The sequence below is a fragment of the Pongo abelii genome, chromosome 1, assembly GCF_028885655.2.
Source record: "Pongo abelii isolate AG06213 chromosome 1, NHGRI_mPonAbe1-v2.0_pri, whole genome shotgun sequence".
Classification (NCBI taxonomy): domain Eukaryota; kingdom Metazoa; phylum Chordata; class Mammalia; order Primates; family Hominidae; genus Pongo; species Pongo abelii.
In genome coordinates, this window is record NC_071985.2 from 109,001,262 (window position 1) to 109,145,440 (window position 144,179).

Below are 144,179 nucleotides of genomic sequence, written 5' to 3' on the forward strand. Positions count from 1 at the left end.
GTGTTCCCATACTGCTCAATCAAAAGAAACGTTTAACTCTGTGAGAAGAATGCACACATCACAAAGTGGTTTCTAAGAAGGCTTCCTTCCATTTTTAATCTTAGATCATTTTCTTTTTCGCCATGAGCCTGGTGCACTCCCAAATATCCCTTTGCAGATTCGACAAAAACAGTGTTTCCAAATTGAACAATCAAAAGAAAGTTTCAACTCTGGTAGATGAATGCACACATCAAAAAGCAGTTTCTCAAAAAGCTTCTGTCTACTTTTTATTGGAAGATATTTTCTTTTCCACCATAGGCATTAATGTGCTCCAAAAAGTCCCTTTCTAGATTCCACAAAAACAATATTTCTAAACTGCTCAATCAAAGGAAACTTTTAACTCTTTGAGAAGAATGCACACATCACAAAGCTGTTTCTCAGAAAGCTTCTTTCTAGTTTTTATCTGAGGTTATTTTCTTTTTCACCATATGCCTGGTGAATTCCCAAATATCCCTTTGCAGATTCTGCAAAAGCTGTTTCCAAACTCTTCAATCTCAAGAAATGCTTAACTCTGTGAGATGAATGCACACATCACAAAGCAGTTTCTCAAAAAATATCTTTCTAGTTTTTAACCAAAATATTTCCTTTTACAAAAAATATCTTTCTAGTTTTTAACCAAAATATTTCTTTTTACACCATAGGCTTCAATGCTCTCCCAAATATCCCTTTGCAGATTCTACAAAAACAGTGTCTCCAATCTGTTCCATTAAAAGAGGGACTTAACTCTGTGAGTTGAATGCACATATCAGACAGTAGTTTCTCATAACGCTTCTTTCTAGTTTTTTCTGAAGATACTTCTTTTTTTACCATAGGCTTTTTTGTGCCACCCAACATTGCATCACAGATTTTGCAAAAATAGTGTTTCCAAACTGCTTAGTCAAAAGAAAGCTTTAACTCTGTGAAATGAATGCATACATCACAAAGTAGATTCTCAATATGCTTCTTTCTAGTTTTTAATCTTAAGGTATTTCATTTATCAGTATAGGCTTCAATGTGCTTCCAAATATCCCGTCACAGATTCTATAAAAACAGTGCTTCTAAACTGCTCTATCAATAAACAGGCTTAACTCTGTGAAATGAGCACACACATCACAAAGCATTTTCTCAGAAAGCTTTTTTCTAGCTTTTATTCAAAGATATTTCCTTTTTCAACATAAGCCTCATGTGCTCCCAAATATCCCTTCACAGATTCTACAAAAAGAGTGTTTCCAAACTGATCAATCAAAAGAAAAGTTTACCTCTGTGAAATGAATGCACACATCACAAAACAGTTTCTCAAAAAGCTTCTTTCTTATTTTTACCTGAAGATGTTTCCATTTTCACCATAGGCTTCAATGTGCTCCCAAATATGCCTTTGCAGATTCTACAAAAACAGTTGTTTCCAAACTACTCAATTGAAAGATAAGTTAAACTCTGTGAGACAAACACACACATCAGAAGGCAGTTTATCATAACACTTCTTTCCAGTTCATATCTGAAGATATTTTCTTGTTCACCACAGGCCTTTTTGCGCTACCTAAAATCACTTCGCAGATTACACAAAAACAGTGTTTCACAACTGGTCCATCAAAAGGAAAATTTAACTCTTTGACATGAATGCATACACCACAAACTGGATTCTCAGAAAGCTACTTTCTGGTTTTTATCTGAAGTTATTTCCTTTTTCACCATAGGCCTCGTGTGCTCCCAAATATCCCTTTGCAGATTCTACAAAAACTGTTTCCAAACTCTTCCATCAAAATAAGGACTTAACACTGTGAAATTAATGCACATATCTGAGTGCAGTTTCTCATAACTCTTCTTTCCAGTTTTATCTGAAGATATTTCCTTGTTCACCCTAGGCTTTTTTGTGCTACCTAATATCCCTTCACAGGTTTTGTAAAAACTGTGTTTGCCAACTGCTCAAAGAAAGATTTAACTCTCTGAGTTGAATGCACACATCACAAATCAATTTCTCAAAAAGCTTCTTTCTAGTTTTTATATAAATATATTTCCTTATGACCAGAGGATTCAATGCACTCCCAAATATACCGTTGCAGATTCTACAAAAACAGTATTTCCAAACAACTCAATCAAAAAACTGGTTTAACTCTGTGAGTTGAATGCACACATCAGATTCTACAGAAACAGTGTTCCCAAACTGTTCCATCAAAAGAAGGACTTAACTCTGGGAGATGAATGCACACATCAGAAAGCAGTTTCTCATAACGTTTCTTTCCAGTTTTTATCTGAAGGTATTTCCTTGTTCACCATAGACTTTTTTTTGCTACTTAATATTGCTCTGCAGATTTTGCAAAAACAGTGTTTCCAAACTGCTCAGTCAAAAGAAACGTTTAACTCTGTGAGATGAATGCACACATCATACAGCATTTTCTCAAAAAGCTCCTTTCTACTTTGTATCCATAGACATTTCCTTTATCACCATAGGTTTCAATTCATTCCCAAATATCCTGTCACAGATTCTCCAAAAATAATGTTTCCAAACTGCTCAATTAAAAGACATGTTTAACTCTGTGAATTGAATGCACACATCACAAAGCAGTCTCTCAGATAGATTCTATCTAGTTCTTCTCTGAAAATATTTCCTTTTCCACCATAGGCCTCAAAGCACTCCCAAATACCCCTTCACAGATTATATAAAAACATAGTTTTTTTGAACTTTTCCTACAATAGAAGGATTTAACTCAGTGAGATGAACACACAAATCAAAAAGCAGTTTCTCATATGCTTCTTTCCAGTTTTTATCTGAAGATATTTCCTTGTTCACAATAGGCCATTTTGTGGTACAAAACGTCACTTTACAGATTATACAAAAACATTGCTTCCAAACTGCTTAGTCAAAAGGAAAATTTAACTGTTTGAGATGAATGCATACGTCACAAAGCAAATTCTCAGAAAGCTTTCTTCCAGTTTTTATATGAAGTTATTCCCTTTTTCACCATAGGCCTTGTGCACTCCCAAATATCCCTATGCAGATTCTAAAAAAACAGTGTTTCCAAACTGCTCAATCAAAAATAGGCTTTGCCTCTGTGAGATGAATGCATGCAGCCCAAAGCAGCTTCTCAAAAAGCTTCTTTCTAGTTTTTTCCTGAAGTTATTCCCTTTTTCACCATGAACTTCAATGTGCTCCAAAATATCTCTTTGTAGATTCTAGAAAAACACTGTTTCCAAACTGCTCAATTGAAGAAAAACTTTAACACTGTGAGATGAATGCATACATCACAAAGCAGTCTCACAGGAAACTTCTTTCTATTTTTTATCTGAAGATAAATGTTTTTCAATATAGACCCCAGTGTGCTCTGACATATATCTTTGCAGATTCTTCAGAAACAGTGTTTCCAAACTGCTCAATCAAAAGAAAAGTTTAACTCTGTGAGAAGAATGCACATATCCAAAAGGAGTTTCTCAGAAAGTGTATTTCTAGTTTTTATCTGAAGTTATTTCTTTTTTCAACATAAGACTCATGTGCTCCCAAATGTCCCTTCACAGATTCTACAAAAACAGTGTTTCCAAACTCATCAATCAAAAGAAAGTTTTAAATCTGTGAGATGAGTGCGCAAATCAAGAAGCAGTTTGTCAAAAAACTTCGTTCTAGTTTTTATCTGTATATATTTCCCTTTTCACCATGAGCTTCAATGCACTCCCAAATATCCCATTGCAGATTGTACAAAAACAGTGTTTCCAAACTGCTCAATCAAAAGAAAGTTTTAACTCTGTAAGATGAAAGCACACATGACAAAGCAGTTTCTCAGACAGCTTCGGTCTAGTTCTTCTCTGAAGATATTTCCTTTTCCACCATAGCTCTCAAAGTGCCCCCAAATATCCCTTCACAGATTCTATAGAAACAGACTTTCTGAACTGTTCCATCAAAAGAAGGATTTAGCTCTGTGAGATAAATGCACGTATCAGAAAGATGGTTCACATAACGCTTCTTTCCAGTGTTTATCTGAAGATATTTCTTGTTCACCATAGGCTTTTTTGTGTTACCAAATATCACTTCACAGATTTTGCAAACAGTGTTTACAAAATGCTCAGTCAATAGAAAGGTTTAACTCTGTGAGATTAATGCACACATCACAAAGCTGTTTCTCAAAAAACTTCTTTCTAGCTTTTATCGGGAGATATTTCCTTTTTAACCATAGGCGTCAGTGCGCTCCCAATGTACCTTTGCAGATTCTACAAAAACAGTGTTTCTCAATTGTTCCAGTTAAAGAAGGAATTAACTCTGAAATAAATGCACACAATACAGCTTCTCATAACACTTCTTTACGCTTTTTATCTGAAGATATTTCCTTGTTCACCATAAGCCCTTTTGAGCTACCTAACATCGCTTCACAGATTATACAAAAGCAGTGTTTCCAAGTTGCTCAGTCAAAAGAAAAGTTTAACTCTGTGAGATGAATGAATACATCACAAAGCATTTTCTCAAACAGCTTCATTCTAGTTTTTATCTGTAGATATTTCCTTTTTCACCATAGGCATCAGTGCACTCAAAAATATCCCTTTACATGTTCTACAAAAACAGTGTTTGCAAACTGATAAATTTAAAGAAAGGTTAAACTCTTTGAGATGAAAGCATACATCACAAAGCAGTTTCTGAAGAACTTCCTTCTAATTTTTTTCTGAAGATATTTCTTTTTCACCATAGGCTTCAATGCACTCCCAAATATCCCTTTGGAGATTCTACAAAAACGGTTTTTCCAAACTGCTCAATCAAAAGAAAGTTTTAACTCTGTGAGATGAATGCACATATCACAAAGCAGTTTCTCAGAAAGATTCTGTCTAGTTATTCTCTGAATATATTTCCTTTACCACCATAGGATTCGGTGCACTCTCAAATATCCCTTGGTAAATTCTACAAAAACAGTGTTTCCAAACTGTTCCATCAAAAGAATGACTTATCTCTGTGGGATGAATGCACAAAACAGAATGTAGTTTCACTTAACGCTTCCTTCCAGTTTTAACCTGATATTTCCTTGCTTTCCATAGGCTTTTTTCACTACCTAATATCGCTTTGCACATTTTGCAAAGCAGTGTTTCCAAACTGCTCAATCAAAAGAAACATTTAACTCTGTGAGAAGAATGCACACATCACAAAGCAGTTTCTCAGAAAGATTCTGTCTAGCTTTTATCTGAAGTTATTTCCTTTTTCACTGTAGTCTTCATGTGCTCCCAAATATCCCTTCTCAGTTTCTACAAAAATCCTGTTTCCAAACTGATTAATCAAAAGAGAGGTTTAACTCTGTGAGATGAATGCACACATCACCAAGAAGTTTCTCAAAAAACTTCTGTGTCATTTTTATCCAAAGATTTTTCCCTTTTGGCCATAGGCTTCTGTGCAATCTCAAATATGCCTTCACAGATTCTGCAAAAACAGTGTTTCCAACTGCTCAATCAAAAGGAAATTTTAACTCTGTGAGATGAATGCACATATCACAAAGTGGTTTCTCAGAAAGATTCTGTCTAGTTCTTCTCTGAAGATATTTCTTTTTCCACCTTAGGCCTCAATGCTCTCACAAATATCACTTTACAGATTGTAAAAATACAGTGCTTCCAAGTGTTCTATCAAAAGAAGGACTTAACTCTGTGAGATGAAAGCACACACCAAAAAGCAGTCTCTCATTGCACTTCTTTCAAGTTTTTTTCTGAAGATATTTCCTTTTTCACCATAGGCTATTTGCGCTACCTAATATCGCCCCGCAGATTTTGCAAAAACAGTGTTTCCAAACTGCTCAATCAAAAGAAAGGTGTAACTTTGTGAGATGAATGCAAACATCACAAAGCAGTTTCTGAAAATCTTCTTTCTAGTTTTTATCAGAAGATATTTCCTTTATCACCATATGCCTCTGTGTGTTCCCAAATATTCCATCACAGATTCTACAAAAACAGTGTTTCCAAACCGCTCAATGAAAAAACACGATTAACGCTGTGAGTTGAACACACACATCCCAAAGCAGTTTCTGAAAATGCTTCTTTCTAATTTTATCTGAAGATATTTCCTTTTTCACCATAGGCATCAATGCGCTCCCAAATACAACTTTACAGATTCTACTAAACAGTGTTTCCAAACAACTCAATCAACAGAAATGTTTAACACTGTGAGATGAATCGACACATCACAAAGCAGTTTCTCAGATAGCTTCTGTCTAGTTCTTATCTGAAGTTATTTCCTTTTCCACCATGGGCCTCAATTTGCTCACAAATATCACTTCACAGATTATATAAAAACAGTGTTTTCAAACTGTAGTTGTAAAGAAGGATTTCACTCTGAAATGAATGCACATCTCAGAAACAAGTTTCTCATAAAACTTCTTTCCAGGTTTATCTGAAGATATCTCCTTTTTCATTTTAGGCCTTTTTGCACTACCTAACATCACATCACAGATTATACCAAAACATTGGTTCCAAACTGCTCAGTTAAAAGAAAAGTTTACCTCTGTGAGATGAATGCATATATCACAATGCAGTTTCTCACAAATCTTCTTTCTAGTTTTTATCCAAAGATATTTCCATTTTTCCATAAGCATCAGTGTGCTCTAAGATATTCATATGCAGATTCTACAAAAACAGAGATTTCAAACTGCTCAATCAAAAGAAAAGTTTAACTCTGTGAGAAGAATGCACACATCACAAAGTGGTTCCTCAGAAATCTTCTTTCTAGTTTTATCTGATGTTATTTCCTTTTTCACCATAGTTCTCTTGTGCTTTAAAATATCCACTTGCAGATTCTACAAAAAGAGTGTTTCCAAACTCCTCAATCAAAAGAACGGTTTACCTCTGTGAGATGAAGTTACACATAACAAAGTAGTTTCTCAAAACCTTCTTTCTAGTTTTTATCCGAAGATATTTCCTTTTTCAGCAAAAGCTTTATTGTGCTCCAAATGTCCCTTTGCAGATCCTACAAAAACAGAGTTTCCAAACTGATCAATCAAATGAAAGTTTTAACTCTATGAAATGAATGCTCACATCACAAATACAGTTTCTCAGAAAGCTTCTGTCTAGTTCTTCTCTGAAGATATTTCCTTTTCCACCATAGGCCTCAGTGAGCTGCTAAAATATCCCTTCACAGATTCTACAAAAACAGTGCTTCCAAAGTGTTCCATGAAAAGAAGGGCTTAACTTGTGAGATGAATGCACTCATTAGGAAGCCGTTTCTTGTAATGCTTCTTTCCAGTTTTTATCTGAAGTTATTTCCTTTTTCACCGTAAGCTTTTTTCTGCTAACTAATATCGCTTTGCAGTTTTGGCAAAAACAGTGTTTCCAAACTGCTCAGTCAAAAGAAACATTTAACTTTGTGACATGAATGTACACATCACAAAGCAGTTTCTCAAAAGCTTCTTTCTAGTTTTCATCTGAAGATATTTCCTTTATCACCCTAGGCTTTAATGCACTCCCTAATATCCCATCACAGATTCTACAAAAACAGTGTTTGCAAACTGCTCATTGAAAAATCAGGTTTATCTCTGTTGAACACACATATCACAAAGCAGTTTCTCAAAAAGCTCCTTTCTTTTTTTTCCTGAAGATATTTCAATTTTCACCCTAGGCCTCAATGTGCTCCCAAACACACCTTTGCAGATTCTACAAAAACAGTGTTTCCAAACTGCTTGATCAACAGACAGTTTTTAGCTCTGTGAGATGAGTGCACACATCAGAAAGCAGTTTCTCACATAGCTTCTGTCTAGTTCTTCCCCAAAGATATTTCTTTTTCCACTATAGGCCTCAAAGCGCTCCAAATATTCCTTTGCAGATTATATAATCTGTGGACTATTCCATAAACAGAAGGATTTAATTTTGTGAGATGAATGCACACATCAGAAAGCAGTTTCTCATGACTTTTTTCCAGCTTTTGTCTGAAGATATTTGCTTGTTCACAATAGGCCTTTCTGCACTACCTAAAATTGCTTTGTAGATTATACAAAAATAGTGTTTCCAAACTGCTCAGTCAAAAGAAAAGTTTAACTCTGTGAGACAAACATCACATGATATGCACACATACTCTGTGATGCATACATCACAAAGCAGTTTCTCAAAAAGTTTCTTTCTAGTGTTCACCTGAAGATATTTCCTTTTTCACAATAGGCATCAGTGGACTCTGAAATATTCGTTTGCAGATTCTACAAAAACACTGATTCGAAACTGCTCAATCAAAAGAAAAGTTTAACTCTGTGAGAAGAATGCTCACAACACAAAGTGGTTTCTCAGAAAGTTTCTTTTTACTTTTTTCTGAAGTTATTTCCTTTTTCACCATAGACCTCGTGAGCTCCCAAATATCCCCTTGCAGATTCAACAAAAAGAGTGTCTCCAAACTGATCAATCAAAAGAAAGACTTATCTCCATGAGATGAATGCAGACATCACAACGCAGTTTCTCAAAAAGCTTCTTTCTAGTTTTTATCCAAAGATATTTCCTTTATCACCATAGGCTTCAAAGCACTCCCAAATATCCTGCTGCATATTCTACCAAAATATTGTTTCCAGACTGCTCAATCAAAAAACAGGTTTATCTCTGTGAGTTGAACACACATCACAAAGCAGTTTCTCAAAAAGCTTCTTTCTAGTTTTTACAGAAGTTTTTTTTTTTTTCAGCATAGTCATCAGTGTGCTACCAAATATACCTCTGCAGATTCTACAAAAACATGTGTTTCCAAACTGCTCAATCAAAAGAATGCTTTAACTCTCTGAGATGAATGCACACATTTCAAAGCAGTTTCTCAGATAGCTTCTGTCTAGTTCTTCTCTGAAGATATTTTCATTTCCACCGCAGGCCTCAATGCACACCAAAATATCCCTTTGCAAACTCTATGAAAACATTGTTTCTGAACTTTTCCATCAAAGGAGGATTTCACTCTGTGAGTTGAATGCACACATCAGAAAGCAGTTTCTCATAACGCTTCCTTACATTTTTTACCTGAATATATTTCCTTGTTCACCATAGGCATTTGTGCACTAACAAACATCCCATCACAGATTATACACAAACAATTATTCCAAAGTGATCATTCAAAAGAAAGGTTTAACTCTTTGAGATGAATGCGCACATCACAAACCAGTTTCTCAAAAAGCTTCTTTCTAGTTTTTATCCAAAGATATTTCCCTTTTCACCAAAAGCAAATGTATGCTCCCAAATATCCCTTTGCAGATTCTACAAAAAGAGTGTTTCCAAACTGCTAAAACAAAAGAAACCTTTAGCTCTGTGAGAAGAATGCCAGAATCATAAAGTGGTTTCTCAGAAAGCTTCTTTCTAGTTTTTATCTGAAATTATTTTCTTTTTCACCATAGGCCTCCTGTGCTCCCAAATATCCCTCCTCAGATTCCACAAAAACAGTGTTTCCAAACAGATGAATCAAAAGAAAGGTTTAATTCAGTGAGATGAATGCACACATCCCAAACCACTTTCTCAAAAATCTTTTTCCTAGTTTTTATCCAAAGATATTTCCTTTATCACCATAGAATTCAATACGCTCCCAAATAAACCATTGCAGATTCCACAAAAACAGTGTTTGCAAATTGCTCAGTAAAAAATAAGTTTAACTCTGCGAGATGAAAGCACACATAAGAAAGCAGTTTCTCAAGAAGCTTCTTTCTAGTTTGTATCTGAAGATATTTCCTTTTTCACACTAGGCCTCAATGCACTCCCTAATATACTTTTGCAGATCCTACAAAAACAGTGTTTCCAAACTCCTCAATCATGAGAAATATTTAACTCTGTGACAAGAAAGCACACATCACAAAGCAGTTACTCAGAAAGCTTCTCTCTAGTTTTATCTGAAGATATTTCCTTTGTCAACATAGACCTTGATGCACACAAAATTATACCTATGTTCCTAAATATTAGTTTTCAGATTCTACAAAAACAGTGTTTTGAAAATGCTCAATTAAAACAAACGTTTAACTCTTTGAGAAGAAGGCACACATCACTAAGCAGTTTCTCAGAAAGCTTCTTTCTAGTTTTTATCTGAAGTTATTTCCTTTTTCACTATAGGCCTTATGCGCTCCCAAGTATCCCTTCACAGATTCTACAAAAACAGTGTTTCCAAACTGAACAATCAAAACAAAGTCTTAACTCTGTGAGATGAATGCACACATCACAAAGCAGTTTCTCATAATGCATCTTTCCAGTTTTTATGGGAAGATATTTCATTTTTCACCCTTGGCTTTTTTGTGCTACAAAATATCGCTTCACTGATTATACAAAAACAGTTTTTCCAAACTGCTCAGTCAAACGAAACGTTTAACTTTGTGAAATGAATGCACACATCACAAAGCAGTTTCTCAAAAAGCTTCTTTCTAGTTTTTATCTGAAGTTGTTTCCTTTATCAACATTTGCCTAACTGTGCTTTCAATTATCCCATTGCAGATTCTACAAAAACAGTGTTTACAAACTGCTCTATCAAATAAAGTTTTATATCTGTAAGAAGACTGCACACAACACAAAGTGGTTTCTCAGAAATCTTCTTTGTAGCTTTTATCCAAAGTTATTTCCTTTTTCACCACAGTCCTCATGCCCTCCCTAATATCTCTTCGCAAATTGTACAAAAACAGTGTTTCCAAACTGCTCAATCAAAAGAAAAGTTTACCTCTGTTAGATGAATACACACATCACAAAGTAGTTTCTGAAAGCTTCCATCTAGTTCTGTTCTCAAGATAATTCCTTTTCCACCTTAGGCCTCAAAGTGCTCCCAAATATCCCTTTGCAGATTCTACAGAAGTAGTTTTTCCAAACTGTTACATCAAAGGAAGGACTTAACAATGTGAGAATAATGGACACATTAGAAAGCAGTTTTTCATAATGCTTCCTTCCAGTTTTTATCTGATTATATTTCCTTTTTCACCTTTTTTGTGCTACCTAATATTGCTTTGCAGATTGTACAAACACAGTGTTTCCAAACTGCTCAGTCAAAAGAAAAGTTTAACTCTGTGAGATGAATGCACACATCACAAAGCAGTTTCCCAAAAAGCTTCTTTCTAGTTTTAATCCAAGGTTATTTCCTTTTTCACCATAAGCATCAGTGTGCTCCCAAATATCCCTTTGCAGATTCTACAAAAACAGTGTTTCCAAACTGCTCAATCAAAAGAAACGTTTAACACTGTGAGAAGAATGCACACATCACAAAGCAGTTTCTCTGAAAGCTTCTTTCTATTTTTTATCTGAAGTTGTTCCCTTTTTCACCATAGGCCCCTTGTTCTCCTTAATATCACTTTGCAGATTCTACATAAACAGTGTTTCCAAACTGCTCAACCAAAGGAAACTTTTAACTCTGTGAGAAGAATGAACTCATCAAAAAGCAGTTTCTCAGAAAGGTTCTTTGTAGTTTTTATCTGATGTTATTTCCTTTTTCACCATAGGCATCTTGTGCTCCCTAATATCCCTCAATGATGCTACAAAAACAGTGTTTCCAAACTGCTCAATCAAAAGGAAGGTTTAACTCTGTGAGATGAATGCACACATCACAAAGCAAATTCTCAGAAAGCTTCTGTCTTGTTCTTCTCTGAAATTATTTCCCTTACCACCATAGGCCTCCATCTGCTCCCAAATATCCATTCCCAGATTCTACAAAAACTGTGTTTCCAAACTGTTCCATCAAAAGAAGGATTTATCTCTGTGAGTGAATGCAGACATCAGAAAGCAGTTTCTTATAACGATTTTTTCCAGTTTTTATCTGAAGATATTTCCTTTTTCACCTTACATTTCAATGTGCTCCCACATATCCCTTCACAGATTCTACAAAGACAGTGTTTCCAATTGTTCAATCAAAAGAAAAGTGGAACTCTCTGAAATGAACTGACACATCACAAAATAGTTTCTCAGAAAGCTTTGGTCTAGTTCTTCTATGAAGATATTTCCTTTCCCACCATAGGCTTCAATGCACTCCCAAATATCCCATTGCAGATTCTGCAAAAACAGTGTTTCCAAACTGTCCCATCAAAAGAAGGACTTAACTGTGTGAGATGAATGCACACGTTGGAAAGTGGTTTCTCAAATGCCTCTTTCCAGTTTTTATCTGAAGATATTTCCTTTTTCACCATAGGCTTTTTTGCACTACCAAATATTGCTTTGCAGAGTTTGCAAAAACAGTGCTTCCAAACGGCTCAGTCAAAAGAAAGGTTTATCTCTGTGAGATGAATGAACATATTACAAAGGAGTTTTTCAAAAACCTTCTTTCTAGTTTTTATCTGAAGATATTTCTTTATCACCATAGGTTTCAAGGGACTCCCAATTATCCCATCACAGATTTTGCAAAAATAGTGTTTCCAAACTTCTCAGTCAAAGGAAAAGTTTAGTTCTGTGAAATGAATGCATACATCACAAAACAGTTTCTCAAACAGCTTCTTTCTTGTTTTTATCTGAATACGTTTCCTTTTTCACCATAGGTATAAGTGCTCTTCCAATTAACCCTTTGGAGATTGTCCACAATGCTGTTTCCATACGGCTCAATCAACAGAAATGTTTAACTCTGTGAGATGAATGCACACCTCACAAAGCAGTTTCTCAGATAGCTTCTGTCCACTTCTTCTGTGAAGATGTTCCCTTTTCCAGCATAAGTCTCAATGTGCTTACAAATATCCCATTGCAGATTCTACAAAAACAGTATTTCTTTTCAAAAAATCAAAAAACAGATTTAACTCTGTGACTTGTATGCACACACAGCAAAGCAGTTTCTCAAAAAGCTTCTTTCCTGTTTTTATCTGAAGATATTTCCTTCTTCACCATTGGCCTGGGTGTGCTCCCAAATATACCTTTGCAGAATCTACAAAAACAGTGGTTCCAAACTGTTCAATCAACAGAAAGTTTTAGCTCTCTGAGATGAATGAATACATCCCAAAGCATTTTCTCAGATAGCTTCTGTATAGTTCTTCTCTGAAGATATTTCCTTTTGCATCATAGGCTTCAATTCACTCCCAAATATGACTTCACAGATTCTACAAATACATTGTTTCCAAACAGCTCAATCAAAATAAGGGTTTAACTCTGTGAGACGAATACACACATCACAAAGCAGTTTCTCAGAACGTTTCAGTCTAGTTCTTCTCTGAAGACATTTCCTTTTCCACAATAGATCTCAATGCATTCCCAAATATCCCTTCACAGTTTCTACAAAAATAGTGTTTCCAAACTGTTCTATCAAAAGAATGACTTAACTCTGTGAGATGAATGCACACATCAGAAAGTGATTTCTCATAACGCTTCTTTCCATTTTTTTCTTGAAGATATTTCCCTTTTCACCACAGGCTTTTTTTGCTACCTAATATCACTTGGCAGATTTTGTGAAAACGGTGTTTCTTAACTGTTCTGTCTAAAGAAATGTTTATCTCTCTGAGATTAATGCACATATCACAAAGCAGTTTCTCAAAATGTTCTTTCTAGTTTTTATCCAAAGATATTTCCTTTATCACCGTAGGCTTCAATGCATTCCCAAATATCTAATCACAGATTCTATAAAAACAGTTTTTCCAAACTGCTCATACTGCTCATTGAAAAAAACTGGTTAACTCTGTGGGTTGAATGGAAAATCAAAAGGCAGTTTCTCAAAAAGCTTGTTTCTAGTTTTTATCCAAAGTTATTTCCTTTTTCACCATACACATGAGTGCATTCCCAAATTTCCCTTTGCAGATTATAGAAAAACAGGGTTTCCAAACTGCTTAATCAAAAGATACGTTTAACTCTGCCTGAAGAATGCACACATCACAAAGCAGGTTCTCAGAATGCTTCTTTTTAGTTTTTATCTGAAGTTATTTCCTTTTTCACAACAGGGCTCTTGTGCTCCCAAATATCCTTTCAGAGATTCTACAAAAAGAGTGTTTCAAAGCTGCTCAGTCAAAAGAAAGTTTTAACTCTGTGGGATGAATGCATACAACACAAATCAGTTTCTGAGATAGCTTCTGTCTAGTTCTTCTATGAAGATATGTGCTTTTCCTCCATAGGCCTCAATGCACTCCCGAATATCCCTTTGCATATTCTATAAAAACAGTGTTTCTGAACTGTTCCATCAAAAGAATGATTTAATGCTGTGAGATGAATGCATACATCAGAAAGCAGTTTCTCATACCGCTTCTTTCCAGTTTTTATCTGAAGATATTTCCTTGTTCAGGATAGGCCATTTGCGCTACATAAAATTGCTCTGCAGATTATACAAAAACAGTTATTCCAAACTGCTCAGTCAAAAGAGAAGTTTAACTTTCTGAGATGAATGCATACATCACAAAGCAGTTTCTCATAAGGCTTCTTTCTAGTTTTTATCCAAAAATATTACCTTTTTCACCACAGGCCTCACTGTGCTCTGAAATATCCCCATACAGATTCTACAAAAACAGTGTTTCCAAACTGCTCAATCAAAAGAAATGCTTAACTCTGTGAGAAGAATACAGACATCACAAAGCTGTTTCTCATAAAGCATCCTTCTAGTTTTTATTTGAAGTTATTTTCTTATTCACCATAGGCCTTGTGTGATACCAAATATCCCTTCACAGATTCTACAAAAACAAGGTTTCCAAATTGATCCATCAATGGAAATGTTTAACTCTGTGAAAGAAATACACACATCACAAAGCAGTTTCTCAAAAAGCTTTTTACTAGCTTTTATCTGAAGATATTTCCTTTTTCACCCTAGGTGTCAATGTGCTCCCAAAAATCCCTTTGCAGATTCTACAAAAACAGTGTTTCTAAACTGCTCAATCAAAAGAAATGTTTAACTCTGTGAGACGAATTCATACATCAAAAAGAAGTTTCTCAGAATGCTTCTGTCTCATTTTTCTCTGTAGATATTTCCTTTTCCACCATAGGCCTCAATGCACTCCCAAATATCCCTTCGCATATTCTACAAAAACAGTGCTTCCAAACTTTTCCATCAAAAGAAGGACTTAACTGTGTGAGCTGAATGCACATATCAGAAAGAAGTTTCTCATAACGCTTCTTTCCAGTTTTTATCTGAAGATATTTCCTTTTTCAACATAGGCTTTTTTGTGCTACATAATATCACTTCTCAGATTTTGCAAAAACAACGTTTCCAAACTCCTCAATCAACAGAAAGGTATAACTCTGTGAGATGAATGCACACATCACAAAGCAGTTTCTCAAAAACCTTCTTTCTAGTGTTTATCTGAATATATTTCCTTTTTCACCATAGGCCAAACACACTCCCAAATATGCTTTCACAATTTCTACAAAAACAGTGTTTTGAAAGTGTTCCATCAAAGGAAGGGCTTACCTCTCTGAGATGAATGCACACATCAGAAAGTAGTTTCTCCTAAGGCTTCTTTCCAGTTTTTATCTTAAGATATTTCCTGTTCATTGTCATCCATAAAGTGCGCAAAAATATCCCTATGTTCACAAATATCATTTTGCATATTCTACAAAAACATTGTTTCCAAACTGCTCAATCAAAAGAAATGTTTAACTCTGTAAGATAAATACACACCTCACAAAGCAGTTCCTCAGATAGTTTCTGTCTAGTTCTTCACTGAAGACATTTCCTTTTCCACCATAGGCCTAAATTTGCCCCCACATATTGCTTCTCAGATTCTATAAAAACATTGTTTCTGAACTGTTCCATCAAAAGAAATAATTAACTCTTTGAGATGAATGCACATATCAGAAAGCTGTTTCTCATAACGTTTATTTCCAGTTAATATCTGAAGATATTTCCTTGTTCACCATAAGCCTTTCATGCTACTGAATATTGCTTTGCAGAGTATAAAAATAAAACAGTGTTTCCAAACTGCTCAATGAAAAGAAAATTTTAACTTTGTGAGATGAAAACATACATCACAAAGCAGTTTCTCAAAAAGCTTATTTCAAGTTTTTATCTGAAGATATTTGCTTTTTGACCATAGGCATCAGTGTCCTCCCAAATATCCCTTTGCAGATTCTACAAAAAGAGTGTTTCCAAACTGCTCAATCAAAAGAAACCTTTCACTCTGTTGAAGAATGCACACATCACAGATTGGTTTCTCTTTAAGCTTCTTTCTAGCTTTTATATCAAGTTATTTCCTTTTTCACCATAGGCTTCATGCGCTCCCAAGTATCCTTTCACAGATTCTGTGAAAACAGTGTTTCCAAACTACATAATTAAAAGAAAGATTTAACTCTGTGAGAAGAATGCACACATCACCAAGCAGCTTCTCAAAATGTTTCTTTCTAGTTTTTATCTGAAGCTTCTTCCTTTTTCAACATAGGCTTCAATGCACTCCCAAATATCCCTTCACAGATTCTGAAAAAGCAGTGTTTCCAAATGACTCAATCAAAGATAGGTTTAACTGTGTGAGATGAATGCACACATCACAAATCAGTTCCTCAGAAAGCTTCTGTCTTGTTCTTTTCTGAAGATATTTCCTTTTCTACCATAGACCTCAATGTGCTCCCAAGCATCTCTTCACAGATTCTATAAAACAGTGTTTCCAAGCAGTTGCATCAAAAGAAGTACTTAACTCTGTGAGATGAACACACACATCAGAAAGCCATTTCTCGTAATGCTCCTTTCCAGTTTTTAACTGAAGTTATTTCGTTTTTCACCATAGGCTTTTTTTGTGCTACACCATACCACTTCACAGATTTTGTAAAAACAGTGTTTCTGAACTGCTCAGTCAAAAGAAAGGTTTAAGTCTGTGAGATAAATGCACACATCATAAAGCAGTTTCTGAAAAAGCTTCTTTGAAGTTGTTATCTGAGGATATTTTCTTTTTCACTACAGGACTAACTGTGATTTCAAATATCCCATGGCAATTCCTACAAAAACAGTGTTTCCAAACTGCTCAATCAGAAAATAGGTTTAACTCTTTGACTTCAACACACACATCACAAAGCAGTTTCTCAGGAAACTTTTTTCTAGTTTTTATCTGAGGTTATTTCCTTTTTCATGATAGGCCTCATGTGCTCCCAAATATCACATTGCAGAGTCCACAAAAACAGTGTTTCAAACTGATCAATAAAAAGAAATGTTTACCTCTGTGAGATGAATGCAGACATCACATAGCAGTTTCTCAAAAAGTGCCTTTCTAGTTTTTAATCTAAAAATGTTTCATTTTTCACCATAGGCTTCAATGCACTCCCAAATATCCCTTCATGGATCCTACAAAAACAGTGTTTCCAAACTGCTCAACAAAAAGAAAAGTTAAGTCTGTGAGATGAATGCACACATCACAAAGCAGTTTCTCAGAATGCTTCTGTCTAGTTCTTCTCTGAAGATATTTCCCTGTTCACCATAGGCCTTTTCACACTACCTAACATCACTTCACGGATTATACAAAAACAGTGTTTCCAAACTGCTCTGTCAAAAGAAAAGTTTAACTCCTGGAGATGAATGAATATATCACAAAATAGTTTCTCAAAGTGCTTCATTACCCTTTTTATCCGTAGATATTTCATTTTTCACCATAGGTATCAGTGTCCTGCCAAATATCTCTTTGCAGATAATAGAAAAACAGTGTTAATGAAGTTTTCAATCAAAAGAAACGTTTAAGTCTGTGAGAATAATGCACACATCACAAAGTGGTTTCACAGAAAGCTTCTTTCTAGTTTTTATCTGAAGTTATTTCATTTTTCACCATAGGCCTCATGGGGTCACAAATATCCCTTCACAGATTCTACAAAAGCAGTGTTTCCAAACTGATCAATTAAAAGAAAGTTTTAATTCTGTGATTTGAATGCACACATCACAAAACAGCTTCTCAAAAAGCTTATTTCTAGTTTTTATCCCTAGATATTTCCTTTTTCAACATAGGCTTCAATGCACCCCCAAATATCCCTTCATGGATTCTACAAAAACAGTCTTTCCAAGCTGTTCTATCAAAAGAAAGTTTTAACTCTGTGAGATGAATGCACACATAACAAAGCAGTTTCTCAGTAAGCTTCTGTCTAGTTCTTCTATGAAGATATTTCTTTATCCAACATCAGCCTCAATGTTCTCTCAAATATCCGTTTGCAGATTCTACAAAAACAGTGTTTCCAAACTCATTAAAAGAAGGACTTAACTCTGTGAGATGAATACACCCATCAGAAAGCAGTTTCTCATAACACATCTTTCCAGTTTTTATCTGAAGATATTTCCTTTTCCACCATAGGCATTTTTGAGCTACCTAATATAGTTTTACAGATTTTGCAAAAAGAGTATTTCTAAACTCCTCAGTTGAAAGAAAGTATTACCTCTCTGAGATGAATGCATGTGTCACAAAGCAGTTTCTCAAAATGCTTCTTTCTAGTTTTTATCAGAAGATATTTCCTTTATCACCATAGGCTTCAATATGCTCCCTAATATCCTGTCCCAGATTCTACCAAAACAGTGTTTCCAAACTGCTCAATCAAAAGACAAGTTAACTCTGTGAGATGTATGCACACTTAACAAAGCAGTTTTGCAAAAACCTTCTATCTAGTTCTTCTCTGAAGTTATTTCTTTTCTACCATAGACCTAAATGTGCCCCCAAATATCCCTCTATAGATTCTATAAAAACAATGTTTCTGAACTCTTCAATCAAAAGAAGGTTTTAAATCTGTGGGATGAATGCACACATCACAAATCAGTTTTTCAAAAGGTTCCTTGTGTTTTTATCTGAAAACATCTTCTTTGTCACCATTGGCCATTTGCCCTCCAAAATATCCCTTCACTGATTCTAAAAAAACAGTTTTTCTAAACTGCCCAATAAGCAGAAAGTTTTAACTCTGTGAGATGAATACACACATCAGAAAGCCGTTCCTCCAAAGGCTTCTTTCTAGTTTTTACCCCTAGATATTTCCTTTTTCACTAAGGATTCAATACCCTCCCAAATAAGCCTTTGCAGTTACTTCATAAGCATTGTTTCCAAACTGCTCAACCAAAATAAACGTTTAACTCTGTGAGATGAGTGCTCACAACACAAAGCAGTTTCTCAGAATGGTTCTGTCTAGCTCTTCTCTTTACATATTTCCTTTTCCACCATAGGCCTCAATGTGCTCCCAAATATCCCTTCTCAGATTCTACAAAAACAGTGTTTCTAAACTGTTCCATCAAAAGAAAGACTTAACTGTGTGAGATGAATGTACACGTCAGAAAACAGTTTCTCATAACACTTCTTTCCAGTTTTCATCTGAGGATATTTCCTTTTTCACCATAGGCTTTTTTGTGCTACCTAATATCACTTTGCAGATTTTGCACAAACAGTGTTTCCAAACTGCTCAGTCAAAAGAAAGGTTTAACTCTGTGAGATGAATGCACACATCACAGTTTCTCAAAAAGCTTCTTTATAGTTTTTATCTGAAGATATTTCCTTTATCACCATTTTCTTCAATGCACTCCCAAATATCCTATCGCAGATTCTAAAAAGACAGAGTTTTCAAACTGCTCAATTAACAAACAGGTTTAACTCTTTGAGCTGAATGCATACATCACCAACCAGTTTCTCCAAAAACTTCTTTCTAGTTTTTATCTGAAGATATTTCCTTTTTCTCCATAAACCAAGTGCACTCCGAAATATCCCTTTGCAGAAAGTACAGGAACAGTGTTTCCAAACTGCTCAATTAACAGAAAAGTTTAACTCTGTGAGGAGAATGCACATATCAAAAAGAAGTTTCTCAAAAGGCTTCTTCCTAGTTTTTATCTGAAGATATTTCCTTTTTCACCATACACTTCAATGCACTCCCAAATATGCCTTTTGCACATTCTTCAAAAACAGTGTTTCCAAACTGTTCAATGAAAAGAAATGTTTTGTTCTGTGAGAAGAATGTACATACCACAAAAAGCAGTTTCTCAGAAAATTTCTGTATAGTTCTTCTCTAAAGATATTTCCTTTTCCAACATAGGCCTCAATGCACTCCAATATATCCCCTCGCCGATTCTGTAAAAACTGTGCTTCTGAACTCTTCCATCCAAAGAAGGACTTCATGACAAAAATGCACACATCAGAAACAAATTTCTCATAAGGCTTCTTTCCAGTTTTTATCTGAACATATTTCCTTTTTCACCATGAGCTTTTTTGCGTTACATGATATCACTTCACAGATTTTACAAAAACCGTGTTTCCAAACTGCTCAGTCAGAAGAAATGTTTAACTCTGTGAGATGAATGCACACATCACAGAGTAGTTTCTCAAAAACCTTCTGCCTAGTTTTTATCTGAAGATATGTCCTTTATCACCATAAGCTTCATTTTGCTCTCAAATACTCTGTGGCAGCTTCTACAAAAACAGTGTTTCCAAACTGCTCAATCAAAAAGCAGGTTAAACTCTGTGAATTGAACACACATCACAAAGGAGTTTCTCAAAAAGCTTGTTTGTAGTTTTAATTCATAGATAATTCCTTTTTCACCCCAAGCCTAAGTGTGCTCTAAATATTCGTTTGCAGATGCTACAAAAACAATGTTTCCAAACTGATTAATCAAAAAAAGGTGTACCTCTGTGAGATAAACCTTCATCACAAAGGAGTTTCCCAGAATGCTTCTTTCCAGGTTTTATCTGATGATATTTCCTTTTTCACCATAAGCTTATTTGCACTACCAAATATCACTTCACAGATTTTGCAAAAACAGTGTTGCCAAACTGCTCAGTTAAAAGAAAGGTTTTACTCTGTGACATGAATCAACACATCAGAAAGCAGTTTCTCAGAAAACTTCTTTCTATTATTTATCTGAAGATATTTCCTTGATCATCATTGGCTTCAATGTGCTCCAAATATCCCTTTGCAGATTCTACAAAAACAGTGTTTCCAAACTGCTCAATCAAAAAACAGGTTTAACTCTGTGAGTTGAATGCACACTTCACAAGGAAGTTTCTCAAAAAGCTTCTTTCTAATTTTTGTCTGAAGAAAATTCCTTTTTCATCATAGGCCTCTGTGCCCTCCGAAATATACCTTTGAAGATTCCACAAAAACAGTGTTTCCAAACTCAACAATCAAAAAAAAGGTTTCATTCTGTGAGATGAATGCACATTTCAGATAGCAGTTTCTCTAAAAGTTTGTTTCTACTTTTTATCCAAAGAAAATTCCTTTTTCACCATAGACCTCAGTGTGCTCCCAAATATACCTTTGAAGATACCACAAAAACTGTGTTTCCTAACTTATCAACTGAAACAAAGTTTTAAATCTGTGAGATGAATGCACACATCACAAAGAAGTTTCTCATATGGCTTCTGTCTAGTTCTTCTCTGAAGATAATTTCCTTTTCCACCATTGGTCTCAATGTGTTCCCTAATATCCCTAAGCAGATTCTATAAAAACAGTTTTTTTGAACTGTCTCATTGAAAGAAGTATTTAACTCAGGGAGATGAACACACACATCAGAAAGTGATTTCTCATAATTCTTCTTTCCAGTTTTTATGTGAGGTTATTTCCTTGTTCACCATAGGATTTTTTGCACTATAAAGAGTCACTTTGCAGATTATAGAAAAACAGTGTTTCCAAACAGCTGAGTCAACAGAAAAGTTTAACTCTGTGAGTTGAACACACACATCACAAAGCAGTTTCTCAAAAAGCATCTTTCGAGCTTTTGCATGAAGATATTTCCCTTTTTACCATGCCTGAAAGTGCTCACAAATATGCCTTCACAGATTCTACAAATAGGGTTTCCAAACTGCTCCTTCAAAAGAAAGGTTTACTTCTGTGAGATGAATGCACACATCATAAACTAGTTTCTCAGAAACCTTCTTTCTAGTTTTTATCTGGAGATATTTCCTTTTTCACCATAGGCCTCAATGAGCTCCCAAATAACCCTTTGCAGATTCTGCCAAAAGGGTGTTTGCAAACCTCTCCATCAAAGGAAAAATTTTACATTGTGAAATGAATATGCACTTCACTAATCAGTGTCTCAGAAAGCTTCTTTCCAACTTTTATCTGAAGATATTTCCTTTTTCACCATGGGCCTCTTTGTGCTACCTGATATCACTTCATAGATTTTACTAAAAGAGTTTCCAAACTGTTCCATCAAAGCAAAGGTTTAAATCTGTGAGACAAATGCACACTTCACAAAGCAGTTTCTCACAAAGCTTCTTTCTGGTTTTTATCTGAAGGTATTTTCATTTTCACCATAAGACTTAAAGTGCTTCCAAATATGCCTTCGCAGATTCTACAAATACAGTGTTTCCAAACTCCTCCTTCAAAAGAAAGGTTTAACTCCGTGAGATGAATGCACACATCAGAAAGCAGTTTCTCAGAAAGCTTCTTTCTAGTTTTTCTCTGAAGATATTTCGTTATTCACAATAGGCTTCAAAGCACTCTGAAATATCACTTTGCAGATTCTACAAATATAGTGTTTCCAAACTGCTCCATCTGAAGAAAGATTTAAATCTGTCACATGAATGTACACATCACAAAGCAGTTTCTCAGAAAGCTTCATTCTAGTTTTTATCTAAAGATATTTCCATTTTCACTGTAGGCCTCAATGTGTTCTGAAATATCCCTTCACAATTTATACAAAAAACAGTGTTAACAAACTGCTCTATCAAGACAAGGGGTTAACTCTGTGAGGTGAATGAACACATCACAAAGTAGTTTCTCAAAAAGTTTCTCTCTAGTTTTTCTATGAAGATATTTCATTTCCACAATAGGCCTGATCAAGCTCCCAAATATCCCTTCACAGATTATACAAAATCAGTGTTTCCAAATTGCTCCACCAAAAGAAAGCTTTAACACTGTGAGATGAAAGCACACATCACAAAGCAGTTTTTCTGAAAGTTTCTGTCTAGTTTTTATTTGAAGATATTTCCCTTTTCACCATAGGCCTGAAAGCACTGCCATATATGGCTTCGTAGATTCCACAAATACAGTGTTTTCAAACTGCTCCTTGAAAGGAAATGTTCATCTCTCTGGATGAATGGACACATCACAAAGCAGTTTCTCAGAAATCTTTCTAGTTTTTCTCTGAAGATATTTCTCTTTTCACCACCAGAAGCCTTAATGTGCTCCCAAATATCCCTTTGCAGATTCTATAAAAACAGTGATTTCAAAGTGTTATATCAAAAGAAAGATTTAACTCCATGAGATGCATACAGACATCACAAAGTAGTTACTCAGAATGCTTCTTTCCAGTTTTTATCTGAAGATATCTCCTTTTTCACCATAGGCCTCAATGAGCTTCCAAATATCCCTATGCAGATCCTACAAAAATGGTGTTTCTAAACTGTCTCATCAAATGAAAGGTGAAACTCCGTGAGATGAATGCACACACCACAAAGCAGTTTTTCACAAAATTTCTTTCTAGTTTTTCTCTGAAGATATTTCTTTTTTCACCATAGGTCTCATAGCACTCTTCTTATATCCCTTCACAGATTCTACAGAAACAGTGTTTCCAAAATGTTCCACCAAAACAGAGGTTTGACTGTGTGAGATGAAAGCACACATCACAAAGCAGTTTCTCAGAAAGCTTCCTTCTAGTTTTTCTATGAAGATAATTCACTTTTCAACACAGGCCTAAATCCGCCCCCAGGTATCCCTTTGCAGATTCTCCAAAAACAGTGATTCCAAACTGCCTCTTTAAAAGACAGATTTATCTCTCTGAGATGAGTGCACACATCACAAGATAGTTTTTCAAAAAGCTTCTTTTTAATTTTTCTCTGTAGATATTTCTTTTCACCGTAGGCCTCAATGCACTCCCAAATATCCGTTTGCTGATTCTACAAATACAGTGTGTACAAACTGCTCCATCAAAAGAAAGGTTTAACTCTGTGAGATGAATGCACACATGACAAAGTAGTTTCTCAGAAATCTTTCTAGTTCTGTCTAAAGAGATTTACACTTTCACCATAGGCCTCAATGTGTTCCAAAGTATCTGTTTGCACTTTATACAAAAACAAGGTTAAAAAACTGCTCCATCAAAAGAATGGTTTAACTCTGTGAGATGAATGCACACATCACAAAGAAGTTCCTCAGGAACATTCTTTCTTGTGTTTTTCTGCAGATATTTCCTTTTTCACAATAGGCCTCAATGCACACCAAAATATCCCTTTGCAGATTCTACAAATACAGTTTTTCCAAACTGCTCCATCAAAAGAAAGGTTTACCTCAGTGAGATGAATGCACACATCACAAAGCAGTTTCTCAGTAACCTTCATTCTAGTTTTTGTCTAAAGATATTTCCATTTTCACCATAGTCCTTAATGTGCTCTGAAATATCCCTTTGTAGTTTATACAAAAACAAGGATAACAAGTCGCTAAATCAAAAGAAAGTTTTAACTCTTTGAGATGAATGGACAGATCAAAAGCAGTTTGTCAGAAAGCTTCTTTCTAGTTTTTCTCTGAAGATATTTTCTTCTTCACAATAGGTCTGAAAGTGCTCCCAAATATGTCTTTGCGGATTCTACAAATACAGTGTTTCCAAACTGCTCCATAAAAAGAAAGGTTTACAACCCTCAGATGAATGCTCACAACACAAAGCAGTTTCTCAGAAAGCTTCATTCTTGTTTTTGTCTAAAGGTATTTCCATTTTCACCACAGGCAAAAATGTGCTCCAAAATATCATTTTGCAGTTTATACAAAAAAAGGATTAACAAACTGCTAAATCAAAAGAAACTTACTTTTAACTCTGTGAGATGAATATACACATCACAAAATAGTTTCTCAGAAAGGTTTTTTCTAGTTTTTCTCTGAAGATATTTCCTTTTCACCACAGGAATCAAAGTGTTCCCAAATATCCCCTCACCAAATATACAAAAGCTGTTTAAAAACTACTCCATCAAAAGAAAGTTTTAACTCTATGAGATGAAAAAACACACCACAAAGCAGTTTTTCAGAAAGCTTCTGTCTAGTTTTCATCTGAAGATATTTTGCTTTTCACCTTAGGGATGTGCTCCCCAATATGGCTTAGCAGATTATACAAGTACAGTGTTTTCAAACTGCTCTTTCAAAGGAAAGATTTAACTCTGTGAGATGAATGGACACATGACAAAGCAGTTTCTTGGAATGCTTCTTTCCAATTTTTCTCTGAAGATATTTCCTTTTTCAGAGTAGTCTTCAATGCACTCCCAAATATCCCTTCGAAGATGCTACAAATACAGTGTTTTCAAACTGCTCTCTCAAAAGAAACGTTTAAATCTGTCAGATGAATGCTCACATCACAAAGAAGTTTCTCAGAAAGCTTCATTTTAGTTCTTTTCTAAAGATATTTCCATTTTCACCATAGGCGTCAGTGTGCTCCAAAATATCCCTTCATAGTTTATAAATAAACAGGGTAAACAAACTGCTCCAAAAAAGAAAAGGTTTAACTCTGTGAGATGAACGGATACATCACAAAGAATTTTCTCAAAAGCTTCTTTCTAGATTTTCTCTGAAGATATTTCTCTTTTCACCACAGGCCTTAATGCACTCAAAAATATCCCTATGCAAATTCTACAACAACAGTGATTCCAAACTGCTCCAAAAAAAGAAAGGTTTCACTCTGTGAGATGAGTGCACACATAAGAACGCAGTTAATCCGAAAGCTTCTCTCAAGTTTTTGTCTAAAGATATTTCAATTTTCACGGTAGGTCTCAATGTGCTGTGAAATATCTCTTCACACTACTCCATCAAAAGAAAGGTTTAACTCTGAGAGAGGAATGCACACAGCAAAATGTCGTTTCTCAGCAAGTGACTTCCTTGTTTTCCTCTGAAGATATTTCCTTTTCACCATAGGACTCAATGCACACCCAAATATCTCTTTGCCGATTATAGAAAAACAGTGTTTACAAACTACTCCATCAAAAGAAAGTTTTAACTCTATGAGATGAAAAAACACACCACAGAGCTGTTTCTCAGAAAGCTTCTGTCTTGTGTTTACCTGAAGATATTTCCCTTTTCACCACAGGCCTGAAACTGCTCCCAAATAAGGCTTCACAGTAAAATACAGTATTTTCTTTTATTTTCACAATGTCATTTTAGTTTTTATTTCTTGAGGAAACTCCGGATTGTTTTTCTTTATATATATATATATATATATATATGTATAATTTTATTTTATTCCTTTTTTATTTTAGTTTAAGTTTTTGTGTATTTCTGCACAACTTGCAGTTTTGTTACTTATGTGTACATGTGCCCTTGTTGGTGTGCTGCGCGCATTAACTCTTCATTTAATATTAGGTATATCTCTTAATGCTATCCCTCCCCCCTCCCCACACCACACAACAGGCCGCAGTGTGTGATGTTCCCCTTCTTGTGTCCATGTGTTCTCATTGTACAATTCCCACCTATGAGTGAAAACATGTGGTGCTTGTTTTTTTGACCTTGTGATAGTTTGCTGAGAATGATGGTTTCCAGTTTCGTCCATGTCCCTACAAAGGACATGAACTCATCATTTTTTATGGCTGCATAGTATTCCATGGTGTATATGTGCCACATTTTCTTAATCCAGTCTATCATTGTTGGACATTTGGATTATTCAGAAGTCTTTGCTATTGCCAATAGTGCCACAATAAACATATGTGTGCATGTGTCTTTATAGCTGCATGTTTTATAATCCTTTGGGTATATACCCAGTAATGGGATGGCTGGGTCAAATAGTATTTCTAGTTCTAGATCCTTGAGGAATTGCCACACTGACTTCCAGAATGGTTGAACTAGTTTACAGTCCCACAAACAGTGTAAAAGTGTTCCTATTTCTCCACATCCTCTCCAGCACCTGTTGTTTCCTGACTTTTTAATGGTCCCCATTCTAACTGGTGTGAGATGGTATCTCATTGTGGTTTTGATTTGCATTTCTCTGATGGCCAGTGATGAGCATTTTTTCATGTGTCTTTTGGCTGCATCAATGTCTTCTTTTGAGAAGTGTCTGTTCATATCTTTCACCCACTTTTTGATGGGGCTGTTTGTTTTTTTCTTGCAAATTTGTTTGAGTTCATTGTAGATTCTGGATATTAGCCATTTGTCAGATGAGTTGATTGCAAAAATTTTCTCCCATTCTGTATGTTGCCTGTTCACTCTGATGGTAGTTTCTTTTGCTGTACAGAAGTTCTTTAGTTTAATTAGACCCCATTTGTCAATTTTGGCTTTTGTTGCCATTGCTTTTGGTGTTTTAGACATAAAGTCTTTGCCCATGCCTATGTCCTGTATGGTATTGCTTAGGTTTTCTTCTAGGGTTTTTATGGTTTTAAAGACATAAAACCATAAAGTCTTTAATTCTAACATGTAAGTCTTTAATTCATCGTGAATTAATTTTTGTATAAACTGTAAGGAAGGAATGCTGTCTCAGTTTTCTACGTATGGCTAGCCAGTTTTCCCAACACCATTTATTAAATAGGGAATTTTTCCCCAATTCTTGTTTTAGTCAGGTTTGTCAAAGATCAGAGAGTTATAGATATGAGGCATTATTTCTGAGGGCTCTGTTCTGTTCCATTGGTCTATATCTCTGTTTTGGTACCAGTAATGTGTTGTTTTGATTACTGTAGCCTTATAGTAGAGTTTGAAGCCAGGTAGCGTGATGCCTCCAGCTTTGTTCTTTTGGCTTAGGATTGACTTGACACAGCGGGCTCCTTTTTGGTTCCACATGAACTTTAAAGTAGTTTTTTCCAATTCTGTGAAGAAGCCATTTGTACCTTGATGGGGATGATACTGCATGTGGAAATTACCTTGGGCAGTATGGCCATTTTCACAATATTGATTCTTCCTGCCCATGAGCATGGAATGTTCTTCCATTTATTTGTCTCCTCTTTTATTTCATTGAGCAGTGTTTTGTAGTTCTCCTTGAAGAGGTCCTTCATGTCCCTTGTAAGTTGGATTCCTAGGTATTTCATTCTTTTTGAAGTAATTGTGAATGGCAGTTCATTCATGATTTGGATTTCTGTTTGTCTGTTATTGGTGTATAAGAATGCTTGTGATTTTTGTACATTTATTTTGTATCCTGGGACTTTGCTAAAATTGCCTATCAACTTAAGGAAATTTTGGGCTGAGATGATGGTGTTTTATAGATATGCAATCATGTCACCTGCAAACAGGAAGAATTTGACTTCCTCTTTTTCTAATTGAATACCCTTTATTTCCTTCTCCTGCCTGATTACCCTGGCCAGAACTTCCAACACTCTTTTGAAAAGGAGTGGTGAGAGAGGGTATTCCTGTCTTGTGACAGTATTCAAAGGGAATGTTTCCTGTTTTTGCCCATTCAGTATGATATTGGGTGTGGATTTGTCATAGACAGCTCTTATAATTTTGAGATACATCCCATGAATACCTAGTTCATTGAGAGATTTTAGGATGAAGGGTTGTCGAATTTTTTCAAAGGCCAACAATATAATGACAGGATCAAATTCACACATAATAATATTAACCTTCAATGTAAATGAGCTAAATGCTCCAATTAAAAGACAAAGACTGGCAAATTGGATAAAGAGTCAAGACCCATCAATGTGCTGTGTTCAGGAAACCCATCTCATGTGTGGAGACACATATAGGCTCAAAATAAAAGGATGGAAGAAGATCTACCAAGCAAATGGAAAACAAAAAATGGCAGGGGTTGCAATCCTAGTCTCTGATAAAACAGAATTTAAACCAACAAAGATCAAAAGATACAAAGAACTCCATTACATAATGGTGAAGTGATCAATTCAAAAAGAAGAGATAACTATCCTAAATATATATTAACCAAATACAGGAGCACCCAGATTCATAAAGCAAGTACTTAGAGAACTACAAAGAGACTTAGACTCCCATACAATAATAATGGGAGACTTTAACACCCTACTGTCAACATTAGACAGATCAACGAGACAGAAAGTTGACAAGGTTATCCAAGAACTGAACTCAGCTCTGCACCAAGTGGACCTAATAGACATCTACAGAACTCTGCACCCCTATTCAACAGAATATACGTTCTTTTCAGCACCACACCACACCTATTCCAAAACTGACCACATAGTTGGAAGCAAAGCACTCTTCAGAAAATGTAAAAGAACAGAAATTATAACAAACTATCTCTCAGACCATAGTGCAATCAAACTAGAACTCAAGATTAAGAAACTCACTTAAACCTCTCAACTACATGGAAGCTGAACAGTCTGCTCCTGAATGACTACTGGGTACATAACAAAATGAAGGCAGAAATAAAGATGTTCTTTGAAACCAACGAGAACAAAGACACAACATACCAGAATCTCTGGGGCACATTCAAAGCTGTGTGTAAAGGGAAATTTATAGCACTAAATGTCTACAAGAGAAAGCAGGAGAGATCTAAAATTGCCACCCTAATACCGCAATTAAAAGAACTAGAGAAGCAAGAGCAAACACATTCAAAAGCTAGCAGAAGGCAAGAAATAACTAAAATCAGAGCAGAACTGAAGGAAATAGAGGGACAGAAAAATCAATGAATCCAGGAGCTGGTTTTTTGAGAAGATCAACAAAATTGATAGACCGCTAGCAAGACTAACAAAGAAGAAAAGGGAGGAATCTTATAGGTGCAATAAAAATGATAATGGCAATTTCACCACCAATCCCACAGAAATACAAACTACCATCAGAGAATACTATAACAACCTCTATGCAAATAAACTAGAAAATCTAGAAGAAATGGATAAATCCCTCAACACATACACCCTCCCAAGACTAAACCAGGAAGAATTTGAATCTTTGAAGAGACCAATAACAGGCTCTGAAACTGAGGCAATAATTAATAGCTTACCAACCAAAAAAGTCCAACACCAGATGGATTCATAGCCAAATTCTACCAGAGGTACAAGGAGGAGCTGGTACCATTCCTCCTAGTTTTTTTCTGAAGATATTTCGTTCTTCACCACAGGCTTTGTTATGCTACCTAATATCGCTTCACACATTTTGCAAAAACAGTGTTTCCAAACTGCTCAAACAAAAAATAGGTTTAACTCTGTGAGTTCAATGCACACATCACCAAGCAGTTTCTAAAAAAAAGTCTTTCTAGTTTTTATCCACAGATATTTCCTTTTTCACCATAGGCCTCAGTTCACTCACAAATATACCTTTGCAGAATCTTGAAATGCAGTGTTTCCAAACTGCTCAATCAGAAGAAAGGTTTAACTCTGTGAGATGAACACCCACATGAGAAAGCAGTTTCTCAAAACACTTCTTTCCAGTTTTTATCTAAAGATATTTCCTTGTTCAATGTAGGCTTTTTTTGCACTATCTCATATCACTTCACAGATTTTACAAAACCAGTGTTTCCAAACTGCACAGTAACAAGAAAGTTTTAACTCTGTGAGATGAATGCACACATCAGAAAGCAGTATTTCAAACTGCTTCTTTCTAGTTTTTGTCTGAAGAGATTTCCTTTTTCATCAGAGGTCTCGGGGCGTTCCCAAATATACCTTTGCTGATTCTACAGAAACAGTGTTTCCAAACGTTTCATCAAAACAAGTATTGACCTCTTTGAGATGAATTTACACATCAGAAAGCACTTTCTCTTAATGCTTCTTTCCACATTTTATCTGAAGATATTTCCTTTTCAACATAGGTCTTTTTACGCTACATAACACCGCTTCCCAGATTATACAAAAACAGTGTTTCTAAAGTGCTCAGTCAAAAGAAAAGTTTATCTCTGTGAGATGAATGCATACTTCCAAAGCAATTTCTCAAAAACTTCTTTCTGGTTTTTATCCCAAGATATTAATTTTTAACCGTAGGCATCAGTGTGCTCAATATATCCCTTTGCAGATTCTACAAAAACAGTGTTTCCAAACTGCTCAATAAAAAGAAAAGTTTAACTCTGTGAGAAGAATGTGCACATCACAAATTGGTTTCTCAGAAATCTTGTTTGTAGTTTTTATCTGAAGTTATTTCGTTTTTCACCATACACTTGAATGTGCTGTCAAATATCCCTTCTCAGATTCTACAAAAATAGTGTTTCCTAACTTCTCAATCAAAAGAAAAGTTTACCTTTGTTAGATGAATGCACACATCACAATGCAGTTTGTCAAAAAGCTTCTTTCTAGTTTTTATGTGAAGATATTTCCTTTCTCACCACAGGCTTCAATGCACACCCAAATATCCCATCACAGATTCTACAAAAAATAGTGTTTCCAAACTACTCAATCAAAAGAAAATTTTAACTCTGAGAGATGAATGAACTTCACAAAGCAGTTTCTCAGAAGGTTTCTGTCTAGTTGTTCTCTGAAGATATATCTTTTTCCACCATGGGCCTAAATGAGCTCCCAAATATCCCTTCACATATTCTACGAAAGCAGTGTTTCCAAACTTTTCCAACAAAAGAAGGACTTTACTCTGTGAGATGAACACACACATCAAAAAGCAGTTTTCTCATAATGATTCTTTCCTGTTTTGATCTGAAGATATTTCCTTGTTCACCATAGGGTTTTTTGCACTACATAATATCACTTCATAGATTTTGCAAAAACAGAGTTTCCAAAGTGCTCACCCAACAGAATGGTTTAACTCAGTGAGATGATGCACACATCACAAAGCAGTTGCTCAAAATCTTCTTTCTAGGTTTTATCTGAAGATATTAATTTTTTGCCGTAGGCATCATTATGCTCCCAAATATCCCTTTGCAGATTCTACAAAAACCGTGTTAAATAACTGCTCAATCAAAAGAAACTTTTAGCTCTGTGAGAAGAATGTACACATTCCAAAGGGGTTTTTCAGAAAGATTCTTTCTACTTTTTATCTGAAGTTATTTCCTTTTAAACCAAAGGATTCCTGTGCTCCTAAATATCTTTTCACAGATTATACAAAAACAGTGTTTCCAAATTGATGAATCAAAAGAAAGTTGTAACTCTGTGAGGTGAATGCACACACGACAAAGAAGTTTCTCAGAAAGCTTTCTAGTTTTTATCTGAAGATATTTTCTTTCTCACCATAGGATTCAATGCACTCCCAAATATCCCTTCACAGATTCTACAAAAGCAGTGTTTCCAAACTGCTCAATCAAAAGGAAGTTTTAACTCTGTGAGACAAATGCTTACATTACAAAGCAGTTTATCAGCAAGCTTCTGTCTGGTTCTTCTCTCAACGTATTTCCTTTTCTACCATAGGCCTCAATGCGCTCCTAAATATCCCTTCACAGATTCCAGAAGAAAAATGTTTCCAAACTGTTCCATCAAAAGAAGGACTTAATGAAACGAAAGCACACCTCAGAAAACAGTTTCTCATAAAGGTTCTTTCCAGTTTTTATCTGAAGTTATTTCCTTGTTCATCATAGGCTACTTTGTGCTCCTTACTATTCCTTTGCACATTTTGCATAAACAGTGCTTCCAAAGTTCTCAGTCAAAAAAAAAGGTTTATCTCTGGGAGATGAATGCACACGTCACAATGCAGTTTCTCAAAAAGCTTCTTTGTATGTTTTATCTGAAGATATTCCTTTTTCACCATAGGCATCAATGTGCTCCCAAATATCCCTCTGCAGATTCCATGTAAAAAGTGTTTCCAAACTGTTCAAAGAAAGAAAGGTTTAAGTTTTTCAGATGAATGCACACATCTCAAAGCAGTTTCTCAAAAAGTTTCTTTCTAATTTTTATCCGAAAATATTTCCTTTTTCACCAGAGTTTTCAATGCGTTCCCAAACATCCCTTCGAAGTTCCAACAAAAACAGTGTTTCCAAACTGCTCAATCAAAAGAAATGTTTAATTCTGTGACAAGAATACACACATCACAAAACAGTTTCTCAGAGATCTTCTTTGTATTTTTTATCCAAATTTATTCCCTTTCTCAACATAGGCCTCAGGGCACTGCCAAATATCCCTTTGCATATTCTACTAAAGCAGTGTTTCCCACCTACTCAATCAAAAGAATAGTTTAATCTGTGAGATGAATGCACACATCACAAAGCAGTTTCTCAAAAAGCTTCTGTGTAGTTGTTCTCTGAAGATATTTCCTTTAGCAACATAGGCCTCAAAGCACTCCCAAATATCCCTTCGCAGATCCTACAAAAGTAGTGTTTTCAAAGTGTTCCATCAAAAGTACGATTTAGCTCTGTGAGATGAATGCACACATCAGAAATCAGTTTCTCAAAAAGCTTATTTCCAGTTTTCATCTGAAGATATTTCCTTATTCAACATAGGCCTTTTGCACTACATAACATAGCTTCACAGATTATACAAAACAGTGTTTCCAAACTGCTCACTCAAAAGAAATGTTTAACTCTGTGAGATGAATGCATGTATCACAAAGTGTTTCCTCAAAATGCTTCTTTCTAGTTTTATTCAAAGATATCTTTTTTCACCATAGGAGACAGTGTGCTCCCAAATATCCCTTTGCAGATTCTACAAAAACAGTGCTTCCAAACTGCTCAATCAAAAGAAAGATTTAACTCTGTGCAATGAATCCAGAAATCAGAAAGCAGTTTGTCAAAAACTTTCTAGTTTTTATCTGAAGATATTTTCTTTTTCGCTATAGGCCTCAGTGCACTCCAAAATATACCTCTGCAGGTTCTCCAAAACAGTGTCACCAAACTGCTCAATCAAAGGGAAATTTTAACTCTGTGAGAAGAATGTATATATCACAAAGCAGTTTCTCAAAAACCTCCTTTCTAGTTTTTATCTGAAGATAATTCCTTTATCACCGTGGGCTTCAATGCACTCCCAAATATCCCATCACAGACTCTATAAAACAGTGTTTCCAGATTGTTAAATCAAAAAACAAGTTTAACTCTGTGAGATGGATGCACACATCACAAAGCATTTTCTCAAAAAACTTCTCTCTAGTTTTTATCTGAAGATATTTCCTTTTTCAACATAGCCCTCGGTGTAATCCCAAATATCCCTTTGCAGATTCTACAAAAACAGCCTTTCCAAATTGCTGAATTAAGAGGAAATTTTAACTCTGTGAGATGAATCCACACATCACAAAGCAGTTTCTCAGAAAGCCTATGTTTAGTTACCTGAAGATATTTCCTTTTCCACCATAGGTCTCAATGCGCTCACATATATACCTTTGCAGATTCTATAAAAACAGTGCTTCTGAACGTTCAATCCGAAGAAGGATTTAACTCTTTGAGCTGAAAACAAACAGTGGAAAGCAGTTACTCATAACGCTTTTTTTCAGTTTTTATATGAAGATATTTCCTTGTTCACCATAGGCCTTTTTTGCTACATAACATCACTTCTCAGATAATACAAAAACAGTGTTTCCAAAGCACTCAGTCAAAAGAAAAGTTTTACCCTGTGAGATGAATGCATACATCACAAAGCTGTTTCTGAAAAAGCTTCTTTTTAGTTTTTTCCAAGGTTATTTAATTTTTCACCTTAGACATCAGTACGCTCCCAAATATCCCTTTGAATATTCTACAAAAACAGTGTTTGAAAACTCCTCAAACAAAAGAAACGTTGAACTCTGTCAGAAGAATGCACACACCACAGAGCAGTATCATAGAAAGTTACTTTCTAGTTTTTATCTGAAGTTGTTTCCTTTTTCATCATAGGTCACATGCGCTCCCAAATATCCCATCGGAGTTTCTACAAAAACGGTGTTTCCAAACGAAACGATAAAAAGAAAAGATATTTCCTTTAAAACCATAGTCTTCAATGCGCACTGAAATATCCCATGGCAGATTCTACAAAACAGTGTTTCCAAACTGCTCAGTTAAAAAACAGGTTTAATTCTGTGAGTTGAATGCACACATCACAAAACAGTTTCTCAATAAGCTTCTTTCTACTTTTTATCCTAAGATATTTCCTTTTTCACCACTGGCTTCAATGTGCTCCAAAATATCCCTTACCAGATTCTACAAAAACAGTGTTTCCAAACTAATCATTCAAGAAAAAGATTTAACTCTGTGAGATGAATGCACACATCACACAACAGTTTCTCAGAAAGCTTCTATCTAGTTCTTCTCTAAAGATATTTCCTTTTCCACCATAAACCTCAATGAGCTCCGAAATACCCCATCACAGATTCTACAAAAACAGTGTTTGCAAACAGTTCCATCAAAAGAAAGACTTAACCCTGTGAGATGAAGACACATATCTGAAAGCAATTTCTCATAACTCTTCCTTCCATTTATTCTCTGAAATTATTTCGTTTTTCACCATTTGCTTCAATGTGCTCCCAAATATCCCTTCACAGATTCTACAAAAACAGTATTTCCAAAGTGCTCAATCAAAAGAAAGGTTGAACTCTGTGAGATGAATGCACACATCACAAAGCAGTATCTCAGATAACTTCTGTCTAGTTCTTCTCTGAATATATTTCCTTTTCCACCACAGACCTCAGTGCACTCCTGAATGTCCCTCTGCAGATTCTATAAAAACAGTTTCTGAACTGTTACACCAAAAAAAGGATTTTACTCTATGGGATGAATGCACACATCAGAAAGCTGTTTGTCATAACTCTTCTTTCCAGTTTTTTCTGAAGATAATTCCTTGTTTCCACCAGGCCTTGTTGCACTACATACCATTGCTATGTGCATTATACAAAAACAGTGTTTCCAAACTGCTTAGTTAAAAGAAAATTTTAACTTTTTGAGATGAATGCATACGTCACAAAGCAGTTTCTCAAAAAGCTTCATTCTAATTTTTGTCCAAAGATATTTCCTTTTTCACTGTAGCATCAGTGCACCCCAAAATATCCCTTTGCAGATTCCACAAAACAGTGTTTCCAAACTGCTCAATCAAAAGAAATGTTTAACTGTGGGAAGAATGCACACTTCACAAAGCAGTTTATCAGGAAGCTTCTTTCAAGTTTTTATCTGAAGTTATTTCTTTTACACCATATTCCTCGTATGCTCCTAAATATCCCTTCACAGATTCTACAAAAAGAGTGTTTCCAAACTGATCAACCAAAAGAAAATTTTAACTCTGTGAAATGAATGCACACATCACAAAGCAGTTTCTCAAAATGCTTCTTTCTAGTTTTTATCTGAAAATATTTCCTTTTTCACCCTATGCTTCAATACACTCCCAAATATACCTTTGCAGATTCTACAAAACTGTTTCCAAGCTGCTCATTCAAAAGAAAGCTTTAACTATGTGAGATGAATGAACACATAACATATCAATTTCTCATAAATCATCTTTCTAGTTTTTATCTGAATATATTTCCTTCTTCACCATAGGCTTGAATGTGCTCCCAAATATCCTGTTGCAGATTATACAAAAAGAGTGTCTCCAAAGTGCTCAATCAAAAGAAAAGTTTAACTGTGAGATGAATGCACACATAACAAAGCAGTTTCTCAGAAAGCTTCTGTCTAGTTCTTTTCTGAAGATATATCCTTTTCCACCATAGGCTTCAATGCACTCCCAAATATCCCTTTGCAGATTGTACAAAAACAGTGTTTCCAAACTCTTCCATCAAAAGAAGGACTTAAGTCTGTGTGTTGAACACACACATCAGAAAGCAGTTTCTCGCAACGCTTCTTTCCAGTTTTTACCTGAGGATATTTCCCTATTCACCATAGGCTTTTTTGCACTACCAAATATCGCTTCACAAATTTTGGGAAAACAGTGTTTCCAAACTGCTCTGTCATAAGAAAGGTTTCACTCTGTGAGATGAATGCACACATCAAAAAGCAGTTTCTCAAAAAGCTTCTTTCTAGTTTTTATCTGAAGATATTTCCTTTATCACCATAGGCTTCAATGTGCACTGAAATAGCCCTTCACGGATTCCATAAAAACAGTGTTTCCAAACTGCTCAGTTAAGAAATAGATTTAATTCTGTGAGTGGAACCCATACATCACAAAGCAGTTTCTCAAAAAGCTTCTTCCTAGTTTTTATCTGAATATAATTCCTTTTTCACCATAGGCTTCTTTGCACTCCCAAATATCCCTTTACAGATTCTACAAAACCAGTGTTTCCAAATGGCTCAATCAAAAAATATTTTTATCTCTGTGAGTTGAAAGCACACATCACCAACCTGCTTCTCAAACAGCTTCTTTCTAGTTTTTATCAGAAGATATTTCCTTTTTCACCATAAACCTCAGTGCCCTCCCAAATATACCTTTGCAGGTTCTACAAAAACAGTGGTTCTGAACTGCTCAATCAAAAGAATGGTTTAAATCTGTGAGGTGAATGCATGCATCACAAAGCAGTTTCTCAGATAGCTTCTAACTACTTGTTTTCTTAGGACATTTCATTTTCCACTAGGCCTTAAAGCCCTCCCAAATATCCCTTTGCACGTTCTACAAAAACAGTGTTTCCAAAATTCAATAAAAAAAGGGCTTACCTTAGTGAGATAAGCACACATATCAGAAAGCATTTTCTCATAATGCTTCATTCCAGTTTTTATCCTAAGATATTTTCTTTTTCACCTAGGCTTTTTTGCAATACCTAGTATCATTTCACAGGATTTGCAAGGGCACTGTTTCCAAACTGCTCAGTCAAAAGAAAGGTTTAACTCTGTGAGATGAATGCACACATCACAAAGCAGTTTCTCAAAAATCTTCCTAAGTTTTATCCAAAGATATTTCATTACCATAGGCTTGAATGTGCTCCCAAATATCAAGTCGCAGATTGTACTAAAACTGTGTTTCCAAACTGCCCAATCAAGAAACAGGTTAAGCTCTGTGAGTTGAATGCACACATCACAAAGCAGTTTCTCAAAAAACTTCTTTCTAGTTTTTATCCAAATATTTCATTTTTCACCATAGGCACCAATGTACTCCCAAATAAACCTTTGCAGATTCTACAAAAACAGGGTTTCCAAACTACTGAATGAACAGAAACATTTAACTCTGTGAGAAGAATGCACACATCACAAATCAGTTTCACATAAATCTTCTTTCTAATTTTTATCTGAAGTTTTTGCCTTTTTCATCATAGGCTTCAATGCACTTCCAAATATCCATTCCTAGATTATACAAACACAGTGTTTCCAAACTGCTCAATCAAAAAACAGGTTTAACTCTGTGAGTCGAATGGACACATCACAAAGCAGTTTCTCAAAAAGCTTCTTTTTGGTTTTATCCGAAGATATTTCCTTTTTCACCTTGTTCCTCACTACGCTACCAAATATTCCTTTTGCAAATTCCACAAAAACAGTGTTTCCAAATTGCTCAATCAAAGGAAAGGTTTAACTCTGTGAGATGAATGCATACATCAGAAAGCCATTTCTTATAATGCTTCTTTGCAGTTTTTATCTGAAGATATTTCTTTTTCACCATAGGTTTTTTTTTTTTGCTACCTAATATCACTTCATAGATTTTGCAAAAACAGTGTTTCCAAACTGCTCAGTCAAAATAAAAGTTTAAGTCTGTGAAATTAATTCACACATCACAATGCAGTTTCTCAAAAAGCTTCTTTCTAGTTTTTGTTCAAAGATATTTCCTTTATCACCATAGGCTGCAAAGCACTCTCAAATATCCCATCAGAGATCCAACAAAAACAGGGTTTCCATACTGCTTAGTTTAAAAACAGGTTTAACTCTGTGAGTTGAACACACACATCACAAGTCATTCTCAAAAGGCTTCTTTCTAGTTTTTATCCAAAGATAATTCCTTTTTCAACATATTCCTCTGTGTGCTCCCAAATATCCCATTGCAGATTCTATAAAAACAGGGTTTCCAAGTTGCTAAATCAAAAGAAAATTTTAATTCTGTGAGAAGAATATGCACATCAGAAAGCAGTATCTCTGATAGCTTCCGTGTAGTTCTTCTCAGAAGATATTTCCTTTTCCACCATAGGCTGCATTGCACTCACAACTGTCCCTTAACATATTCTATAAAAACAGTTTTTCCAAACTGTTGCCTCAAAGGAAGGTTTTTACTCTATGAGGTGGACACACATATCAGAAAGTATTTTCTCATAAAACTTCTTTCCAGTTTTTATCTGAAGATATTTCCTTATTCACCCCAGGCCTTTAGTACTACCTAATATCACTTTATGGATCATATAAAAACAGTGTTTCCAAACAGCTCAGCTAAAAGAAAAGTTTAAATCTTTGAGATGAATGCATACATCACAAAGCAGTTTCTCAAAAATCTTCCTTCTAATTTTTATCAGAAGAGCTTTCTTTTTTCACTATAGGCATCAGTGCGCTCCTAAATATCGCTTTGCAGATTCTAGAAATCAGTGTTTCTAAACTGCTCAATAAAAAGAAATGTTTAACTATGTAAGAACTCACACATTACAAAGCAGTTTATCAGAAAGTGTCTTTCTAGTTTTTCTCTGAAATTATTTCCTTTTTCACCATAGGCCTCATATGCTCCCAAATATCCCTTCATAGATTCTACAAAAACAATGTTTCCAAACTGATCAATCAAAAGAAAGTATTAACTCTGTGAGATGAATGCACTTAATCAAAAGGCAGTTTCTCAAATGGCTTCTTTCTGTTTTTTATCCAAAGATATTTCCTTTTTCACACTAGGCTTCAATGCACTCCCAAATATCCCTTCACAGATACTACAAAACCATGTTTCCAAACTGCTGATTCAAAACAAAAGTTTAACTATGTGAGTTGAAGGCACACATCAAACAGCATTTTCTCAGAAATCTTCTTTCCAGTTTTTATATGAAGATATTTCCTTTTTCACCATAGGCTTCAATGAGCTCCCAATATCCCTTTGCAAATTCTTCAAAAACAATCTTTCCAAACTGTTCAATCAAATGAAACGTTTAACTCTGTGAGATGAATGCACACATCACAAAGCAGTTTCTCAGAAAGCTTCTGTCTAGTTCTTCTCTGAAGATATTTCCTTTTCCACCATAGGCCTCAATGCACTCCCAAATAACCCTTCACAGATTGTACAAAAACTGTGTTTCCAAAGTGTTGCATCAAAAGAAGTACTTAACTCTGTGAGATGAATGCACATATCACAGGCAGTTTCTCATAACACTTCTTTCCAGTTTTTATCTGAGATATTTCCTTATTCACCATAGGCTTTTTCACACAAAATAATATAACTGGGCAGATTTTGCAAAAACAGTGTTTCCAAACTGCTCAGTCAAAAGAAAGGTTTAACTCTATGAGATGAATGCACACATCACAAAGCAGTTTCTCAAAAAGCTTTTTTCTATTTTTTATCCAAAGATATTTCCATCATCACCACAGGATTCAATGCTCACTGAAATATCCCATCGCAGAATCCACAAAAACTGTTTGTCCAAACTGCTCAGTCACAAGAAAAGTTTAACTGTTACATGAATGTATGCATCAAAAAGCAGTTTCTCAAAGAGCTTCTTTCTAGTTTTTATTTGAAGATGTTTGCTTTTTCACCATAGACATCAGTGCGCTCCAAAATATCCCTTTGTGGATTCTACAAAAACAGTGTTCCCAAACTGCTCAATCCAAAGAAACGTTTAACTCTGTGAGAAGAATGCAAACATCACAAAGCAGTTTCTCAGAAAATTCTTTCTAGTTTTTATGTGAAGTCATTTTATTTTTAACCATAGGTGTCATGCGCTCTGAAATGACCTTTTGCAGATTACATGAGAAGAGTGTTTCCAAATTGATCCATCAAAAGAAAGGTTTAACTATGTGAGATGAATGAATACATCACAAAGCAGTTTCTCAGAAAACTTCTGTCTAGTTCTTCTCTGAAGTTATTTCCTTTACCACCATAGGCCTCCACGTGCTCCCAAATATCTCTTTGCATATTTTACAAAAACAGTGTTTCCAAACTGTTCCATCATAAGAAAGACCTCTGTGAGGTGAATGCACACATCAGAAAACAATTTCTCATAAAGGTTCTTTCCAGTTTTTATCTGAAGATATTTCCTTTTTCACCATAGGCTTTCTTATGCTACCAAATATAGCTTTGCAGATTTTGCAAAAACAGTTTTTCCAAACTGCTGATCCAAAACAAAGGTTTACCTCAGTGAGATGAATGCACACATCACAAAGCAGTTTCTTTAAAAGCTTCTTTCTAGTTTTTATCTCAAGGTATTCCCTTTCTCACCATAGGAACAATGCATTCCCAAATATACCATCGTAGATTCCTCATAAACAGTATTTCCACACTGCTAATCAAAAAACAGGTTTAACTGTGTAAGTTGAATGCACACATCACAAAGCATGTTCTCAAAATCCTTCTTTCCAGTTTTTATCTGAAGAAATTTCCTTTTTCACCATAGGTCTACAAAAACAATATGTTCAAACTGCTCGGTGAAAAAGAGGTTTTAACTGTGTGAGATGAATGCACACATCGTGAAGGAGTTTCTCAGATAGCTTCTGTCTACTTGTACTATGAAGATATTTCCTTTTCCACCACAGACTTCAATGCCGTCCCATATATCCGTTTGCAGATTGTATAAAAACAGTGTTTCCAAACTGTTCAATTGAAAGAAAGACTTAACTCTGTGAGATGAGTGCACACATCAGAAAGCAGTTTCTCAAAATGCTTCTATCCAGTTTTTATCTGAAGACATTACCTTGTTCAAAAAAGGCTTTTTTGCACTGTCTAAGTTTCCTAAATGATCAATCAAAAGAAAAGATTTACTCTGTGAGAAAAATGCACACATCACAAAGTGGTTTCTCAGAAAGTTTCTTTCTAGTTTTTATCTGAAGTTGTTACCTTTTTCACCATAGGGCTTGGGTGCTCCAAAATATCCCTTCACAGATTCTACAAAAAACAGTGTTTCCAAACTGCTCGATCAAAAGATAGATATAACTCTGTGAGATGAATACATATCACAAGGCAGTTTCTCAAATAAGTTTCTTTCTATTTTTTAGCCAAAGATATTTCGTTTTTCACCTTAGGCTTCAATGTGGTCCCAAATATCCCTTCACAGATTCTACAAAAGCAGTGTTTCCAAACTATTCCATCAAAGAAGGACTTAACTCTGTGAGATGAATGAACACATCAGAAAGCAGTTTCTCATAACACTTCTTTCCAGTTTTTATCTGAAGTTATTTCCTTGTTCACCGTAGGCATTTTTCACTACTTAACATTGCTTCACAGATTATACAAAAACAGTTTTTCCAAACCGCTCTGTGAAAATAAAAGTTTAACTCTGTGAGATAAATGCATGCATCACAAAACAGTTTCTCAAAAAGCTTCTTTCTTGTTTTTACCTGAAGTTATTTCCTTTTTCACCATAGACTTCAAAGCATTCTGAAATATCCCTTCGTAGATTCTACAAAAACAGTGTTTCCAAACTGCTCAATCAAAACAAAGTTTTAACTCTATGTGATTAATACACACATCCCAGAACAGTTTCTCAGAAAGCATCTCTCTACTTCTTCAATGAAGATATTTCCTTTTCCACCTAGGCCTCTATGAGTTCATAAATATCCCTTTGCAGATTCTACTAAAACATTGTTTCCAAACTATTCCATCAAAAGAAGGACTTAACTCTGTTAGATGAATGCATGCATCAGAAAGCAGTTTCTCATAATGCTTCTTTCCAGTTTTTATCTGAAGATATTTCCTTTTTTACCACAGGCTTTTTTGCACTAGCTAATATCCCTTAGCCGACCACACAAATACAGTGTTTACAAACTGCTCAGTCAAAAGAAAGTTTTAACTCTTTGAGATGAATGCACACATCACAACGCAGATTCTCAAAAGCCTTCTTTCTAGTTTTTGCATGAATATACTTCCTTTTTCTCTATAGGCCTAACTGCATTTTCAAATATCCCATTGTATATTGTACAAAAACTGTTTTTCCAGATTTCTCAACCAAAAGAAAGGTTTAAATCTTTCAGAAGAATGCACACATCACAAAGTGGTTTCCCAGAAAACTTCTCTGTAGTTTTTATCTGAACTTATTTCCTTTTTCACCATTGGGTCTATGCGAACCCAAATATCCCTTGGCAGATTCTACCAAAACAGTGTTTCCAAACTGCTCAACCAAAAGAAAGGTTTAACTCTGTTGGATGAATGCACACTTCAAAACAGTTTCTCAGAAAGATTGTTTCTAAGTTTTATCTGGAGATATTTCCTTTTTCACCATAGGCCTCAATACACTCCCAAATAACTCTTTGCAGATTCTGGCAAAAGGGTGTTTCCAAACTGCTGCAACAAAGGAAAGATTTAACACTGTGAAATGAATGCAAACATCACAAATCAGTGTCTCAGAAAGCTTCTCTCCAGTTTTTATTTGAAGATATATCCTTTCTCACCATAGGCCTCTTTTGTGTTTTGTAATGTTCTTCTCTGAAGATATTTCCTTCTCCACCATAGGCCTCAATGTACTCCTGAATATCCCTTCACAGATTCTACAAGAACAGTGTTTCTAAATTGTTCCATCAAAATAAGGACTTAACTCGGTGAGATGAAAGTACACATTAGAAAGCATTTTCTCCTAATCCATCATTCCAGTTTTTATCTAAAGATATTTCCTTGCTCACCATAGGCTACTTTGTGCTACCTAATATCGCATCACAGATTTTGCAAAAACAGTGTTTCAAACTGCTCAGTCAAAAGAAATATTTACATCTGTGAGATGAATGCACACTTCACAAAGCAGTTTCTCAAAATGCTTCTTTACAGTTTTTATGTGAAGATATTTCCTTTATCAACTTAGACTTCGATGTGCTCCAAATGTCCCATTGCAGATTCTACAAAAAAGTGTTTCTGAACTGCTCAATCTAAAAACACTTTCAAGTCTGTGAGGTGAATGCACACATCATAAAGCAGTTTCTCAAAAATCTTCTTTCTAGTTTTTATCCAAAGATATTTCCTTTTTCATGTTGACATAGTGTGCTCCCAAATCTCCCTTTGCAGATTCTACAAAAGCAGTGTTTCCAAATGACTCAATCAAAAGAAACGTTTAACACCTTGATAAGAATACACACATCACAATGCTGTTTCTCAGAAAGCTTCTCTCTTGTTTTCATCAGATGTTATTTCCTTCTTGACCGTAGGCCTCATGCACTCCCAAATATTCCTTTGCAGATTCTACAAAAACACTATTTCCAACCTGATCAATCCAAATAATGTTTGAACTCTGTGACATGAATGCAGACATCACAAAGCAGTTTCTCAGAAAACTTTTTTCTAGTTTTTGTCTGGAGATATTTCCTTTTTCAAAGAAGGCCTCAATGAGCTCCAAAATAACCCTACACAGGTTCTGCCAACAGGGTGGTTCCAAATGGCTCCATCAAAGGAAAAATTTAACACTGCTAAATGAATCACAAATCACTAATCAATGACTCCAAAAATTTCTTTCCAGTTTTTGTCTGAAGATATTTCCTTTTTCACTCTAGGCCTCTTTGCACTATTTAATATCACTTCACAGATTGTACAAAAACAGTGATTCCAAACTGTGCTGTGAAAGGAAAAGTTTAACTCTGTGAGATGAATACACAAATCACCAAGCATTTTCTCAAAAAGCTTCCTTCCAGTTTCTATCCAAAGATATTTCCTATTTCATCATAGGGATAAGTGCGCTTTCAACTATCCCATTGCAGATTCTGCAAAAACAGTGTTTCCAAACTGCTCAATCAAAATAAAGGTTTAAATCTGTCTCAAGAATGCATGCATCACAAAGTGGTTTCTCAGAAAGCTTTTTGTATTTTTTATCTGAAGTTGATTACTTTTTCACCATAGGCCTCAGGGCACTCCCAAATATCCCTTCACACACTCCACAAAATCAGTGTTTCCAAACTGTTCAATCAAAACAAAGGTTTAAATCTGTGAAATGAATGCACATGTTACAAAGCAGTTTCTGAGAAAGCATCCTTCTAGTTTTTATCTGGATATATTTCCCTTCTCACCGTCCCTAGACCTCAATGCACTCCAAAATAACCCTTAGCAGATTCTGCCAGAAGGATGTTTCCAAACAGTTTCATCAAAGGAAAGATTTAGCACTGTGAATTGAATGAACACATGAAAAATCAGTGTCTCAGAAAGCTTCTTTCCAGTTTTCATCTGAAGATATTTCATTTTCACCATAGGCCTATTTACGCTACCTAATATCACTTTGCAGATTATACAAAAACAGTGTTTCCAAACTGCATTATCAAAAAAAGGTTTACCTCTGTGAGATGAATGTACACATCACAAAGCAGTTTCCCAAAAAGCTTCTTTCTAGTTTTTATCCGAAGATATTTCCTTTATCACCATATGCTTCAATGTACTCCCAAATATCCCATCGCAGATTCAACAGAAACAATGTTTCCTGACTGCTCAATCAAAAAGCAGATTTAACTCTGTTACATGAAAACACAAATCACAAAGCAGATTCTCAAAATGTTTCTTTCTACTTTTTATCTAAACATATTTCCATATTACTCAGTGCATTCCAAAATATAACTTGGCAGAATCTAGAAAAACAGTGTTTCCAGTCATAATCAGAAGATATTTCTGTTTTCAACATAGGCTTCAATGCACTCCCAAATATCCCTTCACAGATTGTATGAAAACGTTTTTCCAAAATGCTTAATCACAAGAAAGTTTTAACTCTGTGAAAAATGGTTTAACTCTGTGGAAAAGGATATTTCCTTTTCCACTGTAGGCCTCAATGTGCCCCCAAATATCAATTAGCAGATTCTAAAAAAACACTTTTGAACAGTTCCATCAAAAGAAGGATTTAACTCAGTGAGATGAATGCTCATGTCAGAAAGCAGTTTCTCATAATGCTTCTTTCCAGTTTTTATCTGAAGATATTTTCTGGTTCACCAAAGGACTTTTGGTGCTACATAACATTGCTTCATGGATTATACAAACTGATCAACCAAAAGAAAGGCTTAACTCTGTGAGCTCTATGCACACTTCACAAATCAGTTTCTCAAAAAGTTTCTTTCCAGTTTTTTTCCAAAGCTATTTCCTTTTTCACCATAGGCTTCAATGTGCTCCTAAATATTTCTTCACATATTCTACAAAAACAATGTTTCTGATCTGCTCACTGCTCAAACAAAAGACAGGTTTAACTCTGTGAAATAAATGTCCACATCATAAAGCAGTTTCTCAGAAAGCTTCTGTCTAGTTCTTCTCTGAAGATATTTCCTTTTCCATGCATAGGCCTCAAAGCTTCTTTCTAGTTTTTATCTGAAGTTATTTCCTTTTACACTATAGGTATCATGCTCTCCCAAATATCCCTTCACAGATTCTACAAATACAGTGTTTTCAAGGTCGTCTTTCAAAGGAAAATTTTAACTCTGTGAGAAGAATAGACACATCACAAAGCCGTTTCTCAGAAAGCTTCTTTCTAGTTTTTCTCGGAAGTTGTTTCCTTTTACTCCATGGGCTTCGTGGCCTCCCAAATATCCCCTCGCATATTCTACAAAAACAGTGTTTTCTAACAGCTCTATCAAAAAACAGGTTTAATTCTTTGAGTTGAATGCACACATCAGAAAGCAGTTTCTCAGAAAATTTGTTTCTAGTGTTTATCCGAAGAAAATTCATTTTTCACCATATGCCTCAGTGCGCTCCCAAATATACCTTTGCAGATTCTACAAAAACAGTGTTTCCAAACTCCTCCATCAACAGAAAGGTTTAACTCTGTGAGATGAATGCACACATCTCAAAACAGTTTCTCAGATAGCTTCTTTCTAGTTCTCGAAACATAATTCCTTTTCCACCATAGTCCTCAATGCACTCCCAAATATCCCTTTGCAGATTCCATAAATATAGTGTTCCGAACTGTTCCATTGAAAAATTGATTTAACTCTGTGAGCTGAATGCACACATCAGAAACCAGTTTCTCATAATGCTTGTTTCCAGTGTTTATATGGAGATATTTCCTTGTTCACCACAGGCCTTTTTGCGCTACCAAACATCGCTTTGCAGATTATACAAAAACAGTGTTTCCAAACAGCTCAGTCAATGCAAAAGTTTAACTCTGTGAGATGAATGCATACATCACAGAGCAGTGTCTCAAAGAGCTTCTTTCTAGTTTTTATCCGAAGATATTTCCTTTTTCACCATAGGCATCATTGCACTCCCAAATATCTCTTTGCAGATTGTACAAAACCATGTTTCCCAACTGCTCAATCAAAAGGAACATTTAACTCTGAGAGAAGAAAGCACACATCAAAACAAAGCAGTTTCTCACAGAGGCTCTTTCTATTTTTTATCTGAAGATTTTTCCCTTTTCTCCATAGGCCTCTTGTGCTCCAAAATACCCCTTCACAGATTCTACAAAACCAGTGGCTCCAAACTGACCAATAAAACAAAGGTTTAACTCTGTGAGACGGATGCACACAACACAAAGCAGTTTCTCAGTAGGCTTCTGTCAAGTTCTTCTCTGAATATATTTCCTTTTCCACCATAGGCCTCAATGCCCTCTCAAATCTCCCTTCACATATTCTACAAAAGCAGTGTTTCCAAACTGTTCCATCAAAATAAGGACTTAACTCTGTGAGATGAATGCACATATCAGAAATGAGTTTCTCATAACCCTTCTTTCCAGTTTTATCTGAAGATATTTCTTTGTTCACCATAGGCTTTTTTGTGCTAACTAACATCATTTCACAGATTTTGAAAAATAGTGTTTCCAAACTGCTCAGTCAAAAGAAAGGTTTAATTTTGTGAGATGAATACACACATCAGAAAGCAGTTTCTCAAAAAGGTCCTTTCTAGTTTTTATCCAAAGATATTCCCTTTATCGCCATAGGCTTCAAAGCACTCCCAAATATCCCGTCGCAGATTCTACAAAAACAGCATTTCCAAACTGCTTAATTAAAAAATAAGTTTAACTCTGACTTGAATGCACACATCACAAAGCAGTTTCTCAAAATCTTCTTTCTAGTTTTTATCTGAAAAAAATTCCCTTTTCACCATTAGCCTCAGTGTGCTCTGAAATATGCCTTTGAAGATTCTATGAAAACAGTGTTTTCAAACTGATGAATCAGAAGAAGGAAGTAACTCTGTGAGATGAAAGCACACATCACAAAACAGTTTCTCATGACGCTTCTTTCCAGTTTTTATCTTAAGATATTTCCTTTTCCACCATAGGCTTTTTTGCATTACCTAATATTGCTTTGCAGATTATACAGAAAAACAGTGTTTCCAAACTGCTCAGTCAAAAGAAAAGTTTAACTCTATGAGATGAATGCACACATCACAAAGCAGTATCTGAAAAATCTTCTGTCTAGTTTTTATTGGAAGATATTTCCTTTTTCACCATAGGCATCGGTGTGCTCCCAAATATCTCTTTGCACATTCTACAAAAACACTGTTTCTAAATGGCTCAATCAAAATAAATGTTTAAATCTGTGGAAATAATGCACACATCACAAAGCAGTTTCTCATAAAGCTTCTTTCTACTTTTTATATGAAGATATTTCCTTTTTCACCATTGGCTTCAATGAGCTCCCAAATATCGCTTCGCAGATTCTACAAAAATAGTGTTTCCAAATAGCTCAATCAAAACAAAGTCTTAACTCTGTAAGACGAATGCACATATCAGATGGCAGTTTCTCATAATGCATCTTTACTGTTTTTATCTGAAGATATTTCCTTGTTCACGATAGGCTTTTTTGCGCTATCTAATATTGCTTTGCAGATTTTGCAAAAACAAGTGTTTCCAAACAGCTGAGTCAAAAGAAAAGTTTATCTCTGTGAGATGAATGCATACATCACAAAGCAGTTTCTCAAAAGGTTTCTTTCTAGTTTTTATCCGAAGATATTTCCTTTTTCACCATAGTCATCAGTGTGCTCCCAAATATCTCTCTGCAGATTCTACAAAATAAGTGTTTCCAATCTGCTTTGTCAAAAGAAACTTTTGTCTCTGTGAGAAGAATGCCCACATCACAAAGTGGTTTCTCAGAAAGCTTCCTTCTGTTTTTTATCTGAAGTTATTTCCTTTTTCACCATAGGCCTTGTGTACTCCGTAATATCCCTTCACAGATTCTACAGAAGCAGTGTTTCCAAACTGATCTGTGAAAAGAAAGGGTCAACTGTGTGAGATGAATAGACATATCACAAAGCAGTTACTCAAAAAGCTTCTTTCTTGTTTTTATCCAAAGATATTTCCTTTTTCACCGTAGGCTTTAATGCACTTCCAAATATCTCTTCACAGATTCTACATAAACCGTGTTTCCAAACTGCTCAATCAAAAGAAAGGTTAAACTCTGTGAGATGAATGTTCATATCACAAATCAGTTCCTCAGAAAGCTTCTATTTCTTCTCTAAACATATTTCCTTTTCCACCGTAGGCCTCAATGCACTCCCATTTATCCCTTCGCAGATCCTACAAAAACAGTGGTTCCAAACTATTCCAACAAAGAAGGACTTACCTCTGTGAGTTGAAAACACACATCAGAAAGCAGTTTCTCATAATGCTTCTTTCCAGTTTTTATCTGAATATATTTACTTATTCACCGTAGGCTTTTTTGCACTACAAAATATCACTTCGCAGGTTTTGCAAAAACAGTGTTTCCAAACTGCTTAGTCAAAGGAAAGGTTTAACTCTGTGAGATGAACGCACACATCACAAAGCAGTCTCTCATAAAGCTTCCTTCTATCTTTTATGCAAAGATATTTCCTTTTTCACCATAGGCCCCACTGCACTCACAAATATATCTTTGCAGATTATACAAAATTAGTGTTTCCTAACTGCTCAATTGAAATAAGGTTTTAACTCTGTCTGATGAATGCACATATCACAATGCAGTTTTTCAGATAGTTTTTTTCTAGTTCTTCTCTGAATATGTTTCCTTTTTCACCATAAGCCTAACTACACTTTCAAATATCCCATTGCAGATTCTAAGAAAGCAGTGTTTCTAAACTGCTCAATCAAAGAAGGTTTAACTCTCTGAGTTGAAAGTATACATCACAATGCAGTTTCTCCAAAAGCATCTTTCTAGATTTTATCTGAAGATATTTCCCTTTTCACCATATGCCTAAAAGCACTCACAAATATGCCTTCACAGTTTCTACCAAAACACTGTTTCCAAACTGCTCCCTCAAAAGAAATGTTTAAGTCTGTGAGATGAATACACACATCACAGAGCAGTTTCTTAGAAAGCTTTTCTAGTTTTTATCTGGAGATATTTCCTTTTTCATCATAGGCTTCAATGATCTCTGAAATAACCCTTCACAGATTCTGCCCAAAGGATGTTTCCAGACGGCTCCATCAAAGGAAAAATTTAACACTGGGAAATGAATGCACACTTCACAAATCAGTGTCTCAGAAAGCTTCTTTCCAATTTTTATCTGAAGATATTTCCTTTTTCACCATAGGCTTCTTTGTGCTACGTAATATCACTTCACAGATTATAAAATAACAAGTTAACTCTGTGAGATAAATGGACACATCACAAAGCAGTTTCTTAAAAAAGATTCCCTCTAGTTTTTATGTGAAGATATTTCCTTTATCACCATAGGCTTCAATGCACTCCTGAATATTCAGTCACAGATTCTATAAAAACAGTGTTTCCAAGCTACTCAATCAAAAAACAGGTTTAACGCTGTGAGTTGAATGCATACATCACAAAGGAGTTTCTCAAAAATCATCTTTCTAGTTTTTGTCTGAAGATATTTCCCTTTTCACCATATGCCTGAAAGCACTCACTAATATGCCTTTGCAGATTCTACCAATAGTGTTTCCAAACTGCTCCTTCAAAAGAAAGGCTTATTTCTGTGAGATGAATGCACACATTAAAAACTAGTTTCTCAGAAACCTTCTTTTTAGTTTGTCTCTGAGAATATTTTTTTCACCATAGGCTTCAATGCGCTCCCGAAAATAACTTCACAGAATCTACAAAAAGTGTTTCCAAACTGCTCCATCAAAATAAAGATTTAAAACTGTGAGGTGAATGCATACATCACAAAGCAGTTTCTCACAAAGCTTCTGTCTAGTTTTTACCTGAAGGTATTTCCGTTTTCACCATAGGTGACAGGGCACTCCCAAATATACTTTGCAAATACTATAAATACAGAGTTTCCAAACTGCTCAATCAAGAGAAAGGTTTAATTCTGTGAGATGAATGCACACATAACAAAGCAGTTTCTCAGAAAACTTTCTTCCAGTTTTTATGTGAAGATATTTCCTTATTCACCATTGGCCTCAATGAGCTCCTAAAATTATCCCTATGCAGATCCTGCAAAAACAGTGTTTACAAACTGTTCCACCTAAAGAAATGTTTAATTCTGTGAGATGAAGGCACATATCACAAAGCTGTTTCTCAAAAAGCTTCTATCTAGTTTTCATGTGAAGTAATTTCCCTTTTCACCATGAGACTGAAAGCACATCCAAATATGCCTTCGCAGATTCTACATATATGGTGTTTCCAAACTACTCCTTCAAAAGGAAAGTTTACCTGTGTGAGATGAAAGCACATATGAGAAAGCAGTTTTTCAGAAAGCTTCTTTCTAGTTTTTCTCTGAATACATTTCCTTTTTCACAATAGGCCTCAATGCACTCCCAATTATCCCTTCACGATTCTACAAATAAAATGTTTCCAAACTGCTCCATCAAAAGTAAGGATTAAATCTGTCACATGAATGCACACATCACAAAGAAGTTTCTCAGAAAGCTTCATTCTAGCTTTTATGTAAAGAAATTTCCATTTTCACCATAGGCCTCAATGCACTCCAAAACATCCCTTCACAGTTTATACAAAAATAGGGTTAAGAAACAGCTCCATCTAAAGAGTGGTTTAACTCTGTGAGTCGAATGCACACATCACACAGTAGTTTCTCAGAAAGCTTTTTCTAGTTTTTCTCCAAAGGTATTTCCTTTTCATTGTAGGACACAATGTGCTCCCAAATATTCCTTTGCAGATTATACAAAAACAGAGTTTCCAAACTGCTCCACCACAAGAAAGCTTTAACTCTGTGAGATGAATGGACACATCACAAAGCAGTTTGTCCAAAACCTTCTGTCTAGTTTTTATCTGAAGATATTTCCCTTTTCACCCTAGGTCTCAAGGCTCTCCCAAATATACCTTCGCAAGTACTACAAATACAGTGTTTCCAAACTGCTCCTTCAAAGGAAAGGTTTAACTCTGTGAGATGAATGAACACATCACAAAGCAGTTTCTCAGAAAGATTTTGTCTAGTTTTTCTCTGAAGATATTTCCATTTTCACAGTAGACCTCAATGCACTTCGAAATAGCTCTTAACAGCTTATACAAAAACTGGGTAAACGAATTGCTCCATGAAAAGAAAGGTTTAACTGTGTGAGATGAATGGATACATCACATGGGACTTTCTCCAAAAGCTTCTCTCTAGTTTTTGTCTGAAGATATTTCTCTTTTCACCACAGGCTTTAGTGTGCTAAAAATTATCCCTTCGCATATTCTACAAATACAATGATTCCAAACTGCTCTACCAAAAGAAATATTTAAATCTGTGAGAAGAATGGACACATCACAAAGCATTTTCTCAGAATGCTTCTTTCTAGTTTTTCTCTAAAGATATTTCCTTTTTCATTTCAATTGGGACTAAATGCACTCCCAATTATCCCTTTACAAATTTTACAAATACAGTGTTTCCAAACTGCTCCATCAAAAGAAAGGTTTAAATCTGTCAGATGAATTTTCAAATCACAAAGCAGTTTCTCAGATAGCTTCATTCTAGTTTTTGTGTAGAGATATTTCCATTTTTACCATAAGACTCAAAGCACTCCAAAATATCCCTTCATAGTTTATACAAAAACAGGGTTTACAAACAGCTTCACGAAAAGAAAGGTTGAACTCTCTGAGATGAATGTAAACAAAACAAAGCAGTCCCTTGAAAAGCTTCTTTGTAGTTTTTCTAAGAAGGTATTTCCTTTTTCACAATAGGCCTCAATGTGTTCTGAAATATCCCTTCACAGATTTTTATAAAAACAGTGCTTCCAAACTGCTCCATCAAAAGAAAGATTTAACTCTGTGAGATGAATGCACACATCACAGAGCAGTTTCTCAGAAGGGTTCGTTCTAGTTTTTGACTCAATATATTTCCATTTTCACCATAGGCCTCAAGGTGCACCAAAATATCCCTTCGCAGTTTATGCAAAAACAGGTTCAACAAACTGCTCTGTTAAAAGATTTAACTTGGTGAGATGAATGCACACATCACAAAGTAGTTTCTCAGAAAGTTTCATACTAGTTTTTCTCTGAAGATGTATCCTCTTTAGGTTAGGTCTCAATACGCTTGAAAATAGCCCTTTGCATTTTACACAGAAACAGGGTTTACAAACAGTTCCATCAAAAGAAAGTTTTTGTTCTGTGAGATGAATGCACACATCCTAGAGTAGTTTCTCAGAAAGTTTCTTTCTAGTTTTTCTCTGAAGATATTTCTTTTTCACCATAGGACTCAAAGTGCTCCCAAATAGCCCTTTGCAGATTCTACAAAAACAGTGTTTCCAAACTGCTTCATCAAAAGAAAGGTTTAACTCTGTGTAATCGATGCACACGTCACAAAGCAGTTTCTCAGAAAGCTTCTTCCTAGTTTTTCTCTGAAGATATTTCTCTTTTTATCACAGGCCTTAATGCATTCCCAAATTTCCCTTCACAGATTCTACAAATACAGTGTTTTAAAACTGCTCTTTCAAAGGAAAGGTTTAAATCTGTGAGATGAATGAACACATCACAAAGCAGTTTCTCAGAAAGCTTCTTTCTTGTTTTTCCATGAAAATATGTCTTTTCACCCCAGGCCTTAATACACTCCCAAATATCCCTTCCCAGATTCTACAAAAACAGTGATTCCAAGCAGCTCCATGAAAAGAAAGGTTTGACTCTGTGAGATGAATGCACACATCACAAAGCAGTTTCTCAGAAACCTTATTTCTAATTATTCCCTGAAGATTTTCCTTTTTCACAATAGGCCTAAATGCGCTCCCAAATATCCCTTCACAGATTCTACAAATACAGTGTTTCCAAAATACTCCTTCGAAAGAAATATTTACATCTGTCAGATGAATCTTCATGTCTCAAAGCAGTTTCTCAGAAAGCTTCTTTCTAGTTTTGGTCTAGAGTTATTTCCCATTTCACCATAGGCCTCAATGTGCTCTGAAATATCCCCTCACAGAGTATATAAAAATAGTGTATACAAACTGCTCCATCAAAAGAAAAGTTTATCTCTGTGAAATGAATGTACACATCACAAAGTAGTTTCTCAGAAAGCTTCTTTCTAGATTTATCTGAAGATATTTCTTTTCATCATAGGCCTCAATGCACTCCCAAATATCCCTTCACAGATTCTACAAAAACAGTGATTCCAAACTGCACCACCAAAAGAAAGTTTTAACTTTGTGAGCTGAAAGCACACATCACAAAGCATTTTCTCAGAAAACTTCTGTCTGGTTTTCATCTGAAGATATTTCCCTTTTCACCATAGGCCTGAAAGTGCTCCTAAATGTTGCTTCGCATAATCTACAAATACAGTGTTTTCAAACTGCTCCTTCAAAGGAAAGGTTTAACTCTGTGAGTTGAATGGTCACATCACAAAGCAGTTTCTCAGAAAGCTTATTTCTAGTTTTTCTATGATATTTCTCTTTTCACCACAGGCCTTAATGCACTCCCAAATTTCCCTCTGCAGATTCTACAAAAACATGGATTCTAAACTGCTCCATCAAAAGAAAAGTTTAACTCTGTGAGATGAATGCACATATCACAAAGCAGTTTCTCTAAAAGCCTCTTTGCAGTTTTTCTCTGAAGATAATTCCTTTTTCACAATAGGCTTCCATGCATTCCCAAATATCCCTTTGCATATTCTAAAATACAGAGTTTCCAAACTGCTCCATCAAAAGGAAGGTTTAACTCACTGAGGTGAATGCACACATCTGAAACCAGTTTCTCAGAAAGCTTCATTCCAGTTTTTTTCTAAAGATATTTTCATTTTCACCATACGCCTCAATAGGCACCGAAATATCCCTTCACAGTTTATAGAAAACAGGGTTAACAAACTGCTCCATCAAAAGAAAGGTTTAACACTGTGAGATGAATTCACACATCAAAAAGTAGTTTCTCAGAAAGTTCCTTTCTAGTTTTATTCTGAATATATTTCCTTTTCACCATTGGACTCAAAGTGCCCCCAAATATCCCTTTGAAGATTAAACAAAAACAGTGTTTACAAACTACTCAACCAAAAGAAAGGTTTAACACTGTGAGATGAAAGCACACATCACAAAGCAGTTTCTCAGAGAGCTTCTTTCTATATTTATCTTAAGATATTTCTTTTGGGCATAATCCTCGATGCTCTCTCAAATATCCCTTCGCAGATTCTACAAAAGCAGTGTTTCCAAACTACTCAATCAAAAGAAAGTTTTAACTCTCTGACAAGAAAGCACACATCACAAAGTGGTTTCTCAGAAAGCTTCTTTGTATATTTTATCAGAAACTATTTCCTTTTTCTCCATAGGCCTCAAGGTGTTCCCAAATATCCCTTCACAAATTCTAGTAAAGCAGAGTTTCCAAACTGCTCAAAGAAAAATTTAACTCTGTGAGATGAATGCACATATCACAAAGCAGTTTCTCAAAAAGGATCTGTCTAGTTTTTCTCTGAAGATATTTCCTTTTCCACCATAGGCCTCAAAGTACTCCCTAAAATCCCTTCACAGATTCTACAAAAGCAGTGTTTCCAAACTGTTCCATTGAAAATACAATTTGACTCTGCAAAGTGAATGAACACATCAGAAAGCAGTTTCTCATAATGGTTCTTTCCAGTTTTTTTCTGAAGATATTTCATTTTCAACATATGCCTTTTGTGTTACCTAACAATGCTTTGCAGATTATGCAAAGACACTGTTTCCAAACTGCTCAGTCAAAAGAAAAGTTTAACTCTGTGAGACGAATGCATGTATCACAGCGTGGTTTATCATAATGCTTCTTTCTAGTTTTATTCGAAGATATCCTTTTCCACCATAGGAATCAGTGTGCTCCCAAATATCCCTTAGTAGATTCTACAAAAACAGTGCTTCCAAAATGCTCAATCAATAGAAAGGTTTAACTCTGTGAGATGAATCCACACATCACAAAGCAGTTTGTCAAAAAGTTTCTTTCTAGTTTTTATCTGAAGATATTTCCTTTTTCACCTTAGGCTTCAATGTGCTCCCAAATACCCTTCACAGATTTCACAAAAACAGTGATTCAAACTTCTAAAATTAAAAGAAAGGTTTTACTCTGTGAGATAAATACACACATCACAAAGCAGTTTCTCAGAAAGCTTCTGTCTTGTTCTTCTATGAAGATATCTTTTCCATCATAAGCCTCACTGCACTCCCAAATATGCCTTCGCTGAATCTACAAAAACAGTGTTACCAAACTGTTCCATCAAAAGAAGGACTTAACTGTGTGTGATGAACACACACATTAGAAAGCAGTTTCTCAAGGAATACTATGCAGCCATAAAAAATGATGAGCTCATGTCCTTTGTAGGGACATGGATGAAACTGGAAACCATCATTCTCAGCAAACTATCGCAAGGACAAAAAACCAAACACCACATGTTCTCACTCATAGGTGGGAATTGAACAATGAGAACACATGGACACAGGAAGGGGAACATCAGACACTGGGGACTGTTGTGGGGTGGGGGGACGGGAGAGGGATAGAATTAGGAGATATACCTAATGCTGAATGACGAATTAATGGGTACAGCACATCAATATGGCACATGTATACATACGTAACAAACCTGCACGTTGTGCACATGTACCCTAAAACTTGAAGTATAATAATAATAAAATTTAAAAAAAGAAAGCAGTTTCTCATAACACTTCTTTCCAATTTTTATCTGAAGATATTTCCTTTTTCACCATAGGCTTTTTTGTGCTACAGAATATAGCTTCGCCGATTTTGCAAAAACTGTGTTTGCAAACTGCTATGTCAAAAGAAAGATTTAACTCTGTGAGATGAATGCACACATCACAAGGCAGTTTCTCAAAAAGCTTCCTTCTAGTCTTTATCCGAAGATATTTCCTTTATCACCATAGGCTTCAATGTGCTCTCAAATATCCCTTCACAGATTCTACAAAAACAGTGTTTCCAAACTACTCAATAAAAAAACAGGTTTAACTCTGAGTCCTGAACTCACAGATAACAATGCAGTTTCTGAAAAGGCTTCTTTCTAGTTTTTATGTGGAGATATTTGCTTTTTCACCATAGGCTGCACTATGCTCCAAAGTATACCTTTGCAGATTCTACAAAAACACTGTTTCCAAACTGCTCAATCAAAAAAAAAAAAAAAAGTTTAACTCTGTGAGATGAATGTATATATAACAAAGCAGTTTCTCAAAAACACTCTTTCTAGTTTTTATCCAAAGGTATTTCCTTTTTCACCATAGGCATCTATGCACTCCCAAATATCCCCTTGCAGATTCTACATAAACAGTGTTTCCAAACTGCTCAATCAAAAGAAACGTTTAGGTCTGTAAGAAGAATGCACTCATCACAAACTTGTTTCTCAGAAAGCTTCTTTCTAATTTTTATCCAAAGTTATTTCTTTTTTCACCCTGGGCTTTGTGGGCTCCAAAATATCCCTTCACAGATCCTACAAAAACAGTTTCCAAAATGATCAATCAAAAGAAATGTTTACCTCTGTGAGATGAATGCACACATCACAAAGCAGGTTCTCAAAAAGCTTCTTCCTAGATTTAATCCAAAGATATTTCCTTTTCCACCATAGGTCTCAACGCTCTCCCAAATATATCATCGTAGCTTATACAAAATCAGTGTTTCCAAACTGCTCTATCAAAAAAGAGGTTTAATTCTGTGAGTTGAAGGCACATATCACAAAGTAGCTTCTCAAAAGCTTCTTTCCTGTTTTTATCCAAAGACAATTCATTTTTCACCTTTGGCCTCAGCACAATCCAAAATATACCTTTGAAGATTCTACAAAAACTGTTTCCAAACTGCTCAATCAAGAGAAAGGTTTAGCTCTGGGAGATGAATGCACACCTCACAAAGCAGTTTCCCAGATAGCTTCCTTCTCGTTCTTCTCTGAAGATATTCCCATTTCTCCTTATGCTTCAGTGCTCTCCCAGATATCCCTATGCAGATTCTATACAAACTGTGTTTCTGAACTGTTCCATCAAAAGAAGCATTTAACTCTGTGAGATGGACACAAACATCAGAAAGCAGTTTCTCATATTGCTTGTTTCCAGTTTATATCTGAAGATATATCCTTGTTCAAAATAGGCCTTTCGCATTGCCTAACATCACTTCACAAATTATACAAAACTGGTGATTCCAAATTGCTCAGTCAAAGGAAAAGTTTAACTCTGTGAGAAGAATGCATACATCACAAAGAATTTTCTCAAAGAGCTTCTTTCTAGTATTTATCTGAAGATATTTTCTTTTTCACCATAGGCTAAAGTGTTCTTCCAAATATTCCTTTTCAGATTCTACAAAAACAGTACTTCCAAACTGATCAATCAAAAGAAACACTTAACTCTGTAGAAGAATGCACACATCACAAAGCAGTTTCTCAAAAATTTTCTTTCTAGTTTTTATCTGAAGATATTTGCTTTTTCACCATAGGCCTGAAAGCACTCATAAATATGGCTTGGAAGATTCTACAAATACAGTGTGTTCAAACTGTTCCTTCAAAGGGAAGGTGTAGACCTGTGAGATGAATGGACACATCATAAAGCAGTTTCTCAGAAAGCTTCTTTCTAGTCTTTCTCTGAAGATATTTCTCTTTTCACCACAAGCCTTAATGCATTCCAAAATATCCCTTTGCAGATTCCACAAAAACAGTGATTCCAAACTTCCCCATCAAAAGAAAAGTTTAACTCTGTGAGACAAATGCACCCATCACAGAGTAGTTTCTCAGAAAGCTTCCTTCTAGTTTTTCTCTGAAGATATTTCCTTTTTCACAACAGGCCTCAATGCATTCCAAAATATCTCTTTGCAGATTCTACAAATACAGTGTTGCCAAAAAGCTCCATCAAAAGAAAGGTTTAACTCAGTGACATGAAAGTGCACATCACAAAGCAGTTTCTCAGAAAACTTCTGTCCAGTTTCTATGTGAAGATATTTCCCTTTTTACCATAGACCTGGAAGCACTCCCAAATATGGCTTTGCAGTAAAATACAGTATTTTCAAAATGCTCCTTAAAAGGATAGGTTAAGCTCTGTGAGATGAATGGACCCATCACAAAGCAGTTCCTCAGAAAGCTTCTTTCTAATTTTTTCTGAAGATGTTCCCTTTTTCACAATAGGCCACAATGCGCTGCCAGATATCCCTTCACAGATTCTACAAATTTAGGGTTCCCAAACTGCTTCAAGAAAAGAAAGGTTTAAATCAGTCAGAAGAATGCTCACATCACAAAGCAGTTTCTCAGAAAGATGCTTTCTAGTTTTTGTCTACAGATATTTCCATTTTCACCACAGGCCTCAATGTGCTCCGAAATATCCCTTTGCAGATATTACAAAAATAGTGTTTCCAAACTGCTTAATCAAAATAAACGTTTAACTCTGTGAGAAGAATGCACACATCACAAAGCAGCTTCTCAGAAAGTTTCTTCCTAGATTTTATCTGAGGTTATGTAATTTTCCACCATAGGCCTGGTACGCTCTCAAATATACCTTCGCAGATTCTACAAAAACTGTGTTTCCAAACTCATAAATCAAAAGAAAGTTTTAACTCTGTGAGATGAATGCACACATCACAAAGCAGTTTCTCAAAAAGCTGCCTTCTTGTTTTTAACTGAAATGTTTCCTTTTTCACCATGGGCTTCAATGCGTTCACAAATATCCCTTTGCAGGATCTACAAAAATAGTGTTTCAAACAGCTCAATCAAAAGAAAGGTTTAACTCTGTGAGATGAATGCACACATCACAAAACAGTTTCTCAGAAAACTTCTGTCTAGTTCTTCTCTGAAGTGATTTCCTTTTCCACCATAGACCTCAATGGGCTCCCAAATATCCTTTTGCAGATTCTACAAAAATAATGTTTCCAAACTGTTCCTTTAAAAGAGGGACTTAACTCTGTGAGTTGAATGCACACATCAGAAAGCAGTTTCTCATAACGCTTCTTTGTATTTTTTTCTGAAGATATTTCATTTTTCACCATAGGCTTTTTTTGCGCTACCAAATATCGCACCACAGATTTTGCAAAAATAGTGATTCCAAAATGCTCTGTCAAAAGACAGTTTTATCTCTGTGAAATGAATGCATACATCACAAAGCAGTTTCTCAAAAACCTTCTTTCTAGTTTTTATCTGAAGATATTACCTTTATTGCCATAGGCTTCAATGTGCTCCCAAATATCCCATCACAGATTCCTATAAAAACAGTGTTTCCAAACTGCTCAATCAAAAAACAGGTTTAACTCTGTGAGATGACTGCACTCATCACAAAGCATTTTTTCAAAAAGCTTCTTTCTAGTTTTTAATCCAAAGATATTTCCTTTTTCAACATAGGCCTCATATGTTCCCAAATATCCCTTCACAGATTCCACAAAAACAGTGTTTCCAAACTGATCAATCAAAAGAAAGTTTTAACTCTGTGAGATGAATGCACACATCACAAAGCAGTTTCTCAAAAAGACACTTACTTGTTTTTATCGGAATATATTTCCATTTTCACCATAGGCTTCAATTCGCTCCCTAATATGCCTTCACACGTTCTACAAAAACAGTGTTTCCATACTGCTCAATCAAAAGAAAGGTTTAACTCTGGGAGATGAATGCACACATCCCAAAGCAGTTTCTCATAACACTTCTTTCCAATTTTTAACTGAAGATATTTACTTGTTCACCATAGGCCTTTTTGTGCTACCTAACGTTGGTTCACAGATTATACAAAAAACAGTGTTTCCAAACTACTCAGTCAAAAGAAAAGTTTAACTCTGTGAGAAGAATGCATATATCACAAAGCAGTTTCTCAAAAACATTCTTTTCAGTTTTCATCCAAATGTATTTCTTTTCTTATCATAGACATCCTTGAGCTCCCAAATATCCCTTTGCAGATTCTACAAAAACAGTGTTTCTAAAGTGCCCAATAAAAATAAACGTTTAACTCAGTGAGAAGAAAGTACACACTACAAAGCAGTTTCTCAGAAAGCTTCTTCCTAGTTTTCATCTGAAGTTATTTTTTTTCAACATAGGCCTTGTGTGCTCTGAAATATCCCTTTGCAGAATCTACAATTGTTTCCAAACTAATCAATCAAAACAAAGGTTTAACTCTGTAAGATAAGTGCACACATCACAAAGCAGTTTCTAAAGTAACTTCTTTCTTCTTTTTATCCAAAGATATTTCCTTTTTCACCATAGGCTTCAATGCACTCTGAAGCATCCCTTTGCCGATTCTACAGAAACAGTGTTTCCAAACTGCTCAATCAAAAGAAAGCTTTACTCTGTGAGATGAATGCACACATCTCAAAGCAGTTTCTCAAAAAAACTTGTCTAATGTTTATCTGAGAATCTTTCTGTTTCAACCCAAGACCTCAATGCGCTCCCAAATATCCCTTCGCAGATTCTACAAAAACAGTTTTTCCAAATTGCTCAAAGGAAAGGCTTAACTCTGTGAGATGAATACAAACTTCACAAAGAATTTTCTCAGAAAGCTTCCTTCTAGTTCTTCTCTGATGATATTTCCTTTTTCATATTAGGCCTCAAAGTGCTCCCAAATACCCGTTCACAGATTCTACAAATATAGTGTTCCCAAAATGCTAAATCAAAGAAATTTTTAACTCTGTGAGATGAATACACACAACACAAAGCAATTTCTCAGAAAGCTTCTGTCTATTTCTTCTCAGAAAAAAATTTCCTTTGCCATCATAGGCCTCAATGTGCTCACAAATATCCCTTTGCTAATCCTACAAAAACAATGTTTCCAAAATATTCCATCAAAAGAAGGATTTAACTCTGTGAGTTGAAGACACACATCAGAAAGCAGTTTCTCATAATCCTTCTGTCCAGTTTTAATCTGAAATTGTTTGCTTGTTCATCATAGGCCTTTTTGTGCTACTTAAAATCACTTCTTAGATTATACGAAAACAGTGTTTCCAAACTGCTCAGTCAGAAAATAAGTTTAACTCTGTGACATTTATGCCTACATAACAAAGCAGTTTCTCAAAAAACTTCTTTCTAGTTTTTTATGTGAAAATATTTCTTTTTCACCATAGGCATCAATGCACTCTCAAATATCCCTGTCGCAGAGTTTACAAAAACAGTGTTTCCAAACTGCTCAATCAAAACACAAGTTTAACTCTGTGAGATGAATGCATACATAAAAAAAGCAGTTTCTCAAAAAACTTCCTTCTAGTTTTTATTCGAAGGTATTTCCTTTTTCTATGTAGGCCTCAGTGTGCCCCCAAATATGCCTTTGCAGACCCTACAAAAACAGTGTTTCCAAAGTGCTCAATCTATACGAAGGTTTAACTCTGGGAGAAGAATGCACATATCACAGGGTAGTTTCTCAGGAAGCTTCCATCTAGTTTTTATCAGAAGATATTTGCTTTTTCAACATAGGCCACAATACACTCAAAAATATCTCTGCACTCACAAATATCCCTCCGTAGATCCTACAAAAACAGTGGTTCCAAGGTGATCAATCAAAAGAAAGATTTAAATCTGTGAAATGAATGCAAACATCACAAAGCAGTTTCTCCAAAAGACTGTTTCTAGTTTTTATCTGTAGTTAATTCCTTATTCACCATAGGCTTCAAAGCACTCCCAAATATCCTTTCACAGATTCTACAAAAGCAGCATTTCCAAACTGCTCAGTCAAAAGAAAGTTTTAACTCTGTGAGATGAATGCACACATAACAAAGTAGTTTCTCAAAAAGCTCCTTTCTAGTTTTTATCCGAAGATATTTCCTTTATCAGCATAGGCTTCAATGTGCTCCCAAATATCCAGTCACAGATTCTACAAAAACAGTGTTTCCAAACTGCTCAATGAAAAAACAGGTTTAACTCTGTGAGTTGAACACAAATCACAAAGTAGTTTCTCAGAGAAGTCTTTCTAGATTTTATCCGAAGATATTTTCTTTTTCAGCATAGGCCTCAGTGTTCTCCCAAATATACTTTTGCAGATACTGCAAAAACAGTGTTTCCAAACTGCTCAATCAAAAGAAAGCTTTAACTCTGTGAGATGAATGCACACATCACAAAGTAGTTTCTCAGATAACTTCTATCTAGTTCTTCTCTGAAGATATTTCATTTGTCACTAGTGATCTCAATGCGCTCTTAAAAATCCCTTCACAGATTCTACTAATACAGTTTTTCCAAACTGTTCCATCAAAAGAAGGACTTAACTATGTAAGCTCAACGCACAGTTCAGAGAGTAGTTTCTCATAATGCTTCTTTCCATGTTTTATCTGAAGGTATTTCCTTTTTCACCATAGGCTTTTTTGCACTACCTAATATTGCTTCCCTGGTTTTGCAAAAATAGTGCTTATGAACTGTTCATTCAAAAGAAAGGTTTAACTCTGTGAGACGAATGCACACATAACTAAGCATTTTCCCAGATTGCTTGTGTCTAGTTCTTCTCTGAAGATATTTCCTTTTGACCATCGGCCTCCATGTGTTCCCAAATATCCCTTTGCAAATTCTATAAAAACAGTGTTTGTGAACTGTTCCATCAAAAGTATGATTTAACTCTATGAGATGAATGCACACCTCAGAAAGCCATTTCTCATAACGCTTCTTTCCTGTTTTTATCTGAAGATATTTCCTTGTTCAGCATACACCTTTTTGCATTACCTCAAATTGCTTTGCAGATTCTACAAAAACAGTGTTTCCAAACTGCTCAGTCAAAAGAAAAGTTGGGCTGTGTAAATGTATGCCTACATCACAAAGGAGTTTCTCAAAAAGCTTATTTCTTGTTTTTATCCAAAGATGTTTCCTGTTTCACCATAGGCATCAGTGCACTCCCAAATATCCCTTAAAAAACAGTGTTTCCAAACTGCACAATCAAAAGGAAAGTTTAACTCTGTGAAAAGAATGCTCACATCACAAAGCAGTTTCTCAGAAAGCTTTCTAGTTTTTATCTGAAATTATTTCCTTTTTCACCATAGGCCTTGTGTGTTCCCAAATGTCCCTTCGTTGATTCTACAAAAACAGTGTTTGCAAACTGATCAATCAAATGAGAGGTTTAACTCTGTGAGGTGAATGCACACATGACAAAGATCTTTCTCAAAAAGCTTCTTTCTAGTTTTAATCCAAAGATATTTCCTTTTTCAACATAGGCTTCAATGCGCTCCCAAATATCCCTTCGTAGATTCTACAAAAACAGTGTTCCCAAACTAGTCAATCAAAAGAATAGTTTAATCCATGAGATGAATGCACACATCACAAAGCAGTTCCTCATAAAGCTCCTCTCTAGTTCTTCTCCGAAGATATTTCCTTTTCCACCATAAGCCTCAATGCACTCCCAAATATCCCTTCACAGGTTCCACAAAAACAGTGTTTCCAAACTATTCCATCAAAAGAACAACTTAACTGTGTTAACATGAAGGCACACATCAGAAAGCAGTTTTTCATAATGCTTCTTTCCAGTTTTTATCTGAAGATATTTATTTCTTCAGTATAGGCTTTTTTTTGCGCTCCCCAATATTGCTTCACAGATTTTGCAAAAACAGTGTTTCCAAACGGCTCAAACAAAAGAAATGTTTAAACCTGTGAGATGAATATACACAGCACAAAGCAGTTTCTCAAAAAGCTTCTTTCTAGTTTTTATCGGAAGTTATTTCCTTTGTCACCGTTGGGTACAATGCGCTACCAAATATCCAATCGCAGATTCTACAAAAACAGTGTTAACAAACTCCTCAATCAAGAAACAGATTTAACACTGTGAGTTGAATGCACACATCATGAGGCAGTTTCTCCAAAAGCTTCTTTGTAGTTTTTATCTGAGGTTATTTCATTTTTCACCACAGGCCTCATGGCATCCAAACAACCCTTTGCAGATTCTACAAAAACACGGTCTCCAAACTGATAAATCAAAAACAGAGATTGCAAACTGCTCCATCAAAAGAAAGGTTTAAGTCTTTGAGATGAATGCACACATCACAAAGCAGTTTCTCAGAAAGCTTCTTTCTAGTTTTTATCCAATGATATTTTCTTTTTTCACCATAGGCTTCAATGTGCTCCCAAATAACCCTTTGCAAATTCTGCAAATCCCAAGTTTCCTAACTGCTCAATCAAAAGAAGGATTCTACTCTGTGAGATGAATGAACACACGACAAAGCAGTTTCTCAGAATGGTTCTTTCTAGTTCTTCTCTGAAGTTATTTCCTTTTTGACCATAGGCCTCAATGCGCTCACTTCGCAGATTACACAAAAACGGTGTTTCCAAACTGCTCAGTCCAAAGAAAAGTTTAACTGTGAGATAAATGCATTCAATACAAAGCAGTTTCTGAAAGAGTTTCTTTCTAGTTTTTATCAGAGTATATTTCCTTTTTCACCATAGGCATCAGTGCGCTCCTAAATATCCCTTTGCAGATTCTACAAAAATAGTGTTAAAAGCTTTTAACTCTGTGAGAAGAATGCACCCATCACAAAGTGGTTCTCTGAATGTTTCTTTCTAGTTTTTATCTGGTGTTATTTCCTTTTTCACCATAGTCTTCATGTACTCCCAAATATCCCATCACAGATCTTACAAAAACACTGTTTCCAAACAGCTCAATCAAAAGAAAGTTTTAACTCTGTGAGTTGAATGCACACATCACAATGTAGTTTCTCCTAACGTTTCTTTTTAGCTTTTATCCAAAGATATTTCCTTTTTCAACATAGGCCTCAGTGTGATCCCAAATACACCTTTGCAGATTCTACAAAAACAGCGTTTCAAAACTGCTTATCAAAAGAAAGGTTTAACTCTTTGAGATGAATGCACACATTACAAAGCAGTTTCTCATAAAGCTTCCATCTATTTCTTCTCTGAAGTTATTTCCTTTTCCACCATAGGCCACAATGAGCTCCCTTATATCCCTTCCCAGATTCTATAAAACAGTGTTTCCAGACTGTTCTTTCAAAAGAAGGATTTAACTCTGTGAGATGAATGCACACATCAGAAAGCAGTTTCTCATAACCCATCTTTCCAGTTTTTATCTGAATATATTTCCTTGTTCACCATAGGCCTTTTTGCACTACCTAATATCACTTCACAGATTATACAAAAACAGTGTTTCCAAACTGCTCAGTCAAATTAAAATTTTTACTCTGTGAAATGAATGCATATATTCACAAAGCAGTTTGTCAAAAAGCTTCTTTCTAGTTTTTATCCGAAGATATTTCCTTTGTCACCATAGGCATGAGTGTGCTCCAAAATATCTCTTTGGAGATTCTACAAATACAGTGTTTCCAAACTGCTGAATCAAATGAAAGGTTTAACTTAGTGATAGGAATGCTCACTTCATAAAGCAGTTTCTGAGAAAGGTTCATTCTAGTTTTTGTCTAAAGAGATTTCCATTTTCACCTTAGGCCTCAACGTGCTGCAAAATAACCCTTTGCCATTTCAACAAAAACAGGATTAACAAACTGCTCCATCAATAGAAAGGTTTAACTCTGTGGGATGAATGGACACATCAAAAAGCAGTTTCTCAGAAGCTTCTTTCTAGTTTTTCTCTAAAGGTGTTACCTTTTTCGCAATCGGCCTCAATGTGCTCCGAAATATCCCTTCACAGATTCTTGAAATACAGTGTTTCCAAACTGCTCCATCAAGAGAAAGGTTTACCTCAGTGAGATTAATGCACACAGCACAAAGCAGTTTCTCAGAAAGTTTCATTCTAGTTTTTGCCTAGAGATATTTCCTTTTTCACTATAGACCTCAAAGCACTCTGAAATATCCCTTTTCAGTGTATACAAACACATGGTATACAAACAACTCAATCAAAAAAATGTGTATCTCTGTGAGATGAATGTACACATCACAAAGTAGTTTCTCAGAAAGTTTCTTTCTAGTTTTTCTCTGAGAATATTTCCTGTTCACCATAGAACTCAAAGTGCTCTGAAATACCCATTCACAGATTATACAAAAACAGTGTTTACAAACTGCTCCATAAAAAGAAAGGTTTAACTCTGTGAGGTGAATGCACACATCACAAAGTAGTTTCTGAGAAAGCTTCTTTATAGATTTATCTGAAGATATTTCTTTTTACCATAGGCCTCAATGCTCTCCCAAATATCCATTCAGAGATTCTACAAAAACAGTTTTCCCAAACTGCTCCACCAAAAGAAAGGTTATCTCTATAAGATGAAAACACACATCACAAAGAAGTTTCTCAGAAACTTTCTGTCTAATTTTTATGTGAAGATATTTCCCTTTTCCCCATAGGCCTGAAAGCACTCCCAAAGATGATTTTGAAGATTCCATAAATACAGTGTTTTCAAACTGCTCCTTCAAGGGAAAAATTTAAGTCTGTGAGATGAATGGACACATCATAAAGCAGTTTCTCAGAAGGCTTCTTTCTAGTTTTTCTCTGAAGATAATTTTTTTCACTGTAGGCCTCAATGCACTCCTAAATATCCCTATGAAGATTCTACAAAAACAGTGATTCCAAACTGCTCCACTAAACAAAGGTTTAACTCTGTGTGATGAATGAACATGTCACAAAGCAGTTTCTCAGAAGGCTTCTTTCTAGTTTTTCTCTGAAGATATTTCTTTCATCACTATAGTCCTCAATGTGCTGCCAAATATCCCCTTGCAGTTTCCTCAAATACACTGTTTCCAAAATGTTCCATCAAAAGAAAGGTTTAAATCTGTCAGATGAATGCTCTCATCACAAAGCAGTTTCTCAGAAAGCTTCCTTCTAGTTTTTGCCTAGAGATGTTTCCATTTTCACCATAGGCTTCAATGCACTCCAAAATATCCCTTCACAGTTTATACAAAAACAGGTTTTACAAACAGCTCCAAGAAAATAAAGGTTTAACTTGGTGAGATGAATGCACACTTCACAAAGTAGTTTTCTCAGAAAGTTTCTTTCCAGTTTTTCACTGAAGATATTTCCTTTTCACCACAAGACTCAATGTGCTCCATTTGTTCCTTCACCACTACACAAAAAAAGTGCTTAAAATCTACTCTATCAAAAGAAAGGTTTAACTATATGAGATGAAAGCACACATTACAAAGCATTTTCTGAGAGCTTCTGCCTAGTTTTTATCTGAAGATATTTCACTTTTCACCACAGGCATGAAAGTGCTCCCAAATATGGCTTTGCAGATTCCACAAATACAGTGTTTTCAAACTGCTCCTTCAAAGGAAAGGTTTAACTGTGTGAGATGAATGCACACATCACAAAGCAGTTCCTCAGAAAGCTTCTTTATAGTTTTTCTCTGAAGATATTTCCTTTTTCATGATAGGCCTCAATATGCTCCCAAATATCCCTTTGCAGGTACTGCAAACAAAGTGTTTCCAAACTGCTCGATCAAAAGAAAAGTTTAACTCTGTCAGATGAATGCTCACATCCCAAAGCAGTTTCTCAGAAAGCTTCATTCCATTTCTTGTCTGGAGATATTTTCATTTTCTCCATAGGCCTCAATGCACTCCAAAATATCCCTTCCCAGATTATACAAAAGCAGGATTTACAAACAGTTCCATCAACAGAAAGGTTTAAGTCTGTGAGATGAGTGCACACATCACAAAGAAGTATCTCAGAAAGTTTCTTCCTAGTTTTTCTCTGAACATCTTTCCTTTTCACCATGGGACTCAAAGTGCTCCCAAATATCCATTAACAGATTATATAATAACAGAGTTTAAAAACTGCTCCGTCAAAAGAAAGGTTTAACTCTGTGAGATGAATACACACATCACAAAGTAGTTTCTCAGAAAGCTTCTTTCTAAATTTATATGAAGATATTTCTTTTCAACATAGGGCTCAAATCACTCCCTAATATCTGTTCACAGATTCTACAAACACAGTCTTTTCAAACTGCCCTTTCAAAGGAAATGTTTAACTGCATGTGATGAATGCACACATCACAAAGCAATTTCTCAGAAAGCTTCTTTCTAGTTTTTCTCTGAAGATATTTGTCTTTTCAGCACAGGTCTTAAAGCACTCCCAAATATCCCTTCAATGATTTTTCAAAAATAGTAATTCTAAACTGCTCCATTGAAAGAAATCTTTAATTCTGTGAGTGGAATGCACTCATCACAAAGCAGCTTCTCAGAAAGCTTCTTTCCAGTTTTTCTCTGAAGATATTTCCTTTTTCACAATAAGCCTCAATGTGCTTGGAAACACCCTTTCACAGAGTCTACAAATACAGTGAGTCCAAACTGCTCCATCAAAAGAAGGGTTTATCTCAGTTAGATGAATGCACACACCACAAAGCTGTTTCTCAGAGAGCTTCATTCTAGCTTTTGTCTAAAGATATTTCCATTTTCACCATATTCCCCAATGTGCTCTGAAATATCTCTTCACACTTTATACAAAAACGGGGTTAACAAACTGCTCCATTAAAAGAAATGTTTACCTCAGTGAGATGAATGCACACATCACAAAGTATTTTCTCAGAAAGTTTCTTTCTAGTTTTTCTCTGAAGATATTTCCTTTTCACCATGGGACTGAAAGCACCCCCAAATATCCATTTGCAGATTACACAAAAACAGTGTTTACAAACTTCTCCATCAAAAGAAAGGTTTTACTCTGTGAGATGAATGCACACATAACAAAGTAGTTTTACAGAATCTTCTTTCTAGATTTACCCGAAGATATTTCTTTTCACCATAGGCCTCAATGCACTCCAAAATATCACTTCACAGATTCTACAAAAGCAGTGTTTCCAAACTGCTCCACCAAAGGAAAGATTTAACTGTGTGAGATGAAGCATACATCACAAAGCAGTTTCTCACAAAACTTCTGTGTAGTTTTTATCTGAAGATATTTCCTTTCTCCCCATAGGCCTGAAAGCACTCCTAAATATTGCTTTGCAGTTTCCACAAATGCAGTTTGCACAAATACAGTTTTTTCAAACTGCTCCTTCAATGAAAGTTTAGTTCTGTGAGAGGAATGGACACTTCACAAAACAGTTTCTCAGAAAGCTTCCTTCTAGTTTTTCTCTGAAGATATTTCTCTTTTCACCACAGGCCTGAATTCACTCCCCAGCTTTCCTTCACAGATTCCACAGAAACAGTGATTCCCAACTGCTCCATCAAAACAAAGCTTTAACTCTGTGAGATGAATGCACACACCACTAAGTAGTTTCTCAGAAAGCTTCATTCTAGTTTTTGTCTAAAGATATTTCCCTTTTCATCCTAGGTCTCGATGTGCTCCAAAATATCCCTTCATCATCTATACAAAAACAGGCTTAACAAACTCCTCCATCAAAAGAAAGGGTTAACTCTGTGAGATGAATGCACTCATCTCAAGGTAGTTTCTCAGAAAGTTCCTTTCTAGTATTTATCGGGAGATACTTCCTTTTCAATGTAAGACTCAAAGCGCACCCATGTGTCCCTTTGCCGATTATACAAACATTGTGTTTACAAACTACTCCATCAAAAGAAAGGTTTAACTCTGTAAGATGAAAGGAAATATCACAAAGCAGTTTCTCAGAAATCTTCTGTCTAGTTTTTATCCAAATATATGTCCCTTTTCACCATAGGCATGAAAGCCCTCCCAAATATGGCTTTGCAGATTTCACAAATACAGTGTTTTCAAACTGCTCCTTCTAAGGAAAGGTTTAACCCTGTGAGATGAATGCACACATCACAAAGCAGTTTCTCAGAAATCTTCTTTCTAGTTTTTCTCTGAAGATACTTCTTTTTTCACAGTAGGCCTCAATGTGCTCCAAAATATCCCTTCACAGATTCTGCAAATACGGTGTTTCCAAACTGCTTGATCAAAAGAAAAGTTTAAATCTGTCAGTTGAATGCTCACAACACAAAGCAGTTTCTCACAAATATTCATTCTAGTTTTTTTTCTGGAGATATTTCCATTTTCTCCATAGTCCTCAATATGCTCCAAAATAAGCCTTCCCAGTTTATACAAAAACAGGGTTTACAAACACTTCCATCAAAATAAATGTTTAACTCTGTGAGATAAATGCACACATCACAAAGTAGTTTCTCAGAAATTTTCTTCCTAGTTTTTCTCTGAAAGCATTTCCTTTTCAGCATCGGACTCTAAGCGAACCCAAATTTCCATTCACAGATTATACAAAAACAGTGTTTACAAATCGATCCATCAAAAGAAAGGTTTAACTCTGTGAGATGAATGCAAGCATCACAAAGTAGTTTCTCAGTAAGTTTCTTTCTAGATTCATCTGAAGACATTTCTTTTCACCATAGGCCTCAATCTGCTTCCAAATATCCCTACACAAATTCTACAAAAACGGTGTTTCCAATCAGCTCCTTCAAAGTAAAAGTTTAACTCTGTGTGATCAACAAACAAATCACAAGGCAGTTTCTCAGAATGCTTCTTTCTAGTTTTTCTCTGAAGATATTTCTCTTTTCACCACAGGCCTTAATGCACTCCCAAATATCCCTTCGCAGAATCTACAAAAACCTTGATTCCAAGCTGCTCCATCAAAAGAAAGGTTTAATTATGTGAAATGAATGCACACATTACAAAGCAGTTTCTCAGAAAGCTTCTTTCCAGTTTTTCTCTAAAGATATTTCCGTTTTCGCCATAGGCCTCAATGTGCTCCAAAAATTCCTTTGCAGATTCTACAAATACAGTGTTTCCAAACTGTTCCATCAAAAGAAATGTTTAACTCAGTGAGATGAATGCACACATCACAAAGCAGTTTCTCAGAAAGTTTCATTCTAGTTTTTATCTAAAGATATTTCCATTTTCACTGTAGACCTCAATGTGCTCTGAAATATCCCTTTGCACTTTAAACAAAAACGGAATTAACAAACTGCTCCATCAAAAGGAAGGATTAACTCAGAGAGATGAATGCAGACGTCACAAAGTAGTTTCTCAGAAAGTTTCTAGTTTTTCTCTGAAGATATTGCCTTTTCACCATAGGACTCAAGGCACTTCCAAATATCCCTCTGCCAATTGTACAAAAACTGTTTACAAACTACTCCATCAGAAGAAAGGTTTAAGTCTCTGAGATGAATGCACAAATCACAAAGCAGTTTCTCAGAAATCTTCTGTGTAGTGTTTATCTGAAGACATTACCCTTTTTGCCATAGGACTGAAAGCACTCCCAAATATGTCTTTGCAGATTCTACAAATACAGTGTTTTCAAACTGCTCCTTCAAATGAAAGGGTTACCTCTGTGAGATGAATACACACATCACAAAGCAGTTTCTCAGAAATATTCTCTCTAGTTTTTCTCTAAAGATATTTCATTTTTCACAATAGGCCTCAACGCGCTCCGAAATGTCCCTTTGCAGATTCTACAAATACAGTGTTTCCAAACTGCTCCATCAAAAGAAGGGTTTAACTTAGTGAGATGAAGGCACACATCTCAAAATAGTTTCTCAGAAAGCTTCATTCTAGTTTTTATCTAAAGATATGTCCATTTCCACCATAGGCCTCAATGTGCGCCAAAATATCCCTTAGCCATTTATGCAAAAATGGGGTTAACAAACTGCTCCATTAAAAGAAAGGCTTATCTCAGGGAAATGAATGCACACATCACAAAGTACTTTATCAAAAAGGTTTATTTTTTCTCTGAAGATATTTGATTTTCACCATAGGACTCTATGCCCTCCCAAATACCCCTTTGCCAATCATACAATAATAGTGTTTACAAACTACTCCATAAAAAGAAAGGCTTATATTTGTGAGATGAAAGCACACATCAAAAAGCTGTTTCTCAGAAAGCTTCCATCTAGTGTTTATCTGAATATCTCCCTTTTCACCATAGGCCTGAAATCACTCCCAAATATGGCTTCACACGTTCTACAAATACAGTGTTTTCAAACTGCTCCTATAAAGGAAAAGTTTAACTCTGTGAGATGAATGGGCACATATCAAGGCAGTTTCTCAGAAAGCTTCTTTCTGGTGTTTCTCTGAAGATATTTCTCTTTTCACCTCAGGCCTCAATGCGCTCCCAAATATCCCTTCCCAGTTTCTACAAATACAGTGTTTCTAAACTGCTCCATCAAAGAAATGTTTAAATCTGTTAAATGAATGCTCACATCACAAAGCAGTTTTTCAGAAAACTTCACTGTAGTTTTTGCCTAAGATATTTCCATTTTCACCATAGGCCTAAATGCACTCTGAAATATCCCTTCACAGTTCATACAAAAACAGGGTATACAAACAGCTCTATCAAAAGAAAGGTTAACTCTGTCAAATGAATGCACACATCACAAAGTAGTATCTCAGAAAGTTTCTTCCTAGTTTTTCTCTGAAGATATTTCCTTTTCACCATAGAACTCAAAGTGCTCCCAAATATCTATTCACATATTATCCAAAAACAGTGTTTACAAACTTCTCCTTCAAAAGATAAGTTTAACTCTGTGAGATGAATGCACACATCACCCAATAGCTTCTCAGAAAGCCTATTTCTTGAATTATCTGAAGATATTTCTCTTCACCATTGCACTCAATCTGCTCCCAAATATCACTTTGCAGATTCTACAAAAACAGTGTTTCTAAACTGCTCCACCAGTAGAAAACTTTAACTCTGTGTGATGAAAGCACACATCACAATGCAATTTCTCAGAAATTTTTTGTCTAGTTTTAAACTGAAGCTATTTCCCTTGTCACCATAGGCCTGAAAGCACTCCCAAATATGACTTTGCAGATTCTATGAATACAGTGTTTTCAAACTGCTCCTTCAAGGAAAGATTTACCTATGTGAGATGAATGGGCACATCACAAAACAGTTTCTCAGAAAGCTTCTTCCTAGTATTTCTCTGAAGATATTTTTTTTTTCACCAAAGGCCATAAAGCACTCCAAAATATCCCATTGCAGATTCTACAAAAGAAGAGATTGCAAACTGCTCCATCAAAAGAAAGGTTTAAATCTTTGAGATGAATGCACACATCACAAAGCAGTTTCTCAGAAAGCTTCTTTCTAGTTTTTCTCTAAAGATATTTCTTTTTTCACAATAGGCCTCAATGTGCTCCGAAATATCCCTTCGCAGATTCTACAAATAAAGTGTTTCCAAACCGCTCCATCAAAAGAAAAGTTTAACTCGGTAAGATGAATGCACTCATCACAAAGCAGTTTCTCAAAAGGCTTCATTCTAGTTTTTGTCTAAAGATATTTGCATTTTCACTGCAGGCCTCAATGTGCTCTGAAACATCCCTTTACATTTTATACAAAAACAAGGTTAACAAACTGCTCCATCAGAAGATAGGTTTAACTCTGTGAGATGAATACATACATCACAAAGTAGTTTCTCAGAAAGTTACTTTCTAGTTTTTCTCTGAAGATATTTCGTTTTCACTATAGGACTCAATGCGCTCCCAAATATCCCTTTGCCGATTATACAAAAAAAGTGTTTAGAAACTACTCCATCAAAAGAAAGGTTTAACTGTGTGAGATGGAAGCACACACCACAAAAAAGTTTCTCAGAAAGCTTCTGTCTAGTATTTATCTGAAGATATTTCCCTTTTAACCATAGGCCTGAAAGTGCTCCCAAATATGGCTTTGCAGTAAAATACTGTATTTTCCAACTGCTCCCAAAAAGGATAGGTTTATCTCTGTGAGATGAATGGACATATCACAAAGCAGTTTCTCAGAAAGCTTCTTTCTAGTTTTTCTCTGAAGATATTTCATTTTTCACAATAGGCCTCAATGGGCTCCCAAATATCCCTTCGCAGATTCTACAAATTTAGGGTTTCCAAACTGCTCAATGAAAAGAAAGGTTTAACTCTTTGAGATAAATGCACACATCACAAAGCAGTTTCTCAAAATCGTCTTTCTAGTTTTCTCCAAAGATATTTCCTTTATCAGCATAGGCTTCAATGCACTCCTAAATATCCCACTGCAGGTTCTACAAAAACAGTGTTTCCAAACTGACCAATCATAAGACGGGTTTAACTCTATGACTTGAAGGCACACATCACAAAGCCATTTCTCAAAAAGCTACTTTGTAGTTTTTATCCAAATTTATTTCCTTCTTCACCATAAGCCTCAGCGCACCTCCAAATATGCCTTTGCAGATTGTACAAAAACAGTGCTTCCAAACTGCTCCAACAAAAGAAAAGTTTAACTCTGTGAGATGAAAGCACAGATCTCAAAGCAGTTTCTCACATAGCTTCTGCATAGTTCTTCTCCAAAGATATTTCCCTTTTCACCACAGGCTTCAATGCAGTCCCAAATATCCTCTAGCAGATTCTACAAAAATGGTGTTTCCTAACTGCTCAGTCAAAAGAATGCTTTAGCTCTGTGAGACGAATGCAGGCATCACAAAGCAGTTTCTCATAACGCTTAATTCCAGTTTCTACCTGAAGATATTTCCGTGTTCACCATATGCCATTTTGCACTACCTGGCATCTCTTTGCAGATTATTCAAAAACGGTGTTTCCAAACTGCTCAGTTAAAAGAAAAGTTTAACTCTCTGAGATGAATGCAGACATCACAAAGCAGTTTCTCAAAGAGCTTCTTTCTAGTTTTTATCTGAAGATATTTCTTTTCTTCACCATAGGTGTCACTGCACTCCCAAATATCCCTTTGCAGATTCTACAAAAACTGCCTCCAAACTACTCAATCAAAAGAAACGTTTAACTCTGTGAAATGAATGCACACATCACAAATCAGTTTCTCAGATGGATTCTGTCTAGTACTTCTCTGATGATATTTGCTTTTCCACCATAGGTCTCAATGGGCTCCCAAATAGCCCTCTGCAGATTCTATAAAAAACAGTCGCCAAACTGTTCCATCAAAAGAAGCATTTAAATCTGTCAGATGAATGCACACATCAGAAAGCAGTTTCTCATAATGCTTCTTTCCAGTTTTTATCTGAAGACATTTCCTTGTACACCATAGGCCATTGTGGGCTACCTAACATAGCTTCACAGATAATACAAAAACAGTGTTTCCAAACTGCCCTGTCAAAAGACAGATTTAACTCTGTGAGATGAAATCATACATCAAAGTGCAGTTTCTCATAAAGGTTTTTTCTAGTTTTTATCCAGTTATTTCATTTTTCACCATAGTCATCTGTGTGCTCACAAATATCTCTTTGCAGATTCTACAAAAACAGTGTTTCCAAACTGCTCAAAAAAGAAAAGGTTTAACTCTGTTAGAAGAATGCACACATCACAAAGTGGTTTCTCAGAAAGCTTCTTTCTAGTTTTTCTCTGAAGTTAATTCCTTTTTCACCATAGGCCTCATGCACTCCCAAGTATCCCATTGCAGATTCTGTGAAAACAGTTTTTCCAAACTGCTCAATTAAAGGAAAGGTTTAACTCTGTGACATGATTGCACACATAACAAGGCAGTTTCCAAAAATGGTTATTTCTAGTGTTTATCTGAAGATGTTTCCTTTTTCAACATAGGCTTCAATGCACTCCCATATATCCCTTCACAGATTCTACAAAAGCAGTGTTTCCAAATGGCTCAATCAAAGAAAGGTCTAACTGTGTGAGATTAATGCACACATAACAAAGCAGTTTCTCAGAAAGTTTCTGTCTAGTTCTCTGAAGATATTTCCTTCTCTACAATACGCCTCAATACACTCCCAAATATCCCTTCACAGATTCTATAAAACACTTTTTCTGAACTGCTACATCAAAGGAGGACTTAACTCTGTGAGACAAACGTGAACATCAGTAAGTGGTTTCTTATAACCCTTCATTCCAGTTTTTTTCTGAAGTTATTTCTTATTTCAACATAGGCTTTTTTGCGCTACCACATATCACTTTGCAGATTTTGCAAAAACAGTGTTTCCAAACTGCTCAGTCAAAAGAAAGGTTTAACTCTGTGAGATGAGTGCACTCATTGCAAAGGAGTCTCTCAAAAAGCTTCTCTCCAGTTTTTATCTGAAGATATTTCCTTTTTCACTATAGGCCTAACTGTGCTTTCAAATATCCCATGGCAGATCCTACAAAAACAGTGTTTCCAAACTGCTCAATCAGAAATCAGGTTTAGCTCTGTGACTTCAATACACACATCTCAATGCAGCTTCTTAGAAAGACTTTTTTTAGTTTTTATCTGAAGTTATTTATTTTTTCAGCATAGGCCTGGTGTGCTCCCATATATCCCATAACAGATTCCACAAAAACAGTGTTTCCAAACAGATCAATCAAAAGAAAGATTTACCTCTGTTAGATGAATGCACACATCACAAAGCAGTTTCTCAAAAAAGGGTCTGTATAGTTTTTATCACAAGATATTTACTTTTTCACTGTAGGCTTCAATGCACACCAAAATATCCCTGAGCAGATTCTACAAAAACAGTGTTTCCAAACTTCTCAACAAAAAGAAAGATTTAACTCTGTGAGACAAATGCACACATCACAGAGCTGTTTTTTGGAAAGCTTCTGTCTAGTGCTTCTCTGAAGATATTTCCTTTTCCACCACAGGCCTCAATGTGATCCCAAATATCCCTTTGCAGATTCTACAAAAACAGTGCTTCTAAACTGTTCCATAAAAGAATGATTTAACTCTGTGAGATGAATGCAACCATCAGAAAGCAGTTTCTCATAAATTTTCTTTCCAGTTTTTATCTGAAGATATTTCCTTGTTCACCATAGATCTTTTTGCACTACCTAACATTGCTTTGCAGATTCCATAAAAACAGTGTTTCCAAACTTCTCAGTTAAAAGAAAAGATTAACTCTGTGATATGAATGCATATATCACAAAGCAGTTTATCAGGAGCTTCTTTCTAGTTATATCCAAAGATATTTCCTTTTTCACCATAGGCACCAGTGCACTCCCAAATATCTCTTTGCAGTTTCTAGACAAACAGTGTTTACAAAGTGCTCAATCAAAAGAATCATTTAATTCTATTGGTTTCTCAGATAGCTTCTTCTACTTTTTATCCTGGGATATTCACATTTTTGCCGTTGGCCTCAATGAATTCCCAAATGTCCCAGGATAAAAACTGGCAAGATGTTATCTGGAAACCGATTTGTGATGTGTGCATTCATCTCACATAGTTAAACCTTTCTTTTCATTCAGCATTTGGGAAACACCGTTTTGTTAGAATCTGTGAATAGATATTTTGTTGCACAATGAGGACTATGGTGAACAAGGAAATATCACATAAAAACTAAAAAGAATCTTTCTGAGACACTGTTTTGTGATGGGTTCATTCATCTCACTGAGCTAATCCTTTCTTTCAGCAGTTTGGAATCACTGTTTTCGTACCTGCAAAAGGAATTTTTGGAGCACATTTTTGAGTTTGATGAAATAGGAAGTATCTTCAGGTAAAAAATAGAAAGAAGCTTTCAGAGAAACTGTTTTGTGATGTGTGCATTCATCTCACAGACAAACGTTTCTTTGGATTCAGCAGTATGGAAACACTGTTTTTGTTCATTCTGCAAATGGACATTTCAAAGCTCTTTGAGGCCAATGGCAAAAAAGTGAATATCTCAGGATAAAAACTAGAAATACGCTATCTGAGAAACTGCTTTGTGATGTGTGAATTCATCTCATGGATGTAAACATTTCCTTTCATTCAGCAGTTAGGAAAAAATGTTTTTGTAGAATCTGCAAAGGGAAATTTGGGAGGGTTTTGAGGCCTATGGTGAAAAAGGAAATATCTTCAGACAAAAACTAGAAATAAAGTTTCTGAGAAACTGCTTTGTGATGTGTGCATTCATCTCACAAAGTTAAAACTTTCTTTTGATTCATCTGCTTGGAAACACTGTTTTTGTCCATTTGGCACATGAAAATTTGGGAGCTCATTGGGGCCAATGGTGAAAAAGGGAATATCCCAGGATTAAAACTACTAGGAAGCTATCTGAGAAACCGCTTTGTAATTTGTGCATTTATCTCCTAGAGTTAAAACTTTCTTTTCATTCAGTAGTTTGGAATGACTGTTTTTGCAGTATCTCCTAAGGGCAATTTGCGAGTACACTAAGCCTTTGATGAAATAGGAAATGTCTTCCAATAAATACTACAAAGAAGCTTTCTCAGAAATTGCTTTGTGATGTGTGCATTCATCTCACAGACTTCAACGTTTCTTTGGGTCAACATTTTGGAAACACTGTTTTTGTGCATCTCCTAATAGACATTTCGGAGCTCATTGAGGCTGATGGCACAAATGGGAATATCCCAGGATAAAAACTAGAAGGAAGCTATCTTAGAAAACTCTTTGTGATGTGTGCATTCATCTGGCAGAGCTAAACTTTTCTTTTCATTCAGCAGTTTGGAAACACTGTTTTGGTAAAATCTGCAAAGGGATATTTGGGAGCGAATAGAGGACTACGGTGAAAAAGGAAATATCTTCAGATAAAAACTAGAAAGAAGCTTTCTGAGAAACTGCTTTGTGATGTGTTCATTCATCTCACAGAGATAAAAGTTTCTTTGGATTCATCTGTTTGGAAACATGGTTTTTGCACATTCTCTAAATGGTTATTTGGGAACTCATAGAGACAACTGACAAAAAAGAGAATATCCCAGGGTAAATACTAGAAGTAAGCGATTTGAGGAACCACTTTGTGATGTGTCCATTCACATCCTGAAGTTAAATCTTTCTTTTCATTCAACTGTTTGGAAACATTGTTTTGGTAGAATCTGTGAACGGATGTTTGGAAGCGTATATACACTGATGGTGAAAAATGAAATATCTTCACATAAAAACTAGAAAGAACCTTGCTGAGAAACTGCTTTGTGATGTGTGCATTCACCTCACAGGTTTGAACATTTCTTTTGATTCAACATTTTGGAAACACTGTTTTTATCCATTCTGCCAATAGACATTTTGGAAATCATTGAGGCCACTGACAGAAAAGTGAATATCCCAGGGTAAAAACTAGAAGGAAGCTATCTGATAAACTGCTTTATGATGTCTGTATTCATCTCCTAGAGTTATACCTTTCTTTTCATTCAGCACTTTGGGATTACCCTTTTTGCAGTATCTGTGAAGGAAAATTTGGGAGCACATTGAGCTTTTGATGAAATAGAAAATATATTCAGATAAAAACTAGAAGAAAGCTTTCTGAGAAACTGTGTTGTGATGTGTACATTCATCTCACAGAGTTAAACGTTTCTTTGCATTCAGAAGTTTGGAAACACTGTTTTTGTTCATTCTGTGAATGGATATTTGGGAGCTCATTGAGACCAATGAAGAAAAGGGAAATATCCCAGGATAAAAACCAGGAAGAAGTTATCTGAGAAAGGACTTTCTGTTTTGTGAATCATCTTGCAGAGCTAAACCTTTCTTTTCATTCAACAGTTTGTAAACTCTGTTCTTGTAGAATCTGCAACGGGATATTTGTGAGCTCTTTGAGGCCTGTGGTGAAAACATAAATATATTCACATAAAAACTAGACAGAAGCTTTCTGAGAAACTGCCTTGTGATGTGTGCATTCGTCTCATAGAGTTAAATCTTTCTTTGGATTCATCTGTTGGGAAACACTGTTTTGTCCATTCTGCAATAGACATTTGGGAACTCATTTAGGCCAATGGTGAAAAAGTGAGTATGCCAGGATAAAAACTTGAGGGAAGCTATGTGAGAATCTGCTTAATGATGTGTGCATTCATCTCACTGAGTTAAAATTTTCTTTTCATTCAACTGTTTAGAAAAACTGTTTTGACACATGAAAAAATGCTCACCATCACTGGCCATCAGAGAAATGCAAATCAAAACCACAATGAGATACCATCTCACACCAGTTAGAATGGCGATCATTAAAAAGTCAGGAAACAACAGGTGCTGGAGAGGATGTGGAGAAATAGGAACACTTTTACACTGTTGGTGGGACTGTAAACTAGTTCAACCCTTGTGGAAGTCATTGTGGAGATTCCTCAGGGATCTAGAACTAGAAATACCATTTGACCCAGCCATCCCATTACTGGGTATATACCCAAAGGACTATAAATCATGCTGCTATAAAGACACATGCACACGTATGTTTATTGCCGCATTATTCACAATAGCAAAGACTTGGAACCAACCCAAATGTCCAACAATGATAGACTGGATTAAGAAAATGTGGCACATATACACCATGGAATACTATGCAGCCATAAAAAATGATGAGTTCACGTCCTTTGTAGGGACATGGATGAAATTGGAAATCATCATTCTCAGTAAACTATCGCAAGAACAAAAAACCAAACACCACATATTCTCACTCATAGATGGGAATTGAACAATGAGAACACATGGACACAGGAAGGGGAACATCACACTTCGGGGACTGTTGTGGGGTGGGGGGAGGGGGAGGGATAGCATTGGGAGATATACCTAATGCTAGATGAGGAGTTGGTGGGTGCAGCGCACCAGCATGGCACATGTATACATATGTAACTTACCTGCACGTTGCGCACTTGTACCATAGAGACTAAAGTATAATAATAATAATAATAATAACAATAATAATAATAATAATAATAAAATTAATGTAACATAAAACAAAAAAAAAAGAAAAACTGTTTTGATAGAATCTGGGAAGGGATATTTGTGAGCACATTGGGACCAATGTTGAAAAAAAAATCTTCAGATAAAAACTTAAAGAATCTTTCTAAGAAATCGCTTTGTGATGTGCGCATACATCTCCCAGAGCTAAAGCTTTCTTTTGGCTCAGCAGTTTGGAAACACTCTTTTTGTCCATTCTGCCAACAGAAATTTGGGGTCTCATTGAGGCCAATGGCAAAACAGTGAATATTCCAGGATAAAAAGTAGAAAGAATCTATCTGAGAAACTGCGTTGTGATGAGTGCATTCATCTCATAATGTTAAACCTTACTTTTCATTCACCAGTTTGGAAACGCTGTTTTGGTTGTATCTGCAAAGGGATATTTGAGAGCAGAATGAGGGTTATGGTGAGGAAGGAAATATCTTCAGATAAAAATGAGAATGAAGCTTTCTGAGAAACTGCTTTGTGATGTGTGTATTCATCTCACAGAGTTAAAACTTTCTTTAGATTCACCACTTTGGAAACACTGTTTTTGTCCATTCTGTGAATAGACGTTATGGAACTCATTGAAGCCGAAGGAGAAAAAGCGAATATCCCAGGGTAAATACTAGATGGAAACTATTTGAGAAACTGCATTGTGATGTGTGCATTCATGTCACAGAGTTAAACTTTTCTTTTCATTCAGCAGTTTGGAAACTCTCTTTTGGTAGAATCTGTGAAGGGATATTTGGGAGTACATTGAGGCCTATGGTAGAAAAGGAAGTATCTTCAGATAAAAAATAGAAAGAAGTTTTTTGAGATATTGCTTTGTGATGTGTGCATTCATCTCACAGAATTAAAAATTTCTTTTGATTCATCAGTTTGATAACACTGTTTTTGTCCATTCAGTTAATGGACATTTGGGGGCTCATTAAGGCCAATGGTGATAAGGGGAATATCCCAGGATAAATATTAGAAGGAAGATATCAGAGAAACTGCACTTTGATGTGTGCATTCTCCTCTCAGAGTTAAAATTTTCTTTTCATTCAGCAGTTTGGAAACACTGTTTTGGTAGAATCTGCAATGGGATATTTGGGAGCACATTGAGGCTATGGCAAAAAAGGACTTATATTCAGATACAAACTAAAAAGAATATTTCCAAGAATCTGCTTTGTGATGTGTGCATTCATTACACAGAGTTAAGTCTTTCTTTTGATTCTGCAGTTTGGAAACACTGTTTTTGTCCATTCTGTGAATGGACATTTTGGAACTCATCGAGGCCAATGATGAAAAAGTGAATATACCAGGATGAAAACTAGAAGGAAGCTATCTGAGAAACTGGTTGTGATGTGTGCATTCATCTCACAGAGTTAAACTTTCCTTTTCATTCCGCAGTTTGGAAACACTGTTTTGGTGGAATCTGCAAATGGATATTTTTGATCACATAGAGGGCTTTGGTGGAAAAGGAAATATCTTCAGATAAAAACTAGAAAGAAAATTTCTGAGAAACTGCTTTGTGATCTGTCAATTCACCTCACAGAGTTAAACCTTTCTTTTGATTCCACAATTTGGAAAGTCTGTTTTTGTCCACTGTGCAAATGAACATTTCAGAGCTCATTGAGTCCAATGGTGAAAAAGGGAATCTTCCAGGATAAAAAGTAGAAGGAATGTATGTGAGAAACCTTGTTGTGAAGTGTGAATTCATATCACAGATTTGAACTTTTCTTTGTGAGTTGAGCATTTATCTCCTACAGTTAAACCTCTCTTTTCTGTCAGCAGTTTAGAATCACTGTTTTAGCAGTATCTGTGAAGGGAAATTTGTGAGCGCATTGAGGCCTTTCTTGAAATATGAACTATCTTCAGATAAAGACTAGAAAGAAGCTTTCTGAGAAGCTGCATTGTGATGTGTGCATTCATCTCACATAGATGAAAGTTTGTTTGGATTCAGCAGCTTGGAAACACAGTTTCTGTCCATTCTGTCAATGGACCTTTGGGAGCTCATTGAGGTCAATTGTGAAAAAGCAAATATCCCAGGATAAAAGCTAGAAGGAAGCTATATGATTAATTGCTTGGTGACGTGTGAATCATCTCCCTGTGTTAAAACTTTATTTTCCTTCAGCAGTTTGGAAACACTGTTTTGGTAGTATCTGTGAAAAGATATTTCAGAGCTCATTGAGGCCTCTGGTGAAAAAGTAACAGCAGTTTGGAAACACTTTTTTGTCCACTCTGAGAATGGACATTTGGAAGCTCACTGAGGTGAAATGTGAAAAAGCTAATATCCCAGGAAAAAAACTAGAAGGAAGCTATCTGAGGAAATGCTTTGTGGTGTGTTCATTCATCACATAGAGTTAAACCTTTCTTTCTCTCAGCAGTTTGGAATCACTGATTTTGCAGTATTTGCGAAGGCAGATTTGGGAGCATATTGAGATTTTTGATGAAATAGAAAATACCTTCAGATAAAAACTACAAAGAAGCTTTCTGGAAACTGCTTTGTTTCACAGAGTTAAACTTTTCTTTGCATTCAGCAGTTTGGAAACATTGTTTTTGTCCATTCTGCAAATGGACATTGGGAGCTCATTGAGGTCAATGGCACAAAAGGAAATATTCCAGGATAAATACAAGAAGGAAGCTATATGAGAAACCTCATTGTGATCTGCTCATTCATCTCACAGAGTTAAACCTTTCTTTTCTTGCAGCAGTTTGGAAACAATGTTTGGGTAGAATCAGCAAAGAGATATTTGGGATCACATGGAGGGCTATGATGAAAAAGGAAATATGTTGAGATAAAAATTATAAAGAATCTTTGTGAGAACCTTCTTTGTGTTGTGTGCATCATCATGCACAGTTAAAACTTTCTTTAGATTCAGCAGTTTGGAAACACTGTTTTTGTCCATTCTGTTAATGGACATTTGGGTACTCATTGAGGTGAATGTGAAAAAGTGAATATCCCAGGATAAAAACTAGAAGGAAGCTATCTGAGAATTGCTTTGTGATCACTTTGTGATGTGTGCATTCATCTCACAGAGTTAAACATTTAATTCAGCAGTTTGGCAACACAGTTTTTGTAGAATCATCAAACGGATATTTGGGAGTGCTTTGAGGACTACTGTGAAAAAGGAAATATCTTCAGATAACAGCTAGAAAGAAGTTTTCTGAGAACCCGCTTTGTGATGTGTGTATTCATCTCATAGAGTTAAAACTTCCTTTGGATTCAGTAGTTTGGAAACATTGTTTTAGTCCATTCTGTGAATGGACATTTGAGAACTCATTGAGACCAATAGTGAAGAAGTGAACATCCCAGCATATCAGCTAGAAGGAAGCTACCTGAGCGACCTATTTGTGATGTTTGCATTCATCTCACAGAGTTAAACCTTTCCTTCCAATCAGTAGTTTGGAAACACTGCTTTGTTAGTGTCTGAGAAGGGATATTTTGGAGTGCATTAAGGCCTTTGATGAGAAAGGAAATATCTTCCGATAGAAACTAGAAAGAATATTTCTGAAAAACTGCTTTGTGGTGTTAGTATTAATCTCTCCGATTTAAAACTTTCTTTGGATTCAGCAATTTGTGAACACTGTTTGTGTCCATTCTGCAAATAAACATTTGGGAGCCCATTGAGGCCATAGGCAAAAAACCAAACACCCCAGGATAAAAACTTGTAGGAAGGAAGACTGTACCTGAAAGTGATGGGGAGAATGGAAGCAAGTTGGAAAACACTCTGCAGGGTATTATGCAGGAGAACTTCCCTAATCTGGCAAGGCAGGTCAACATTCAATTTCAGGAAATACAGAGAATGCCACAGATATACTCCTCGAGGAGAGCAACTCCAAGACATATAATTGTCAGATTCACCAAAGTTGAAATGAAACAATAAATGTTAAGGGCAGCCAGAGAGAAAGGTCGGGTTACCCACAAAGGGAAGCCCATCAGACTCACAGCTGATCTCTCGGCAGAAACTCTACAAGCCAGAAGAGACTGGGCGCCAATATTCAACATTCTTAAAGAAAATAATTTTCAACTCAGAATTTCATATCCAGCCAAACTAAGCTTCATAATCGAAGGAGAAATAAAATCCTTTAGAGACAAGCAAATGCTGAGAGATTTTGTCACCACTAGGCCTGCCCTGAAAGAGCTCCTGAAGGAAGCAATAAACATAGAAAGGAACAACTGGTACCAGCCACTACCAAAACATGCCAAATTGTAAAGACCATCGAGGCTAGGAAGAAACTGCATTAACTAATGAGCAAAATAACCAGCGAACCTCATAATGACAGGATCAAATTCACACATAAAAATATTAACCTTAAATGTAAATGGGCTAAATGCTCCAATTAAAAGACACAGACTGGCAAATTGGATAAAGAGTCAAGACCCATCAGTGTGCTGAATTCAGGAAAACCATCTCACGTGCAGAGACACACATAGGCTCAAAATAAATGGATGGAGGAAGATCTACCAAGCAAATGGAAAACAAAAAAAGGCAGGGGTTGCAAACCTAGTCTCATAAAACAGATTTTAAACGAAAAAAGATCAAAAGAGGCAAAAAAAGCCATTATAGAATGGTAAAGGGATCAATTCAACAAGAAAAGCTAACTATCTTAAATATATAAGCACCCCATACAGGAGAACTCATGTTCATAAAGCAAGTCCTTAGAGGCATATGAAGAGACTTACACTCCCACACAATAATAATGGGAGATTTTAACACCCCACTGTCAACATTAGACAGATTAATGAGACAGAAAATTAAAAAGGATATCCAGGAATTGAACTCAGCTCTGCACCAAGAGGATCTAATTAAAATCTATAGAACTCTCCACCCCAAATGAATAGAATATACATTCTTCTCAACACCACACTGCAATTATTCCAAAATTGACCATATAGTTGGAAGTAAAGCACTACTCAGAAAATTTAAAAGAACAGAAATCATAACAAACTGTCTCTCAGACCACATTGCAATCAAGCTAGAACTCAGGATTAAGAAACTCATTCAAAACTGCTCAACTACACGGAAACTGAACCACCTCCCCCTGAAAGACTACTGGGTACATAACAAAATGAAGGCAGAATTAAAGATGTTCTTTGAAACCAATGAGAACAAAGACACAACATACCAGAATCTCTGGGACACTTTCAAAGCAATGTGTAGATGTAAATTTGTAGCACTAAATGCCCTCAAGAGAAAGCAGGAAATATTTAAAACTGACACCCTAACATCAATTAAAAGAACTAGAGAAGCAAGAGCAAACACATTCAAAAGCCAGCAGAAGGCAAGAAATAACTAAAATCAGAGCAGAACTGAAAAAATAAAGACACAAAAAACCATTCAAAAATCAATGAATGCAGGAGCTGGATTTTGAAAAGATCAAAAAAATTGATAGACTGCTAGCAAGACTAATAAAGAAGAAACTAGAGAAGTATCAAATAGAGACAATAAAAAAAGATAAAGGGGATATCACCACCGATCCCACAGAAATACAAACTACCATCAAAGTATATTATAAAAACCTCTACACAAATAAACTAGAAAATCTAGATGAAATGGATAAATTCCTCAACACATACACCCTCCCAAGACTAAACCAGGTGGAAGTTGAATCTCTGAATAGACCAAAAACAGACTCTGAAATTGAGGCAATAATTAATAGCTTACCAAACAAAAAAAGTCCAGGGCCAGATGGATTCATAGCTGAATTCTACCAGAGGTATAAGGAGGGACTGGTACCATTCCTTTTGAAAATATTCCGATCAGTAGAAAAAGAAGGAATCCTCTAGAACTCATTTTATGAGGCCACCATCATCCTGATAGCAAAGCCTGGCAGAAACACAACAAAAAAAGAGAATTTTAGACCAATACCCCTGATGAACATCAATGCAAAAATCCTCAATTAAATACTGGCAAACTAAATCTGGCAGCACATCAAAAAGCTTATCCAACATGATCAAGTGGGCTTCATCCCTGGGATGAAAGGATGGTTCAGTATACGCATATCAATAAAGATAATCCAGCATATAAATAGAACCAATGACAAAAACCATCTGATTATCTCAATAGATGCAGAAAAGCCCTTTGACAAAATACAACAACACTTCATGCTAAAAACTCTCAGTAAGTTAGGTATTGATGGGACGTATCTCAATATAATAAGAGCTATCTATGACAAACCCACAGCTAATATCATACTGAATGGGTAAAAACTGGAAGCATTCCCTTTGAAAACTGGCAAAAGACAAGGATACCCTCTCTCACCACTCCTATTTAACATAGTGTTGGAAGTTCTGGCCAGGGCAATTAGGCAGGAGAAGGAAATAAAGGATATTCAATTAGGAAAACAGGAAATCAAATTATCCCTGTTTGCAGACGACATGATTGTATATCTAGAAAACCCCATTATCTCAGCCCAAAATCTCCTTAAGCTGATAAGCAACTTCAGCAAAGTCACAGGATACAAAATCAATGAGCAAAAATCACGAGCATTCTTATTCACCAATAACAGACAAACAGAGAGCCAAATCATGAGTGAACTCCCATTCACAATTGCTTCAAAAAAAGAGAAAAAAATACCTAGGAATCCAACTTACAAGGGATGTGAAGGACCTCTTTAAGGAGAACTACAAACCACTGCTCAAGGAAATAAAAGAGGATACAAACAAATGGAAGAAGATTCCATGCTCAAGGGTAGGAAGAATCAGTCTCGTGAAAATGGCCCACCTGCCCAAGGTTATTATAGATTCAATGCCATCCCCATCAAACTACCCATGACTTTCTTCACAGAATTGGAAAAAAAACAACTTTAAAGTTCATATAGAATGAAAAAAGAGCTCACATTGACAAGTCATTCATAAGCCAAAAGAACAAAGCTGGAAGCGTCATGCTACGTGACTTCAAACTGTACTACAAGGCTACAGTAACCAAAACAGCATGGTACTGGTACCAAAACAGAGATATAGACCAATGGAACAGAACAGAGCCCTCAGAAATAATGCCACATATCTACAACCATCTGATCTTTGACAAATCTGACAAAAACAAGCAATGGGTAAAGGATTCCCTGTTTAATAAATGGTGCTGGGAAAACTGGCTAGCCATATGTAGAAAGCTGAAACTGGATCCGTTCTTTACACCTTATACAAAAAATTAATTCAAGATGGATTAAAGACTTAAATGTTAGACCTAAAACCACAAAAACCCTAGAAGAAAACCTTGGCAATACCATTCAGGACATAGGCATGGCAAGGACTTCATGTCTAAAACACCAAGAGCAATGGCAACAAAAGCCTAAATTGACAAATGGGATCTAATTAAACTAAAGAGCTTCTGCACAGCAAAAGGAACTACAATTAGAGTGAACAGGCAACCTGCAGAATGGGAGAAAAGTTTTGCACTCTACTAATCTGACAAAGGGCTAATATCAAGAATCTACAATGAACTCAAACAAATTTACAAGAAATAAAACAAACAACTCCATCAATAAGTGGGCAAAGGATATGAGCAGACACTTCTCAAAAGAAGACATTTATGCAGCCAACAGACTCATGAAAAAATGCTCACCATCACTGGCCATCAGAGAAATGCAAATCAAAACCACAATGAGATACCATCTCACACCACTTAGAATGGCGATCATTAAAAAGTCAGGAAACAACAGGTGCTGGAGAGGATGTGGAGAAATAGGAACACTTTTACACTGTTGGTGGGACTGTAAACTAGTTCAAACATTATGGAAGTCAGTGTGGTGATTCCTCAGGGATCTAGAACTAGAAATACCATTTGACCCAGCCATCCCATTACTGGGCATATACCCAAAGGATTATAGATCATGCTGCTATAAAGACACATGCAAACGTATGTTTATTGCAACATTATTCACAATAGCAAAGACTTGGAACCAACCCAAATGTCCATCAATGATAAACTGGATTAAGAAAATGTGACACATACACACCATGGAATACTATGCAGCCTTCAAAAATGATGAGTTCATGTCCTTTGTAGGGACATGAATGAAGCTAGAAACCATCATTCTCAGCAAACTATCACAAGGACTAAAAACCAAACACCGCATATTCTTACTCATAGGTGGGAATTGAACAATGAGAACACATGGGCACAGGAAGGGAAACATCACACACTGGGGTCTGTTGTGGGGTGGCAGAAGGGGGAGGGCTAGCATTTGGAGACCTACCTAATGTTAAATGACAAGTTACTGGGTGTGCCACACCAACATGGCACATGTATACATATGTAACAAACCTGCATGTTGTGTGCATGTACCCTAAAACCTAAAGTATAATAAGAAATAAAAAAAAGAAACTCATAAACTCATAGAAACTTTAATGTGTTATCTTGCTACTTATTTCAAAGATAGCTTGCATATTAAGTGCAAAAGTGCATTTTGGTGTAAAACTAAAAATTTCACTTTTTTCAAAGAATATTTTTGTATATCCTAAAGAGAAATGTCTTAAGAAATAAAAAATCAGTTGCTTGACTCAGAAAAACAAAAACACTTGAAGGATGCTATCTAACACATAGCTTTGTGGTATGTTCATTCATCTAGTAGAGATAAACATTTATTTTCATTCATCAGTTTGTAATCACTGTTTTTGCAGTATCTGTGAAGGGAAATTTGGAGTGCACTGAAGTTTTTGATGAAATAGGAAATATCTTCACTTAAAAACTAGAAAGAAGCTTTATCTTTAAAACTGTCAAACACAAAACATCACAACTGTTTTGTGATGTGTGCATTCATCTCACAGAGTTAAACCTTTCTTTGGATTCAGCAGTTTGGAAACAGTTTTTGTCTATTCTGCTAATGGACATTTGGAAACTCATTGAGGCAATTGGCAAAAAGTCAAATATACCAGGCTAAATATTAGAAGGAAGCTTTCTGAGAAACTGTTTTGTGATGTGTGCCTTCATCTCCTACATTTAAACATTTATTTTGATTGAGCAGTTTGGAAACATTGTTTTGGTACAATCTGCAAAGGGATATCTGGGAGCCCTTTGAGGCCTATTGTGAAAGATAAAATATCTTCAGATTAAAAACTAGAAAGAAGCCCTCTGAGAAACTGCTTAGTGATGTAGGCATTCATGTCAAAGAATTAAATCTTTGGACTCAGCAGTTTGGAAACACAGTTTTTGTCCATTCTGTGAATGTTCATTTTGGAGCTCAATGAGGCCAATGGCAAAAAAGGGAATATCCCAGGATAAGAACTAAAAGGAAGCTCTCTGAGAAACTTCTTTGTGATGTGTGCTTTCACCTCCTAGATTTAAACCGTTCTTTTCATTCAGCAGTTTGGAATAACTGTTATGGTAGAATCTGTGAACTGATATTTGAGGGCGCATTCAGGCCTATGGTGAAAAAGGAAATATCTTCAGATAGAAACTAGAAAGAATCTTTCTGAGAAACTGCTTTGTGTTGTGTGCATTTATCTCATGGATTAAAGCTTTCTTTGGATTCAGCATTTAAGAAACACTGATTTGTCCATTCTCTGAATGGATATTTGGGAGCTCATTGAGGATAAATGCGAAAATGGTAATACCCCAGGATAAAATCTAAAAGGAAGCTATCTGAGACAGTGATTTGTGAGGCATGCATTCATCTTGTAGAGATAAAACTTTCTTTTCATTCAGCAGTTTGGAATCACTGTTTTTGCAGTATCTGCAAAGGGAAATTTGGGCGCACATTGAGGCCTTTGATGAAATAGGAAATATCTTCACATAAAACCAAAAAAGAGGCTTTCTGAGACAGTGCTATGTGGTGTGTGCATGCATCTCACAGAGTGAAACCTTTCTTTGGATTCAGCAGTTGGAAACAGTTTTTGTCCATTCTGTGAATGCACATTTGGGAGCTCATAGAGGCCAACTGCAAAGAAGTGAATATCCCAGGATAAAATCTAGAAGGAAGCTATCTGAGAAACGGTGTTGTGATGCTTGAATTCATCTCACAGAGTTAAACCTTCCGTTTCTATCAGCAGTTTGGAAACATTGTTTTGGTAAAATCTGTGAAGGGATGTTTGGGAGTGCATTGAGGCCTATGGTGAAAAAGGAAATATATTCAGATGAAAAGTAGAATCTTTCTGAGAAACTGCTTTGTGATGTGTGCATTCATCTCACAGAGTTGAACATTTCTTTGAATTCAGCAGATTGGAAATTGTTTTTGTGCATTCTGCAAATGGACAGTTTTGAGCTCATTGAGGCCAATGGTGAAAAAGTGAATATAAAAGGATAATAACTAGAAGGAACCTATCTGAGAAAGCTCTTGTGATGTGTACATTCATCTCACAGAGTAAAACCTTTCTTTTCATTTAACAGTTTGGAGACACTGTTTTGGGGGAATCTTTGAAGGGATATTTGGGAGTGCATTGAAGCCTATGGTGAAAAAATATCTTCAGATGAAAAGTAGAAAGAAGTCTTCTAAGAAACTGCTTTGTGATGTGAGCATTCATCTCACAGAGTTAAAGCATTCTTTGGATTAAGCTGTTTGGAAACACTGTTTTTGTCCGTTCTGCTAATGGATATTTGGAAGTTCATTTAGGCCAATGGCAAAGAAGAGAATATCCCATGATAAAAACTAGAAGGAGGTATCTGAGAAACCACTTTTAGATGTATGGATTCATATCACAGAATTAAACCTTTCTTTTCATTCAGCAGTTTGGAAACACTGTTTTGGTAGAATCTGTGAAGGGATATTTTTGAGCACATTGAGGCCTATGGTGAAAAACGAAATATCTTCAGATTAAAAACTAGAAAGAAGCTTTTTGAGAAACTGCTTTGCAGTGTGTGCATTCATATCATGGAGGTAAATGCTTCTTTGCATTCAGCAGTTTGGAAACACTGTTTTTGTCAATTGTGCTAATGGACATTTGGAAACTCATTGAGGCCAAGGGTGAAAAAGTAAATATCACAGGTTAAAAACTAGAAGGAAGATATCTGAGAAACTGCTTTGTGATGTGTGAATTCATCTCCTAAAGTTAAAAATTTCTTTTAATTCAGCAGTTTGGAAACACTGTTTTGGTAGAATCTGCAAAGGGATATTTGTGAGTGCATTGAGGCCTATGGTGAAAAAAAATCTTCAGTTAAAAGCTAGAAAGAAGCTTTCTGAGAAACTGCTTTGTGATGTGTGCATTCATCTTACAGACTTAAACCATTCTTTGGATTCAGCAGTTTGGAAACACTGTTTTTGTTCATTTTGTGAATGGACGTTTGGGAAATCATGGAGGCCAATGGCAAAAAAGTGAATATCCAAGGATAAAAACTAGAAGGAATTTGTCTGAGAAGCCGTGTAGTGATGTGTGCATTCATCTCACAAAGTTAAACTTTTCTTTTCATTCAGCATTTTTGAAACACCGTTTTGGTATAATCTGTGAAGGGATGTTTGGGAGCTCATTAAGGCTGATGGTGAAAAACGAAATATCTTCAGATAAAAACTAGAATGTTTCCAGGAAAATGCTTTGTGGTGTATGCATTCATCTCATGGAGGTAAATGTTTCTTTTGATTCAGCAGTTTGGGAACACTGTTTTTGTCTTTTCTGAGAATGGACGTTTAGGAGCTCTTTGAGGCCATTGGCAAAAAAGGAAATATCCCAGCATAAAAACTAGAAGGATGGGATCTGAGAAACTGCATTGTTTTGTGGGCATTCATCTCACAGACTTAAACTTTTCTTTTCATTCAACAGTTTGGAAACACTGTTTGGCTAGAATCTGTGAATGGATATTTTGGAACACATTGAGTCCTTTGTTGAAAAATGAAATATCTTCAGGTAAAAAGTAGAAAGAAACTTTTTGAGAAACTGCTTTTCAAAATGTGCATTCATGTCACAAACTTAAACCTTTATTTGGATTTAGCAGTTTGGAAGCATTGTTTTTGTCCTTTCTGCGAATGGATATTTGGGAGCTCATTGAGGCCTGTGGTGAAAAAAAGAGTATCTCAGGATAAAAACTGGAAGGAAGCTATCTGAGAAACAGCTTTGTAATGTGTGCATTCATCACCTAGAGTTAAACCTTTCTTTTCATTCAGCAGTGTGGAAACACTGTTTTGGTAGAATCTGAGAAGGGATGTTTGGGAGCACATTGAGGCCTCTGGTGAAAAAGGAAGTACCTTCAGATAAAAAAAAGAGGTAAGTTTTTGAGAAACTGCTTTGTGATGTGTGCATTCAGATCACAGAATTAAATGTTTCTTTAGATACAACAGTTTGGAAACACTGTTGTTCACCATGCTGCGAATGGACATTTTGGAGCTCTTTGAGGCCAATGTGGAGAAAGTGAATAAACTGGGATGAAAACTAGAAGGAGGCTATCTGAGAGAGTGCTTTCGATGTGTGCATTCATCTCACAAAGCGAAACCTTTCTTTTCATTCAGCAGTTTGGAAACATTGTTTTGGTAAGATCTCCAAAGCAATATTTCGGAGTGCAAGCAGGCCTATCTTGAAAAATGAAATATCTTCAGAAAACAACTTGAAAGAAACTTTCTGAGAAAATATCCCTTCACAGATTCTACCAAAACAGTGTTTCTAAACTGCTGAGTGAAAATGAAAGTTTACATCTGCAAGATGAATGCACACATCACATCACAGTTTCTCAGAAAGCTTCCTTCTAGGATTTATCCTGGGATATTTGCTTTTCACCATTGGCCTCAATAAGCTCAAAAACGTTGATTTGCAGAATGGACAAAAACAGTGTTTCCAAACTGTTTAATTGAAAGAAAGGTTTAAATCTGTGATATGAATGCACACATAAAAAGCAATTTATCAGAAAGATTCTTTGTAGTTTTTATCTGAATATATTTCCTTTTTCACCATAGGCCTCAATTTGCTTCAAATATCCTTTTGCAGACTCAACCAAAACAGTGTTTTCAAAGTGCTGAATGAAAAGAAACATGTAACTTTAGGAGATGAATGCACGCATCACAAATCTGTTTCTCAGATTGCTTCCTTCTAGTTTTTCTCGTGGGATATTCATTTTTTCGCTATTGGCCTAATTGAGTTCCCAAATGTCCATTTGCAGAATGGACAAAAACAGCGTTTCCAAACATATGAATCAAAGGAAAGGTTTAACTCTGTGAGTTGAATGCACACATCACAAAGCAGTTTCTCTGAAAAGTTTCTTTCTAGTTTTTATCTGAACATGTCCTTTTTCACAGTAGGCCTCAATGCGAACTCAAATATCCCTTCGCAGATTCTACAAAAGCAGTGTTTCCAAATTGGTGAATGAAATGTAAGGTTTAATTTTGCTATATGAATGCACAAATCACAAAGTAGTTTCTCAGATAGCTTCCTTCTAGTTTTTATTCTGGGATATTTCCTTTTTGCCATTGACCATATGAGTTCCCACATGTCCTTTCACAGAATGGACAAAAACAGTGTTTCAAAACTGCTGAATCCAAAGAAACATTTAACACTGTGAGATGAATGCACACATCAAAAATCAGTTTCTCAGAAAGATTCTTTCTAGTTTTTATCTGAAGATATTTCCTTTTCCACCATAGGCATCAATGCGCTCCAAAATATGCATTTGCAGATACTGCAAAAACTGTGATTCTAATCTTCTGAATCAAAAAGAAGGTTTAACTATATGAGATGAATGCATACATCCTAAAGCGGTTTATCAGATAGCTCTCTTCTTGTTTTTATCCTGGGATATTCACTTTTTTGCCATTAGCCTCAATGAGTTCCCAAATGTCCCTTCGCAGAATGGCCAAAAATAGTATTTCAAAAATGCTGTATCCAAAGAAAGGTTTAAATCAGTGAGCTGAATACACACATCACAAAGCAGTTTCTCTGAAAGATTCTTTCTAGTTTTTATCTGAACATATTTCCTTTTTCACCATAGGCCTCAATGTGCTCCCAAATATCCCTTTGCAGATACTACAAAAGCAGTCTTTCCAAACTGCTGAATTAAAAGAAAGGTTTAACATTAGGAAACGAATGCACACATCACAAAGTGGTTTCTCAGATAGCTACTTCTCTTTTTTATCCTGGGATATTCACTTATTCATCATTGGCCCCAAAGAGTTCCCAAATGTCCATTCACAGAATGGAAAAAAAGAGTGTTTCCAAACAGATGAATCCCAAGAAACATTTAACTCTGTGAGGTGAAGGCACATATCACAAAGCAGTTTCTCATTAAACATCTTTCTAGTTTTTATCTGAAGATATTTCCTTTTTCACCAGAGGCCTCAATGCGCTCCCAAATATTGCTTCGCAGATCCTAGTAAAACAGTATTTCCAAACTGCTGAATGAGAAGAAAAGATTAATTCTGAGAGATGAATGCACACATCACAATGCAGTTTCTCAGATACCTTCCTTCTAGTATTATCTTGGGATATTCTCTTTTTCACCATTGGCCTTAAAGAGAATGAAATGCCCATTCGCAGAATGGACAAAAACGTGTTTCCCGATTGCTGAATGCAAAGAAACATCTAAGTCTGTGAGATGAATGCACACATCACAACGCAGTTTCTCAGAAAGCTTCTTTCTACTTTTTAATCTGAAAATATTTCCTATTTCATCAAAGGCCTCAAAGTGCTCCCAAATTTCCCTTCATAGATACTGCAAAACAGTGATTTCAAACTGCTGAATGAAAACAAATCTTTAACCCTGAGAGATGAATGCACACGTCACAAAGTGGTTTCTCAGATAGATTCCTTGTAGTTTTTATCCTGAGATATTAATTTTTTCCCATTGGCCTCAATTGGTTCCCAAATGTCCATTCAAGGAATGGATAAAAACAGTGTTTCCAAAGAGGTGAATGCATAGAAACTTTTAACTATGTGAGATGAATGCACACATCACAAAGCAACTCCTCAGAAAGCTTGTTTCCAGATTTATCTGAAGATAATTCATTTTTCAACATAAGCCTCAATGTGCTCCCAAATATCCTTTTGCAGATTCTACCAAAATAGTGTTTCCAAATGGCTGAATGAAAAGAAAGATTTAACTCTGAGAGATGAATGTACACATCACAACGTGGTTTCTCAGATAGCTTGCTTATCGTATTTATCTTGCGATATTCAATTTTTTGCCATTGGTATGAATGACCACCCAAATGCCCATTTCCAGAATGGAAAAAAAACAGTGTTTCCAAATTGCTGAATCCAAGGCAATGTTTAACACTGTGACATGGATTCAGACAACACAAAGCAGTTTCTCAGAAAACTTCTTTCTAGTTTTTATCTGAAGATATTTCCCATTTCATTAAAGGCCTTAATGTGTTCTCAAATTTGTATAAACAAATATTGCAGAAACATTGATTCCAAACTGCTGAAAGAACAGAAAATTTTAACTCTAGGAAATCAATGCACACATCACAAAGCATTTACTTGGATAGCTTCCTTCTAGTTTTTATCCTGGGATATTCACTTTTTTGCCATTGGACTCAATGAGTTCCCAAATGTCCATTCGCAGAATGGACAAAAACAGTGTTTCCAAATTGCTGAATCAAAAGAAATGTTTAACTCTGTGAGCTGAATGAACACATCACAAAGCAGTTTCTGAGAAAGATTCTTTCTAGTTTTTCTCTGAATATACTTGCTTGTTCACCATAGGCTTCAATGTGCTCCCAAATATCCATTTGCATATTCTACAGAAACCATCTTTCGAAACTGCTGACTGAAAAGAAAACTTTAACCCTAGGAGATGAATGCATACCTCACAAAGCACTATCTCAGACAGCTTCCTTCTAGTTTTCATCCTGGGATATTTGCTTTTTCACCATCTGCCTGACAGAGTTCCAAAATGTCCACTTGCAGAATGGCCAAAATCAGTGTTTCCAAACTGCTGATACCAAAGAAAGGTTTAACTCTGTGAGATGAATGCAAACATCACAAAGCAGATTCTCAGAAAGATTCTCAGCAGTTTTTATCTGAAGATATTTCCTTTTTCACCATAGGCCTCAAAGCACTCCCAAATACCTCTTCACAGATTCTAGCAAAACGGTGTTTCCAAAATGCTGAATGAAAAGAAAGGTTGAATTCTGTGAGATGAATGCGCACATCACAGCGCAGTTTCTCAGATAGCTTCCTTCTAGTATTTATACTGGGATATTCACTTTTTGCCACTGGCCTCAATGAGCTCCCCAATGTCCATTTGCAAAAATGGAAAAAACAGTGTTTCCAAACTACTGAATCCAAAGAAACGTTTAACTCTGTGAGATGACTGTACACATCACAAAGCAGTTTCTCAGAATGCTTCTTTCTACTTTTTATCTGAAGTTATTTGTTATTTCATCTAAGGCCTCAATGGGCTCCCAATTTTCCCTATGCAGACACTGCAAAAACAGTGATTCGAAACTGCTGAATGAAACAGAAGTTTACCACTAGGAGAAGAATGCATACATCACAAAGCGGTTTCTGGGTTAGCTTCCTTTTAGTTTTTATGCTGGGATATTTGCTTTTTCCCCATTGGCCTCAATGAACTCCCAAATGTCCTTTTGCAGAATGGACAAAAACATTGCTTTCAAACTGCTGAATCCAAGAAAGGTTTAACTCTGTGAGTTTAATGTACACATTGAAAACAATTTTTCATAATGCTTCTCTCTTGTTTTCATCTGAAGATGTTTCATTTTTCACCGTAGGCCTCTATGTGCTCCACAATATCCCTACGCAGATTCTAGCAAAACGCTGTTTCCAAACTGCTGAATGAAAAGACAGGTTTAACTCTGTGAGATGAATGCATACATCAGAAAGTGCTTTCTTAGATAGCTTCCTTCTAGTTTTTATCCTGGGATAGACACCTTTTCTCCATTGGCCTCAATGAGTTCCCAAATGTCCATTCGCAGAGTGGACAATAACAGTGTTTCCAAACTGATGAATCCAAAGAAAGGTTTAACTCTGTGAGATAAGTGTACACAACACAAAGGAGTTTCTCAGAAAGATACCTTCTAGTTTTTATCTGAAGATATTTCCTTTTTCACCATTGGCAGCAATGCACTCCCAAATATCCCTTTGCACAATCTACCGAAAGAGTGTTTCCAAACTGCTTAATGAAAAGAAGAGTTTAACTTTAGGAAATGAATGCCCACATCAAAAAGTGATTTCTCAGATAGCTTCCTTCTAGTTTTTATCCTGGAATATTCACTTTTTTGACATTGGCCTCAATGAGTTCCCAAATGTCCAATTGTAGAATGGACATAGTGTTTTCAAATTGCTGAATGCAATGAAAGGTTTAACTCTGTTTTTTTTTTCTTTTTTTTTCTTTTATTATTATTATTATTATTATCATTATTATACTTTAGGTTTTATGGTACATGTGCGCAATGTGCAGGTAAGTTACATATGTATACATGTGCCATGCTGGTGCGCTGCACCCACCAACTTGTCATCTAGCATTAGGTATATCTCCCAATGCTATCCCTCCCCCCTCCCCCCACCCCACAACAGTCCCTGAAGTGTGATGTTCCCCTTCCTGTGTCCATGTGTTCTCATTGTTCAATTCCCACCTATGAGTGAGAATATGCGGTGTTTGGTTTTTTGTTCTTGCGATAGTTTACTGAGAATGATGATTTCCAGTTTCATCCATGTCCCTACAAAGGACGTGAACTCATCATTTTTTATGGCTGCATAGTATTCCACGGTGTATATGTGCCACATTTTCTTAATCCAGTCTATCATTGTTGGACATTTGGGTTGGTTCCAAGTCTTTGCTATTGTAAATAATGCTGCAATAAACATACGTGGGCATGTGTCTTTATAGCAGCATGATTTATAGTCCTTTGGGTATATACCCAGTAATGGGATGGCTGGGTCGAATGGAATTTCTAGTTCTAGATCCCTGAGGAATCGCCACACTGACTTCCACAAGGGTTGAACTAGTTTACAGTCCCACCAACAGTGTAAAAGTGTTCCTATTTCTCCACATCCTCTCCAGCACCTGTTGTTTCCTGACTTTTTAATGATTGCCATTCTAACTGGTGTGAGATGGTATCTCATTGTGGTTTTGATTTGCATTTCTCTGATGGCCAGTGATGGTGAGCATTTTTTCATGTGTTTTTTGGCTGCATAAATGTCTTCTTTTGAGAAGTGTCTGTTCATGTCCTTCGCCCACTTTTTGATGGGGTTGTTTGTTTTTTTCTTGTAAATTTGTTGGAGTTCATTGTAGATTCTGGATATTAGCCCTTTGTCAGATGAGTAGGTTGCGAAAATGTTCTCCCATTTTGTAGGTTGCCTGTTCACTCTGATGGTAGTTTCCTTTGCTGTGCAGAAGCTCTTTAGTTTAATTAGATCCCATTTGTCAATTTTGGCTTTTGTTGCCATTGCTTTTGCTGTTTTAGACATGAAGTCCTTGCCCATGCCTATGTCCTGAATGGTAATGCCTAGGTTTTCTTCTAGGGTTTTTATGATTTTAGGTCTGACATTTAAGTCTTTAATCCATCTTGAATTGATTTTTGTAAAAGGTGTAAGGAAGGGATCCAGTTTCAGCTTTCTACATATGGCTAGCCAGTTTTCCCAGCACCATTTATTAAATAGGGAATCCTTTCCCCATTTCTTGTTTTTGTCAGGTTTGTCAAAGATCAGATACTTGTAGATATGTGGCATTATTTCTGACGGCTCCGTTCTGTTCCATTGATCTATATCTCCGTTTTGGTACCAGTACCATGCTGTTTTGGTTACTGTAGCCTTGTAGTATAGTTTGAAGTCAGGTAGTGTGATGCCTCCAGCTTTGTTCTTTTGGCTTAGGATTGACTTGGCGATGCGGGCTCTTTTTTGGTTCCATATGAACTTTAAAGTAGTTTTTTCCAATTCTGTGAAGAAAGTCATTGGTAGCTTGATGGGGATGGCATTGAATCTGTAAATTACCTTGGGAAGGACGGCCATTTTCATGATATTGATTCTTCCTACCCATGAGCATGGAATGTTCTTCCATTTGTTTGTATCCTCTTTTATTTCCTTGAGAAGTGGTTTGTAGTTCTCCTTGAAGAGGTCTTTCACATCCCTTGTAAGTTCGATTCCTAGGTATTTTATTCTCTTTGAAGCAATTGTGAATGGGAGTTCACTCATGATTTGGCTCTCTGTTTGTCTGTTATTGATGTATAAGAATGCTTGTGATTTTTGCACATTGATTTTGTATCCTGAGACTTTGCTGAAGTTGCTTATCAGCTTAAGGAGATTTTGGGCTGAGACAATGGGGTTTTCTAGATATACTATCATGTCATCTGCAAACAAGGACAATTTGACTTCCTCTTTTCCTAATTGAATACCCTTGATTTCCTTCTCCTGCCTAATTGCCCTGGCCAGAACTTCCAACACTATGTTGAATAGAAGTGGCGAGAGAGGGCATCCCTGTCTTGTGCCAGTTTTCAAAGGGAATGCTTCCAGTTTTTGCCCATTCAGTACGATATTGGCTGTGGGTTTGTCATAAATAGCTCTTATTATTTTAAGATACGTCCCATCAATTCCTAATTTATTGAGAGTTTTTAGCATGAAGGGTTGTTGAATTTTGTCAAAGGCCTTTTCTGCATCTATTGAGATAATCATGTGGTTTTTGTCTTTGGTTCTGTTTATATGCTGGATTACATTTATTGATTTGCGTATATTGAACCAGCCTTGCATCCCAGGGATGAAGCCCACTTGATCATGGTGGATAAGCTTTTGATGTGCTGCTGGATTCTGTTTGCCAGTATCTTATTGAGGATTTTTGCATCAATGTTCATCAAGGATATTGGTCTAAAATTCTCTTTTTTTGTTGTGTCTCTGCCAGGCTTTGGTATCAGGATGATGCTGGCCTCATAAAATGAGTTAGGGAGGATTCCCTCTTTTTCTATTGATTGGAATAGTTTCAGAAGGAATGGTACCAGCTCCTCCTTGTACCTCTGGTAGAATTCGGCTGTGAACCCATCTGGTCCTGGACTTTTTTTGGTTGGTAAGCTATTTATTATTGCCACAATTTCAGCTCCTGTTATTGGTCTATTCAGAGATTCAACTTCTTCCTGGTTTAGTCTTGGGAGGGTGTATGTGTTGAGGAATTTATCCATTTCTTCTAGATTTTCTAGTTTATTTGCATAGAGGTGTTTGTAATATTCTCTGATGGTAGTTTGTATTTCTGTGGGATCGGTGGTGATATCCCCTTTATCATTTTTTATTGCATCTATTTGATTCTTCTCTCTTTTTTTCTTTATTAATCTTGCTAGCGGTCTATCAATTTTGTTGATCCTTTCAAAAAACCAGCTCCTGGATTCATTGATTTTTTGAAGGGTTTTTTTGTGTCTCTATTTCCTTCAGTTCTGCTCTGATTTTAGTTATTTCTTGCCTTCTGCTAGCTTTTGAATGTGTTTGCTCTTGCTTTTCTAGTTCTTTTAATTGTGATGTTAGGGTGTCAATTTTGGATCTTTCCTGCTTTCTCTTGTGGGCATTTAGTGCTATAAATTTCCCTCTACACACTGCTTTGAATGCATCCCAGAGATTCTGGTATGTTGTGTCTTGGTTCTCGTTGGTTTCAAAGAACATCTTTATTTCTGCCTTCATTTCGTTATGTACCCAGTAGTCATTCAAGAGCAGGTTGTTCAGTTTCCACGTAGTTGAGTGGTTTTGAGTGAGATTCTTAATCCTGAGTTCTAGCTTGATTGCACTGTGATCTGAGAGACAGTTTGTTACAATTTCTGTTCTTTTACATTTATTGAGGAGAGCTTTACTTCCAAGTATATGGTCAATTTTGGAATAGGTGTGGTGTGGTGCTGAAAAAAATGTATATTCTGTTGATTTGGGGTGGAGAGTTCTGTAGATGTCTATTAGGTCTGCTTGGTGCAGAGCTGAGTTCAATTCCTGGGTATCCTTGTTGACTTTCTGTCTCGTTGATCTGTCTAATGTTGACAGTGGGGTGTTAAAGTCTCCCATTATTAATGTGTGGGAGTCTAAGTCTCTTTGTATGTCACTCAGGACTTGCTTTATGAATCTGGGTGCTCCTGTATTGGGTGCATATATATTTAGGATAGTTAGCTCTTCTTGTTGAATTAATCCCTTTACCATTATGTAATGGCCTTCTTTGTCTCTTTTGATCTTTGTTGGTTTAAAGTCTGTTTTATCAGAGACTAGGATTGCAACCCCTGCCTTTTTTTGTTTTCCATTTGCTTGGTAGATCTTCCTCCATCCTTTTATTTTGAGCCTATGTGTGTCTCTGCACGTGAGATGGGTTTCCTGAATACAGCACACTGATGGGTCTTGAGTCTTTATCCAATTTGCCAGTCTGTGTCTTTTAATTGGAGCATTTAGTCCATTTAAAGTTAATATTGTTATGTGTGAATCTGATCCTGTCATTATGATGTTAGCTGGATATTTTTCTCGTTAGTTGATGCAGTCTCTTCCTAGTCTCGATGGTCTTTACATTTCGGTATGATTTTGCAGTGGCTGGTACCGGTTGTGCCTTTCCATGTTTAGCGCTTCCTTCAGGAGCTCTTTTAGGGCAGGCCTGGTGGTGACAAAATCTCTCAGCATTTGCTTGTCTGTAAAGTATTTTATTTCTCCTTCACTTATGAAGCTTAGTTTGGCAGGATATGAAATTCTGGGTTGAAAATTCTTTTCTTTAAGAATGTTGAATATTGGCCCCCACTCTCTTCTGGCTTGTAGGGTTTCTGCCGAGAGATCCACTGTTAGTCTGATGGGTTTCCCTTTGATGGTAACCCGACCTTTCTCTCTGGCTGCCCTTAACATTTTTTCCTTCATTTCAACTTTGGTGAATCTGACAATTATGTGTCTTGGAGTTGCTCTTCTCGAGGAGTATCTTTGTGGCGTTCTCTGTATTTCCTGAATCTGAATGTTGGCCTGCCTTGCTAGATTGGGGAAGTTCTCCTGGATAATATCCTGCAGAGTGTTTTCCAACTTGTTTCCATTCTCCCCGTCACTTTCAGGTACACCAATCAGACGTAGATTTGGTCTTTTCACATAGTCCCACATTTCTTGGAGGCTTTGCTCGTTTCTTTTTTTCTTTTTTCTCTAAACTTCCATTCTCACTTCATTTCATTCATTTCATCTTCCAGGGCTGATACCCTTTCTTCCATTTGATCGCATCGGCTCCTGAGGCTTCTGCATTCTTCACGTAGTTCTCGAGCCTTGGTTTTCAGCTCCATCAGCTCCTTTAAGCACTTCTCTGTATTGGTTATTCTAGTTATACATTTTTCTAAATTTTGTTCAAAGTTTTCAACTTCTTTGCCTTTGGTTTGAATATCCTCCCGTAGCTCGGAGTAATTTGATCGTCTGAAGCCTTCTTCTCTCAGCTCGTCAAAGTCATTCTCCGTCCAGCTTTGTTCCGTTGCTGGTGAGGAACTGCGTTCCTTTGGAGGAGGAGAGGTACTCTGCTTTTCAGAGTTTCCAGTTTTTCTGCTCTGTTTTTTCCCCATCTTTGTGGTTTTATCTACTTTTGGTCTTTGATGATGGTGATGTACAGATGGGTTTTTGGTGTGGATGTCCTTTCTGTTAGTTTTCCTTCTAACAGACAGAACCCTCAGCTGCAGGTCTGTTGGAGTACCTGGCCGGCCTTGTGAGGTGTCAGTCTGCCCCTGCTGGGGGATGCCTCCCAGTTAGGCTGCTCGGGGGTCAGGGGTCAGGAACCCACTTGAGGAGAGTGTCAGCCGGTTCTCAGATCTCCAGCTGCGTGCTGGGAGAACCACTGCTCTCCTCACAGCTGTCAGACAGGGACATTTAAGTCTGCAGTGGTTACTGCTGTCTTTTTGTTTGTCTGTGCCCTGCCCCCAGAGGTGGAGCCTACAGAGGCAGGCAGGCCTCCTTGAGCTGTGGTGGGCTCCACCCAGTTTAAGCTTCCAGGCTGCTTTGTTTACCTAAGCGAGCCTGGGCAATGGCGGGCGCCCCTCCCCCAGCCTCGCTGCAGACATGCTGTTTGATCTCAGACTGCTGTGCTAGCAATCAGCGAGACTCCGTGGGCGTAGGACCCTCTGAGCCAGGTGCGGGCTATACTCTCCTGGGGCACCGGTTCCTAAGCCCGTCGGAAAAGCACAGTATTCGGGTGGGAGTGGCCCGATTTTCCAGGTACCGTCTGTCACCCCTTGAAGGGGAATTCCCTGACCCCTTGCGCTTCCCGAGTGAGGCAATGCCTCGCCCCTGCTTCGGCTGGCGCACTGTGCGCTCACCCACTGACCTGCGCCCACTGTCTGGCTCTCCCTAGTGAGATGAACACGGTACCTCAGATGGAAATGCAGAAATCACCCGTCTTCTGCGTCGCTCGCGCTGGGAGCTGTAGACCGGAGCTCTTCCTATTCGGCCATCTTGGCTCCTCCTCAAAAGGTTTAACTCTGTGAGATGAATGCACTTAACACAAAGCAGTTTCACAGAAAGATTATTTCTAGCTTTTGTCTGAAGTTATTGCCTTCTTCAACAAGGCCTCTATGCTCTCCCAAATATCGCTTCACAGATTCTACCAAAACAGTGTTTCCAAACTGCTTAGTGAGATGTTTAACTTGGCGATATGAATGCACAAGCACAACGCAGTTTCTCAGATAACTTCCTTCTAGTAATTCTCTTGGGATATTTGCATTTCATCATTGGCTTCAATGAGCTCCCAAATGTCCATTCACAAAATCGACAAAAACAGTGTTTCCAAACTGCTGAATCCAAAGAATGGTTAACTCTGTTAGATGAATGCACATATCCCAAAGCTATTTCTCAGAATGATCCTCTCTAGATTTTTTTGTTTGTTTGTTTTTGGTTTTTTTCATTATTATACTTTATGTTTTAAGGTACATGTGCACAATGTGCAGGTTTGTTACATATGCATACATGTGCCATGTTGGTGTGCTGCACCCATTAACTCATCATTTAGCATTAGATATATCTCCAAATGCTATCTCTCCCCCCTTTGCCCACCCCACAACAGTCCCTGGAGTATGTTGTTCCCCTTCCTGTGCCCATATGTTCTCATTGTTCAGTTCCTACCTGTGAGTGAGAACTTGTGGTGTTTGGTTTTTTGTCCTTGAGATAGTTTACTGAGAATGATGGTTTCCAGCTTCATCCATGTCCCTACAAAGGACATGAGCTCATCATTTTTTATGGCTGCATAGTATTCCATGGTGTATATGTGCCACATTTTCTATCATTGTTGGACATTTGGGTTGGTTCTAAGTCTTTACTATTGTGAATAGTGTCACAATATACATATGTGTGCATGTGTCTTTATAGCAGCATGATTTATAATCCTTTGGGTATATACCCAGTAATGGGATGGCTGGGTCAAATGGTATTTCTAGTGCTAGATCCCTGAGGAATCGCCACACTGACTTCCACAAGGGTTGAACTAGTTTACAGTCCCACCAACAGTGTAAAAGTGTTCCTATTTCTCCACATCCTCTCCAGCACCTGTGGTTTCCTGATATTTTAATGATTGCCATTCTAACTGGTGTGGGATGCTATCTCATTTTGGTTTTGATTCGCATTTCTCTGATGGCCAGTGATGACAAGCATTTTTTCATGTGTTTTTTGGCTGCATAAATGTCTTCTTTTGAGAAGTGTCTCTTCATATCCTTCTCCCACTTTTTGATGGGGTTGTTTGTTTTTTTCTTGTAAATTTGTTTGAATTCATTGATATTTCTTTTTTCACTGCAGGCCTCAATGTGTTCCAAAATATCCTTTCACAGAGTCTACCAAAACAGTGTTTCCAAACTGCTGAATGAAAAGAAAGGTTTAACTTTACCAGATGAATGAGCACATCACAAGGCAGTTTCTCAGATAGCTTCCTTCTGGTATTTACCCTGGAATATTTACTTTTTCACCATTGGCCTCATTGGGTTCCCAATTGTTCATTCACAGAATAGACAAAAACAGTGTTTCCAAACAGATGAATCCAAAGAAAAGTTTACTCTTTGAGATGAATGCACACACCACAAAGCAGTTTCTGAGAAAGCTTCTCTCTGGTTTTTATCTGAAGATAATTCTTTTTGCACCATGGGCCTCAACGAGTTCCCAAATATCCCTTTGCAGATTCTACCAAAACAGCATTTCCAAACTGTTTAGTGAAAAGAAAATTTTAACTCGGTGAGATGAATGCACACCTCAAAAAGTGGTTTCTCAGATAGCTTCCTTCTAGTATTTATCCTCGGATATTCACTTTCAATGTTGGCCTCAAAGATTTCCCAAATGTTAATTTGCAGAATGGACAAATACTGGGTTTCCAAACTGCTGAATCAAAATAGAGGTATAACTCTGTAAGATGAATGTACACATCACAAGGCAGTTTCTCAGAAGGATTCTTTCTAGTATTTTTTATGTGAAGTTATTTCCTATTTCATCAAATGCCTGAATGTGCTCCCAATTTTCCCTATGAAGATACTGAAAAAACGGTGATTCTAAACTTCTGAATAAAATGAAATTTTAACTCTAGGAGAAGAATGCACACATCACAAAGTGGTTTCTCAGATAGCTTCCCCCTAGTTTTTATCCTGGGATATTTGCGTTTTGGCCATTGGCCTCAATGAACTCTCAAATGTCCATTCAGAGAATGGACAAAAACAGTGTTTCCAAACTGCTGAATCCAAACAAACGTTTAACTCTGTGAGATGAATGTGCACAACACAAAGCAGTTTCTCAGAAAGCTTCTTTCAAGTTTTTACCTGAAGTTATTTCCTTTTTCACCTTAGGCCCCAATACACTCCCAAATATCCCTTTGCAGACTCAGCCAAAATATTGTTTCCAAACTGCTGAATGAAAAGAAAAGTTTAACTTTGCAAGATGAATGCACACATCAGAAAGTGGTTTCTCGGATAGTTTCCATTTAGTATTTATCCTGGGATATTCGCATTTTTTGCCATTGGCCACAGTGAGCTCCCAAATGTCCATTCACAGTATAGGCAAAAGCAGCGTTTGCAAACTGCTGAATCCAAAGAAACTTTTAACTCTGTCAGATGAGTGCACACATCACAAAGTAGTTTTTCAGAAAGCTGCTTTCTAGTTTTTTCCAAAGATATTTCATATTTCATCAAAGGCCTCAATGCATTCCAAAATATCCCTTCACAGATACTGCAAAAAGAGTGATTAAAAAATCCTGAATGAAAACAAAGGTTTAAAGGAAATGAATGCACACATCACAAAGTGGTTTCTCAGATATCTTCATTATACTTTTTATCCTGGGATATTCACTTTTTAGCTCTTGGCCTAAATGAGTTCCCAAATCCCCATTAGTAGAATGGACAAAAGTAGTGTTTCCAAACTGCTGATTCCAAGGAAAGGTTTAACTCTCTGAGTTGAATGCACACATCCCAAATCATTTTCTGAGAAAGCTTCTTTCCAGTTTTTATCTGAAAATATGTCCTATTTCATCAAAGGCCTCAATACACTACCAAATTTCCCTTCAGAGATACTGTAAAAACAGTGATTCCATACTGCTGAATGAAAAGAAAGTTTTAACTGTAGGAGATGAATACAGACTTCACAAGACGGTTTCTCAGATAGCTTCCTTCAAGTTTTTATCCTGGGATCTTCACTTTTTCAGCATTTGACTCAATGAGTTCCCAAATGTCCATTCACTGAATGGACTAAAATAGTGTTTCTAAACCATTGAATAGAAAGAAAGGTTTAAATCTATGAGGGGAATGCACACATCACAAAGCAGATTCTCAGAAACCTTCTTTCTAGTTTTTATCTGAAGATATTTCATTTTTCACCATAGGCCTAAATGTGCTCTCAAATATCCCTATGCAGGTTCTCTCAAAAGAGTGTTTCCAAACTGCTGAATGAAAAGAAAGTTTTACATTTGTGAGATGTATGCACACATTACAAGGCGGTTTCTCAGATAGCTTCCTTCTAGTTTTTATCTTGGGATATTCAGTTTTTTGGCTTTGGCCTAAATGAGCTCCCAAACGTCCTTTCATAGAATGGACAAAAACAGTGTTTCCAAACGGCTGAATCCAAAGAAACTTTCAACTCTGTGAGATGAATGCACATCACAGAACAGTTTCAGGAAAGCTTCTTTGTAGTTTTTATCTAAAGATATTTTGTTTTTCACCATAGGCCTCAATGGAATCCCAAATATCCCTTCGCAGGTTGTACAGAAACGGTGTTTCCAAACTGCTGAATTGAAAGAAAGGTTTAACTCTGTGAGGTGAATTCACATCGGAAAGTGGTTTCTCAGATAGCTTCCTCCTAGTATTTATCCTGGTATACTTTTTCACCACTTTCCTCAATAAGCTCCCAAATATCCATTTGCAAAATGGACTAAAACTGTTTTTCCAAACTGCTGAATACAAAGAAAGGTTTAAATCTGTGAGATGAATGCACACATCACAAAGCAGTTTCTCAGAAAGATTCTTTCTAGTTTTTATCTGAAGATATTTCTTTTTTCACCATAGGCCTCAAAGTGCTCCCAAATGTCCCTTCGTTGATTCTACCAACACAGTGTTTCCAAACAGCTGAATGAAAAGAAAGGTTTCACCCTGTTAGATGAATGGACACATCATAAAGTGGTTTCTCAGATAGCTTCCTTCTAGTTTTTATCCTGGGATATTTCCTTTTTTGCTATTGTCCACAATATGTTCCCAAATGTCCATTCACAGAATGGAAAAAAACAGTGTTTCCAAACATATGAATCAAAAGAAAGTGTTAACTCTGTGAGATGAATGCACACATCACAAAGTAGTTTCTCAGGAAGTTTCTCCCTAGTGTTTAACTGATGGTGTTTCCTTTCTCACCATGGGCTTGAATGCTCTCCCAAATATCACTTCATAGATACTGCAAAAACAGTGATTCCAAGCTGCTGAATGAAAAGAAATGTTTAACTCTAGAGATGAATGTACACATCACAAAGCTGTGACTCAGATAGCTTCCTTCTAGTTTTTATCCTGGGATATTCTCTGTTTCACCATTGGCCTCAGTGAGTTCCCAAAGGTCCATTCAGAGAATGGACAAAAACAGTGTTTCCAAACTGCTGAATCCAAAGAAAGTTTTAACTTTGTGAAATGAATGCACACATCACAAAGCAGTTTCTGAGAAACATTCTTCTTAGTTTTTTTCTGAGGGTATTTCCTTTCTCACTGTATACCTGAAAGCACTCACAAATATCCCTCCACAGGTTCAACCAATAAAAGGTCTTTCAAAACTGCTGAATGAAAAGAAAATTTTAATTGTGTGAGTTGAATGGACACACCACAAAGTGGTATCACTGATAGATTCCTTCTAGTTTTTTCCTAGGATAATAACTTTTTTGCCCTTGGCCTTGATGAGTTCCCAAATGTCCATTCTCAGAAGGCACAAAATCAGTCTTTCCAAACAGCTGAATCTAAAGAAAGGTTGAACTCTTTGTGATGAATGCACACAACACAAAGCAGTTTTTCAGAAAGATTCTTTCTAGTTTTTATCTTAAGAGGTTTCCTTTTTCAGCATAGGCCTCAATACACTACCAAATATGCCTTCACAGATTACACCAAAACAGTGTTTCCAAACTACTGAGTGGAAAGAAAAGTTTAACTCTGCTAGATGAATGCACACAACGCACTGAGGTTTCTCAGATAGCTTTCTTCTAGCATTTATCCTGGAATATTCACTTTTTGCCATTGGCCCCAATGAGCTCCCATATGTCCCTTCACAGAATGGACAAAGGCAGTGTTTCCAAACTGTTGAATGCAAAGAAAGGTTTAACTCTGTGAGATGAATGCACACTTCACAAAGCAGTTTCTCACAATGATTCTTTCTAGTTTTTATCTGAATTTACTTCCTTTTTTACTGTAGACTTCAATGTGCTCTGAAATATCACTTCGCAGATTCTAGGAAAACAGTGTTTCCAAACTGCTGAATGAAAAGTAAGTTTTAATGATAAGAGATGAAGGCACACATCACAAAGTGGTTTCTCAGATAGCCTCGTTCTAGTTTTTATCCTGGGATATTCACCTTTTCCCCATTGGCCTCAATGAATTCCCAAGTGTCTATTCACAGAATGGACAAAAACAGTGTTTCTGAACAGATGAATTAAAAGAAACATATAACTCTGTGAGAAGAATACACACATCAAAAGCAGATTCTCAGAAATCTTCTTTCTAGTTTTTATCTGAAGGTAGTTCTTTTTTCAACATAGGCCTCAAGGCACTCCAAAATGTCCCTTCACAGATTCTACCAAAACTGTGTTTCCAAAATGCTGAGTGAAAAGAAAAGTTTAACTTTACGAGATGAAAGCACATATCACAATGCTGTTTCTCAGATAGCTTCCTTCTAGTTTTTATCCCGGGATATTCACTTTTTTGTCATTTGTCTAAATGAGTTTCAAAATGTCCACTTGCAGAACAGACAAAAACAGTGTTTCCAAACTGCTGAATCCAAAGAAACATTTAACTGTGTGAGAAGGATGCAGACATCACAAAGCAGTTACTCACAAAGCTTCTTTCTAGTTTTTATCTGAAGATAATTCCTTTTTCACAATAGGACTCAATGTGCCACCAAATTTCTCTTTGCAGATTCTACCAAAACAGTGTTTCCAAACTGCTGAATTAAAAGAAAGGTTTAACTGTGAGAGATGAATGCACACCTCACAATGTAGTTTCTCATATACCTTCCTTCTATTTTTTATCTGGGGATATTTGCTTTTCCCCATTGGCCTCAATGAGCTACAAAATGTCCATTCACAGAATGGAAAAAATGGTGTTTACAAACTGCTGCATCCAAAGAATTGTTTAACTCTGTGAGATGAATGCACACATCACAAAGCGGTTACTCAAAAAGATTTTTCCTTGTTTTTTTCTAAAGATATTTCCTTTCTCCCCATAGGCCTCTTTGTACTCCAAAATATCCCATTGCAGATTCAGCCAAAACAGTGTTTCCAAATTGCTGAATGAAAATAAAGATTTAACTTTAGAAGATGAGTGCACACATCATGTGGTTCCTCAGATAGCTTCCTTCTAGTTTTTATCCTTGGATATTCATTTTTTCACCTTTGGCCTCAATGAGTTTCCAAATGTCCATTCGCAGAATGGACAAAAACAGTGTTTCCTAACAGATGAATCCAAGGAAACATTTAAGTCTGTGAGATGAAGGCACACGTCACAAAGCAGTTGCTCAGAGAGCTTCTTACTATTTTTATCTGAAGATATTTCCTTTTTCACCATAGGCTTCAAAGTGCTCAAAAATATCCCTTCACAAATTCTACCAAAACTGTGTTTTCAAACTTCTGAATGAAAAGAAGTGTTTACATCTGACAGATAAATGCACAGTTAACAACACGATTTCTCAAATAGCTTCCTTCCTGTATTTATCCTGAGATATTTGTTTTTTCACAATTGGCCTTAATGAGAACCAAATGCCCATTCACAGAATGGACCAAAACAGTGTTTCCAAACTGCTGAATACAAAGACTTTTAAATCTGTGAGATAAATGAACACATCACAAAGCAGTTCCTCAGAAAGCTTCTTCCTAGTTTTTATCTGAAGATATTTCCTATTTCTTCAAAGGCCTCAATGTGCTCCCAAATTTCCCTTCACAGATACTGCAAAACAGTGATTCCAAACTCCTGAATGAAAGGAAAGGATTAACACTAGGAGATAAATGCACACCTCACAAAATGGTTTCTCAGATAACTTCCTTGTAGTTTTTCTCCTGAGGTATTGACTTTTTCAATATTGGCCTAATGAGTTTTCACAAAACAGTTTCTCAGAAACATTTTTTTAGTTGTTATCTGAAGAAATTTTCCTTTTTCACCACAGGCCTCAATTCACTCCCAAGTGTGCCTTCACAGATTCTACCAAAACAGTCTTACCAAACTGCTGAATTAAAAGAAAGGTTTAACTCTTTGAGATGAATGCACACATCTCAAAGCAGTTTATCAGATAGCTTCCTTCTAGTTTTTTTTTTTTTTCCTGGAATATTGTCTTTCTCACAATTAACCTCAATGACCTATCAAATGTCCATTGTCAGAATGGCAAAAAACAGTGTTTCCAAACTGCTGAATCCAAAGAAATGTTTAACTCTGTGAGATGAATACGATTCAAAAAGCAATTTCTCAGAAAGCTTCTTTCTAGTTTATATCTGAAGATATTTCCCTTTTCAACATAAGCTTCAATGAGATCCCTGATATCCCTTTGCATTTTCTACAAAAGAGTGATGCCAAACTGCTGAATGAAAAGAAATGTTTAACTCTGCAAGGTGAATACACTCATCACAAAGAGGTTTCTCAGATAGCTTCCTTCTAGTTATTATCTTGTGATAATCACTTTTTCACCATTGGCCTCAATGAGCTCATCAATGTGCATTCGTAGAATGGACAAAAACAGTGTTTCCAAACTGCTGAATCCAAAGAAAGGCTTCACTTTGTGAAATGATTGCACACATCACAAAGCAATTTCTCAGATAACTTCCTTCTAGTTTTTATCCTGGCATATTCCCTTTTTCACCTTTGGACTATAAGAGGTCCCAAATATCCCTTCAGTGATTCTACCAAAACAGTGTTTCTAAACTGCTGAATGAAAAGAAAAGTTTAACTCTGAGAGATTAATGCACACATCACAAAGGGGTTTCTCTTATACCTTCCTTCTAGTGTTTATCCTGGGATATTTGCTTTTTCTTCTTTGGACTCAAAGAGCTCCAAAGTATCCTTTGCAGATTATATGAAAACAGTGTTTCCAATCTGCTGATTCCAAAGAAACATCTAACTCTGAAATGAATGCACACATAACAAAGAAGTTTCTCAGAAAGCATCTTTCCAGTTTTTATCTGAAGATATTTCCTTTTTCACCACAGGCCTCTATGCACTCACAAATATCCCTTCATGGATTGTACCAAAACAGTGTTTAAAAACTGCTGAATGAAAAGAAATGTTTAACTCTGGGATATGTATGCACACATCACAAAGCAGTTTCTCAGAAAGCTTCTTTCTAGTTTTTATCTGGAGATATTTCCTTTTTCACCTTAGGCCTCAATGCCCTCCCAAATATCTTTTTGCAGATTCTACCAAAACAATGATTCAAAACTGCTGAATAAAAAGAAAAGTTTAAATCTGCCTGGTGAAAGCACACATCATAACACGATTTCTCAGATAGCTTCCTTGATGTTTTTATCCTGGGATATTCTCTTTTATGCCAATGGCCTAGATGAGCTCCTAAATATCCATTCACAGAATGGAAAAGAACAATGTCTCCAAACTGCTGAATCCAAAGTAAGGTTTTACTCTGTGAGATGAATGCATGCATCACTAAGCAGTTTCTCAGAAAGATTCTTTCTAGTTTTTATCTGAAGATATTTCATTTTTCACCATAGTCCTCAATGTGCTCACAAATATCCCTTCACAGATTCTACCAAAACATTGTTTCCAAACTGCTGAATGAAAAGAAAGATTTTAATCTGCAAGGTGAATTCACACATCACAAAGTGATCTCTCAGATATCTTGCTTCTGCTTTTCTCTTGGGATATTTTCTTCTTTGCCTTTGGACTAAATGTGCTCCCAAATACCTCTTTGCATATTCTACAAAAACAGTGTTTCCAAACTGCTGAATCCAAACAAAGGTTTAACTCTGAGATGAATGTGCACAGCACAAAGCATTTTCTCAGAAAGCTTCTTTCTAGTTTTTATGTGAAGGTATTTCCTTTTTCACCATTGGTCTCAAATCCCTCCCAAATATCCCTTCACAGATTCTACCAAAACAGTTGTTCCAAACTCCTGAAAGAAAAGAAAGATTTAACTCAGTGAGATGAATGCACACATCACAAATCGATTTTTCAGAGAGCTTTCCTTTAGTTTTTATCCTGTAGTATTCACTTTTTTGCCCTTGGCTTCAATGAGCTCCCAAATGTGCATTTGCAGAATGAACAAAAACAGTGTTTCCAAACTGCTGTCTTGAAAGAATGGTTTAGCTCTGTGATACGAATGCACAAGTCACAAAGCAGCTTCTCAGAAAGCTTCTTTCTAGTTTTTATCTGAAGATAATTCCTTTTTTACCATAGATCCCAATTTCCTCCCAAATATCCCTTCCAGATTCTACCAAAACAGTGTTTCCAAACTGCTGAATGAAAAGAAAGTTTTAACTCAGTGAGATGAATGCACACATCACAAATTGGTTTCTGAGATAGATTCCTTTTAGTTTTTATCCTTGAATATATGCTTTTTCACAATTGACCTCAAAGAGGTCCCATACATCCTTCCACAGAATGGACAGAAACAGTGTTCCCAAACTGATGAAACCAAAGAAAGGTTTAAAACTGTGAGATATATGCACACATCAAAAAGCAGTTTCTTCAAAAGCTTCTTTCTAGTTATTATCTGAAGATATTTTGTTTTTCACCTAGTCCTCAATGTGCTCCCAAATATCCCTTCGCAGATTCTACCAACACAGTGTTTCCAAACAGCTGCATGAAAAGAAAGTTTTAACTATGTGAGATGAATATACACATAACAAAGTGGTTTCTTAGATAGCTTCCTTCTAGTTTTTGTCTTGGAATATTCGATTTTTTGCCTATGGTCCCTATGAGCTCCCAAATATCCCTTCACACATTCAAAAAAAACAGAGTTTCCAAACAGCTGAATCCAAAGAAAAGTTTTGCTCTGTGAAATGAATTTACACGTTACAAAGTAGTTTCTCAGAAAGTTTCTTTCAAGTTTTTATCTGAAGATATTTCCTTTTCCACCATAGGCCTGAATGCACATCCAAATATCCCTTCACAGATTGTACAAAAACAGTGTTTCCAAACTGCTGAATGGAAAGAAACTTTTAACTTGGTGATATTAAGGCACAAATCACAAAGCAGTTTCTCAGATAGCTTCTTTCTATTTTTTAACCTGGGATATTTGCTTTTTTGCCACTGGCCTTAATGAGCTCCCAGATGTCTCTTTGCAGATGGTCAAAAACAATGTTTCCAAAATGCTGTATTAAAGAAAGCTTTAACTTTGTGAGATGAACACACACATCACAAACCAGTTTCTCAGAAAGCTTCTTTCTAGTTTTTATCTGAGGATGTTTCCTTTTTCACCTTAGGCCTCAAAGTGCTCCCAAATAGCCCTTTGCAGATTCTACCAAAATAGTCTTTCCAACTGCTGAATGAAAAGAAAAGTTTAACTCTGTGAGGTGAATGCACACATCACAAAGCGATTTCTCAGAGAGCTTCCTTCCAGATTTAATCCTGGGCTATTCTCTTTTTAGCCATAGGAATCCATGAGTTACTAAATGTCCATTTGTAGAAATTATAAAAAAGGTTTTTCCAAACTACTGAATCCAAAGAAAGTTTTAACTCTGTGAGATGAATTCACACATTACAGAGAAGTTTCTCAGAAAGCTTCTTTCTAGTTTTTATCTGAAGACACTTCATTTTTCATCACAGGCCTCAATGCCCTCCCAAATATCCCTTTGCAGATTCTACAAAAACAGTGTTTCCAAACTCCTGGATGAAAAGGAAGGTTTAACTATGGGAGATGAATGCACACATCATGAAGCTGTTTTTCACATAGCGTCCTTCTATTTTTATCCTGGGATATTCTCTTTTTTGCCTTTGGCCTCAATAAGCCCCCAAATATCCCTTCAAAGAATTTGAAAAATAGTCTTTCCAAACTGCTGAATCTAAAGAATGGTTTATCTTTGTGAGATGTATTCTCACATCACAAAGCAGTTTCTCAGAAAGCTTCTTTCTAGTTTTTATCTGAAGATATTTCCTTTCCACCATAAGCCACAAAGCACTCCCAAATATCCCTTCACAGATCCTACAAAAACAGATTTTTCAAACTGCTGAATAAAAAGACAACTTTAACTCTGTGAGATAAATGCACACATCACACAGCAGTTTACCTAGTAGCTTCCTTCTAGTTTTTATCCTGGGATATTTGCTTTTTTGCCTTTATCCTCAATGATCTCCCAAACGTTATTTCACAGAATGGACAAAAACAGTGTTACCAAATTGCTGAATCCAAGCAAAGATTTAACTCTGTGAGATGAGTGCACACATCCCAAACCAGTTTTTCCAAACTGCTGAATGAAAAGACAGTTTTAACTCTAGGAGATTAATGCACATATCACCACATCTTTCTTGTTTGTACCTGAAGATATTTCCTTTTTCACACTAGGCCTCAATGTGCTCTAACATATCCCTATGCAAATTCTACCAAAGCAGTATTTCCAAACTGCTGAACAGAAAGTAAGGTTTAACTCTTTGAGATGAATGCACACCTCACAAAGCATTTTCTCAGATAGCTTCTGTCTAGGTTTTTCCCGGGATATTCCCTTTGTTGCCATAGACCTCAATGTGTTCCCAAAAGTCCATTCACAGAATCTACAAAAACAGTGTTTTCAAACTGATGAATCCATAGAAAAATTTAACACTGTGAAATGAATGCACACATCACAAAGCAGTTTCTCAGAAAGCTCCTTTCTTGTTTTTATTTGAAGATATTTCATTTTTCACCATAGGCCTCAATGTGCACCCAAATATTCCTTCACAGATCTTACCAAAACAGTGTTTCCAAACTGCTGAATGAAAACAAAGGTTAAACTCTGTGAGAAGAATGCACACATGACAAAGCAGTTTCTCTGAGAGCTTCCTTCTAATTTTTATCCCAAGATATTCGATTTTATGCCTTTGGACCCAATGAGCTCCCAAATATCCCCTTGCTGATTATGCAAATCAGTGTTTCTAAACTGCTGAATCCAATGAAAGGTTTACCTCTGTGAGATGAAGAAATACATCACAAAGAAGTTTCCCAGAGAGCTTATTTCTGGTTTTTATCTGAAGATATTTCCTTTTCCACCATACACCTCAATGTGCTCCCAAGTGTCCCTTCACAGATTTTACCAAAACAGTGTTTCCAAACTGCTATATGAAAACAAAGGTTTAATTCTGAATTCAAACAAAGGTTTAATTCTGTGAGATTAATTCACACATCACTAAGCCCTTTCTCAGATAGCGCCCTACTAGTTTTTATCCTTGGATATTCACTTTTTTGCCTTTGAACTCAAAGAGCTCTCAAATATTCCTTTGCACATTATAAACTAACAGTTTTTCCCAGTGGTCTCTTGGCAGAAACTCAACAAGCCAGAAAAGAGTGGGAGCCAATATTCAATATTCTTTAAGAAAAGAATTTTCATCAAAGAATTTCAAATCCATCCAAATGAAGCTTCATAAGTGTAGGAGAAATATATTCCTTTACACACAAGCAAATGCTGAGAGATTTTTTCCCCACCAGGCCTGTCCTACAAGAGCTCCTGAAGGAAGCACTAAACAAGGAAAGGAAAAACCGCTACCAACCATTGAAAAAACATGCCAAATTGTAAAGACTATGGATGCTAGGAAGAAGTTGCATCAACTAACGAGCAAAATAAGCAGCTAACATCATAATGACGGGATCAAATTCACACATAACAATTTTAATCTTAAATGTTAATTGGCTAAATGCTCCAATTAAAAGACACAGGCTGGAAAAATGGATAAAGAGTCGAGATCCATCAGTGTCCTGTATTCTGGAGACCTATCTCACATGCAGAGACACACATAGGCTCAAAATAAAGTGATGGAGGAAGATCTACCAAGAAAATGGAAAACAAAAAAAGGCAGGGGTTGCAATCATAGTCTCTGATAAAACAGAATTTAAACCAACAAAGATCAAAAGAGACAAAGAAGGTCATAAAGAATGGTAAATGGATCAATTCAACAAGAAGGGCTACCTATCCTAAATATATATGCACCCAATTCAGGAGCACCCAGATTCATAAAGCAACTCCTTAGAGACCTACAAGAGACTTAGATTTCCACACAATAATAATGGTAGACATTAACACCCCACTGTTAAAATTAGACAGAACTGAGCTCTGCACCAAGTGGACCTAATAGACACCTACAGAACTCTCCACCCCAAATCAACACAGTATACATTCTTCTCAGCACCACATCAAACTTATTCCACAATTGACCACATGGCTGGAGGTAATGCACTCCTCAGCAAATGTGAAAGAACAGAAATTATAACAAACTGTCTCTCAGACCACAGTGCAATCAAACTAGGAATCAGGATTAAGAAACTCACTCAAAACTGCTCAACTACATGGAAACTGAACAACCTGCTTCTGAAGGACTACTGGGTACATAACAAAATGAAGACAGAAATAAAGATATTCTTTGAAACCAATGAGAACAAAGACACAACATACCAGAAACTCTGGGTCACATTTAAAGCAGTGTGTAGAGGGAAATTTATAGCACTAAATGCCCACAGGAGAAAGCAGGAATGATCTAAATTTGACACCCTAACAACACAGTTAAAAGAACTAGAGAACTAAGAGCGAATACATTCAAAATCTAGCAGAAGGCAAGAAATAACTAAGACAAGGGCAGAACGGAAGGAGATAGAGACACAAAAAATCTTGCAAAAAATAAATGAATTCAGGAGCTGGTTTTTTGAAAAGTTAGACAATATTGATAGACCACCAAAAAGAATAATGAAGAAGAAAAGAGAGAAAAATAAAATAGATGCAATAAAATCTGATAAAGGAGATAAAACCACCAATCCCACAGAAATACAAACTAACATCAAAGAATATTATAAACATCTCTATGCAAATAAACTAGAAAATCTAGAAGAAATGGATAAATTCCTCGACACATACACCCTCCCAAGACTAAACCAGGAAGAAGTTGAATCCCTCAATAGACCAATAACAGGCTCTGAAATTGAGGCAATAATTAATAGCCTACCAACCAAAAAGAAGTCCAGGACCAGATGGATTCACAGTCGAATTCTACCAGATGTACAAAGAGGAGCTGATACTATTCCTTCCGAAACTATTCCAATTAACACAAAAAGAAGGAATCCTCCCTGACACATTTTATGAGGTCACCATCATCCTGATACCAAAGCCTGGCAGAGAAACAACCAAAAAAGAGAATTTTAGACCAATATCCCTGATGGACATCGATGCAAAAATCCTCAAGAACAGTCTGGGAAACCAAATCCAGCAGCACATCACAAAGCTTATCCACCATGATCAAGTGGGCTTCATCCCTTGGTTGCAAGGCTGGTTCAACATATGCAAATCAATAAACATAATCCAGCATATAAACAGAACCAAAGACAAAACCACCTGATTGCCTCAATAAAGGCAGAAAAGCCCTTTGACAAAATTCAACAGCCTTCATGCTAAAAACTCTCAATGAAATAGGTATTGATGGGATGTATCTCAAAATAATAAGAGCTGTCTATGACAAGCCCACAGCCAATATCATACTGAATGGGCAAAAACTGGAAGCATTCCCTTTGAAAACTGGCACAAGACAGGGATGCCCTCTCTCACCACTCCTAATCAACATAGTGTTGAAAGTTCTTGCCAGGGCAATCAGGCAGGAGAAAGAAATAAAGGGTATTCAATTAGGAAAAGAGGAAGTCAAATTGTTCCTGTTTGCAGATAACATGACTGTATAAGTAGAAAACCCCATCATCTCAGCCCAAAATCTCCTTAAGCTGATAAGCAACTTCAGCAAAGTCTCAGGATACAAAATCAATGTACAAAAATCACAAGCATTCTTATACACCAATAACAGACAAACAGAGAGCCAAATCATGAGTGAACTCCCATTCACAATTGCTTCAAAGAGAATAAAGTACCTAGGAATCCAACTTACAAGGGATGTGAAGGACCACTTCATTCTAGTTTTCATCCTGGGATGTTCCCTTTTTTGCCATTAGCCTAAATGAGTTCCCAAATTTCCATGTGCAGAATGGACAAAAACAGTGTTTCCAAACTATCAAGTAAAAAGAAAGGTTTAAAACTGTGCGATGAATGCCCGCATCACAAAGTAGTTTCTCAGATTCTTTCTAGTTTTTATCTAAGATATTTCCTTTTTCACTATAGGCCTTAATGCACTCCCAAATATTGCTTCACAGATACTGCAAATACAGTGATTCCAAAAGGGGGAATGAAAAGAAAGGTTTCACCCTAGGAGATGAATGCACACATCACAAAGCGGTTTCTCAGATAGCTTCCTTCTAGTATATATCCTGGGATATTCTATTTCTCTCCATTGGCCTTAATGAATTCCTAAATGTCCAGTCATACAATGGACAAAAACAGTGTTTCCAAGCTGCTGAATGCAAAGAAAGATTTTGCTCTGTCAGATGAATGCACGCATCAGAAAGTAGTTTCTCAGAAAGTTTCTTTCTATTTTTTATCTGTAGAAATTTCCTTTTTCACCAAAGGCCTCAATGCACTCCTAAATTTCCCTTCGCAGATTTAGTAGAAACAGTGATTCCAAACTTCTGAAGGAAAAGAAAGTTTTAACTTTAGGAGATGAATACATACATCACAAAGTGATTTCTCACATAGATTCCTTCTAGTTTTTATCCTGGGATATTTTCTTTTTCGCTATTGGCCTTAAAGAATTTCCAAATGTACATTCACAGAATGGACAAAAACAGTGTTTCCAAAATGCTGAATCCAAAGAAAGGTTTAACTCTGTGTGATGGATTCACCCAACACAAAGCAGTTTCTCTGAAAGATTCTTCCTAGTTTTTATCTGAAAATATTTCCTTTTTCACCATAGGCCTCAATGTGTTCCCAAATATCCCTTTGCAGATTCTCAAAGAACAGTTTTTCCAAGCTGCTGAATGAAAAGAAAGGTTTAACTCTGTGAGATGAATGCACACATAACAAAGCAGTTTCTCAAATAGCTTATTTCTAGTTTTTATTGTGGGATAGTTCCTTTTTCACCAATGGCCTCAATGATCTCCCAAACGTCCATTCGCAGAAAGGAGAAAAACAGTGTTTCTAAACTGCTGAATCCAAAGAAATATTTAACTCTATGAGATGAATGCAAAAATCACAAAGCAGTTTCTCAGAAAGCTTATTTCTAGTTTTTATCTGAAGGTATTTCCTTTTTCATCATAAGCTCAATATGCTCCTAAATATCCCTTCAGAAATTCTACCAAAACAGTGTTTCCAAACTGCTGAATTAAAAGGAAAGTTTAAATCTCTGAGATGAATGCAGACATCACAACGCACTTTCTCAGATAGCTTCCTTCTAGTTTTTATCTTGGGATATTTTCTTTTTCACCATTGGCTTAAATGAGTTCCCAAATGTCCATTGACAGAGTGGAGAAAAACAGTGTTTCCATACCGCTGAATCTAAAGAAATGTTTAAGTATGTGAAATGAATGCCAACATCACAAAGCAATTTTTCAGAAAGCTTCTTTCTAATTTTTATCTAAAGAAATTTCCTATTTCATCAAAGGCCTCAATGCGTTCTTAAATTTCCCTAAGTAGATAAGCAAAAAACAGTCATTTAAAACTGCTTAATGATAACGTAGGTTTATTTCTGTGGGATGAATACACACATCAAAATGCGGTTTCTCAGATAACTTCTTTCTAGTATTTATCCTGGGATATTTGCTTTTTTGCCATTGGTCTCAAAGAGTTCCCAAATGTCCATTCTGCACATGGACAAAACAGTGTTTCTAAAGTACTGAATACAATGAAAAGTTTAACTCTGTAGTTTCAATGCAAACATCTAAAAGCTATTTCTCAGAATGCTTATTTTCTTTTTTATCTGAAAACATTTCCTATTTCATCAAAGGCTGGAATGCACTCCTAAATTTCTCTTCACTGATTGGGCAAAAGCAGTGATTCCAAACTGCACAATGAAAAGTAAGTTTTAACTCTAGGAGAAGAATGCACAATTCCAAAGCATTTTCTCAGATAGATTCCTTCTAGTTTTTATACTGGGATATTCCTTTTTCATCATTGACTTCAATGAGTTCCCAAATGTCCATTCGCAAAATGGACAAAAACTGTGTTTCTACAGTGCTGAATACAAAGAAACGTTTAAGTTTGTGAGAGGAATGCAAACATCATGAAAGGGTTTCTCAGAAAGCTTCTTTCTAGTTTTTACCTGAAGATATTTCCTGTTTCATCAAAAGCCTCAAAGTGCTCCCAAATTTCCCTTTGCAGATACTGCAAAAATTTGGAATCAGTGATTCCAAACTGCTGAATGAAAAGAAAGGTTTAACTCTAGGAGACAAATGCACACACCACAAAACAGTTTCTCAGGTAGCTTCTTTCTAGTTTTTTTCCAGGGATATTCCCTTTTTCACCACTGGCCTCAGTCAGTTCCCAAATGTAAAGTCACAGGATGGATAAAAACAGTGTTTCCAAACTGCTGAATCCAAAGAAATATTTAACTCTGTGACATGAATGCACACATCACATAGAGTTTTGTCAGACAGCTTCCTTGTAGTTTTTATCCTGGGATATTCCCTTTTTGGCCATTGGCCACAAAGAGTTCACAAATCTCCATTCACAGAATGCACAAAAACAGTTTTCACAAACTGCTGAATCCAAAGAAACCTTTCTGTCTGTGAGATGAATGAACTCATCACAGAGCCATTTCCCAGAAAGATTCTTTCTAGTTTTTTTCTGTAGGAATTTCCTTTTTCACCATAGGCCACTATGCACTTCCAAATATGCCTTTGCATATTCTACCAAAACTTTCTGAATAGTTGAATGAAAAGAAAGGTTTAAATCTGTGAAATAAATGCACACATCACAAAGCAGCTTCTCAGATACCTTCCTTCTACTTTTTATCCTAGGATATTCACTTTTTCTACATTGGCCTCAAGGAGTTCCCAAATGTCCATTTGTAGAATAGACAAAAACAGTGTTTCCAAGCTGCTGAATCTAAGGAAAGGTTTAATGCTGTTTGATGAATACACAGATCACAAAGCAGTTTCTCAGAAAGATTCTTTCTAGTTTTTATCCGAAGATATTTCATATTTAATCAAAGGCCTCACTGTTCTCCCAAATTTCCCTTCACGAATACTACGAAACAGAGATTCCAAACTGCTGAATGAAAAGAAAAGTTTAATTCTGCTAAATGAATGTGCACATCCCAAAGCACTTTCACAGAAAAATTCTTTCCAGCTTTTATCTGAAGATATTTAGTTTTTCACCATAGGCCTGAAAGTGCTCCCAAATATCGCTTCACAGATTCTACCAAAACAGGGTTTCCAACCTACTGAAATAAATGAACGTTTTAACTTTTGGAGATGAAAGTAAACATCACAAAGTGGCTTCTCTGATAACTTCCTTCTGGTTTTTATCCAGGGATATTCACTTTTTCACCATTGGCTTCAATGAGCTGTCAAATGTCCATTCGCAGAATGGACAAAAACTGTGTTTCCAAACTGCAGAAACCAAAGAAAGTTTAATTCCATGAGTTGAATGTGCACATCACAAAGCAGTTTCTCAGAAAGATACTTAACAGTTTTTAATCTGAAGATATTTACTCTTTCATCAAAGGCCTCAGTGCACTGCCAAATTTTTCTTTGCAAATACTACAAAACAGTGATTCCAAACTGCTCAATGAAAAGAAAGTTTGAACTCTGCAAAATCAATGCACACATCACTAAGCACTTTCTCAGATAGCTTCCTTTTAGTTATTATGCTGGGATATTCGCTTTTCACTTTTGGCCTCAAAGAGTTCCCAAATGTCCTTTGCAGAATGGACAAAAACAGTGTTTCCAAACTTCTGAATCCAAAGAAATGTTTAACTCTGTTCGGTGAATGCCCATATCACAAAGCAGTTTCTCAGAATGCTTCTTTCTTCTTTTTATCTGAAGATATTTCCTATTTCTTCAAAGGCCTCAATGCACTCCTAATTTCCCTTTGCAGATATTACAAAAACAGTCATTCCAAACTGCTTAATGAAAACAAAGGTTTATCTCTAGAAGAAGAAAGCACAGATCACAAGGCAGTTTCTCAGAGAGCTTCTTCTAGTATTTATCCTGGGATACTCCTTTTCTCTCCGTTGGTCTCAATGAGCTCCCAAATGTCCATTCACAGAATGAACAAAAACAGTATTTCCAAACTGCTGAATCCAAAGAATCATTTAACTCTGTGAGTGAATGCACACATCACAAAGCAGTTCCTCAGAAATATTCTTTCTAGTTTTTATCGGAAAATATTTCATTTTACATGTTCGGCCTCAATGCTCTCCCATTAGCCTTTTGCAGATTCTACCAAAACAGTGTTTCCAAACGGTTCAATGAAAAGTTTAACTCTGTGAGATGAATGCACACATCACAACACACTTTCTCAGATAATTTCCTTCTAGTTTTTATCCTGTGATTTTCGCTTTTTCTCCATTGACCCCAAAGAGTTACCAAATGTTCATTTGCAGAATGGACAAAAACAGTATTTCCAAACTGCTGAATCCACAGAAATGTTTTACTCTGTGAGATGAATGGCACATCACAAAGCAGTTTCTCAGAAAAATTGTTTCTAGTTTTTAACTGGAGATGTTTGCTTTTTTGCCGTAGGCCTCAGTGTGCTCCCAAATATTTCTTCACAAATACTGCAAAACAGTAATTCCAAATGGCTGAATGAAAATAAAGGTTTAACTCTAGGAGATGAAAACACACATCACACAGTGGTTTCTCATATAGCTTCCTTCTAGTTTGCATCCTGGGATATTCGCATTTTTGGCATTGGCCTCAATGAGTTCCCAAATGTCCACTCGCAGAATGGACAAAAACAGTGTTTCCAAACTGCAGAATCTAAAGCAATTTTTAACTATTTGAGATGAATGCCCACATCACAAAGCAGTTTCTCAGAAAGATACTTTCTGGTTTTTATCTGAAGATATTTCTTTTTTTACCATAGGCTGCAATGAGCTCCTAAATATCCCTTTGCAGATTCTACCAAAACAATGTTTCCAAATTTTTTAGTTAAAAGAATGATGTAACTTTAGGAGACGAATGCACACATCACAAAGTGATGTCTCAGAGAGCTTCCTTCAAGAAATATTTAACTCTGTGAGATGAATGCACACAATACAAAGCAGTTTCTCAGATAGATACTTTCTAGTTTTTATCTGAAGTTATTTAATTTTTCACCATGGACAGCAATGTGCTCCCAAATATCCCTTCACAGATTCTACCAAAATAGTGTTTCCAAACTGTGGAATTAAAGGAAATGTAAAACTTGAGGAGATGAATGCACACATAAAAAAGCGGTTTCTCACATAGTTTCATTCTAGTTTTTTACCTGAAATGTTCACTTTTTCACCATTGGACTCAATGAGTTCACAAGTGTCCATTCACAGAATGGACATAAACTGTGTTTCCAAACACATGAATCCAAAGAGGTGTTTACCTCTTGAGATGAATGCACACATCACAAAGCAGTTTCTGATAAACCTTTATTCTAGTTTTTATCTGATGATATTTCCTTTTTTACCATAGGCCTCATTGTGCTCCCAAATAGCCCTTCATGTATTCTATCAAAACAGTGTTTCCAAATTGCTGAATGAAAAGAAATGTTTAACTCTGCCTGATGAACGCACGCGTCACAACTGGTTTCTCAGATAGCTTCCTTCTAGTTATCATCCTAGGAGACTGAATTTTTGCCTTTGGCCTTAATGAGTTCCCAAATGTCCATTCACATGATGGACGAAACAGTGTTTCTGAACTGCTGAATATAAAGAAAGTTTTAACTCTATGAGATGAATACACACATCCAAAGCAGTTTCTCAGAAAGATTCTTTCTAGTTTTTATCTGAAGACATTTTCTATTTCATCAAAGTCCTCAATGTGCTGCGAAATTTTTCTTTGCAAATGCCGCAAAACAGTGATTCCAAACTGCCCAATGAAAAGAAAGGTTTAACTCTGTGAGATGAATGCACACATCACAAAGCACTTTCTCCGACAGCTTCCTTCTAGTTTTTATCCGGGGATATTCACTTTTCACCTTTGGCCTCAAAGAGTTCTGAAATGTCCTTTACAGAATGGACAAAAACAGTGAGTGTTTCCAAACTTCTGAATCCAAAGAAACGTTTCACTCTGTTAGATGAATGCACATATCACAAAGCAGTTTCTCAGAAAGCTTCTTCTTTTTATCTAAAGATATTTCCTATTTCATCAAAGGCCTCAACGTGCCTCCAAATTTCACTTTGCAGATATTGCAAAAACAGTGATTCCAAACTGCTTAATGAAAACAAAGATTTCTCTCTAGGAGATTAATACACACATCACAAGGCAGTTTCCTAGAGAGCTTCATTCTGGCATTTATCCTGGGATACTCGCTTTTTCTCCATCAGTCTCAATAAGCTCTCAAATGCCCATTTGCAGAATGGACAAAAACAGTGTTTCCAAACTGCTGAATCCAAAGAAACCTTTACCTCTGTGAGGTGAATGCACACATCACAAAGCAGTACCTCAGAAAGATTCTTTCTAGTTGTTTTCTGAAGATATTTCATTTCTCACCTTTGACCTCAAGGTGCTCCCATTATCCTTTTGCAGATTCTAACAAAACAGTGTTTCCAAACTGCTCAGTGAAAATAATTGTTTAACTCTGTGAGATGAATGCACACATCAGCAAACACTTTCTCAGATAACTTCCTTCAAGTTTTTATCCTGGGATATTCACTTTTTCTCCATTGACCCCAGTGAGTTCCCAAATGTACATTCACAGAATGGACAAAAACAGTATTTCCAAGCTGCTGAGTCCAAAGAAATGTTTAACTCTGTGAGATGAATGGCACATCACAAAGCAGTTTCTCAGAAAACATTTTCTAGCTTTTATCTGAAGATATTTCATTTTTCACAGTATGCCTCAATGTGCTCCCAATTATCACTTCACACATACTGCCAAAACAGTCATTCCAAACTGCTGAGTGAAAAGAAAGGTTTAACTCTAGGAGATGAATGCACACATCACACAGTGGTTTCTCAGATAGCTTCTTTCTAGTTGGTATCGGATACTCGCTTTTTCACCATTTTCTTCAATGAGGAAATTAAACAGTTTTTCCAAACTGTGGAATCCAAAGCAATTTTTAACTCCGTGAGATGAATCCCCACATCACAAAGCAGTTTCTCAGAAAGATACTTTCTGGTTTTCTTCTGAAAATATTTCCTTTTTCACCATAGGCCACAATGACCTCCCAAATATCCCTTCAGAGATTCTACCAAAACAGTGTTCCCAAACTGCTGAGTTAAAAGTATAGTGTAACTTTAGGAGATGAATGCACACATCACAAAGCAGTTTCTCGGAAAGATACTTTTTAGTTTTTATATGAAGATATTTCCTTTTTAACCATGGGCTGCAATGCACTCCCAAAAATCCCTTCTCAGATTCTACCAAAACAGCATTTTGAAACTGCTGAATTAAAAGAAATATGTAACTTTAGGAGATGAATGCACACATCACAAAGCTGTTTCTCCCATAGCATCCTTCTGGCTTTTTACCTGGAATATTCACTTTTTCACCATTGGCCTCAATGAGTTCAAAAATGTCTATTCGCTTAATGGACAAAAACAGTGCTTCCAAACGCATGAATACAAAGAAAGATTTATCTGTTAAGATGAATGCACACATCACAAAGCAGTTTCTCATAAATCTTTATTCTAGTTTTTATCTGATGATATTTCTAATTTTTATCTGATGCCTATGGTGAATAGGCATCATTGCACTCCCTAATATCCCTTCACAGATTCTACCAAAACAGGGTTTCCCAACTGCTGAATGAAAAGAAATTTTTAACTCTGTGAGTTGAATGCACACATCACAAAGTGGTTTCTCAGATAGCTTCCTTCTAGTTTTTATCCTAGGATATTCACTTTTTCACCATTGGCCTCAATGTGTTCCCAAATGTCCATTCTCAGATTGGACAAAACTGTGTTTCCAAACTGCTGAATCTAAAGAAATTTTTAACTCTGTGAGATGAGTGCACACATCCAAAGCAGTTTCTCAGAAGTATTCTTTCTAGTTTTTATCTGAATATATTTCCTTTTTCACCATAGGCCTCAATGCTCTCTAAAATTTCCCATCACAGATAGTACAAAAACAGTGATTGCAAACTTCTGAATGAAAAGAAAGGTTTAACTCCAAGAGATGCATGCACACAGCACGAAGCAGCTTCTGAGATAGCTTCCTTCTAGTTTTTATCCTGGGATATTTACTTTTTCACCATTAGCCTCAATGAGTTCCCAAATGTTCATTCACAGAATGGACAACAACTGTGTTTCCGAACTGCTGAATCTAAAGAAAGGTTTAACTCTGTCAGATGAATACACACATCACAGAGCAGTTTCCCAGAAGGATTCTTTCTAGTTTTTATCTGTAGATATTTTCTTTCTCACCATAATACTCAATGTGCTGCGAAATATCCCTTCACAGATTTTACCAAAACAGTGTTTCCAATCTGCTGAATGAAAAGAAAGGTTTAACTCTGTGAAATGAACGCACATATCACAAAGGTTTCTCAGAACAATTCTTTATAGGTTTTATCTAAAGATATTTCCTATTACTTTTTTCAGTATGCTTTTTTTATTATTATTATTTATGTTCTAGGGTACATGCACACAATGCACAGGCCCGTCACATATGTATACATGTGCCATGTTGGCATGCTGAATCCACCAAATCATCACCTACACTAGGTATAACTCCTAATGCCATTCCTCCCTCTTTCCTGCACCCCATGACAGGCCCGAGAGTGTGACATTCCCCCTCCTGCTTCCAAGTGTTCCCAGTGTTCAACTCCCACCCCTGACAGAACATGGAGCACTTGGCCCCATGTCCCTGCAATAGTTCCCTGAGAACAATGGCCCCTAGCCTCATCCATGTCGCTACAAAGGACATGAACTCATCCTTCTCCATGGCTGCACAGCATTCCATGGTGGATACGCACCACACCCTCTCAATCTAGTCCACCATTGATGGATATCCAGGTGGGCCCTAAGTCTTCACCACCATGAACATTGCCTCAACAACACACTTGTGCATGTGTCCTTACAGTAGCATAATTTATAACACTTTGGGTATATACTCAGGAAAGGGATGGCTGGGTCTAATGGTATCTCTAGTTCTAGACCCCTGAGGAATGACCACACTGTCCTCCACAATGGCTTAACCAGTTTACAGTCTCACCTACAGTGTAAAATTGTTCCTATTTCTCCACATATTCTCCAGCTCCGTTGTTTCCTGACTTTTTAATGATTGCCATTCCAACTGGTGTGAGATGACATCTCACCATGGATTTGATTCGCTCCTCCCTGATGGCCAGTGATGATAAGCATTCCTCCACGTGTCTGTTGGCTGCACAAATATCCTCTCCTGGGAAGCATCTGTCCATAATCTTTGCCCACTCCTTGATGGGGCTGTTTTATTTTCTTGTAAATTTGTTTGAGTTCTCTGTATATTCTGGGTATTAGCTGCTTGTCAGATGAGTAGATCACAAAATTTTTCTCTCCCATTCTGTAGATCACCTGTTCCCTCTGACAGTAGTTTCCTTTGCTGTGCAGAAGCTCTCTAGTTTAATCAAATCCCACTTGTCAATTCTGTCTTTTGTTGCCATTGCTTTTGGTGTGCTAGACACGAAGTCCTGGACAATGCCTATGTCCTGAATGAGATTTCCTAGGTTTTCTTCTAGGGTTTTTATGGTTTTAGGTGTAACATTTAAGTCTTTAATCCATCATGAATAAGTTTTTGTATAAGATGTAAGGAAGGGATCCAGTTTCAGCCCTCTATGTATGGCTAGCCAGTTTTCCCAGCACCATTCATTAAATAGGGACTCTTTTCCCCATTTCTTGTTTTTTTCAGGCTTGTCAAAGATCAGATGGCTGTAGATGAGTGGTTTCACTTCTGAGGTATCTGTTCTGTTCCATTGTTCTATATCTCTGTTTTGGTACCAGTATCATGCTGTTTTCATCACTAAAGCCCTGTGGTATAGTTCGAACTCAGGTAGCGTGATGCCTCCAACTTTGTTCTTTTGGTTCAGTATTGTCTTGGCAGTGCAGGCCCTTCCTTGGTTCCATATGAGCTTTAAAGAGGTTTTTTCCAGTTCTGTGAAGAAAGTCATTGCTAGCTTGATGGGGATGGCATTGAATCTATAAATTACCTTGGGCAGTATGGCCACTCTCATGATACTGACTCTTCCTATCCATGAGCATGGAATGTTCCTGCGTCTGTTTGTGTTCTCTTTTATTTCATTGAGCAGTGGTTGGTAGTTCTCCCTGAAGAGGTCTCCAACATCCCCTGTAAGCTGGATCTGCAGATGCCTTATTCTCTTCGAAACAATTGTGAATGAGAGTTCACCCATAACTGGGCTCTCTGCCTGTCATCATTGGTGTATAAGAATACTTGTGATTTTTGCATATCGATGCATACACCCTCACAAGACAAAACCAGGAAGAAGTTGAATCCCTGAATAGACGAAAAACAGGCTCTGAAATTGAGGTAATAATTAATAGCCTACCAACCAAAAAAAGTCCAGGACCAGATGAATTCACAGATGACTTCTACCACAGGTAGGAGGAGCTGGTGCCATTCCTTCTGAAGCTTTTCTGATCAGTAGAGGAGGAGGGAATCCTCCCTGACTCATTACGTGAGGCCAGCATCATCCTGATGCCAGGGCCTGTCAGACACACAACAGAAAAAGAGAATTTTAGGCCAGTATCCCTGATGGGCATTGATGCAGAGATCCTCAATAATGTACTGGCAAACTGAATCCAGCAGCACATCAAAAGGCTTGTCCACTATGATTGGGTGGGCTTCATCTCTGGGATGCAAGGCTGGCGTACCATACACAAATCAATAATCATAATCCAACATATAAATGGAACAAAGGACAGCAACCACATGATTGTCTCAGTGGATGCAGAGAAGGCCTTTGACAAAATTCAACAGCCTTTCATGCTAAAAATTCTCAATAAATTAGGTATTGATGGGACATATCTCAGATAATAAGAGCTATTTGTGACAGGCCCACAGCCAATATCATACTGAATGGGCAAAGACTGGAGGTGTTCCATTTGAGAAATGGCATGGGACAGGAATGCCCTCTCTCAAAACTCCTGTTCAGCATGGTGTTGGAGATTCTGGCCAGGGCAATCAGGCAGGAGAAACAAAAGGAGGGTATTCAGTTAGGAAGGATGGAAGCCAAGTTGTCCCTGTTAGCAGATTCCATGATTGCATATTTAGAAAACCCCATCGTCTCAGCCTAAAATCTCCTTGGGCTGATGAGCAGCTTCAGCAGAGTCTCAGGATACAGAATCAATGTGCAAAAATCACAGATATTTCCTATTTCACCAAAGGCCACAAGGCCCTCCCAAATTTCCCTTCACAAATACTGCAAAACAGTGACTCCAAACTGCTGAAGGAAAAGAAAGGTTTAACTCTGTGAGATGAATGCACACATTACAAAGCAGTTTCTCAGATAGCTTCCTTCTAATTTTTATCCTAGGATATTCACTTTTTCACCATTGGCTTCAAGGAGTTCCCAAATGTCCATTCACAGGATGGACAAAAACAGTGTTTACAAACTGCTGAATCCAAAGAAAGGTTTAACTCTGTGAGATGAATGTACACATCACAAAGCAGTTTCTCGGAAAGATTCTTTCTAGTTTTTATCTGAAAATATTTACTTTTTCACCATAGGCCTCAAAGCACTCCGAAATACGCCTTCCCAGATTCTACCAAAACAGTTTATCCAAACTGCTGAATTAAAAGAAAGGTTTAACTTTAGGAAATGAATGCAAGCATCACAAAGTGGTTTCCCAGGTAGCTTCCTTCTAGTTTTTATCCAGGGACATTCACTTTTTCACCATTGGCCTGCAAGAGATTTCAAATGTCCATTTGCAGAATAGACAAAAACAGTATTTCCAAAAAGATGAATCCAAACAAAGGTTTAACTCTGTGAAATGAATGCACACATCAAAAAACAGTCACTCAGAAACATTTTTTCTAGTTTTCATCTGAAGATATTTTTTCCTTTTTCACAATAGGCCTCAATGTGCTCCCAATTATCCCTTCACAGAGTCTACCAAAAGAGTGTTTCCAAACTGCAGAATGAAAAGAAAGATTTTGCTCTGCAAGATGAATACACACATTACACAGTGGTTTCTGAGATAGCTTCCTTCTAGTTTTTATCCTGGGATATTCACTTTTTCACCATTGGCCTCAATGACCTCCCAGATGTCCATTTGCAGAATGAACAAAAATGGTGTTTCCAAACTGCTGAACCAAAAGAAAGTTTTAACTCTGTGAGATGAATGCACACATCACAAAGCAGTTTCTCAGAATCATTTTTTCTAGTTTGCATCTGAAGATTTTTTTTTCACCATAGGCCTCAATGCACACCCAAATATCCCTTCATAGAAAGTACCAAAGCAGTGTTTCCAAACAGCTGAAAGAAAAGAAAAATTTCACTTTGCAAGGTGAATGCACACATCACAACGCAGTTTCTCAGAAAGCTTCCTTCTAATATTTATCCAAAAATATTCGCTTTTTCACCATTGGCCTCAATGACATCCCAAATGTCCATTTGCAGAATAGACAGAAACAGTGTTTCCAAACTGCTGAATCCAAAGATAGGTTTAACTCTGTTAGATGAATCCACACATCACAAAGCAGTTTCTAAGGACACTTCTTTCTAGCTTTTATCTGAATATAATTCTTATGTCATGAAATGCCTCAATGTGTTCCCTAATAACCCTTCACAGACAGTGCAACAAAAGTGATTCCAACCTTCTTAATGAAAAAAATGGTTTAACTCTAGGACACGAATGAACATATGCAAAGCAGTTTCTCAGATAGCTTCCTTCTAGTTTTCATCCTGGGATATTTGCTTTTTCACCACTGGCCTCAATGAGTTCCCAAATGTCCATTCACAGAATGGACAAAAACAGTGTTTCCAAATGGCTGCATCCAAAGATAGGTTTAACTCTGTGAGATGAATGCACACATCAATAAGCAGGTTGACAGAAAGCTTCTTTCTAGTTTTTGTCTGAACATATTACGATTTTCACCATAGGCAGCAATGCACTCCCAAATATCCCTTCACAGACTCTACCAAAACAGTGTTTCCAAACTGCCGAATTAAAAGAAAAGGTTAACACTGTGAGATGAATGCACACATCACTAAGCAGTTTCTCAAATAGCTTCCTTCTAGTTTTTCTTCTGGTATATTCCCTTTTTCACAATTGGCCTCAATGAGCTCCCAAATTTCCATTCACAGAATGGACAAAAACAGTTTCCAAAGTGCTACATCCAAAGAAGCCTTTAACTCGGTGAGATGAATGTGCACATCACTAAGCAGTTTCTCTAATAGCTTCCTTCTAGTTTTTATCCTGTGATACTCCCTTTTTCACCATTGGCCTCAATGAGGCTTGAATGCACTCCCAAATTTCCCTATGCAGATACTGCAAAAACAGTGATGCGAACCCGCTGAATGAAAGGAAATGTTTAAGTCTAAGAGATGAATGCACACATCACAAAGCAGTTTCTAATATAGTTTCCTTCTAATTTCATCCTGGAATATTCTCATTTTCACCCTTTGTCTCTATGAGGTCTCAAATGTCCATGTGCAAGATGGACAAAAACAGTGTTTCCAAACTGTTGAATCCAAAGAAACGTTTAACTCTGTGAGATGAAAGCACACAACAGAATGCAGTTTCTCAGAAAGCTTCTTTCCAGCTTTTATCTGATGATATTTCCTATTGCATCAAAGGCCTCAGTGCACTCTCAAATTTCCCTTCACTGATACTGCAAAAACAGTGTTTCCAAACTGCTGAATGAGAAGAAAGTTTTATCTCTGTGAGAAGAAAGCACACATCACAAAGCATTTTCTCAGAAAGCTTCTTTCTAATTTTTACCTGGAGATATTTCCTTTCACCATAGGCCTCAATGCACTCCCAAATATCCTTTCACAGATTCTACCAAAACAGTGTTTCCAAACTGCTGACTGAAAAGAAAGGTTTAACTCTGTGAGATGAATGCACACATCTCAACACCATTTCTCAAACAAATTCCTCCTAGTTTTATCCTGGGATATTCCCTTCTTTGTCACTGTCCTCAATGAGCCCTCAAATGTCCATTCACAGAATGGACAAAAAGAGTTTTTCCAAACTGCTGAACCCAAAGAAACATTTAACTCTGTGAGATGAATGCACGTATCAAAAAGGAGTTTCTCAGAAAGCTTCTTTCTAGTTTTCATGTGAAAATATTTCCTATCTCATCAAAGGCCTGAACACACTCCCATAGTTCCCTTCATACATACTGCAAAAACAGTGATTCCAAACTGCTGAATGAAAACAAAAGTTTAAATTTAAGAGGTGAATTCACACATCACAAAGTGGTTTCTCAGATATCTTCCTTCTAGTTTTTATCCTGGGATATAACTTTTTTTTGACTTTGGCCTCAATGAGCTCCCAAATGTGCATTCACAGAATGCACAACAACAGTGTTTCCAAACTGCTGATCCAAAGAAATGTGTAACAGTGTGAGATGAATGCACACATCACAAAGTAGTTTCTTAGAAAGCTTCTTTCTAATTTTTATCTGAAAATATTTCATTTCTCACCGTAGTCCTTAATGTGCTCTGAAATATACTTTCACAGATTTTATCAAAACAGTGTTTCCAAACTGCTGAATGAAAAGAAAGTTTTAATTCTGCAAGATGAATGCACATTTTACAAAACGTTTTCTCAGATTGCTTCCTTCTAATTTTTATTCTGGGATATTCCTTTTTTTTGACATTGTCCTCAAAGAGCTCCCAAATGTCCATTTGCAGAATGGAAAAAATCTGTGTTTTGAAACTGCTGAATGCAAAAAAATGTTCAAGTCTGTGAGAAGAATGCACACATCAAAAAGCAGTTTCTCAGAAAGCTTCTTTCTAGTTTATATCTGAAGATATTTCTTATTTCATCAAAGGCTTAAATGCGCTCCCTAATATCCCTTTGTAGATAATGCAAAAACAGTTATTCCAAACTGCTGAGTGAAAAGAAAGTTTTAATTCTAAGAGACTAATGTATACATAACAAAGCATTTTGTCAGATAGCCTCCTTCTGGTTTTTATCTTGGGACATTCCTTTATTCACCTCTGTCCTCACTGAGCTCCCAAATGTCCATTTGAAGAATGGACAAAAATCGTGTTTCCAAACTGCTGAATTCAAAGAAAAGTTTAACACTGTGAAATGAATGCATGTATCACAAAGCAGTTTCTCAGAATGCTTCTTTATAGTTTTATCTGAAGACATTTCATTTTTCACCATAGGCCTCAATGTGCTCCCAAATATCCCTACACAGATACTGCAAACACAGTGATTCCAAACTTCTGAATGAAAAGAAATGTTTAACTCTAGTAGATGAATGCACAGATCACAAAGCGGTTTCTGAGATAGCTTCCTTCTGGTGTATATCCTCGTGTATTCACTTTTTGCCATTGGCCGCAATGAGCTCCCAAATGTCCATTCGAGGAACAACAAAAAAAGTGTTTCCAAACTGCTCAATCCAAAGAAAGTTTTAAGTCTGTGAGATGAATGCGCACATCACAAAGCAGTTTCTCAGGAAGTTTCTTTCTAGTTTTTATCTGAAGATATTTCCTTTTCACCATAAGCCTCAGTGTGCTCCCAAATATCACTTTGTAGGTTCTACCAAAACAGTGTTTCCAAACTGCTGAATGATAAGAAAGGCTTAAATTTAGGAGATGAATGCACACATCACAACCCAGTTTCTCTGATAGCTTCCTTCTAGTATTTACCCTGGGATATTCCCTTTTTCACCATTGACCTCAATGAACTCCCAAATGTCTATTTGCAGAATGGACAAAAACAGTGTGTCCAAACTTCTGAATCCAAGGAAAAGTTTACCTCTGTTAGATGAATGCATAGATCACAAACAGTTTCTCAGAAATTTTCTTTCTAGTTTTGATTTGAAGATATTTCCTATTTCATCAAAGGCCTCAATGTGCTCTCATATTTCCCTTCGCAGATTCTGCAGAAACAGTGATTCCAAACTCCTGAATGAAAAGAAAGTTTTATCTCTGTGAAATGAATGCTCACATCACAAAGCAGTTTCTCAGAAAACTTCTTTCTACTTTTTATCTGGAGATATTTCATTATTCACCTTAGACCTCAAGGTGCTCCCAAATATCCATTCGCAGATTTTACCAAAACAGTGTTTCCAAACTGGTGAATGAAAATAAACATTCAACTCTGTGAGATGAATGCACACATCACAACACGATTTCTCAGATAGTTTCCTTCTAGTTTTCATCTTGGGATATTCTGTTTTTGCCACTGGCCTCAATGAGCTCCCAAATGTCCATTCACAGAATGGACAAAAAAGGGGTTTCCAAAACTGCTGAATTCAAAAAAAGTTTAACAATGTGAGATGAATGCCCACATCACAAAGCTGTAAAGCAGTTTCTCAGAAAGCTTCTGTTTAGTTATTATCTGAAGATATTTCCTTTTTCACCCCAGGCCTCAATTCACTCCCAAACATCCCTTTGCAGTTTCCAAGACAGTATTTCCAAACTGCTGAATTAAAAGAAAAGTTTAACTCTGTGAGATGAATGCACACGTTACAAAGCAGTTTCTCAGAAAGATTATTTCTTGTTTTATCTGAAGATATTCGGTTTTTCACCATAGGCCTCAATGCATTCCCATATGTTCCTTTGCAGATTCTTCCAAAACAGTGTTTCCAAGCTGCTGAATGAAAAGAAAGTTTAATTCCATGAGATGGATGCACTCATCACTAAACCACTTCTCTAATAGCTTCCTTCTAGTATGTACCCTGGGATATTCTCTTTTTCACCATTGGCCTCAATGAGCTCCCAAATGTCCATTTGCTGAATAGACAAAACAGTGTTTTCAAACTGCTGAATCCAAAGAAACGTTTAATTCTGTGAGATGAATGCACACATCACAAACATTTTCTCAGAATGCTTCTTTCTAGATTTTATCTTAAGATGTTTCCTTTTTCACCATAGGCCTCAATGCACTGACAAATACCCTTTTGCAGAATCTACCAAAAACAGTGTGTCCAACTGCTGAATGAAAAGAAATGTTTAACTCTGTGAGATGAATGCACACATCACAACACAGTTTTTCAGAGAGCTTCCTTCTAGTATTTATTTGAAGATATTTCCTATTTCCTTAAGGGCCACAATGTGGTCCCACATTTCCCTTAACAGATTCTGCACAAAAAAAGTTATTCCAAACTGCTGAATGAAAGTAAAGGTTTAACTCTAGGAGACAAATGCACACATCACAAAGCGGTTTCTCAGTCAACGTCCTTCAAGTTTTTATCCAGGGATATTCACTTTTACGCCATTGGCTTCAAAGAGTTCCCAAATGTCCATTCACAGAACGGACAAAAACATTGTTTCCAAACTTCTGAATCCAAAGAAATGTTTAAGTGTGTGAGATGAATGCACACATCATAGAGCAGTTTCTCAGAATGCTGCTTTCAAATTTTTACCTGAAGATATTTCGTTTTTCACTTAGGACTCAATGTGTTCCCAAATATCCCTTTTCAGATTCTACCAAAACTGTGTTTAAAAATTGCTGAATGAAAAGAAAAGTTTAACTCTGTGGGATAAATTCACACATCACAATGTGGTTTCTCAGATAGGTTCCTTCTAGTATTTATCCTGGGATATTTCCTTTTTTGTCATTGGACTCAATGAGCTACAAAATATCCATTCGTATGATGGAGAAAAACAGTTTTTATAAACTGCTGAATCCAAAGAAATATTTAACTCTGTGAGATCAATGCACACATCACAAAACAGTTTCTCAGAAACCTTCTTTCTTGTTTTTATCTGAAGATGCTTCCTATTTCATCAAATGCTTCAATGCACACGCAAATTTCCCTTCACAGATAATGCAAAAATAGTGATTTAAAATGGCTGAATTAAAATAAAGGTTTAACTCCAGGAGATGAATGCACAAATCACAAAGCACTTTCTCAGATAGCTTCCTTCTATTTTTATCCTGAGACATTCACTTTTTCACCATTGGCTTCAATGAGTTCCCCAATGTCCATTCACAGAATGGACAAAAACAGTGTTTCCAAAGTGCTGAATCCAAAGAATGGTTTAACTCTGTGAGCTGAATGCACTCATCAGAAACAAGTTACTCAGAATGATTCTGCCTAGTTTTTATGAGAAGATATTTCATTTTTCAATGTAGGCTTCAATGTACTCCCAAATATCCCATCACAAATTCTACCATAACAGTGTTTGCAAACTTTTGAATGAAAGGAAAGGTTTAACTCTGTGAGACAAATGTGTACATCACAAAGCGCTTTCTCAGATACCTTCATTTTAGTTTTTATACTGTGATTCCTCTTTTTCACCATTGGCCTCAATGAGTTCCCATATGTCCATTCACAGAATGCCCAAAACAGTGTTTCCAAGCTGCTCAATCCAAAGAAACGTTTATCTCTGTGAGATGAATGCACACCTCAAAAAGCATTTATCATAAAGCTTCTTTCTAGTTTTTATCTGAAAGTATTTCCTTCTTTACCTTAGGCCACAATATACTCCGAAGTATCGTTTCACAGATTCCTCCAAAACGGTGATTCAAAACTGCTGAGTAAAAAGAAAAGTTTAAATCTGTGAGATGAAAGCACACATCATAATGTGGTTTCTCAGATAGCTTCCTTGTAGTTTTTATCCTGGTATATTCTCTTTTACATGATTGGCCTAAATGAGCTCCCAAATGTCCATTCACAGAATGGACAGGAACAGTGTTTCCAAACTGCTGAATCCAAAGTAAGGTTTAACTCTGTGAGATGAATGCACACATCACTAAGCAGTTTCTCAGAAAGCTTCTTCTTTTTTTTTTCTGAAGATATTTCCTATTTCATCAAAGGCTTCAAAGCACTCCGAAATTTCCCTGTGCAGATACTTCAAAAACACTAATTCCAAACTGCTGAATGAAAAGAAAGTTTTAACTCTAGAAGATGAAAGCACACATCAAAAAGTGGTTTCTCAGATAGCTTCTTTCTAGTTGTCATCCTAGGATATTTCTTTTGCCATTGGCCCCAATGAGCTCCCAAATGTCTATTTCAGAATGGACAAAAACAGTGTTTCCAAACTGCTGAATCCAAAGAAATGTTTAAGTGTGTGAGTTTAATACACACATCACAAATCAGTTTCACAGAAAACTTATTTCTAGTTTTTATGTGAATATATTTCATTTTTCACCATAGGCCTCAATGCACTCCAAAATATCCCATCACTGTTTCAACCAAAACAGGGTTTCCAAACTGCTGAATGATAGGAAAAGATTAACTCTCCGTGTTGGATGCACACATCACAATGTGGTTTCTTAGATAGAATCCTTCTAGTATTTATCCTTGGATATTCGCTTTTTCACCATTGACCTCAATGAGCTCCAAAAGTCCATTCCCAAAATGGACAAAAACAGTGTTTCCAAACTGGTAAATCCAAACAAACGTTGAACTCTGTGAGGTGAATCCACACATCAGAAAGCAGTTTCTGAGAAAGATTCTTTCTAGTTTTTATCTGAAGATATTTCCTATTTCATCAAAGGCCTCAATGTGCTCCCAAATTTCCCTTTGCAGATTCTTCAAAAACAGTGCTTCCAAACTGTTGAATGAAAGCAAAGATTTAACTCTAGGAGATGAATGCACACATCACAAAGTGGTTTCTCAGATTGCTTCCTTCTAGGTTATATCCTGGGATATTCCCTTTTTGCCATTGGATTAAATGAGCTCCTAAATGTCGATTTACAGAATGGAAAATAACAGTGTTTCCAAACTGCTGAATCCAAAGAAATGCTTAAATCTGTGAGATGAATGCACACATCACAAAACAGTTTCTCAGAAAGCTTCTTTCTAGTTTTTTTCAGAAGATATTTCATTTTTCAGCATAGGTCTCAAGGTGCTCCCAAATATCCCTTTGCAGAGCCTACCACCATAGTGTTTCCATACTGCTGAATGAAAAGAAAAGTTTAACTCTGCAAGGTGAATGCACACATCACAATGCAGTTTCTCAGGTAGATTCCTTGTAGTATTTATCCTGGGATATTCGCTTTTTTGCCTTTGGCCTCAATGAGCTACCAAATGTCCCTTTGCAGATTGGACAAAAACAGTGTTTCCAACTGCTGAATCCAAAGAAACGTTTAAGTCTGTGAGATGAATACACACATTACAAAGCAGTTTCTAAAAAGCTTCTTTCCAGTTTTTAGCTGAAGATTTTTCCTTTTTCACCATAGGCCTCAATGCATTTCCAAATATTCCTTCACAGATTCTACCAAAACAGTGTTTCCAAACTGATGAGTGAAAAGAAAAATTTAACTCTGTGAGATGAATGTCCACATCACAACGCAGTTTCTGAGATAGTACCCTTTTAGTATTTATCCTGGGATATTTGCTTTTTTGCCATTGGCCTCAGTGAGTTCCCAAATGTCCATTCACAGAATGGACAAAAACAGTGTTTCAAACTGCTGAATCCTAAGAAATGTTTAATTCTGTGAGTTGAATGCAAAATGTTTCTCAGTATGTATCTTTCTAGTTTTTATCTGAAGATGTTTCATTTTTCACGATAGGCCTCAATTCTCTTCCAAATATCACTTTGCAGATCCTACCAAAAAAGTGCTTCCAAACTGCTGAATAAAAAGAAACATTTAACTCTGTGAAATGAATGCACACATCAGAAATCAGTTTCTCAGAAAGCTTCTTCCTAGTTTTCATCTGAAGATAATCCATATTTCATCCAAGGCCTCAATGGGATACCTAATTTCCCTACTCATATTTTACCAAAACAGTGTTTCCAAACTGCTGAATTAAAAGAAAGGTTTATCTCAGTGAGATGAATGCACACATCACAAAATGGTTTCTCAGAATGCTTGTTTCTAGTTTTTATCCTGGGATATTTGCTTTTTCACCATAGGCCACAATGAGTTCCAAAATGTCCATTTGCAGAATCATCAAAAACAGTATTTCCAAACTGCTGAATCCAAAGAAAAGTTTTACTCTGTGAGGTGAATGCACACATCACAAAGCAGTTTCTCAGAAAGCAGCTTTCAAGTATTTGAAGATATTTCCTATTTCATCAATGACCTCTATGTGCTCCCTAACTTCCCTTCGCAGATACTGCAAAAACAGTGATTAAAAACTCTTGAATGAAAAGAAAGGTTTACCTCTTCGAAAAGAATGCACACATCACAAACTCCTTCTCAGGTAGCTTCCTTCTAATTATTTTCCTGGGATATTCACTTTTACACCATTGGCCTCAAAGGGTTCCCAAATGTCCATTTGCGGAATATACAAAAACAGGGTTTCCAAACTGCTGAATGAAAAGAAAGCTTAAAATTGGTGAGATGAATGCAGACATCACAAAGCAGTTTCTCAGAAAGATTCTTTCTAGTTTTTACCTGAATTTATTTCCTTTTTCACCACAGGCCTCAATGCACTCCAAAATATCTCCTAGCAGATTCTACCAAAATGATGCTTCCAAACTGCTGAATGAAAATAAATGTTGAACTCTGTGAGCAGAATGCACATATTACAAAGCAGTTTCTTAGACAACTTGCTTCTAGTTTTTATCCTGGGATATTTTCTTTTTTGCCTTTGGACTCAATGAGCTCCCAAATATCCCTTTTCAGATTCTGCAATAACAGTGTTTTCAAACTGCTAAATCCAAAGAAAGGTTTAATTCTGTTAGATGAATGCACACATTACAGCCATTTCTCAGAAAGCTTCTTTCTAGTTAGTGTCTGGAGATATTTCTTTTTTCACCCTAGGCCTCAATGTTCTCCCAACTATCTCCTTACAGATCCTACAAAAACAGTGTTTCCAAACTGTCAAATGAAAAGTAAGGTTTAACCCTGAAAGATGAATGCACACACCACAAAGCAGTTTTCCACATAGCTTCCATCTAGTTTTTTCCTGGGATATTCTCTTTTTTGCCATTGACCTCAAAGTGTTCCCAAATTTCCATTCGCAGAAAGAAGAAAACAGTGTTCCCAAACTGCTGAATCCAAAGACAGGTTTAACTCTGTGAGATGGATGCATATATCACAAAGCAGTTTCTTAGAAAGACTCTTTTAGTTTTTATCTGAATATATTTCCTTTTTCACCATAAGCCTGAATGCACTCCCAAATATTCCTTCACATTTTCTACAAAAACAGTGTTTCCAAACTGCTGAATGAAAAGAATGTTTTAACTCTGTGAGATGAATGCACACATCACAAAGCTGTTTCTCACATAGCTTCCTAGTTTTTATGTGAATATATTTCATTTTTCACTGGAGATTTCAATGTGCTCTCAATTATCCCTTAACAGATTCCACCAAAACAGTGCTACCAAACTGCTGAATGAAAACAAAACATTAACTCTATGAGAAAAATGCACACATCACAAAGTCATTTCTCAGGTAGCTTCCTTCTAGTTTTCATGCAAGGATATTCAATTTTTTTGCCTTTCAACTCAATGAGCTCCCAAATATCCTTTCACAGATTCTACAAAAACAATGTTTCCAAACTGCTGAATACAAGGAAAGGTTTAACTCTGTGAGATGAAAGAACACATCACAAAACAGTTTCCCAGAGAGCTTATTTCTATTTATTCTCTGAAGATATTTCCTTTTCCACCATAGGCCTAAATGTGCTCCCAAATATCATTTTGCAGACTGGATAAAACCGTTTTTCCAACAATTTGTCCAAACTGCTTAATGAATAGAAAGATTTTAACCCTGTGAGATGAATGCACACATCACAAAGCTGTTTCTCAGATAGCTTCCTTCTAGTTTGTATTCTTGGAAATTCGTTTTTTGCTACAGGAGCACCCAGATTCATTAAGCAACTCCTTAGGGACCTAAAAAGAGACTTAGACTTCCACAGAATAATAATGGGAGACATTAACACCCCACTGTCAACATTAGACAAATCAACAAGACAGAATGTCAACAAGGATATCCAGGAATTGAACTCAGCTCTGCACCAAGTGGACCTAATAGACGTCTACAGAACACTCCACCCCAAATCAAAAGAATATACATTCTTATCAGCACCACATGACACTTATTCCAAAATTGACCATATAGTTGGAAGTAAAGCACTCCTCAGCAAATGTAAAAGAACAGAAATTATAACAAACTGTCTCTCAGAACACAGTGCAATCAAACTAGGGATCAGGATTAAGAAACTCACTCAAAACCGTTCAACTACATAGAAACTGAACAACCTGCTCCTGAATGACTACTGGGTACATAATGAAATGAAGGCAGAAATAAAGATCTTCTTTGAAACCAATGAGAAAAAAACACAACATACCAGAATCTCTGGGACACATTTAATGCAGTGTGTAGAGGGAAATTTATAGCACTAAATGCCCACAAGAGAAAGCAAGAAAGATCTAAAATAGACACCCTAACATCACAATTAAAAGAACTAGAGAAGCAAGAGCAAACACATTCAAAAGCTGGCAAATGGCAAGAAATAACTAAGATCAGAGCAGAACTGAAGGAGATAGAGACATAAAAAAACCCTTAATAAATCAAGGAATTCAGGAGATGGTTTTTTGAAAAAATCAGCAATATTGATATACTGCTAGCAAGACTAATAAAGAAGAAAAGAGAGAAGAAAGAAATAGATGCAATAAAAAGTGATAAAGGGGATATCACCACCACCGATCCCAAAGAAATACAAAATACCATCAAATAATACTATAAACACTTCTATGAAAATAAACTAGAAAATCTAGAAGAAATGGATAAATTCCTGGACTCATTCACCCTCCCAAGACTAAACCAGGAAGAAGTTGAATCCCTGAATAGATCAATAACTGACTCTGAAATTGAGGGAATAATTAATAGCTTACCAATCATAAAAAGTCCAGGACAAGATGGATTCACAGTCGAATTCCACCAGAGGTACAAGGAGAAGCTGGCTCCATTCCTTCTGAAACTATTCCAACCAACAGAAAAAGAGGGAATCCTTCCTAACTCATTTTATGAGGCCAGCATCATCCTGATACTAAAGCCTGGCAGAGACACAGCAAAAAAAAAAAGAGAATTTTAGACCAATATCCTTGATGAACATTGATGCAAAAATCCTCAAGAAAATACTGTGAAACCAAATCCAGCAGCACATCAAAAAGCTTATCCACCATGATCAAGCAGGCTTCATCATTGGGATCCAAGGATGGTTCAACATACTCAAATCAAAAAACGTAATCCAGCATGTAAAAAGAACCAAAGACAAAAACCACATGATTATCTCAATAGATGCAAGAAAGGCCTTTGACAAAATTCAACAGCCTTCATGCTAAAAACTCTCAATAAATTAGGTATTGATGGGTTGTATCTCAAAATAATCAGAGCTATTTATGACAAACCAACAACCAAAATCATACTGAATTAGCAAAAACTGGAAGCATTCCCTTCAACAACTGGCACAAGACAAGGATGCCCTCCCTCACCACTCCTTTTCAACATAGTGTTGAAAGTTCTGGCCTGGTCAATCAGGCAGGAGAAAGCAATAAAGGGTATTCAATTAGGAAAAGAGGAAGTCAAATTGTCCCTGTTTGCAGATGACATGATTGTATATTTAGAGAACCCTATTTTCTCAGC